The sequence below is a fragment of the Ornithorhynchus anatinus genome, chromosome X2 (genome assembly GCF_004115215.2).
Source record: "Ornithorhynchus anatinus isolate Pmale09 chromosome X2, mOrnAna1.pri.v4, whole genome shotgun sequence".
Classification (NCBI taxonomy): Eukaryota; Metazoa; Chordata; class Mammalia; order Monotremata; family Ornithorhynchidae; genus Ornithorhynchus; species Ornithorhynchus anatinus.
The window spans coordinates 6,336,950-6,480,254 of NC_041750.1; the positions used below are offsets into that span (position 1 = coordinate 6,336,950).

Sequence of the window (143,305 nt, forward strand, 5' to 3'; positions counted from 1 at the left end):
CTTAATCTCCATTTTACAGATGAGGTAACTGAGGCCCAGAGAAGTGACTTGCCCAAGGTCACACAGCAGACAAGCAGCAGAGCTGGGATTAGAACCCACATTCTCTGACTACCAAGCCCGTGCTCTTTTCACTAGGCCATGCTGCTTCTCAAACAGCCTTAGGCCAGGCAAGTGTTTCTCAAACAGGTGATCGAGAATGAGACAGGTCTAAGGGTATTGCAAAGACTCAGTGAGACAGAGCCTGAATTACTGTTTGGTGGAAAAGGGGGATGGAGGAAAAGAAATGGTGGGAGCGCATGGTCCATGAGAAAGATGAGGACCCAGAAGCACAGAGAGGGAAGTTGTCCTGCCTAAAGTCATTCAAAAGGTCAGTGGCAGACACCACCAATCCCTAGGCTTCCTCTTCTAGACTGTGAGGTTCCAACTCTCTAAGGTAGTTTATAAACCAGTAAGCCTCTACTTCCACTCCCAGCCCAACAGAATTTGCCAGGGAGGACAAAATGGCAGCCAGAGAAGGGATTATGCCAGCCCCTTCTAAAGCACTTTGTATCCTCTGCCGGGGGCTGGGTGTTTACTTGTGTTTTCCATTTCAGAACGTTTTTTCTTCTCTTTTTTGGAGCGAGATGACATACTGAACGCATTATAGTATGTGATTTATGGCTTGGACAAGAGAGTGACTCGCAACATATGCTATTTCTGGGCCGGTTTTATATTAGTTTTGGCTTTGGAGTAGTTGAGGATGACAAGGAAGGAAGCAAAGAAAATATGAATACAGTGACTGTCGCCAGAGTGGAGTTGATCGCATCCCGCTGCTCTCTGGAGGAGAGCGCAAGAGCAAGATCCCAGCAGACAGGACCAGAACCAAACAGCCGAAGCCAAGGCTGAGTAGCAGCCATGAAGAAGGTGATGGCTTCACACACACACGCACACCTACCTCAGCGGAACCCACTTGATGGCCAGCCCTCGAGCCACAACTTTTAAATGAGTCTGTGACTGGCAACAAATGGGCCTTTTTATGGATATCTTGGCTTCTCTAGATGCACTCAGGAGCTTGATAAACACAAACAGCCATTTGCTGATCGAAATGCTCTGTGGGGAAAGACAAAAAGAATATATTCCCCTTCTGTTTGGGGGTGGGCTTTTTTTTGTTTGTTTTTTGCTTTTTTTTTTTTTTTTGGCTTTCTTCTGGGCTTGTGTTGAGATCTAATCCAAATAGGCAGTTAGAGCCCTGGTGGAAGTCTGGGTGTTTAAATCCAACCTAATTCTCATCCCTGTCCACCTTCTTTCAAAAGAAACTTGGCAAATGCAAGACAAGCTGACTATCCCTGCCTTTTCAGGTTCAGTTCTGGCAGAGACAGGAAAGAATTTGACCAACTCTTTACTGCAGGGCCTAGTTAATCATTTCACTGCCATCGGTCTTCAGGAGGCAATTTGGGGTGCAGTTGGTGCATGTGTCTGCCCAGGACCAACCTGATGCCAGATTGAACAAAATTCACAGATTTTGACATTGGTTGTAATACCGCTGGTCTACCTTGTCTGTCAATTTACCACAGGAGCATTGGCTGCTATCCTAAAAAAACCTTCCCTTGACCCTACCGCACCCTCCAGCTATCGCCCCATCTTGCTTCTATCGTTCCTGTCCAAACTCCTCAGATGGATTGTTTACACCCACCGCCTCCACTTCCTCTCCTCCAACTCCCTCCTTGACCCTCTCTACAATCTGGTTTCCATCCCCTCCACTCCACTGAAACTGCTCCCTCCAGCGACCTCCTCCTTGCCAAATTTAATGGTTTTTACTCTGTCCTAATCCTCCTCACCCTCTCAGCAGCCTTTGACACTGTGGACCACCCCCTTCCTCTGGATACTTTGCTTCCTCTCCTGGTTCTCCTCCTGCCTCTCTAGCTGCTCTATCTCAGTCTCTTTTGCAGACTTCTCCTCAGCCCCCCACCCCCTACCTGTGGGGGCCCCTCAAGATTCGATTCTCGGTGCCCTTCTATTCCTCTACACTGTAAAATCGTTGTGGGCAGGGAATATGTATGTTCTGTTGTGTTGTACTCTCCCAAGTGTGTAGTACAGTGCCCTGCACACAGTAAGAGCTCTATAAATACGAGTGATTGATTCTTCTTCTACACCTACTCAGGGGGAGAGCTCATTCATTCTTCCAACTTCAACTACCATCTTTTTTTTTAATAGTACTTGTTAAGCACTTACTATGTTCCATGCACTGTAATAAGTGCTGGGGTAGAGACAAGACAACTGGATTGGACCCAATCCCAGTCCCACCTGAGGTTCACGCTGTAGCTCACTGATCCCATCCTCTCCACTCTGCATTCTCTCATCTCCTCCTGTCTTCAGGATATCTCTTCATATATGTCCTGTGGGCACCTCAAGCTCAACAAGCCCAAAACTAAACTCCTCATCTTTGCGCTTCCAAACCCTCTCCTCCCACCAACTCTCCCATCTATGTAGACAACACCATCATCTTTCCCATCTCACAAGTTCACAACTGTGGCATTATCCTCATCTCATCTCTCTCCACTCATATATTCAGTCCGTCACCAAATCCTGTCAGTTCTATCTTCCCAACATGCCTAGAATCCACTCCTTCCTCTCCATTCAAACTACTGCTGCTCTAGTCCAAGCAATTGTCATATTCCTATTCGACTACTGCATCCACCTCCTTGCAGACCTCCCTGCCTACAGGTTCTCCTCTCTCCAGTCCATACTTAACTCTGCTACCTAGACCATTTTTCTAAAACACTGTTTTGTGCATGTGTCCCCACTTCTCAAAATGCTCCAGTGATTGCCTTATCCTCTCCTCATCAAGCAGAAACTCCTGACCATTATCTTTCAGGTATGCAATCAATCTCTCCCTCACTTCCTTCATCATCACTCCTCTCCCAGTACATCCCAGCTTGAACACTGTGCTCCTTCCCAACCAACCTATTCACTGTTCCTCATTCTCATCTCTTTCCCCTCCACTCCAGGAGCCTAGATTAGTTAAACCATCTGCCCCAAGGGTGAAGTCCTGACAGTATAGGCTGATAGAGAAGCATCAATGACCTAGAGAATAGACTTGCAGGCCTGGGAGTCAGGAGACCTCGGTGGCTCCACCCTTTTCCTGCTGTGTGACCTTGGGCAGGGCATTTAATTTCTCTGTGCCTCAGTTTCCTCATCTGTTCTCACACACACACACACACGCACTTAGACTGTGAGTACCATGTGGGCCAGAAACTGGGTCTGATTGGTACTTTTTATGGTATTTGTTAATAGCATAACTGTCTGATTGGCATATACTGTTACTTCCCCAGCATTTAGTACAGTGCTTGGCACATAGTAAGTGCTTACCAAATACCACAAATATTATCATTATTTTTGCATGGAAATTGTGAGGAAGAGAACGAATAGATCCATGACAGTGGCCACCAAGGTCCCACCTTGTGACTGGTTCTGCTTATTCGTTAGCATGAGGTTTAACCCTTAAATGGTATGGGGCAAAGCTTTGCAGATTCAAAATAAAAATAGTCTTTTATTCTGAAAAATTAGCTTCAAAAAAACTCACGAGCCTCCAGCACACATGTCCAGTTAATGAGCAAATAATTACAGAATTCCTATGGAATCTGAAGCAATGGACTGGACCCTTGAAGGAGAAGCTAAAGAGGAGACTCAATCTCTACCTTCCAAAAGCTCAACATCAGCATCATCAGTGGCATTTACTGAGCATCTGCTGCGTGTAGCAGTAGCATGTAAAAGCAGCCTGGCTCAGGTGCTAGACCATGGGTCTGAAAATCAGAAGGACCTGGATTCAAATCCTGACTCCACCACTTGTCTGATGTGTGACCTTGGGCAAGTCACTTCACTTCTCTGTGCCCCCATTTACCTCATATGTGAAATGGGGATTAAGACTGTGAGCCCTATGTGGGACAGGGACTGTGTCCAACCTGATTAACTTATATCCACCCCAGCTCTTAGTACAGTGCCTGGCACATAGTAAGCGCTTAACAAATAGCATGAAAATAAAACAAACACTGTTCTAGGCACCTGGAGGACATAGTGAAAATCACAGTTCCTGCCCTTAAGGAACTGGAAATAGCATGGCCTAGTGGAAGCAACATGACCTAGTGGAAAGAGCATGAATCTGGAAGTCAGAAGGACCTGGGTTCTAGTGACCTGTCTGCTGTGTGACCTTGGGCACTTAACTTCTCTGTGCCTCTTTTCCTTCATCTGTAAAATGAGGATTAAGACCGTAAACGCCATGTGGGACATGGACTGTGTCCAACCTGATTAATTTATACCTAACCCAGTAATTAGTACAGTGCCTGGCATGTAGTAAGCTCTTAAATACCATAAGAAAAAAAACCTGACAATCTAATGGGGAAGATAAGCAGATTTAAGAGAACATGAGAACAGATACAATGATTAAATAAATCAATAATAAGGAGCACCAAGACTGGAGTGGCATCATCACCACGATCCAGGGGGTTGCCCTGTCTGATGAAAATCAATCGATCGTATTTATTGAGCATTTACTGTGTGCAGAGCACTGTACTAAGTACTTGGGAAAGTACAACATATCAGAATTGGTAGACACTTTTCTGGAAATCGGAGAAGTGACTGCATTGACCGACCTTGGCTCGTCACCAGCAGAGTGCCACTGCCGGCCAAAGCCCTGGAAGCCCTTGGAGCCTCCCCTTTCCCCACTGCTCCCCTGGGAAGCTTGTCCTGACCATGCAGGAACAAGGAGAAGCTGCTGCATCTCATTGGGAACAGTTGGAAGGCTGTGTCTGTTGTGACCGCTTGACTCTGGACTGGCCTGCCACAGGAATGAGAAGCCTGAAAAAAGCTCCCTTATCTGTAACTTACATCAGGTTTCATTATTGTTTTTTTAAATCGCTGTCCTTGTCTTCCTCTGTTATTTTGTTGTTTCAACCTTTCCTTGTGCATCCATTCCCTTCCCTGCTTCCCCCTATGAGTCTTAGATTGTGAGCCTCTGTGAGGGCCAGGGATTTAAAGCTATTATGTTAAGACAAACTTCCTCAGTACTCAGTGTTGACGTAACAGCCATATTTAAGTGCTTAGCTCCCATGCCTGGGCTCTTTCCCCTAGGCTAGGCTGCCTACCTGGGTAGGTTTACCCTTGTCCATAAGACACTCCAGCAGGGGTGCAGTGTCAAGAACAGGAAAATCCCAGCTCTGCTTGCAAGGCAGGGTCACTTCACTTATTCATTTGACTTCAACTCTCCTGAACACAATGTCCCTATTAGGACTCTGCAGAGGTCTTGGAACCCATGGGGAAGACCGACACAGAGTTGAACCTGGCTGGACTTGGGTGTCTTCCCCCCTCTTTGGAGTTTGGTGCCGAAGGAGTTGCATCGTAACAAGCTGGGACAGCAGAGACGATATCATGCCCAACCAATTTTTCACAGGCGCAATTGTTCCAGGTGTTCTCCGCACCCCGGAGACAGCCATACATGCAAAACCCCTCATGTGTATGTTGGCACCACCTGGAAGGGAGGGTCAGGGCTACTTCTGCTCTAAGTCACACCCTTTTCTGGATCAGCACAGGCAGGACCAGATGTCATCCTCCTGGTGCTCCGTTAAGGCAGGCCAGTTTGTGAGCAGGCTGCGCTCTGGATTTCCAACCCAAGCAGGATTCTACCTTCTGCAGAGAATCATTTTCTAGAAACTCTTGCCTTTCAGTGTGGAATCGGCACACTTAGAATTATCCTCGTTAGGTGAACAGAAGCATTGTTTCCTCCCCCTTCTTGTTGCTTTACACTGATCTAAGCATCATCTCTCTCTCCTTTTGTCGTCGTATGCTGTCGAGTCGTGTCCGACCCATAGCGACGCCATGGACACATCTCTCCCAGAATGCCCCACCTCCATCTGCAATCGTTCTGGTAGTGTATCCATAGAGTTTTCTTGATAAAAATACTGAAGTGGTTTACCACTGTCTTCTTCCGTACAGTAAACCCGAGTCTCCACCCTCGACTCTCTCCCATGCCGCTGCCACCCAGCAAAGGTGAGTTTTGACTTGTAGCAGATTGCCTTCCACTCACTGGCTACTGCCCAAGCTAGGAATGGAATGGTTATGCCTCTGCTTGACTCTGCCTCCCAGAGTCGAGACTGGTAGAGTACTGGAAACTCTCCAGTTGCGACCCTGAGCGGCGCTCTCTATCTCCTAGTGATACAAAATGAGAAGGACTGATTTTGTTCAAACATCCTATGGCCTTTATGTGGCCTAGTGAAAAGATCATGGTTCTGAGAGTCAGGAGATTTGGGTTCCAATCTCAGCTCTACCCTTTGCCTGCTGTGTGACCTTGGACAAGTCCCTTAACTGGTCTGTTCAACCGGTTAAAATAGGGATACAATATCTGTCCTACCTCCCTCGTAAGTACTGAGCCTCATATGAGACAAGGATTGTGTCTGATTTGATTATCTTGTATCTACCCCAGAGCTTGGCACGTAGAAAGCACTTAATAGCGTTATTATCTCAAATTTTCCAAACAACAGCTAGGTCATCTGCGGGAACGACCCAGACACCCACCACAGAGTGCAGCTCCAGACCAAGCTACCTCCTCCTTCCCATGATGTTTGTTGCCACCTGTGTACGTGGCAGTTGCACCCTCTGCTGTCAAGATCCTGCACGGCAGCACGCTAGGCTGATTATCAGTTCAGTAGTAATATTGGTATTTGTATTTGTTAAGCGCTTACTATGTGCAGAGCACTGTTCTAAGCGCTGGGGTAGATACAGGGTAATCAGGTTGTCCCACGTGAGGCTCACAGTTAATCCCCATTTTGCATATGAGGGAACTGAGGCATAGAGAAGTTACGTGTCTTGCTCACAGTCACACAGCTGACAAGTGGCAGAGCCGGGATTCGAACCCATGACCTCTGACTCCGAAGGCCGGGCTCTTTCCACTGAGCCATCCTTGATTTGCGAAGGAGGTTAACAACCCCCAACTCTCATACATCCTCCTCCCAAAACAGTTCATAAAGCAGAGGAAAGCAACACATAAATAAAATAAATGGTGGTATTTATTAAGCAACTCCTATGTGCAAAGCACCATTCTAAGCACTGGGGGGATACAAGGCAATCAGGTTGTCCCACTTGGGGCTCACAGTTTTTAATCCCTGTTTTACAGATGAGGTAACTGAGGCACAGAGAAGTTAAGTGACTTGCCCAAAGTCACACATCTGGCAAGCGGCAGAGCCGGGATTCAAACCCATGACCTCTGACTCCCAAGCCCGGGCTCTTTCCACTGAGCCACGCTGCTTCTCCCAGCTAAATAGAGAAGCAGCATGGCCTAGTGGAGAGAGTACAGAACTGGGGATCAGGAAGCCTACGTTTTAGTCGGGGCTCTGCTGTTTGATTGCTGTGTGACCTTAAGTAAGTCACTTCACTTCTCTGGGGCTCAGAGTGCACATCTTCAAAAATCGGGAGAAGATTCCTGTTCTTTCTCCCCTTTAGACTGTGATCTCCATATGGGGCAGGGTCTGTGTCCAATTTGATTAACCTGTATTCTCCCCAGTACTTGGTACATAGTAAGTGCTAAACAAATAGATTATTATTATTATTATTACCACCTTCAGCCATCCATGGATAGCACAATGGCTCATCTCCCAAAGATTTCAGGCTATTAGGTTAGGACAAATTTCCTCAGCACACAGTGTTGACTAATTCAGGGATCAAGTGAAAACAGCCACACTTAAGCACTCAATACATTGTTCTGTGCCCAGTAAGCACTCAGTAAATACCTGAATGATTCATTTAAGAACTTACCCAACATCAGAGGTGTATGGGCCTTGACATTTTTGCTATAGTACTGAAATATACTCTCTCCCCTCCTGACGTGAATTGCCCAAGTCCTCGAGTTATATCAGTTAGGGAAACAGGCTGCCCTGAAGCTCAAGAGCCTTTCTGAAGTCAACCAAGTCAAAAAAGCTTGGGAAAGAGACAAGGCTAAGAACAGAAATGTTTGTTCCTCACTCAGCCGTATCAAGCAAAGTCCTACGGAGCCAAACCACACTGGGCAAGCGCTCACAATAAAGCCTGGATCTCTCAATATTCTGCAAGGTAATTGCCTCTGAACCAGGGACTAATTATCTCGTTATTTCAGTTGTCCTCAGCAGTGCTTCCAGGAAGGGCAAGGTTGCACCAGACTAGTGCTGATTAAAATAAAATCCTCTGACAGCTCAGGGGGAGCAGAATTCTTAATTTCTGCCTACACACTGCCACTCCTGCAGTTCCCTTCTCCTCTTGAAAAACTCCATTTCCAAAATGCTGCAGTTTTGTCTGGGTTTCTTTTCCTTATGCCAGGCTGCAGAGGAGAGTGGGTTCTCAGGTGCCCAGATTCCCTATAAACTTCCACAAATGTATTCTGCCCAGGAGATCTAGAGAAGAGAGCTCACTGGGCCTCACACTCTGAGCCAGCTACCCCTGCATGGTGTAGCTGACATTTCTTCTCCTCCTTGGACACTAATTGCTCACTGTGGTCTATGCCCCAGCGGGAACCCAACTGGCAGGAACGAGAGAGGGCACGTAGTGCGGTGCCATCCACTAATACTAGAATTAATTCCTCTGTGTAGGACTTCATCTCCAATCATCTGTCCTGGAGCCTCCAAACCATCTTTCGCCAAGGTACATAGGACCTCTGGCCTGGGATTCAGTGACCTGCGAAATAGCTATAAAACTTTTCCTCCCAGGGAGAACTCTTCTTTTTCCAACTGCATGCTTCACTGCTCCAGGGATCTGGGTACCAACTGCATTTTTTGCATCTTTCCAGAGGAAGGGGGTGGGGGGAAGTAGCATCACCTCCAGTATACCCCAACCCACTCCAAAGTGATGACACAAATTACCAGAAACCTACCCCTAGAAGCTCAGTGACTTGGGGATGATAGCTGGAGGCCCCAACACCAGAAGGGTTTGGATGGGAAAATGAGGGGAAAGAGAGGACATTCACTGAGCAGCCGAACAGTTAGATAAAAGACAGTTCTGTACTTTTTTGTTGGAAGAGGGAATGGGACCCTGACACACCATTCTCTTCAGAAGTCACTCTACAGCCTCATAGGAAAGCAGGGCTGGAGCAGGCTTTATCTTGCCTCTTCAAAATATCTCTACCTTTGTGCACCTAATGAAGACACTGGAATTTAAGTAGTTCAGAGTTGGTTTATTCATGTGTTTATTTGCTTTCAACCTGCTTGGTGCCACACATCTGTGGCATCCTGGGCCTTTGCTTCTGAACCTGCCTCATAACTGTGAGTCTTATGTGGGACAGGGACTGTGTCCCACCTGATTCTCTTGTATCTACTCCATTGCTTAGTACAATGCCTGGCACAGAGTAAGTACCTAATACCATTAAATCAAAAAGTGGAGTGTTAAGAGGGAAAAAGGAATGTGTTTACCAACTCTGCTATAGTGTACTCTCACAAGTGCTTAGTGGAGTGCTCTGCAAACAGTAAGCACTCAATAAATATAATTGATTGATTGAAAGGGCTGTGAGCTTTGGCAGTGGCAGTCAGAATGGGGGAAAGGAGTGAAAGGGGTATGCTTGTGATGGTGAGAGTTGCTCCCATAGTCACCTGTGGCTTGCACCTCTCAAAACTCTGTGACAGGCAGTAAATATGGGAAACGTTCCAATTTCTTATCTTCCCTTGAGAGAGCCCAGGAAAAGCCTAAATTCATTATTATCTTCTCCTCATCTTGATTCAGTCATCTTGGGGCATCTAAAGCACCCCTCAGTTTTCTCTTCTGAAGCTCTGACTCTCTCTGGGATGATACATTGGTTAAACATGACTCGGAGCATCGGAAAGCAAAGAAAACAAATAACAGTGGAGATGCTGAAGCCACTGCTGCCAATCTGGATAATGAATCCCGGCTGCAGACTGCAAGGAGTGGATGGCGTGATGAAAGCCCCTAGGAGGCTGGGAATGGGTGAGAGAGACAGCCCATTGGGTCCCCAAGTTCTTTTCAGGCAATTAGGCACATTGGGTAATTTATAGCAGATTCATGGAAAGAGATTGGGGAAAACATATGGCAGTTCTGGGAAAACTCTGAAGAAAAGGGCGTGGAGGGCAAGGGGTCTGTACAGCCTCTGGAGCACTGCACAGCACTTTGCCAAGCACAATGGTCAGACAACTGACTTCTGCCTGAAGTCTAAGGGAAGAAAGCACATGTGAAAGGTATCAGATTTGAGAGTACATAGCCTGTGCCCTACTGAAAATCCAGCTTCAATGCACCGGGCACATTATAAGCCAGTTAAAACCTTAGGGACCCAACCCTAAAGCAAAATTCTTAATGGAAAAAACACAGGTCTGACAGTCAGAGGACCTGGGTTCTATCCCAGTTCTGCCTCTCCACCCTATTCTATCAGGTGATTGGAAGAACTCAAATGAAAATGAGCCACTCCCTTCCCTTTTGCAGAGGTTCTATGTCCATGTGACCAACAGAAGAGGAGATTTGTCAGTCCGGCTCCTTCAAACCACTCCCCCTCTCCCCATAGTCAAGCCCCTTTTCCCTTTTCAGAATTCTCGAAAGCTCTGGTAGTTTCTCCTAAGGCTAAGGCCCAGCCTCTGGCATTCAACTACAGTGGTTTACAGGGCTGCAGTACCTTAATAATGGTATTTGTTAAGCGCTTTCTATGTGCTAGGCAGTGTACGAAGTGCTGGACAACACAGTTCTCCAGGGTAGTACCTGGAGTCACACTAGGAAACTGCTGTCACCAATGCAGGGAGACAGCCTCAAGGGCTATCTCAGAGAAGGAGCATGGCCTAGTGAATAGAGCATGACCCTGGGAGTCAGAAGGACCTAGATCCTAATCCCAGCTCTGCCTCTTGTCTGCTGTGTGACCTTGGGTAAGTCACTTCACTGTGCCTCAGTTACCTCATCTGTAAAATAGGAATTAAAACTGTGAGCCCCATGTGGGACAGGGACTGTATCTGACCTGATTAGCTTGTATCTACCCCAATGCTTAGTACAGTGCCTGGTACATAATAGGTGCTTAACAAATACAAAAAAAAGTGCCATTTGAACCAGTCTGTAGTGAGCCAGTGACTGGCTTCTAGGCCCCTGAAATTACTCTTTAGGCATTGCTGTGAAGAGTCATTAGCACTCACGAGCTGTTCGTTCACATGCCTGAGGAATACACCGAAGGATACACCCATCTAGATTCATGGAGAGTGATGGAGGATAGAGGGAAGGGACTTAATTTTTCCCACAGAGTAACACCTGTATTCTTACCCTAGTTTTGACCCCAGTCCTTGTTAAAAGAGCTAAGAAAGACAAAAAGAGTTTTGGGGTTTTTTGCTCCTACAGAGTCATGTGCAGGTGGCAACAGGCTTTCAGAATATAACTGTAATAATAATAATAATGATGGTATTTGTTAAAGATTTGCTATGTACCAAGCACTGTTCGAAGCACTGGGATAGATACAAGGTTATCAGGTTGTCCCAAGTGGGGCTCACAGTCTTAAACCCCACTTTACAGATGAGGTAACTGAGGCCCAGAGAACTTTAGTAACTTGCCCAGAGACACACAGGTGACAAGTGGTAGAGTTGGGATTAGAAACCATGACCTCTGACTCCTAAGCCCGTGTTCTTTCCACTAAACCACACCGCTTCTCTAACCCTGAGTTCTGGCCACTCCCTAATATAGGCAACTCGGGGATATGTTTGCTGACTCACCCCAGCATAAGAAAGCCTCACAATGGACCAGGGCCATGTTAAATCCCTTGGTTGCCCAGGGCTAACGGATTTTCTGGGGACCCTATGTGATGTGTGGCATCATAATGTCATGCTATGTGCTATGGCATCAGAGCCGTCTTCCCAGATTAAATGATTAATGCTCAATGCCCCTCTCCCCCCACTCAGTCCTGAGCCCTGAGCCAACTCCCAGGTCAGTAGGACTAATTGGGCATATATTCATTCAGTAGTATTTATTGAGCACTTACTATGTGCAGAGCACGGTACTAAGTGCTTGGAATGTGCAATTCGGCAACAGATTGAGACAATCACTGCCCAGTGACAGACTTACAGTCTAATCGGGGGAGACAGATGGACAAAAACAAGTCAACATAATCACAATAGAATCAAGGGGATATATACCTCATTAACAAAATAAATAGGGTAATAAAAATATATACAAATGAGCACAGTGCTGAGGGGAAGGGAGAGGGGAAGGAGCAGAGGGAAAGGAGGCTTAGCTGAAGAGAGGTGAAGGGGGGAAGGGGGAGGGAGCAGAGGGCGGAGGGGGAGCAGAGAGGGAGCAGACGGAGCAGAGGGAAAAGGGAAGCTCAGTCTGGGAAGACCTCTTGGAGGAGGTGAGCGCTCAGTAGGGCATGCCCTAGGTGTCACTCCCATTAACAATCAGGCATCCTCCATCAATAAATGATGGGGCTATTGCTAATGGGGATATTAGCATTAGCCTTTTTGATCCCCAGGCAGATGCTTTCTAGGGTTGAGGGAGAGCCAACTTATGCAGTGCCACCTGGGTGGGCTCCCTCACAGGCAAGAGTTCTTAGGCCAGGGGAATGGGAAGAAAGGACAGGTGAGGGGGATATCCTCCGCCGCTGCTTCCCTCCCACAGGTCTGAGGTTCTCTCTCCTTCCGACTTACCGAAGCTGAGCTGGGGTCTTATGAGTCAGGTTGGCTGAGGGCTGTGATTTCCCCATGGCTACTGCACATTGTCCCCAGTGTCAACAGGCCAAAACTGCAGGGAGGGGAGGGGGTTAAGCACTTGGATTAACATGGTAGTAGTTTGGATGGAGAGGAAAGGGCAGATTTTATCAATGTTCTGAAGGTTGAACTGATAGGATCTGTAAAATGGGGGCTAATACTGTGAACTCCATGTGGGACATGGATTGTGTCCATCCTAATTGGTTTGTATCTACTCCAGCACTTAGTACAGTGACTGGCACAAAATAAGCACTTAACAAATACCATAAAAAAGAGTAGAACTAGACCTAGAGAAAAAGAGGACTCCTCTGGCCTAGTTTTCCTGGGAAAGAACAATTCCAAATGACATGAGTTTGAAAGCTCCCAGCTTTGCCTTACGATTCAAAATGTTTAAAAATAGCTGGATTTTAAGCAACCCAAACCTCACTTCACATCCATGAGTGCTGAGTGCTAACCGCTAACTGGTTCCCTCGGGATTCTGGTTTCACTTCTGCCTGGGGTGATAGAGAGATGGGTTCACAGGGCCTGCTATTTCCAGCATTGCAACAGCCTTGTATATCTAGTAGGTCCTAACACCACTCTGAGGACTCTTCTTCCACCGCAGGGCAAAGTCATCTCCTTGTTTTGATTTTGCAGGTAGAAAGAGTGAAACAGGGAAGAGTGTCTCAACTCTAAGGCCACTAAAGTAACCATGCAAATCAGCCTAGGCCCCCAGGTCCTGAGCCTGAAAGAAATGATGCTGAGCCTTCAAATTCATTCTCTGGTAAATCCTAGAAACCACACAAGAATTGTTTTCCAACTGGCAGAAGTCTCCTCTGGTGCACGCATTCACCTGGGTGGAAAAAGCTGGCTCTGACATGGCCATTTCCTCTGGAAAGCCCAGGTTTGAATTCAGGGGAAGTTGTTCAAAAAACTCCAAACTTAAAAGGACAAGGCTCACCGTTGTTCTGTGAGCTAACCGGCAAACTAATGAATCAGCGTCCTTTCCTAGGGATTTCCTGTTTCCTTTCTGGCCAAGATTCCCCGGAAAACTGTCTCCAGACTCTCCAGCTTGTCTTCTCTGAGCCGAGACTTTCCTGAACCTCTCCCCTCCCTGGCCCCAGGACTGCTTCTCAGAGCACAATTCCCACCCACCCAGTCAGCTATGAACTAAACTGTGTTCCAGTCAACCAATCAATCACTAGCATATCTTGAGCTCTTTCTGTGTGCAGAGCATTGTATTAAACATTTTGGAGAGTACAGTAAGAATTGTACATGATCCCTGCCCTCCAGGAGCTTGCATTTTAGCAAGAGAGAAAGGCATTTGAAATAAATATATACAGGAGGAAATATTAGAGACACAGATATAAGATTTTGGGTGTTGAAGATGGTTAGGTGATAGGGACGGGCTGAAGTGGCAGTTAGGTTATAGAAGCTGGGGAGATTAGCAAGATTTCAGAAGGGCTTTGGATGTGGGGAGAGTTGGGTGTGTCAGATACAAAGGAGGTAGGAGTTACAGTCAGAGGGATTGCGTGAGCAAGAGTTTAGAGATAGGAGGGACAAAAATCAGGTACAATGAGGAGGGAAGAACAAAGCGTGCAAGCTGGGGTGTAGTGGGAGAAGAGAGTAGATAGGTAGGAGAGAGAGAGTTAATCAAGTTCCTTGAAGCCATTGGTCAGGAGTTTCTGCCTGATGTAGAGAGGAATGGGCAAAGATTGGAGGTTTTTTGAGGGATGGGGGAGATGAGTGCAGAACAAGGTTTTAGAAAAATGAGCTGGGCATTGGAGAGTATGGACTGGAGAGGAGAGAAATTGGAGGCAGGGAGATGAAAGTGGGAGCAGATGTAGGACTCAAGCTAGGATATGAAAAGTGGCCGGCCCAACATGTTGCAGTTTGGATGGAGAAGGAACAGATTCTGAAAATGTTATGGAGGAAGAACCAAGAAGATTTGGTGACAGATCAAATATGGGTGTTGAAAGATATGAGTCAAGGATAATGTCAAGGTTATAGGCTTGAGAGATAGGGAGGATGGTGGTGCTTTCCCCTGGTCAAAGTGAGCTAACCCAACCCCTGCCGCCTCAGGGCTTAGGGTGAGGTTGAAGTGTTTCAAAAATCTCCAAGCCTACACACAAGGACTTCACCAGCCACAGGGTCCCAGACTGATTTATCTAAGACTGTTATCAATTGGGTGTTTTAAATTCTAATACTGGATTCCTTGGGACTCTCTTTTGGGCAGCCAGGTGGCAGGTTTTTGAGCATTTGTTAAGTGCTTACTATGTGCCAGGCACTATACCAAGCACTGGGGTAGATACAAGATAATCAGGTTGGACACAGTCCCTTCCCCACATGAGACTTCACAGTCTTAATTCCCATTTTACAGGTGATGTAACTGAGGACTAAAGAAGTGAAATGACATGCTCAGGGTCACATAGTAGACACGTGGCAGAGCCGGGATTAGAACCCAGGTTCTTCTGATTCCCAGGCCCGTGCTCTATCCACTAGGCCACGAGGATTTTTCTTGCTCTCTCTTTCTTGGAATGGTGTTTGACCATAAATCTAATTGTTTATCACTTGCTCTGGGAGACTTAGGATTTCTGAAATTTTTGCATTACAGTGCCTGGATCCTTTCACAATCATGTAAATGCTGCCAACTGCCCACTCTTGCCTGTGAGGAACCCAGGGGAAAGGTGGTAATCTTCATCAAGAAGTGTCCGAATGCTGTAGGAGTCAAGCTCTCATTTCAACCCAATGCATATTTTCCTTTTTCTGGAAAAAATCATCAAGACATTGCCAAAAATTATAATCATGGCATTTATTAAGCACTTACTATGTACTAAGCACTGGGCTAGACAGAAGGTTATGTGTTCAGGACAGTCCCTGTCCCACATGGGGCTCACAATCTATCTTATCCCCATTTTATAAATGAGGAAACCTAGGCCCAGAGAGATTAAGTGACACAGCGGGTCTGTGGCAAAGCTGGGACTCAAACTTAGGTCTCCTTACACCTAGGTCGCCTATGCTCTTTCCGTTAGGTGACTCTGCCTCCTCAGTCCCTTTGTCTGACACATGGAAAGGACTGTAGGAGGGAGTAGGGCAGAAGGGCCTATCCATGGTAGAAGTTTTAATGGACCTGTAAGCTTGTGGGCAGGGATTGTGTCTGTTTATTGTTGTTGTACTCTCCCCAGGGCTTAGTACAGTGCTCTGAACACTGACCTCCCAGGACCCTTCCCCCAAACAAGACAGCTTAGACTGTGAGCTCCATGTTGGGCAGGAATTTTGCCTGTTATCATTGTATTGTATCTTTCCCAGGCCTTCATTCAGTGGCCCACGGAAAACCCTTAAATATTACAATTACTGATATTTACTCCCCAGCAAAATTGTGGAAGATCCCTCCATCCAACCTTCTGTGAACCTGATTTTCAACTAGAGTGAAGGGCTGGGAGGTGAGGTAAGAGTGAGGGGACAGATCCAAGAGAAGGAAGAAAAAGGCATAGAAGAACGAAGGTGTCAAGGAGAAACGAGGGCCCACAAGCCACTCATTAACTGACCCTCAGATCTGCTGTTAATCCTGGTGGGGCCAGATTAACTTGAAGTGGAGGTGGTCATGAAGGCTATGCTGTTCCTGTGAACCTTGCAGGGCCAGATTAACCTGAAGTGGAGGTGGTCATGAAGGCTATGCTGTTCCTGTGAACCTTGCCCATTGGAGCTTTTTGATTCCCTTCTTTTGTTTTCGGAGGGATCGAGGAGATGAAAATACTTTGAGATCCTTAGGAGAAAGAAAACAAAAGAGAACAATGAAAGAAGTGTTGGGAAGACAGTGTTTGTGACCTCGCTTGAGGCTTTAGTTCCATTCTTACAATGCAGAATTGGCTCTGGCTCATTTTTCCACGATTCTCACTTGGTGTGGTTCTTGTTCTGGATCTTCATTCCCCTCCTTCTCTCTCATTCATTCAATAGTATTGAATCAATAGTATTGAATGAATGAGAGAGAAGGAGGGGAATGAAGATCCAGAACAGGAAATAATGTTCAGTTGCAATCAATCAGTGGTATTTCCTGAGTGCTTACTGAGTGCAAGAGCAGGTAGTAAATGCTTGAGAGAGTACTATATAACAGAGCTGGTAGACATGTTCTCTGCCCACAAGGGTCTTACAGTCTAATAATAATGATAATAATTATGGCATTTGTTAAATGCTATGTGCCAGGAACTGTACTAAGCGCTGGGGTGGATATAAGGAAATAGGGTTGGACAAAGTCCATGTCCCATGTGGGGCTCACAGTCTCAATCCCCATTTTACAGATGAGGGAACTGAGGCCTAGAGAAGTGAAGTGACTTGCCCAAGGTCACACAGCAGACAAGTGGTGAAGCCAGGATTAGAACTCATGATCTTCTGACTCCCAGTTCTGTGGCTCTCTCCACTACGCCATGCTGCTTCCCTGTCTAGAGGTTGTGATCCATCTACAGGAGGCTTGGAAGCTAGGGGCTGGACCATAACCACTCCAGTTGTAAATATTTTTATATTTGTCTCCCAATTTAGATTAAAGGTTTCTTTTCATTCATTCAATAGTATTTATTGAGCGCTTACTATGTGCAGAGCACTGTACTAAGCGCTTGGGATGAACAAGTCGGCAACAGATAGAGACAGTCCCTGCCGTTTGACGGGCTTACAGTCTAATCGGGGGAGACGGACAGAGAAGAACAATGGCAATAAATAGAGTCAAGGGGAAGAACATCTCGTAAAAACAATGGCAACTAAATAGAATCAAGGCGATGTACAATTCATTAACAAAATAAATAGGGTAACGAAAATATATACAGTTGAGCGGATGAGTACAGTGCTGTGGGGATGGGAAGGGAGAGGTGGAGGAGCAGAGGGAAAAGGGGATAAAGAGGGTTTAGCTGCGGAGAGGTAAGGGGGGGTGGGCAGAGGGAGTAGAGGGAGAAGAGGAGCTCAGTCTGGGAAGGCCTCTTGGAGGAGGTGAGTTTTAAGTAGGGTTTTGAAGAGGGGAAGAGAATCAGTTTGGCGGAGGTGAGGAGGGAGGGCGTTCCAGGACCGCGGGAGGACGTGGCCCAGGGGTCGACGGCGGGATAGGCGAGACCGAGGGACGGTGAGGAGGTGGGCGGCGGAGGAGCGGAGCGTGCGGGGTGGGCGGTAGAAAGAGAGAAGGGAGGAGAGGTAGGAAGGGGCAAGGTGATGGAGAGCCTCGAAGCCTAGAGTGAGGAGTTTTTGTTTGGAGCGGAGGTTGATAGGCAACCACTGGAGTTGTTTAAGAAGGGGAGTGACATGCCCAGATCGTTTCTGCAGGAAGATGAGCCGGGCAGCGGAGTGAAGAATAGACTGGAGCGGGGCGAGTTTCTTGAAGAGAGAGAACTTGTCACTTTGTTATTCTGGACTTCCCAAGTGCCTAGTAGAGTGTATCACACCATGTGGGTGCTCAGTAGAAGTAGCGTGGCTCAGTGGAAAGAGCCCAGGTTTGGAAGTCAGAGGTTGTGGGTTCTAATCCTGGCTCTGCCACTTATCAGCTGTGTGACTTTGGGCAAGTCACTTAACTTCTCTGTGCTTCAGTTACCTCATCTGGAAAATGGGGATTAAAACTGTGAGCCCCCTGTGGGACAACCTGATTACCTCGTACCTACTCAGCACTTAGAACAGAGCTTGGCACATAGTAAGCGCTTAGCAAATACCAAAATTATTATTATTATATGCTACTACCACTATTATCATCTCTGGGATATGGAACTACAGCTACATTTTCCTCCTCACTCTTGTTCCCTTTCAGCCAGAGAGCCTTCCTGCTGCCTAGAAGTAGCTGAACAGACAGGTGTACATTACTAGGGATTAGGAAGCAATTTAGCTCTGTTGTCAGATGTCAAGCAACAAGTCAAGAGTGGAGTTTGGATTTGTCTCCTTCTTCGCCTCTGTCCAGACTGACACTCAGCATGGAAACTCCAAAGAGCGTGACCTTTGGAAGTCTCCACAGAGAGACAGAAAAGGTTGACTGCCTCTCTAATCCGCACTATCTGGCTTCTTTGGACTTTTTGCAGGGACCCATCTTTTCATGGCATTTTTTCGCTTCCTGGTAGGCAGTTCTTTTTGGAAAGGCTACATTTGGAGGCAGGGATAGTGGAGAGGTTCCTAGCCGATCCAACCTTCAGCCCCAGACGAAGCTCTCCAATCAGTAGTCAGGTGGAAGAGCAAGTTTTAGGGAGATTGGGGCTCCTCTTTCACCTCCAGGAAGCCCTCCAACTGCAGAACTCAGTTTCATCTCCAGCCCATTTCTCAGGTTTCATCACCGCTGCCCCCCTTCTCCCACTCCCAATGCTTACTTTCTGCCCTCCCCAATTCCCCCAGCCTCTGACACTCCTCCTCCTCATCATTGATGGTATTTGAGTGTTTACTGTGTGGAGAGCACTGTACTAGGCACTTGGGAGAGTACAGTTCAACAGAGTTGGTAGACACATTCCTGCCCACAACGAGCTTACAGTCTAGAGAGAACTTACAGTCTAGACTGGCTGGATGCCTCCCGTACAAAGAACCTCCGTGTATGCTATAGATGGCTTCAAGCTTGCCTTTCCCTCCTCCTCCCAACAGCAAAAAGAGAGTTGTTGAGAAAAACACTTGAAGGGAGTGAATGGAGGGAGAAATGTTCCTGTTGCTAAAGATTTTCCATCAGAAAACTGAAAGACCATTGAACTGTTTCTCTGCAAGGGGGAAATAAATCACTTTCCCATTTCGCCTGTCTGCTTTGCTGATGTTCTGGTCCTAGGGAGGCTGGTACGTGGGATGTTGTTGGTGGAGTTTGACTCCTAACTTCCCACTAGCTTCTAATAGGATCCAGGATGATCCCTGAACCCTGGGCCACAGACATTACCTACTCTCATCCTCCCTTCCCTTCCTGTCACTTCCCATTTTAGGGATTAATAGGATTATTATTAGAGAAGTCACAAGTCTGAGAAAGGGAATTGTCTCTGAGGAGATTCTAGAATCTGCAATCTGTAGGTGTTCTGCTTTCTCCATCAGCACAACCCCTGCCCACCACTGCCATTAGGCTCCCTGGACCTGTGGTATACCAGCATTAAGTGTCAGACCATATTGTATATCAGAAATAGTAGAAATTGTATTTATCAAGTGCTTACTTTGTGCCGAGCACTGTACTAAAACGCTGGGAAAGAGTATACAAATGGGAACTAGACATGAACCCTGTCCCTCAAGAGACTCACAATCTGTTCCCAGGATGAACCCTGGATCCTGACTTTGGGGGTGCCTAAGGGCTGAGACATCCCACAGAGGATCCCTGCCATTCCCTTTGATTCCCAAACTCACTTAAATCCAAACTATGCCCTCCAGGCTCCTTGTAACCTGCATGGCCTTTCCTAGGAATCACCCTGGCAGCTCAGAAACCAAGGATGCTGAGGAAGATGAAAATGCTTGGAGATGTTGGGAGAAAGGTGCCATAGGTAGCTGAGGTTGCATTGTCTTATTTCCTCTCTGGATGATCAGGTTGTTTCAGGTCCAACCAGGAGAGAGGAGGGAGGAACCAGAAAGAGGAACAACCTCTCTCCAAGATCAACAAGATATTGGGTTACCTTATATGCATTCCCCAAAATAATAAAATTATGGCATTTATTATGTGTTTATTATGTGCTAAGCACTGGACTGGACTGGTAGCTCGTTGTGGGCAGGGATTATCACTGTTTATTGTTGTATTGTACTTTCCCAAGTGCTTAGTACAGTGCTCTGCACATAGTAAGTGCTTAATAAATACAACTGAATGAATGAATGAATGAATGAATGAATACTAAGTGCTGGGGTGGATACAAAATAATGAGGTCAGACACAGTTCCTGTCCCATACAGGACTCACAGTACTAGGAGGGGAGAAGAGAACAGACATTAAATACCCATTTTATAGATGAGGAAACTGAAGCCCAGAGAAGTAAAGTGTCTTGCCCAAAGTCACAGATCAGGCAAATGGCAGAGCCAGGATTAGAATCCAAGTTCTTTGATTTCCTGGCCTTTCCACTAGGCCACACTGCTTCCCCAGTTCTGAGAGATCTCCACAAAGTCCACCCAGGTGGTTATGCCAGCCAATCCTGCCTCCCCATTTAGAGGGCAAATTCTTTGACAGAAGAACTCATGTTTTCTCTCTGTAAGCCCAGAGCACCTAGAATGGAACTGGCACACAGCAGGGCAAATTGTTCTGGAGTAAGAGCAAGTAAGCTTGATTGTATGTCTACTACTCTATTATACTCACCCAAGTGCTTAATACAGTGCTCTGCAAACAGTAGACCATATGCTCCTTGAGGGCCATGATGTCTACTAACTCTATTGTACTCTTCCAAGCTCTTAGGAGAGTGCTCTGCACAGAGTAAGTGCTCAATAAATACTATTGATTGAAGATTTCAAAAAAAAAGCAGAGGCTTAGCTGGGTGGGGCCCAGACATCGCTTGCTGGGCAATGCAAATGCTGCAAGCGGACAACTGGTTACCTCCCTCAAACCATTTGGCCCCCTAGGATGGGTTGGAAACTCACTACCACTGAGGAAGAGGGAGCGATTCGCTGCATCTCATTGGGCTGCTCTAATTGACCTTTCCAATGAAATAATTAGAGTTGGATGGCATCTGCTCTTGCTAATTAGGTTCGTTAGCTGGGAGGTTCATTGCAGGGATATGCTGGCTGGCAGCATCAAGGCATCCTGCTTCTTTGGGAAGGCAGTGAAGCAGGACTCCTTCTCTCTCCACCCATCCCCTCAACCTGCCAGCCGGGAGACCGGTAACCCGGGGGGCTAACAAGTTAATTATCTGTAAAATAAAACAATTAGGCTGGTTTACTTTGTCATCCACTGGATTACTAATTACTAATGGAAAACCTGCCAATGCCAGGGGTCCAAACTGACCTTGAGTTTGACTGAGGAAGTGCTACTGACCCGTCATCTCCCTGGTTATTGCTGGATTAGCCAGAGGCAGTGTGTTGCCTCGATGGATCAAGATCGATGGATGGATTGAAGGAGTATTGTAATAGTACTCACTGGTAAGGGATGAGAGAGAGGGAGGAGGGAAAGAAGAAGTAATTGAGCTTGAAATTAGAAGGTAAGAAACCCGGCCATGTGCATAAAAAAAGAAAGGACAGAAGTAGTAACAGCAGTAATGGGATTTATTGAGCACCCCCTGAGTGTGATGAACTATAATGAAAATAATTGTGGTATTTGTTAAGCGTTTACTATGTGTCAAGCACTGTTCTAAGCACTGGGTCAGATACACAAAGCTCACAATCCAAGTAGGAAGGAGAACAGGTACTTAGTTTTACAGATAAGGGAACTGAAGCACAGAGAAGTTAAGTCATTGTCCCAAGGTGACACAGAAAGTGGTGGCAAAGTCAGGATTGGAACCCAGATTCTCTGACTTCCAGCCCCAAGCACCTTCCACTAGACCATGCTGCACCCCCTGTAAAAAGCATTTGCAGCCCTGCTGCTCATCAGGTAGGTAGATCACTGCTCTGAGAAGCAGAAAGCCTGGGTTCTAGGCCTGGTACTGCCTGAAGCTGGCTAACATGGGCAAAGACTGCAAATTCACTTTACAATGTGCTGAACCCTGTGTCCAAGTGAGAACAAGTCTAGCAGGGTTAAGAGAGTGAGAGTGGCGCTGCCCAAATCACTAGCACTAGAATCAGTTCCTCTGTTCAAGCTCTTGGTCCTGAGGTCTCCGGACTGAAAAATCATCCATTGTCCCTGATGGAAGACTCCATTGTCACTAAGCACATGGAAAAAGATAACAGAAGCTCAATACGTAACCACGTGGTGACGTCCTGGAGGCAAAAGGAGATGCCCCTCATAGTGCCGCACCTATCTCTCTCAACTTCTCATCTACACCTTGTGATCTTGTTGATTCTCCATTGCTTTGACATTCTGATGTCAATTGAATTTTCCCCCAATTTCTCTGTGTGTTGTCTCCCTGTCTTAGATTGAAGACTCCTTCGGCACAGTATCTCCGATTCATTGTAACTTACCCATCATCCAGATGGGGATTCTGCCCACTGCAGGTGCTTACTTAGTATTAGTGCTGCTGGTATGATATAGGGCTCCATGGCCTGGACAATAGAATACAGGGCTTCTGGAGGCTTGACACTGAGGCCTCTCCTGGTCTCAAATTAAACAACTCATCAGATGGGTTAAAAAAAATTCCTTGTGCCCTTAACCCCCAACCCAAGGCTGGAGGCAGAGAGAATGGTTTCTGGTATGTTGGGCTTTGCAGTCCTTGACTCCAGCTTGAACACATGGCACTGACAGGGGTCAAGTCTGAGGGCAGAGAAGTTAAACGTTGACCCTGCCACCCACTGGATTACTAATTACTAAGGGAGAGACTGCTGAGGCCAGGGATTCTGGCTAACCTTGAGTTGGACTGAGGAAGCACAACTTCATCACCCCAGCTCTGCCCTCCGTCCCCAGCTCTCGCTGGGCTTCACCTCAGCAGCCGGGCTTGACTGCAAACTGTTTGGGTTTCTGTCAGGCAGCCTAGTCTGGGAGGGCTGGAAAAGCCATTCTCCCTGGGCCAAGGAGATAGGCAGAAACTCCAGTCATTGGGAATCCTAGATTTGCCCATCCCTATTTATCCATGCATCTTACTTTCCCTCCCTCAGAAGGTACCTCAGAAAGTAAAGAGCAGATACAAAAGTGAGAGCTGGGAGAGGCCTCAACCTTGATGTCATCCCACAGCTCCAGATTGATGCTTGGGGTTCCAAAGTAGGACATAAAGCCTTCTCTCATAGCTTCTAAGACATTAGGTTTGGACCTCTATATGGAAGTTGATCACCTGGATCTACAGCTCACTGGCTCCAGTGGAATCTCCTGTCTTTAAAACACAGGGCTCCTCATTCTGCCCAGGGAACCAGCCAAGGGTTCAGGAAAAGAATGAGCTGGATAAAATGGAGATAGAAACCAAGGGAAGCCAAGAGGAAATGTTGCTTTCTTGCCCCTGTAAGCACTTAGTTTAGTGTTCTCCACTCAGTAAGTGCTCAATCAATACCATTGATAAGTATTTATTGAGCACCTGCTGTGGGTAAAGCACTGTACTAAAGGAGAGTACAATAGAATTAAAAATACATTCGATCCCTGCCCTGAAGGAATTTATAATCTAGTGAGGAAGGTTGCAATCTAGCACACTGTACTCTCCCAAGTGTTTAGTACAGTGCTCTGCATGCAGTAAGTGCTCAATAAATGATTGATTGATTGAGTTTACAAGCCACTTGGGAAACATGGAAATGTTCAGGCAGCATCAAGAGCTCTTGAAGCACTTTGCTATTGCTCAGTAAATGGAAAAATTACAGGGAATGGCTCCCCGAGGCTCCAAAAATGAGTGTGGCGATAAATGGAACAGAGGAGGAGTTTTAGGAGGGAAACATGGGCCATCCTGGGCTTGGAGCTCTGGGGAATGACCTCTCCCTGCAATTTCTGAGTTTTCTTCAGGGTTGAGAAAAGAGCCAGCTGCTTAGGTTTGGGCTGCCTTAACCCCCCTGCCATGAATGTCAGGGCCAGCTGGGAATCTCCTGCCTCAAGATTGACATGATGGTTATGGGATTTGTAAGCTCTTACTATGTGTCAAGCATTGCACTAAACTCTGGGGTTGATACAAGATAGTCGGGTCAGACACAGTCCCTGTCCCACATGGTGCTCAGAGTCTAAGTAGGAGGGAGAACAGGGATTGACTCCCCAATTTACAGATGAGGAAACTGTGGCCCAGAGAAGTTAAGTGACTTACCCAAGGTCACACAGCAGGCAAGTGGCAGAGCTGGATGAGAATCCAGATCCCCTGACTCCCAGGCCTGGGCTCTTTCCACTAGGCTCTGCAGCAGGGGAAGTCCTCTCTCCCAGGAACCCCTTTCCTCTAGGAGAGGAAGCCTTGCTAAGACACTCCGTGACCCTGTAAAAGCAAGGCATTGAGAGAGGAAAGAAGGGTTTGAAGGGTAGATCTGAAAGTTCCCTATCCCCTTTAGCTGTAAGTGAAAAAGCACCAGGCACCGGGGTCAAACAAAACTAAAAGTCTTTCCCTTCAGGCACTGTTTTGAGCAGGGAGGAAAGGGGGGAAGGATAAAAAAAACTTGGGTTCTGGATAAAAATGCTATTAGGACCCATCATTTGGCTATTGGGGAAGAAAGGGACAAAGCCAGCCCTTAACCCACAGAGATAAGTAAGCAGAGTTCAAGGAGAGGGGGTGAAACAGGCAACTGCATAAACAAACTAGCGGGGTGGGCAGGACATGTGGAACCTCAGAGTCCCTGGCCTTGTTTATATACTTCAGGAAATGAGCTTGCAAGCCCCTTCCGCCTCCAGGCACCATTACAAGAGTCCCCCTCCCCCCACCACCCCTTTCCTCTGAGACAATAAACAGTGGGGAGGGGAGAAAGCACCCTGGAGACTTGGGCTGCCTTCTCCACCCTGGAGAGCTGGCAATTGCCACGTTAAAGAGAAAACATCTAATGGGCCACTCTGACCCTTCACTGGACACACATGCTGTATCCTCCCAGAGCTAACAGACAGCAGGGTGAAAAAAATCTCCCAGAATCCTCCTGTTTCTCAATGGCTCCAAAAGCGCCCACTGATGATGGAAGATCTTGTACTTAATAGTTGCCATTAGTCCAATAATCAGATTGGGTCTGATCTGATTATGTTGTATCTATCCCACTGCTTAGCACAGTACTTGGCACATAGTAAGCATTTAATAACTGTCATGATGATGATGATGACTTCTGATCACTGAACCAATGAGTTTGCGGGAGCAAGAGGAAATAAAAAGTAATAACCCTTCTCCAAACTGGCATTTGTAGAACAAGTGATGACCCAAAATGGGAAAGATCTTAGAAGGTCTCAATTCTACAAATCTGGGTTGTAAATATTCAGAACGAGGACTTGTGAATCAAGTTGTGGGTTGGGATTAATTGTTCAAACATAATTATCAGATTGGTATAAAAAAGGAATTAGTTCCATTAAGTGAGCCATAGCAATTGGGAACTGATGATGGGTGTGGGTTACAAAGTCAGGGGCTCAGGGAGAGTGTTGGGGAGGGACTAAAATCAAAAGGGGGGGATTACAAAAAGTTTGGAAATGGTGGGGGAAAAGCAGGGGAAGAAGCTTTAGGAGGCTGATCCAGGCTTTAGAGGAGATAGGGGAATTAAGTATTAGACATCCAGAAGTGATTGGGAGGATTAGAATAATCGCAGTGCAAACTACAAAGGCCTTCTCTCTGTCAGAAGGAAAAGCTATAAATTGTGAGCAATTTTCCAAGAAGCTGAGGAGAATACAGAAGGAAATCACAGGGATGCAATAAGAACTGGAGACAATCAGGAAGGACCTAGGTCTTCAAGACCAACAAGAACAAAAGTGGAGTCAGTAGCCCTGGGTTCTGATCCCAGCTCCACCACTTGCCAACTGGATGACCTTGGTCGAGTCACTTAACTTCTCTGTGCCTCAGTTCTTTCATCTGCAAAAGGGGTATGAAATACCTGTTCTCCCTCTCCCATTTAGACCGTGAATCCCATGTGGGACAGGGACTGAATCCAATCTGATTGCATTGCATCTACCCTAGTGGATAGAGCACGGCCTGGAAGTCAGAAGAACCTGGGTTCTAATCCTGGCTCCACCGCTTGTCTGCTGTGTGACCTTGGGCAAATCATTTCACTTCTCTGTGCCTCAGTTACCTCATCTGTAAAATGGGGATTGAGACTGGGAGCCTCATGTGAGGCAGGGACTTGTGTCTATTCTGATTTGCTTGTATCCATCCCAGAACTTCAGTACAGTGGCTGGCACATAGTAAGTGCTTAACAAATATCACAATTATTATCATCATTATGAACACAGTGCTTGGCACATAGTAAAACATAAATGAATACCACAGTTATCATCATTACTAACTAATCCAGGACCCCAAAGGGAAATAGAGGCAGGATCATACAGAGGCATTGACAGGGCATCCCTAGGGAAAATCGTGTCAAAAGAAACCCTGGGTAAGTAGAACTTGGCATGACTACTGAAAAGAGGCAGCCTCATACAACTCAGAGCCTATCTCAGGCCTTGAGAGAACAGAAAGTGCTGGCTGCCTGTCACTAGGATGGGAGGGAGTCACTGAGGAAGAGGTTCTAATCAGAACAGTTAGGGAGAAGGAGACTCAGGGGGGTTTAGAAGATTAAACTAAAGAATTGGGAGAAGTTGCAACTCTAAGGAAAGCAGGGAAGGAATTCTTGGGGTGAATCACAGGGGCTTCCCAGAGAACTGAATTAAGCATCTTTTTGGGTGAAACAGATTCCCAGGCATCTTCAGGATGATGCAGGAGCAGCATGACCTAGTGGAAAGAGTATGGATCAGGGAATCAGAGGACCTGGGTTCTAATGCCGCTCTGCCATGTATCTGATGTGAGACCATGGGCAAGTCACTTAACTTCTCTGTGCCTCAGTTAATTCATCTGTAAAATGGGGATTAAATCCTACTCCTTCCTACTTAGACTGTGAGCCTCATCTGGGACAGAGGCTGTGTCCAACCTGATTAACTTGTATCTACCCCAGTGCTTAGAACATGCTTGGCACAGATTGCTTAATGTGTACCATAATTATTATTATTATGGGGCATGAACCATTACAGGAAAGAAAAGAGGCCAGGGGACACTGAGAAATTGAAAGAACTCCACCTCTGCATGTGGCTTTTCCTACCCCATAACACCCATTGGTAAAGCAGTTAAGATTGTATAGGCAATGTTCAGCCTTTAACTGGCCTTAGTTGGGGAATGCATAGGGTCAGGATTAGTGATCTGGGAACCCAGGTTCAAGAAGATCTGGAAGAAATTAATGATGGGCATCCCTGGTGGAGAGGTCAATGTCCTTGCCCTCCTAGAAGTATTTATAACCACCCTCTGGAGAGCCACCAAAGTGCTATAGATACTTTAATAAGCAGTCACCACATCCCTCTAGGCATGGGAAAATGACGGCTATAAGAATGACATTCCATACCACTACCTCTGGGAATTGGTAGACAGACATGTTCAAAAGGGTCTGCACCAAATATGAGTGGCAAGAATTAAGTTAAAAGCAGGTGGAATGATTCTATTTGCTTTTCTCTGGCAAGATGAGATCCAGAGCAACCCCACCAACAAACTGAAAGGCACAAATTAGAATGAAAAAAGTGGAAGAAAATTGGGGATTTTGTGACTCAGATCAGGAAGCTATGAGAGTTCACAGCTCAAATGGAAGAACAGGTGGCAGCTCAATCATGCAAAGAGGGAACAGGTCCTATAGTTGACACCCTTCTCCCACCACCCCCAAAATTATGAAAGATCTGTGATGATTACGAACATAAGAAATATCATTACTGGGTCAGCACCCCAGTTCACCCAGTCCACTGCTCTTTCTCTAACAGTGGCCACAGAATGCTTGAGGGAATCATTGATGGTTGCCCTCCTTTGATGATTGATTAACAGACTGGAGATGTGGGGGGGAGGGGTGGCTTGAGGCAGGGAGACCAGTGAGGAAGTTGCTAGGACCATACTTGAACCAGGGTAGAGGCTATTTGGATGGACGCTAGAACCAATCTCCTGTCTCCCAGTCCCATTCTCTTTCCGTTAGGTCACGCTGCCTCTTACCAAGTGAACAGCAATGCTTTCCCCACTTCACCTCTGCTACAACTGTGGGTCCTACCTAGCTTAAAAAGGCCCAACAGTGGTTTGGAGGCTAGGTCACCCAGGAAGCTAGAGGCCCACATGCACATTTTGGGGAATATAGGGAGAGATCCCAGGGAATAGACTTCACCCTGGGGAGTCAATCAATCATATTTATTGAGCGCTTTCTATGGGCAGAGCATTGTACTAAGTGCTTGGGAGAGAGACCACATTCAAATGCACATTTCAGAATGGGCCTTGAGCACAGGGCTAGGGGAGGTAGGGATGTGGGCTTGCAGGGGACATGTCCCCAGTAGCCCTGACAGAGGCCCATCAGCCTGGATCTTAATAAAGGGAAGCATAAAAAATCTAGATTTGGTGAATAAAGTCTGGGGATGTGCTGGCTGCTCGTCCTTTCCTGCTACTGCTTTGACTCTAAAAACCTAGATAGCTGCTGCTGTTGCTAAGAGTGGAGTAATAACAAGGGGATTACATCTAACCCCACCCTTGGGAACACAAGGCTCTCTCCATATGACTGATCCAATTCCGGCTTACTTCCTACTTATGTGGGCCTTTCAAGTTTGGCTATGGCTGTTACGTTTCTGTTTGTTTTTATAGGATTCAAAGGGCTTTGGAGCCTCAGGCATATCCCAGGGAAACGGCCCTTCCAGGAATCAAGCACAGAGAGAGGTCAAAAACAAGTGGATGAAAAATCCTCTAAGTCCAAACAAGATGGAAGGAAACCCACCAGAGGGTTATTTCATGGCCCAGTATTTTCCATAGTCATGGATACCTCTCCTCTGGCCAACCTTATGTTCTCATAGCTGACAACCCTGAGACCGCTTACTGGACCAAGGAACTAGCAAAGAGCTACAATGGGAGAGACAGGGCCAATGAGCTGTAACTCTCATTTCTCTGCCTCGGCACTTCTCTGGCTAGAAGGACCTCCAAAAGTCCCTCCCACATCTGAAACTCAAAACATTCCAGAAAGAAAAGTGTCTTCCCTTTCCTTTAAAAATAAAAAACTTCTAGAAAAGGAAACTCCAAAGTCTCCCTTGATTCTGCCTTCTCCATAATGTTTTGAGTAAAAAATTGCTCATCTCACCATCTACCCTAACTCCATCCTGCTGCAATATAATCTCCTTCCTTCTTGTCCTGGCCCCAGTATTCCTCACATAGTATTCTTGCTTACACTTGAAGATGGTAATCAGTCTATTAATCTAAAGAGGAAAACCTATCTCCTTATTGAGAAACCTGCCTGCTACCCAGCCAAATCCTCAACAAATACTATCAATTGATGGGTTCTAGCTTTCTCATTCCTTCTTTTCTCTCTCGTTCTGTCTCTCCTTCTCTCTCTCTCTCTCTCCCTCCTTCTCTGTCTCTCACTTTCTCTCATTTTCTCTCTCTCCCCCCCCTTCCCTGCCTTTATCTTTCTTTCTCTCCTTACCCCTCTTCTTCTTCTGTTTAAATCATATGATTGGCTCTTTGCACACCAACTGGACAGTGGTTTCATTCTGTTTGGCTCTTTTGCACAAAGAAGTTACTCTGGACTAGAGTAACACCAACCCAAAAGTTTTCAAAAATCATTCGGCAATAAATACTTCTATTTAACTGGGAAAATATGCCCGCACCCCTTTAGTAATGCACTACCCCTCAACTCCCCCAGCAGTATTTAAAGGAAAGATTTGCTTCATTGTGTTAGTCCTCTCTTCCCTCACTCACCTAAGAAAACATAACCACCTGCCTGCAGCAAATTCAGTGTTCCCTAGAAACAGAGCACACTGGAAAGAAGAGGCAGATTTCGTTTCCTATATTTTTGTCCTGCTGCCTCATCATCTGCATTAGGCGCTGGGCATGTGGGCCTGTGCTTGTTCTCAGGGCAACATTAAACCCACCTTTGTTTGCTGCTCCCTTTCTATGTAACCCAACTCTCCGAAGAACGGGCTCTCATGGGAGATCTGCCAGGTGAGATAGAAATGCTTTCAAAACTACATTCTCTAGGACGTTGTATTGCCACTGTTTTCCACACTCTTAAAAAATAGACAGTGATGAGTTTGGTGACAAGGGGACATAAGAAAGTGTGTTTCATATAAATCTATTTTGCAAATTCAGATTCATGCTGTCATAAAAAGGCCTTTATAAATCAATGATATTTATTAAATGTTCATAATGTGCAGAGCACTGTAATCAGCACTTGGGACAGTATAATAAAGTAAAATTGGTAGATACAATCCCTGTCCTCAAGGAACTTACAAGTACACACACAAATACATGCACACGTACACACCCACTCACACACACACGCCACTACCCCCCAGAAAAGAACATTTGTGTCTAGCCTGAGTAATCATCCATTTAATTTCCCATCATTGCAGATGATGATCTAAGCGATGTGTCTACTCCCCATGCTGATTAAACTCTTCAGTAAATATTCTTTCAGGGCTGCTTTGCAAATTACTTAATCAAATGTCAAGCATGACTTTATCAGCAAAGAGGTTCGTCTTTCAATTACATTTCCTACTTTTCTCTCTATAAAGCCAGCTGCAGGGATGGAGGAAGAATTTTCTTTTTCCCATTTAGATGATAGCAAGAATGTGTCCGAACTGCCCCAGAGGTGAGCCATGCTTCCTCCAGGAGGTCTTCCCAGACTGAGCCCCTCCTTCTTCCTCTGCTCCTCTTCCCCTCCCCATCGCCCCTACTCCCTCCCTCTGTTCTACTCCCTTCCCCTCCCCACAGCACTTGTGTATATTTGTACATATTTACTACTCTATCTTTTTAATGATGTGTATATATCTATAATTCTATTCATCTACTGTGATGGTATTGATGCCTGTCTACTTGTTTTGTTGTCTGTCTCCCCCTTCTAGACTGTGAGCCCACTGTTGGGTAGGTATTGTCACTATCTGCTGCCTAATTGTACTTTCCAAGTGTTTAGTACAGTGCTCTGCACACAGTAAGTGCTCAGTAAATACGATTGAATGAGTGAATGAATGACAGGCAAAATCCCAGAGCCTTATCAATCAATTATATTTAGTGAGCGCTTACTGTGTACAGAGCACTTTACTAAGTACTTGATAGAGCACAATATAACGGAGTTGGTAGACACATTCCCTGCCCTCAGCGAGCAGCCTTATCTTCCCATCTTTCTCACCCAAACCTGCCAACTCCCCTCATGCCTTCTTCCTCAAGTATATTCACTTCACCTCTCTCTGTCTCCTGCCTGTTCTCTCTGCCCCATCCTTTGGAAGCCCATCCCAACTCTCCCACCTAGTGACCAAAAATCTAAGAGGAAAAGCAAACTGAGATAAATTGCTGGAAAATAAGTTAAAAGAGGATGAGTGTAGATATAAAGAAGAAATACAAGTGGCTAAGAGGTTTGAGGATCTGTTGCACCTCCCACAGAAAGTCTTATGACCTGACCAATCTCCTTGCCTTTACTTCTTCAAGGAACATACATTTTCATCAGCATTATAGCAGCCCCCATGTCAAACCAAAACTTCCTGCATTCTCCTCCATTTTCTCTTCTGTCCTCCATGTACATCTTTCAATCTTCAATTTTGTTACCTGAGAGAAGAGATGAAGAACAAGCTGTGGTGAAAAAATATTGGGTTTATATTAGTTCATATGAGAAACAACGTGGCCTAGTGGAAAGAGCATGGGCCTGGGCGTCAGATGACCTGGGTTCTAATCCCAGGTCCCCCACTCACCTGCTGTGTGACTTTGGGCAAGTCACAACTTCTCTGTGCCTCACTTTCCTTATCTGTAAAATGGGAATTCAGTACCTGTTCTCCCCGCTACTTACACTGTGAGTCCCATATGGGACAGGCACTATGTCCAACCTGATTATCTAGTGCAGTGCTTGGCACATAGTAAATGCTTAATAAACACCACAGTTATTAAGCACTTAGTACAGTGCTACTCAATAAATACCAATGACTGATTGATTTTTTGGGTCATGAAGCTCAACTTTATCAAATTGCACTGACAGAATAATCAAAATGAAAACAGCAGGTTTGTTTCAGCTGTTTATGGTCCTTCAGAGGTACTTCATTCATTCATTCATTCGATCATATTTATTGAGCTCTTATTATGTGCAGGGCACTGGACTAAACGCTTGGGAGATTACAATACAACAATAAACAGACACATTCCCTGCCCACAGTGAGCTTACAGTCTGTGGAGGAGGTAATAATAATAATAGTATTTGTTCAGCACTTACTATATGCCAAGCATTGCACTAAGAACTGGGGTGGATACAAGTAAATTTGGTTGGACACAGTCCTTGTCCCATGTGGGGCTCACAGTTTCGATCCCCATTTTGCAGATGAGGTAACGGAGGCCCAGAGAAGTTAAGTGACTTGTCCAAGGTCACACAGCAGACAAATGGCAGAGCCGGCATGAGAACCCATGACCTTCTGACTCTCAGGCCCGTGCTCTATCCACTACACCATGCTGCTTCTCTATGTGCCTAGAGCAGTAAAGCACAGATGACATTAAGTCTTACAAATTCAAAAATCCAATCTCAAGTCTGGGAATCAATTACGTTTGGAATTACGAATGGAATACTGCTCTCAAAAAAGGAGTGATTTTTTTGAGTAAAAGCTTCATAAGGAACTAGAGGCAAAGAGGCGAAAAAGAAAACAGTGCCAGGCACTGAGAACATCAAATAATAATAATAAGATATTTGTTAAGCCCTGTAGTAAGAACTGGGTAGAGACAAGATAATCAGGTCAGACGAAAGCAGCATGGCTTAGTGGAAAGAGCATGGGCCTGGGAGTCAAAGGACTTCTAATTCCAGCTCTGTCATTTGCTTGCTTTATTATGTTGGGCAAATCATTTAACTTCTCTATCTCTCAGTTTCCGCATCTGTAAAATGGTCATTCAATACATTATTTCTTCTATCTAGACTGCGAGTTCCACGAGGGGCAGAGACTGTGTCTAATTTATTTATCTTGTTTCTAATACAGTATTCAGCAAATAGTAAGGGCTTAATGCAGACTATTAGTAGTAGTTGTAGTAGTAATAGAAGGAAGCAGCTTGACTTAGTGGCTTAGAATACAGGACTGGAAGTCAAAAGGACTTGGGTTCTTATCCCAGCTCTGCCACTTGTCTGCTGTGTGACCTTAGGCAAGTCACTCAACTTCTCTGTGCTTCAGTTACCTTATCTGTAAAATGGGGATTACAAGTATGGGTACCATGTGGAACAGGGACTGTGTCCAACCTGATTAACTTGCATTTACCCCAGCACTTAGAACAGTGCTTGGCACGTAGTAAGCACTTAACAACTACCCTGATTATTAATAGGAATAGTAGGCTCACAGTGTAAGTAGGGGGAAGAATGGGTACTGAATCCCCATTTTACAGACCGTGCTCTTTCTACTAGGCCATGCTACAAATGTAACACAACAGACAGCCTTTTTGTGTTTCCATTGCATCCAGGACTATGGGTCCCGAATAGGTCTTTTCAGCCACACACACCCTCATAGGTGAATTTCACCATCATTGGTGTCTTATTTGAGCAGGAAAGCCAACTATATATACTATTTTTACTTCTACTACTATTAAGATGAAGGTCACAAATGGGGGGAAAGGTGTGGGTGGGGATCAGCCAATTTTGAGCACCCCCACAACTTTTGCTTCACCCCATCTCCCCACCTCACCCCGGCCCTATTTCCTTTCCATAAAGTGGCCTGAGACATTGCTTCTTCAGGGTCTGGCAGAAAAGAGTACCTCCAGCACTTTTGAAAGGGTTTCCCATGCCTGATCTGTACCCTAGCTCCCAGTGACTCCGGTCTTTGTTTTTAGACTAAAGCTGGTTTTTAGGAGGTCTGGGTGATGTATTACTTAAAGAGGTAGATGGCTAGAGGAGAGCTTTTCTTGCAAGACCCACCTACTTCCTTCATAATAACATCCAGCTGGCCCCCAAACCAGGAAGAGTCAGTCTGCTGATCTGAAAGGCTAGGGGTTTGGGAGGTAAAAGTGAAGAGAAACAGGGCAGGCTATGCTCTATGGGAAGAAGGTCAGGAAATAAACTAATAGCCAGAAAAAATTAGGGAAAAAGGAGAACCTCCCAAACACTCTTTGCCTCCCCTACCTAGTAGCAAGACTGAGCTTGTTGGGTTCTGAACATTCCAAAGTGACCTCATTCCGGTCTCTGCCAATCAGTCTGGTTGCTTGGAGACTCAACTGCCCCAACGACTCTTTCCCAAGTTTGGGTGCCATTTGTCTTCTTTCTCGAATACAACGGTCGTCTTATATTCTGAAAGGAAAAATTTCACAAATCCACTGTTTCTGAAGGTCCACTTCAAAGAGAATGGATCCGCCTAACCCTGATCTGATGCCTAACACCGAGAATGGGGAGAATCTTCCAGGTGAGGGGCCAGGGCGCAGGCCCTCTGTGATACCAGAATGGGAAAGTCGATTCCGCAACCTCTTAATTTCCATCCAAGAGGACATCATCGCTCTGGAAAGCCTGCGGCTTAGTCAGCAGCAGCTGATAAGTTCCCTTGATGGGCCTCAGGAGCCAGGCAGGAATAATTCTGGGGAGTTGGAATGCAGTGAAGAGGTTGCAACCATTTTTCAGCACAATGTGGTATTACCATCCACCCCTCAAAGGCCTTCTTCCTCCTCTCTATCTCCCTCTTTCTCCACTTCCCCCACCTCCACCTTATATATGGCTTCCTCCTCCTCCACTTCTTCCTTCTCCTCTTTCACTCCTTATTCCTCTTCCTCCACTTTCTCCTTCCCCTACTCTTTGTTCTCCTCCTCCTCTTCTCGCTCCCCTTCCCATTCTCTCTCCCCTTCCCTTTTTCCATCCCTTTCCCCCTCTCCCTCCCCTTCTTCCTCTTCCTCCCCTTCTCCCTCCAATGCTGTCCAAGAGCAGAATGAGAGGAGCCCATCCTTGAACTCAGAGCAAGAGCAGCAAGAACTTGGCAGCACCCATCTAACAAGCTTCCTGCAAGCACAAGAACCAACCCCAGTGAGCAGCCATGAACAGGAAGCCTGTTCTCCTGAGATGAGCCCATCAGCAATCTCCTCCCAACAGGACCGAGGGAGCATTTTCGAGGAGTCATCCTTGATGCCGATCCAGCCCATTCGCATGTCTGGACAGAGTCACAAGGATGTTGAGGTCAGTTTGCTCAGTAAACTCAATCAAGAAGATAGAGTCTTCCAGGTGAATGTGACCACTCCCATCAAAATCCCAACCTTGCCTGCTGAAAACTCCTCCTTGGAACTAAAGGTCCAGATTCAAGTTGAGGTAGTCCAGTCAGACCAAGAGAACAATCTGCCTGGTGATTTCCCAGCCTGGGGGGAACCCCATGAGCAGAGTTCCTCCCTGCAGCACACCTTGATGCCTGAGAATGGTGCTCTAACTGCAACCCAGAACTCAGGAGCCCAGGCCAGAAATATGCCATTATCATCGGTCCAAAGGCCAGCTGAGGAACCCCAGCATCATGAGGATTGGGGGGCCCAGCCAGTCTTGCCGTTATCTGCACTTTCTGAGAGGAAACCAGTGGCCCTGGACAGCACTCTCCAAGAACTTCAGCCAGAGAAAAAGGTATTGCTTCCATTCACACTGCCTAAGACTCCTTCCTGCCTGGAGGACTCTTGCCCAGAAGACCAACAGAAAACCACCTCACTGGGACTGGTTCCTCTAGTCAGCAACTCCCAGGCCTCTCAATCCGCCTCTTCAACTACTCTGTGTCCCCATTGCCAAATATTACCTTCAAGCACTAAGGAGAACATGGAGAATAATCTCCAGGAGCCGACCAGTGGTTACCAGCTGGCCAGTGACCAACCGACCCCCAGAAAATATGTCCGATTTAGTATCCCAGAGACCACAATACACATCTCTGTGACCAGAGAAAATGAGAATCAACCTGTCCGTAAGGCAGGAGTGGAATTAGTGCCCTCTACCAAATGCAGCTTGGAGCCTCTGGCGAAGAATGATTCCCAGGTACCAAGTCTGAGAAATAACCCAGAAAAGATCCCAGTTCATGGAAAACAGCCAGTGGAGGGTGATGAGCAGCTAGACCCCAAGAGGAAACTCCTTTTGAGCATCCCAGAGACCAGAGGTCCTCCCTCCACAGCCAGCGAGGAGGAGGAGGAAACGCGACCTTTCTTTAAGGCAAGAAAGACACTAGTGCCCTCTGCCAAAGGCAGCATGGAGTCTCTGGTGAAGAATAATCCCCAATTGCCAACTCCAAGAAATAACCCAGAGAAGATGCCAGTTTATGGAAAACAGACAGTGGAGAGTGATGACCCAACCCCAAAGAAGAAGCTTCTTTTGAGTGTCCCAGAGACCAGAGATCACACCTCCACAGCCAGTGAGGAGGAGAAGGAAACACGACGTGTCTTTAAGGCAAAAAAGACACTAGTGCCCGCTGCCAAAGGCAGCATGGAGTCTCTGGCGAAGAATAATCCCCAATTGCCAACTCCAAGAAATAACCCAGAGAAGATCCCAGTTAATGGAAAACAGCCAGTGGAGGGTGATGGGCAGCTGGACCCCAAGAGGAAACTCCTTTTGAGCATCCCGGGGACCAGAGGTCCTCCCTCCACAGCCAGCAAGAAAGAGGAGGAAATGCAACCTGCCTTTAAGGCAAGAAAGACACTCATGCCCTCTGCCAAATGCAGCAAGGATTCGCTAGCGAAGAATAATCCCCAATTGCCAAATCCAAGAAATAACCCAGAGAAGATCCCAGTTCATGGAAAACAGTCAGTAGAGGGTGATGAGCAACTGGACCCCAAGAAGAAGCTTCTTTTGAGTGTCCTGGACACCAGAGATCCCACCTCCACAGCCAATGAGGAGGAAACTCGACCTATCTCTAAGACAAGGAAGACACTCCTACCCTCTGCCAAACGCAGCCCTGAGCCTCAGGTGAAGAACAGCTCCCGGATGCCTATTCCAAAAGATAAGCCAGAGAAGATCCCAGTTGACAGAAAACAACCAGTGAAGGATGAAGACCAGCTGAGCACTTGGAAGAAGTTCCTCTGGGGTGTCCCAGAAACCGGACGCCAGCCCTTCACAGCCAGCAAGAAGGACGATAAAACTCAACCTGTCTCTAAGGCAAGAAAATCACTTGTGCCCTCTGCCCAACGCAGCACTGAGCCTCAGGCGAAGAACAAGCCCCAGGTGTCTATTCCAAAAGATAAGCCGGAGAAGAACCCAGTTGACAGAAAACAGCCAGTGGAGGGTGAAGACCAGCTGAACACTTGGGAGAAGTTCCTTTGGGGTGTCCCAGAAACCGGACGCCACACCTCCACTCCCTGCAAGAAGAAGGATAAAACTCAACCTGTCTCTAAGGCAAGAAAGACACTTGTGCCCTCTGCCAAATGCAGCATTGAGCCTCAGGTGAAGAACAGCCCCCAGGTGTCTATTCCAAAAGATAAGCCGGAGAAGATCCCAGTTGACAGAAAACAGCCAGTGGAGGGTGAAGACCAGCTGAACACTTGGGAGAAGTTCCTTTGGGGTGTCCCAGAAACTGGACGTCACACCTCCACTCCCTGCAAGAAGAAGGATAAAACTCAACCTGTCTCTAAGGCAAGAAAGACACTCGTGCCCTCTGCCCAACGCAGCACTGAGCCTCAGGCGAAGAACAGCCCCCAGGTACCTATTCCAAAAGATAAGCAAGAGAAGATCCCAGTTGACAGAAAACAGCCAGTGAAGGATGAAGACCAGCTGAGCACTTGGAAGAAGTTCCTCTGGGGTGTCCCAGAAACTGGACACCAACCCTCCACAGCCAGCAAGAAGGATGATAAAACTCAACCTGTCTCTAAGGCAAGAAAGACACTCGTGCCCTCTGCCCAACGCAGCACTGAGCCTCGGGCGAAGAACAAGCCCCAGGTGTCTATTCCAAAAGATAAGCCGGAGAAGAACCCAGTTGACAGAAAACAGCCAGTGGAGGGTGAAGACCAGCTGAACACTTGGGAGAAGTTCCTTTGGGGTGTCCCAGAAACCGGACGCCACACCTCCACTCCCTGCAAGAAGAAGGATAAAACTCAACCTGTCTCTAAGGCAAGAAAGACACTTGTGCCCTCTGCCAAACGCAGCATTGAGCCTCAGGTGAAGAACAGCCCCCAGGTGTCTATTCCAAAAGATAAGCCGGAGAAGATCCCAGTTGACAGAAAACAGCCAGTGGAGGGTGAAGACCAGCTGAACACTTGGGAGAAGTTCCTTTGGGGTGTCCCAGAAACTGGACGTCACACCTCCACTCCCTGCAAGAAGAAGGATAAAACTCAACCTGTCTCTAAGGCAAGAAAGACACTCGTGCCCTCTGCCCAACGCAGCACTGAGCCTCAGGCGAAGAACAGCCCCCAGGTACCTATTCCAAAAGATAAGCAAGAGAAGATCCCAGTTGACAGAAAACAGCCAGTGAAGGATGAAGACCAGCTGAGCACTTGGAAGAAGTTCCTCTGGGGTGTCCCAGAAACCGAACGCCAACCCTCCACAGCCAGCAAGGACGATAAAACTCAACCTGTCTCTAAGGCAAGAAAGACACTCGTGCCCTCTGCCCAATGCAGCACTGAGCCTCAGGCGAAGAACAAGCCCCAGGTGTCTATTCCAAAAGATAAGCTGGAGAAAAGGCCAATCTACAGAAAACAGCCCGTGGAGAGGTTTGACCAGCCTCCCCCCAAGAAGAAACGCCTGTTGAGTGTCCCAGAAACCAAAAGTAGCTCCCCCACAGCCAGCAAGAAAAAAGGGGAGACTCGACCTGTCCCTAATGGGAGAGAGTTGCTGGTTCCCTCTGCCAAGTGCAGCACTGAGCCTCAGGCAAAGAATGATTCCCCAGTGTCCATTTGGAAATTTAACCCAGAGATGATGCCAGTCTATAAAACACAGCCCTTGGTGTATAGTGACCGCCCGCACTCCTGGAAGAAGCTCCTACTGATTATCCCAGAGACCACCGGCAACACCCCCACAGCCAGCGAAAAGGAGGAGGAGACTCAACCTGCCTCTAAGGTAAGAATTCATTCATTTATTCAATCATATTTACTAAGTGCTTACTGGGTGCCAAGCGCTGAACTAAGCATTTGGGAGAGTATAATACAACAATAAACAGGTATATTCTGTCTGGTGCCCTCTGCCACACATGGCATTGAGCCTTCAGGAGAGGAGTGGTGAAAGGCACTTAGTTCAGGGCTTAGCACACAGTAAGTGCTGAACAACAAAATACAATCATTATTTTTATTATTTTATATTGTTTTGTGGTACTGCTGGGGTGTTTAGCCAGGAAACTGAGCCCTTGGCTGGCACCTTCAAGTGTCTTAAATTGCCTTATTGGGGATGATCCAATTGACATTCCTAGAGCTACCTGACTTTTCCCCTCTTTGTTGTTTTGTGCCTCCCTGTTCCAGGATGACAGTGCCCAGCCAGCAACCACCCATCACAGCCACCACCACACAGAGCTGGATGCCGATGCCACTCCGGACCTGAACGGACACCGGAAGGCGAATATGTGAACGGGCCAGGAGCAAATGTCAGTCGGCTGAACCTCCAGAGATCTCACTGGTTGAAGGACCAGTCACCTCCAGTCTAATTTCTGGAGGTGAGGAGAAGGGTACTGCCTTCCCCTGGCCCTGCTGAGGAGGAGGAGGAGCATGTATCGTCCCGGAGTTTAGAGGCAGTAAGGCCATATAGCTGGTAGCTCTGTTTAATTTATTCTTTTTCAATTTAATTTTGTTTCCCGGTTAATTATTAAAAATTGTTCCACCAAAAGCCTTATTGTTTCCTTGCACTCACTAACAGCTAGTTGTGGGTGGGGAATGTGTCCAGCATTATACTGTCCTCCCCAAGCACTAAGTACAGAGCTCTGCCCTCAGTAAGCGCTCAATAAATTTGACCTACTGACTGATCGTGAAAGGCAGTCATCAGAACCGGGGGAATCTCATACACCAGAAATGGGGTACAAGGAAGGAACGAGCCGAGGGAGAAAAGTGGGAAAGACAGATTGGAACAGTGAGAGGTTCAGGTGAGATGATTAGCCATGGTCCAGCCCTGACTGTGGATAGACCTGATTGCTTAGTCTGAGGACTAAGCCCGTCCCTTTATTTCCTCTCTAGGCATCCATTTAAGAGTGAAACTTCTGGCCTACTTGTGGAGCTCCTTCTGAGCTCCCACTTCCCACCCACTGCTTTCCTTTGACGGTCACCCTTAGAGGTAGTCAAGGGCTAACCCAGCATACCTCTTTCTGCAGCTTTGGTGCCTGCTCTTGGGGGTCTGTAGGTGGTCTAGATCTGGTCTCCATCAATTCCTCTATTGTATCTTATCAGGCCCAAAGCAGCTATGTCCATGATGGAAGCAGGGAATCGGCCTCTTCCGAGCTCACTGGTCGATCCCTATTTCCCCAAGTCACTGTCTCAGCAAAGGAACCAGTTTTAGCAAAGGAACCAGTTTTAGCAACAGGCCAAGCTGGATGTTTCTCTGACAACTGCCCATGGGTTTCCATTTTCCCTCAAATATCAGGGACTAAAAGCCCTTGGATGGTGCGTGAACAGGTTTCAAGGACCAGGACATGAAGAACCTGCCAGCGATCAATTTTCCATGACTTCTTAAGCTTCTTAAACTGACCAAATCAGAACCCTCTTAACCACACAAATGACCCAAAACCCTCACTCTGTCCATAAGTTTCAGATTCTTTCTTTCTCCATTCTACTCCTTCCCCAACCCCAACCCCCTTACTCTTACCAGGACAGCTGAAAAGCAGCAACATGGGCTGGTTTAAATTTCACTTCATCTTCCTGCCTCTGCCCCACATCTGATGGAGATGCTAACAAGAAGTGAATGGATGAAAGGCAGTAGCAGGAGGAAGAAAGAAAAGAAGCTAAGGGCCCGAAGAAACCACAGATAGTTGTATTTATTAGGCACTTAACTGGGGCTATGCACAGGGGTAGATACAAGGAAATCAGATCAGACACAATCCCTGACACCCACATGGCACTCACATTCTAAAAAGGAGGGAGAACAGGTATATTATCCCCATTTTCCGATGAAGAAATCAATCAAGCAGTGTATTTACTAAGCACTTACTGTGGACCAGGCACTGTACTAAGCACTTGGGTGAATATAATACAGTAGAATTGGTAGATACAATCCCTGCCCTCAAGGAGTTTACAGTCTAGTGAAAATGAAGTACAGAGAAATTAAAGTGACTTGTCCAGGGCCACACAATAGATCAGTGGCAGATCTGGGATTAGAATCCAGGTCTTCTGACTTCCAGTCCTTTACTCTTTCCATTAGTCCACACTGCCTCCCATGCTTACAAAATGAATAATCAGCCACCAAATAATTGAAAAATGACTGAGCATTCACATTTGGAGGCAATTTAATTGAAAATCATTGTATCCTATTTCACTACTATCCCATGAAACTAGTCATGACTGTTGCCAGGGCCAAACAATCAATCGCTCAATTGTTTATATTGAGCACTTACCATGTGCAGAGTGCTGTACAAAGTGCTTGGGAGAGTACAATAAAATAGAGTTGGTAGACATGATCCCTGTGTTCAAGGACCTTCAGTCTAGCTGGGGAGGCAAACATGAAAATAAATTACAGATAGGGGGAGCAACAGGGTAGAGTAGAGATGCCTTACACACATGGATTCCTGGTCATGTGGCTCTCTAGTGAACACAATTAGATGCTACTGCTCTTTCTGATCATTTTTAGAATTCTAGCCACTCCTGTATCATCAATCAATGCTATTTATTGAGCACTTTCTGTACGGAGAGCACTGTACTAAGCATTTGGGAGACTACGACATCAGTAGTAGACACGTTCCCCGCCCACAAGGAGCTCACAGTCTAGAAGGGGAAAGCGTGGGTCACCTGCCGCAGGCCTTGGTTACCTCTTTCTAGAGTGCTTTGTTGATTTCCCTTCAGAGATGCTTCTGGGACACCCTTTGACTCCTTTGCCCTGGTCACCACCAAAACATGAGTCAGTTACAAGACCTCCACTTAGAATTATATGAAGCCATCTGGTGACAGATAGACCCTTACAGACATACTCTGCCCAGTGTTGATGAATCCTGGCAAGCATTGTCTCAATGCTGATAGAGCCAGCTCTCTCATGGATTTCATTCATCCATTAGCGTTTTCTGAGCATCTGCTGTGTACAAGCACTATACTAGGTGGTTGGGAGAGTACAATGAAAGGAGGTTCCTGCCCTCCTGGAGTTTATGGTCTCAATGTTGGGAACCTTCTCTTGCCAGCATATATGGGCTTTCTCCTATTCCTCATGTGAAAAAAGTCCAGTATTTGCATGTACTGGCAGCATGGGGTCCAGCTCTCTATTCCATAGAGAAGAACCGAAATGGCAGCAGAATAAAAAACCTTTTACTTTGGATCATTTTTAAAATCCAAGTGGATTCCACCTTTGGCCAGGCCAGTCTCTGAAAGAGCAGCAGCGTGGCCTAATGGATAGAGCACAGGTTTCTAATCCCAGCTCCTCCATTTATGGGCTGTGTGACCTTCACTGTCACTTCACTTCTCTGTGCCTCAGTTACCTCATCTGTAAAATGGGGATTAAGACCATGAGCCCCAAGTAGGACATGGACTGTGTGTAGTCAGGATCCTAGCAGTTATCTTGTCATCACAGAGTGCGCTGCCAAGATAGGGGACCTTCCTCATTTTGTTTCACTTTTGCTCCATCTAAGGCAATGCCGACATCTTCCGTGATGGGACATGGTGCAGGTTGAGAGAGGACTTCTGTCTCATTCACCCCGATAAATCTACAAATCCCCTTCACAAGAGGCAAAGAAGGCACAGTCATTGTCATTAAAGCTAATGAAGAAGTTACACAGACATTTATGTTTTTGCCTGTAGCCAACCCGAGTTAAACAGTTTTCTATATGAGCAAAAACCTGCATATATCCCCTCTGGTGGTATTAGCTACTGCCTCTGATAACTAGGGCACAGAATAGGATAAATCATATTGATGGCAATACAAAGCCTTGCCTCACTCCAGTTGTTGTGGCAAAGATTCTACACCACCAGAAATACAGCCCATAATGCTGCCATCGTGGACAGCCAAAAAAATTGCCTGGAGCCCAGTATTGTGTTCCCAACATTTCTTCTCCAGCTGTCTGGTACACACATCAGGTTGCCTCTAGCTCTATTTGCTTGAAAAGGAGCTTGAGATCCTGGGAGTTGTTTGACAGCAGTATGATAGCGAGGAGGTGTTAGTCTCTTTCCCTACATGGCCAACAACAATATCCGATGTTAATTATCACACATTGGTGTGACCCGCCCTTAGTTTTAAAACTTGGGATTATCTGTCCGGCTTTCCTATCTTATGGTATGACTGCAGCAAACAGTGAATACGGATCATGTGACAAAGTTAAGCTTGCAATTTGTGGCTCTCCATTTGGTAAACCACCTTGTTCTGGGGTCTTCCCACAGGATAAGGCCCCAGAAGTGGCTTGGCCCAGTTGAAACAGTATGGGCCTGTGAGTCAGGAAGCCTGAGTTCTAATTCCAGCTCCACCATTTAATACATTTAATAATTATGGTAATTGTTGAGCGCTTACTATGTGCCTTGCACTGTATTAAGTGCTGGGGTAGATACAAGTTAATCAGGTTGGACACAGACCCTGCTTCATGAGACTCACAGTCTCAAATCCTCATTTTACAGATGAGGTAACTGAGCCCCCCGAGAAGGGAAGTGACTTGCCCAAGGTCACACAGCAGACAAGTAGTAGAGCCAGGATTAGAACCCATGACCTTCTGACTCCCGAGCCCATGCTCTATCTGCTATGCCATACTGCTTCTTCTTGCTATGTGACCTTGGGTGAGTCCCTTAGCTTCTCTGTACCTCAGTTTCCTCATCTGTAAAATGGGAATTCAAAAACTGTTCACCTTCCTCCTTAGATTATGAATGTCATATGGTGTCTGATCTGATTGTATTGTACCTACTCCAGAACTTGGCACATAGTAAAGACTTAACAAATACTATTATTTAGCTGGCAAATCGCACAACTGTTGATGGCCTATTGCGGATATCAGAGAAGTGCTCACACCCCTTTCAAAATTGTCCTTAAATCTTTCAGGTGGGTTTTATCCTCAAACAACTCTTGTGGGGCTGCTGCTGCTATGCTGGGACCGTATGCCTGGTTTCCTACTTTGACTGCTTTCCTACTACAACCCAGCCCGCACACTCACTTCAGTAATACTAACCAACTTGCTGGACCTCAAGCTCATCTATCTCGCCACCGACCTCTTGCACACATTCTGCTTCTGGCCTGGAATGCCCTCCCTCTTTATATCTGACTACCACTCTCCCCACCTTCAAAATCTTATTGAAGGCACATCTCCTCATCTCTCACTCCCTTCTGTGACACCCCTGCACTTGGATTTGGCACTCTTTATTTAATGTCTGTCTCCCCTTCACTGTGGACAGTAATGTGTCTACCAACTCTGTTATATTGTACTCTCCCAAGCGTTTAGTACAGTGCTCTGCACACAGGAAGGGCTCAATAAATATAATTGATTGATCAACTGGTTGGGTGGTGTGTAGGGGAGCCAATCAATGTGGCTGCCACTGAGGGTTTATTTATTTTAATGTCTGTCGCCCCTTGCAGACGGTAAGCTCCTTGTGAGCAGGGATCGTGTCTACCAACTCTGTTGTAGCATACTTTCCCAAGCACTTAGTACAGTACTCTGCACACAGTAAGTGCTCAATAAATACCACTGACTGAGGGACATTTTGTTGGGCTCTTGGCAGAGGCAAGAACTTCAGGAAGTCCAGCCCAAAAAATCAAAGCAGGTACAATGAGAAACTGCTCTGCTGTTCCAGGCTTCCCAGAGTGCCAGGAAAGCCCAAGAGATACCTATGCATCCCCAGAAATACCTAGGCATGAACTTCTTGGGGGAGCAGCTGGAGTGGTTTCCCTTTGTCTGTCCATCTCCCCAATTAGACTGTAAGCCCGTCAAACGGCAGGGACTGTCTCTATCTGTTGCCGACTTGTTCATCCCAAGCACTGAGTACAGTGCTCTGCACATAGTAAGCGCTCAATAAATACTATTGAATGAATGAATGAATGAATGAATTCTCACCTGCTCTTGCAACTGCAGCTCTGCTCTTTCAATGATATGTGTGTGTTAGGGCTGAAAGGAGGAAAGTTAGATGTGGAGGTGGGATGGAGATGGATATGAGATGCTTTGAGTGAACCCTTGAAATGTAGGAGTATCCATTTCTAGAAAATGTTGTACACCTCTGCACTAGGGGATGGTGCAGCAGAGAGCACAGGGCATGAGTCATAGGCCCAGTCCAATCCCATCCCTGGCCTCCCCTCCCCTTTGCTGCTGTATGATGAATAACTAAATACTTCCTTCCTTTTTTGCCCTGATGCCTCCTTTGTTTCACTTTCCTGATAAAGTGCATTAGTTCCTCTATTCAAATAGATTAATTTGGAAGATAATCAAAGTCATCTGCCCCACTGGCTTCAGGATTCAAAGTTTCATTGTTACCACTCTGACTTTGAAATAATGAAGCACAATAGATTACTATTTTTATTAAAACAATACTTAGCCAGTGATTAGATAATTATCCTGCACCCCAGTTAACCCCAATTTCCATTATAATGATTGGTAGGCTCATTTAGACTGAAGCTACAGCTTTAGTATACTATGTAAATTGCCATTTCTATAACTCATCCTATTTACAATGTGCTTTATGATCATTTTTATGCATTGTTTACTATTGTTCATCATAACCTCATGAGCTGAAGCCACATTTTCCTCCCCACTTTTCAGAAGAGATACTCCTAGCCTGAGGACTGGGAAGGTGAAAGTGGGGCAAAAGAATGAGGGAGCAGGAAACTGGGAGAATAGAACTGGGAAGTCAGAGGGGCTGAACTGGAGAGTGGCAGAACAGAAAGAAGCATGGGGGTCAGAGAATGGTGAGAGCAGAGACAGAGAGTGGAAGGAAAAGTGGGAGAACAGACAGAGGCTCGAGCGGACAGGAGAGAGAGGGGAGTGGAAAGAGGAGGGAAAGGAAGGGCGGAGGAGTGGGGGACCCAGAGTGAGATCACAGGGCGATAGGTGTGCAGGTTATCGTGAGCCTTCAAAGGGTTACTTTCAGGCCTACTCAGAGAAGCAGCATGGCCTAGTGGAAAGAGCATGGACCTGGGAGTCAGAGGACCTGGGTTCTAATCCCAGATCTGCCATTTGCCTGATGGGTGACCTTGGGCAAGTTACTTCACTTCTCTGTGCCTCAGTTACCTCATCTGTAAAATGAGGATTAAGACTGTGAGCCCCATGTGGGACATGCACTGTGTTCAATCAGTTTGTCTTGTATCTACCCCAGTGCTTAGTACAGTGCCTGGCACACAGTAAGTGTTTAAGAAATACCATTTTTTAAAAAAAGAGAATGAGGTAAGGGAAGCTGAGAATAAAACGTCTCTCCTCTCCATTCTCAGTTGTTTTACCACTCTGCCTGAACTCCATTCCAATCCAATCTCACGGTCCCAAAAAGGGGTGTGGCTAGGGTCAGGGCAGGGGCACCATCACTACCCTAGGACAGCATCTGTTTGCTGTCCATTACACCTTGGCTGAACCACTTGTAAATACCAGAAAGACACAGAGAAAATATGACCAAAGGGAAGAAAGTGGGAGAATACAGATGGTAGGGAGTTTTCTCCCCTCTGAGCCCATGAGAGTATACTGCAAGCACCTTCCCAGGCACAAAGAGGAGACTTGAGAGAGGAGTGAAATATGAGTACCCTGGGCATCTATCTGCAAGTATATAAACACTATTCGGTGCTTTCATTTTTTAATGTCCAGCACAGCAACTACCACACCTACTGCCATACTGTATGTGTATGTACAGTCAAACACTCACTCTATGACACCCCTGAAATGAACAACGAAGGCTGTTGGGGGCAAGAGAGAGGAGAGAGGTTTCAGTGATGCAGTTTTAGAGAAGAGAAAGTTAGTCAGTAGAGCTGGATCCACAGGAATGGGTTTTCCAAAGTGTCTGCTTTTGATAAACTCAAGATGGGCCTGACTTCCTTTGTGACTCCCTTCCCCGCCCCCCGCCCAAACTCCTTTTGGCTGACATATCCCAGTCACCCTTTGCTTCCCTCCTCTCCCTTTCTTGACATCCCCTGATGTCCTCTCTCTCCCCTTAGTGACTTCTGCACCGTTTCTCCCTCCAGTAAATGTTTTTAAAAATGAAATGCCTAATGAGTCTATTCGCCTGCAGCTGTGTCATGTATCTGGGCTTCAGGACTCCCTGGACTAAAGAACTGAGTGGCCCAGGGTACCAAGTTCCAATCCTAACTCCGCTATGGCCTCTCACTAATAGGAGAGGTCGCCTTTGTGGGATTGCATTGAGGAATGATAAAATGATGGGTACTCCCTGTACAAATGGGAAAGGTTAAATTTCAGAGACCAAATGAGGGGTTGTACTACAGTGCTCTGCACACAGGAGGTACCGGATAAATAGTATTGATGGATTTTTTGATTAAGGGCAGAGAATGCTGTGGGGAACTGAAGGGAAAAAGGAAAACTTTAAGCAAGCAGGAAAAAGGAAAAATGAAAACTGAAGGGATGAGAAGCAGAGAACTACAACAGAGAGAAAGAAGGCAACATCGAAACTAGATTAGAGTAGATTGACTAGCAGACAAAGAGTACAAGGTTAGTTTCCACTCAGTAATTTCAGCTGAATAGCATGTTCCTTCCTGTGGGAGTTTATTAGAGAGATTCGCATTTTCTCAACCTAGTGAGAAGAGGCTGGCTTGAAAGGTCCAGATGTCGCTGAGCAAAACAACCCACCAACGTTGACCTATATCTGAACCCCCTCTAATTTACTACTGGTGGCTATAGGGTGAGTACCCTGGGTCTTTGAAAGTGCAGCTGTGCCCTGTGCAGCCCACAATTTAATGGCCTCTTCAAGCCTATCTCCCAGAGTCTGATGTGGTTGTGCTTTGAAAGCCTCCCCTTGAAAGTCTCGAAGCTCTCCCCTCACGCAGTGGGCTCCCATCAATCCCACTGCCATGCTCAAAGAATCAGTCCCAAAATTCCCACTTAAACTTCCACCAAAGTTTCCCCTGCTCCCCTCTGACTCTCATCCAAGAGCTACTGTGCTGGTTCTGGAGAGACCCGCAAGAAAAATCTAGGAACTGCTGCCCAGTGTCTGAGTCTTTCAGAAACTCTCTTTTCAGTCAATCCCAAAGCAATCAAGGAATCAATGGTATTTATTGGGTGGTCATTGTGTGCGGAGCACTGTACTAGGATCTTGGAAGAGTACAGTTGAGTAAGTAGTCACCTCCTGGCTTCGCCTTACTCTTTAACATCCACTTTAACCTCCAGCAACATACTTTCTCTATCTTGTCTATCCCACCATCAACCCCTTGCCCACATCATCCTTTGGGGTTGGAACTCCCTCCACCTTCATCTCTGACAGTCCACCACCCCTCTTTCAAAGGCCTGACTAAAATGCCCAAGAGGCCTCCCCTGACTAAGCCCCCATTTCCAGCCCCACAACACTTATGTACATATTCTTATACTGTTTTCCCTACTGATAAATATATTTCAGTATCTATCTCTCAGCTAGACTGTAAGCTCCTTGTGGGCAGGGATCACTTCTACCTACTCTTTTGTATTGTACTTCCCTAAATACTTAGTACAGTGTTCTGCACATAGTAAGCACTCAATCATTACCATTGGTTGATTACCGAGGCACCTATCTGCCGGTCATGGCACTTCAGCACAGCATGAGCACTCTGCTGCAGTCATTTCAGTCCATAAGTAGGTCCTGCACATTAAAAAAAGAAAAAAGAAAAAAACCTCTTGGATGTACTTTACACTGTGCCGCATCCTTGCAAACAACTCAATCACTGCACTCTGCCCCATGAGACTATGACTGGCAGGGACAAGAGAGTGTGCGAAGCATTCTACAAACCTTAGCCCTTGAATCAATTCCCCTGCCCAGGTTATCATTCCTGAAGTCTCAGGAAGGAGGCTCATCTGTCATTCCTGATGGGAGACTTCATCATCCTAACTCAACTGCAAAAGAGAGGGCGAGAGAGATGGAGAGAGAGAGAGAGAGAGAGAGAGAGAGAGAAGTGTGGGTGGGCATGTGTGTATGTGTGAGTTTGTGAGAGAGAGAGAATAGGAGTATGAGAGAGGAGAATGGCCTCCATCTTCTGTGATGTGAGACCCTACTGGGGGCCCAGAAATCTTGTAACCCTGTCAGATTTTGCCGGTTTATTTCATCTTCAACTGCACTTGAAAACCCTGATTAGAATTTTTTTTTCCTTTAAGCGATTTCCCTAACCTCCACCCAGACAGCCAGTACCAGATCCCTTGCCCCCTGTTATCTTGAGACAAGTTGCCAACTAGACATTTGGAGGGCTGAAGTAAGTGACGGTCTTTCAGAATCAGGTCTTCAGTTCTTTAACAGGCAGGAACTTAAGATTTCACTTTGTTTTTTTCAACCCAACCTCCTCTCTCTCCCTGTTTAATTTTCCCCTCTCACAATATCATTTTAAAGATGGGGGATGGCCCCACCTTTCTGGTCATACCCTGCCATTAGTCACCTTGGCACACGTGTACAGCTGTTTTGTATTTGCTATCTATTGATTTAAATGTCTATTTGTTGGAGAAGCAGCATGGTGTAGTTGACCGAGCATGGGTCCGGGAGTCAGAAGGTCATGGGTTCTAATCCCAGCTTTGCCACTTGTCTGCTGTGTGACCTTGGGCAAGTCACTTTACTTCTCTGGACCTTAGTTACCTCATCTGTAAAATGGGGATTGAGACTGTGAGCCCCAAGCGGGACAGGGACAAATACCATAATTATTTTTTTTAATCATTTCTTTCTCTGATCTCATTCTTGTTCCTACTGAACGTTTGCAAGTTGAGTCTGCTTGGCTCTCTCATTAGATTGTAAGCACTGCAAGGGAGCCTGACTTCTACCTCTACCTGAGTTTTGGGTTCAGTCACGCAATCAATGAAAGATATTTATTGAGCAATTACTGTGTGCAGAGCACTGTACTTTTGCAGTTGAGAGGACAATACAGCAGAGTTGGTAGACATTATCCCTCCCCACCAGGAGCTTACAGTCTTCAGGGCTCAGGTTCCCAAGAGTCTATTACAATGCTCTGCACACAGTAGGACTCAAGTTATTAAGAAGAAGAATTGTGGTATTTGTTAAGTGCTTACTACCTACCAGACACTGTACTAAGCATAGGGGTGTATTCAAGCAAATCAGTTTGGGTACAGTCCCTGTCCCATGTGGGGCTCACAGTCTCAACCCCCATTTTACAGATGAGGTAACAAACACAGAGAAGTAAAGTGACTTGCCCAAGGTCACACAGCAGACACGTGGCAGAGTTGGAATTAGATACCATGACCTTCTGACTCCCAGGTCTGTGCTCTATCCACTACGCCATTCTGCTTCTGTGATGATAATGATGATGATGATGGGGAGCAGAGGAAAGAGAAACTGAAGCTTAAATAAAGAATGGAACTTAATCACGGAAGGGAATCCAAAAAGAATTTAGGAGCCTGCCTCCCAGAATAGTAATTAGATGGCCCAAGCAGCATTATGATGTGACTGCTATACGCCATCTGGAATCGAAATCCTGAACTTTTATAGAGTCCAGGGAAACCCACAGTTGAAGCAGCAAACTTCAAATCAGATGGTTTGTCAGATGGGGTTCTTAGACATTATCTGAGGCTCCTCCTCCTAATTTCTTATGGAAAAGTAATTCCAAAATCACTTTGAATGGGTATGCGTGTATGTGTAAATCACTTCTTTCCTTGCTTCCTAACACCTGTGATGTCATAAATAGCTGGCAACTGTGCAGGATAAACTTGCTGCTTTCTAGACATCTGTATCCAATGTGGGCAATATCTGGGCAGCTGCTAGTTCCCTTCCCTGGATGTAATCCATGGGCGACCTGGCTTCATTAGTTGTGGGGTGTTGACTTCACAGAACTATTTGTCCCAGAGGAAAAAAGCCTGGAGGAGAAGAGAGTGAGTTTATTGCTCCTATAAATAGCCCTCCTGCGTTTTCCACACTCGGTTCTCAGATACCTCCAGGTTGTAGACTTCTAATAAAAACGTCTGTTACTCATGTCGCTGGGGTTTGGCTTTGGAAAGTGGGGACCTAGCCAGCTAAAGGGGCTGAGTAACAAACCCTGGAAAAGAGCTGTTTAGAAATCCACTCTGAACAATTTTAAACCTTTCTCTTAGTCTCTTAGCATTGGGCTAGGACTTTGAAAGTGTTCTGCTTTTATCTCTAGCCCTCAGAGAGATGAGCTTGAGAAGCAGCATGGTCTAATGGATAGAGCACGGGCTGGGAGGCAGAAGGACCTGGGTTCTAATCCTGGCTCTGCCACTTGTGTGGCCTTGGGCAAATCACTTAACTTCTCGTGGCCTCAGTTACCTCAACCTTAAAATGGAAATTAAGACCACGAGCTCCATGTGGGACAGGGACTGTTCCCAACCCAATTAGCTTGTACCTATTCCAGCGCTTAGTAAAGCTCCTGGCACATAGCAAGCTCTTAACAAATACCATAAAAAAAAGTTTCAGTTGTATTAGTAGTTGCCTTTCAGTTTGAAGACGGTGATGCTGTGGGTGAGATTGTGTCCATGTGTGTTGGTGTCACGCAGAGAATCTAGATACTGACCGGGGAAGCCAGTCACAGAAAGCCTGCCATTTCACAGAAATCTTCTCTCCCCTAGATCTTTAAGAAGCAGGGAGCTCCTCTCATCAGCTGGTTCTGCCTGGAAGCAGGGGGTCATTCAGTTCTAATCTCTCTTTCAGAGCCGAGAAGGCACTCCCACAACTCTCTCATCACACCCCCTACCCCATATTAAGCCTGGTAGAGGGGAAAGGTACCCTGCAATCCCACCAGCCTATATGCTCTCAGTCCATCTTTCCAAGATCTGTTTAGAATGGCCAACGCCACTTTCCTGCAGGCAAGCAACTAGAGCAGAAAAACATCACTGCCATCGATGGCGACAACTCTTCCCCAGTGTGCTCTTGGCCACACCTTGGGCCACAACCATGTACACAGGGTGTCACTGCACCGCCAGAGTGGAAGTGTGTTTGTGCTTGGGAGGAATGAGTAGAAACCTCCCCCACAGCCCCTCTCACATAAAGACACATAAGCACACAATGGGTGTCCCTGCACACACTTAGGGCCGCCACTCCCATTGCAGGTGGGGTCGCTTTGGATTGCATGGGACTGTGATTTCATGCACACAATGTGCACAAATGCCTAAGATGGAATCAATGTCTTCTCTAGCCTTGAAGACGCCTCTGATTCTACATCTGGAAGCTTGAGGCAGAGCACAATTGTCTCAGGCTGCACGTCTTGGTCCCTCTTCCCTGACTACCTTGACCCAGGCCCAGGAGAGGAACCAACTCCCACTGGCATCTCAGATCCCACCGCCGGGGTGAGCGGGCGAGGGCCCATTGTGGCTGAGCTCAGGCAGAGATCCCCCAGTCCCTCTCTGTGGTTCGTGGTGATGAGAACAAGGTGCAAGAGACAATAAAAAAAAAAAAGCAAGGAAGAAAAAAAAAAAGCAGGGGGCCAAGCCCCAACTTTTATGAGCTCATTTCCTTGTCTTTATGTGGCTGACTGGAGACAGGCCAACCCCAGCAAACTAGCTTTGTTCACCACTGCTTTTAATTAACCAGAGAGGGCCCCGCACAGTTTTCCCAATAAATTAACAACAAATAAAATATCGGTATTAGCCCTTGGCAGCCTCCTCCTCAGCCGCTGTCACAGAGCCCCCAGAGCGGCCTCTTGATCTTGGCTTCCAGGAAATCTTGACACAATTCAGACCAGATTCTCAAGTAAGCGAGAACCAAATGTTGCAGTGCTCCATGTCAGGGCGGTAGGATTGTCAGAGAGGCTGGGGCCAATGAGATCTCTTGCCACACAACCACTGATCTATGGGGCTTCTGACTGCAGCCAATGCAAACCTTCCTAAAGCAGCTTGGCCCTTATCTTTCAGCCAGACTCCTTTCTTCATGCTTAGATAGCAAAGCCTTCCAATTCCCTGCTGGACTATTTGCCGCATTCCTAAAACAAGTCTCTTGCTCTGAGGCAGTTCGGTGGCTAAGAAGAGCACAGGTGAGTATTGGAGGTTTGGAGCCAGATGGCATTGGATTGGAAAACCTCCTTGACTACTTCACTGAGTACTCCACTTGACTATTCCACTGAGTATGGTGTGAGCCTGTCTGACCGTCAAGACTTCCCTTCTTTCCTCTCCTTGTTGAGTCACTCTATTGGGCGGATCCTTGAGATGGGATCTGGGATGTCAGGTACTGAAGCTGTTGCTCTCTGCCCAGGGTGAAGGTCTCTGATCAAGAAATGGGTCCAACCTTTTGGATCTTCCCTTGAGATGGGCCTGAAATAAGTCTACTACAGAGGGGCAGGGTTAGGGGCAAAGGCCTGGCCATCTAGGAGAAGAGGAAGGGGTTACCGGCACGTTCCTGGGATTCAGGGGAGTGGAAAACTGGAGGACATGATAAGGGGGAAGGAACTCTGCTTCCAAGTCAGGGAGATCAAGGACTTCCCAAAGACCAGAGGCCTGGTGCCAAAGGGCTGGGGCCTGGCCTGAGCCAGGAGATCTGCCCTGTGGGGACTAACACCTGCCAACCAAGGGGATGTAATCCCAGGAAGCATATGCCATCGGGAGAAGAAGCCCGGATTATCTGTCTCCCTTCAGGTCCTTGTCCTATGCTGTATGACAATTACAAAGTGTAATTACACAGTGCTCTGCAGGAGACCATAATTGCTGTGCTTGCAGGGCATTTACCAGCAAACACTATTAATTTACCATGCAATTAGAGGGTAGTTATGTGAGATTGGAGCGGCTGCCTAGAATGCATTACCCTCATTTCCTGCATGTTTGGCCTCATGGGGACTGTCCCGTTTCTAGGCTTGTCTGCTTCCTTAGGCTAGGGAATGGGTGGGTTTTTTTTCCCTTTTAGCAGGAAAACATTGGGGCTTTGGTTCCAACTATTCCCCCAAATCCAGCCAGGCAAGTGGCCTACCCTTACCTTTTTTCTCCCTTTTCCACTTGAGTTCTTGCCCTTGCTCTCCCCATGCCTGAAATAGCTCCCTTCCTTCTGTCATCCAAACTCCAACCTTTCCAGGGTTTAAAACCCTACTTAAAGCTCACTTTTCCTAAAAAGCCTTTCCTTATGAGCAAAGCTTGACCCTGGGGCACCATTAATCCCCTACAAAGCTTTTTCTCCACAAATTATCATGGGGGTTTATTCGATTTGGGGGGTGGGGGGGACAGTACTAGAGGTGCATGGGCTCCTTTGTATATATTTATATTCTCATCCTCTATGCACCTTGGAGAATGACTTGGAATACAATCCAGCCCCAAGGCAGGAAGTTGGGCCAGGTGATTTTTCACTGTTTTTCCTACCCTAGGTTTCTAGATTTACAGACTCTATATTCATTTTTTGGCTTGTTTTATCTGTCCATTCCTTCAGATTGGAAACCCTTTGGTGGGTGGCGGGGGGAAGTGACTGTCACCACCGTAGCTCTGAGAACCAGAGAGGTTCAGTAAAAGTTGGTAAATGAAGATATTGGTCAATTCATTGGAAAAATTTAAAAAAACAAAGAATTTAGGGTGCAGATGGTGGTAACTTCTAGGGAGGGGATGAGAGGACGAAAGAAAGTGGCCACTTCTGGAATGTGAGCCAGACTCCCCCTCTTCACCTTTCTTCATGCACCTTCTACCACTTGGTCAAAGAGCTGCTGGAAATTTCTTGAAGCAAAGAGTCCTTAGGAAAAGTTAAGGCAGCTGAATTCTGCTGAGGAACAGAGGAGACTGGAGAATGGAGGAAGGCAACTCCTTCCCAGCAGTCCCAGGAAATCTCGCAGAACCTGGATAGGTCCCCGGGAGACTAGCTCCTTGGACCCATCCTGCACTCACTAGACTGAGACTTCACCCCGATGCACTGACCTTGATGTCCCAATGAGGCAAATCCGTTGGCATGGTCGATCCACCATGCAATCTCCAGACTACCAGAGACCTATTAGACTGTAAGCTCATTGTGAGCAGGGAATGAGTCTATTATGTTGTACTCTCCCAAGCACTTACTACAGTGCTCTGCCCATAGTAAATGCTCAATAAATATGATTGACTATTAGAGTCCAGGTTGCCCTCCCACTTGGCTTGCTACAGTTCAGTGTCCTGGGAATTTCACAGCAATTAACACCAGATGTGGGCCCAAAGGAAACCAGGAGTCATTGCTTTAGCTGCTAGACTCTAAGAATGGTAGGCAAAGGGAAGCAAATCATCTTAATCTTGGGTTCCCCATCACTTTCCTCACTGGGATCAGAATCAAAAAAGAGAAATGTGACCTGGACTTCCTAGGCTTCCCAGGTCTGGAATGGATTGTTTAGAGTTTATCTAATCCAACCCCCTGATTTTAGGTAGGACCCATCTCCACCATCCCACATTGGTGAGACTCTTTCTCATTTCTCTCAAGCTAAACTATACATTTCTCAAGCCAGTCTACTCACTGTACCTAGTTCTCAGCTCTCCCCCATCTGACCTCTTGCTCACATCCTTCCTCCTGCCTGGATTTCCTCCCCCTTCAAATCTGCCTGACCACAGCTATCCCAGTATTTAAAGCTCTTCTGAAATTACATCTCCCCCAAGAGGGCTTTGCTGATTAATTTTTCTTCTCCCCAGATCATATCCTCCAATTACCACCTCAGCACTCACATCCCCAAGAAGCAGTGTGGCTCAGTGGAAAGAGCCCAGGCTTGGGAGTCAGAGGTCAAGGGTTCGAATCCCAACTCTGCCTCTTATCAGCTGTGTGGCTGTGGGCAAGTCACAACTTCTCTGTGCCTCAGTTACCTCATCTGTAAAATGGGGATTAACTGTGAGCCTCACGTGGGACAACCTGATTACCCTGTATCTACCCCAGTGCTTAGAACAGTGCACTGCACATAATAAGCACTTAAATACCAACATTATTATTATTATCCCCCCGTAGCATTTCTGTATACAACAAGCACTTATTCATCTGGATAACCATTCTTCCTTTCTCTTCTTTACCTGTAAACTATTTCGTGCCTGTCACTCCTCCTAGACTGTAAGCTCCTTGAGGGCAGGGATTGTGCCTACTTTCTCTGTTGTACTCTCCCAAGAGCTCAGTACAGTGTTCTGCATACAGTAAGCACTCAATAAATACCACTGATTGATTGGGTAAGGATTTTGTCTTCTAATTCTCCCAAGCACTTAGTACCTTGCTCTGGACACATAAATCCTCAATAAATAATATTGAATGATTAATTGATTTAAAAAAGCTCGCAGGGAAGACAATTCTTCCACCTCCCTCAAAAATCCATTTCAATGTTTAGCAATCCTGTCTGTCCAGTTCTATTTTCTAAGACAGCCACGTGACTCCTCCAGGTTTCTGCCACCTCCCATTGCAGCTCCCAGGACCTTCGGCATCCCCCTCTACCAGACAGCTACACTGCCTCCTCAGGATCCCATACAGACTCTTCTCCACATCACCAAGGAACCTCCCTCCCAACCCACTTTCCACCACCCCAGCAAGGCAGAGGAAAGAAGTTGCAGCCTGGCATGCCTCCTCCTCTAGACTGTAAGTTCGCTGTGGGCAGGGAATATGTCTGTTATTGTTATATTATACTCTCCCAAGCGCTTAGTTCAGTGCTCTGCACATAGTAAATGCTCAATAAATATGACAGTGACAATGACAATGAGAAGACCATGGTGGCAACAGTTGTAGCAGTCACTTTGGCAGCAAGGTACTCTGAATCACAAATCCAAAATTCTGCTCCTCTAGCCACCATACCCTACTTACTGATCTTTGATTTTGACTTTATGTTATCTTAGTGTTTTGTTTCATCTCTCCTTATGTATTTGTCACCAATTTTCTCTCTCTCTCTCTCATTCTCACTCTCCCTATTTTTAGACTGTGAGCCCCCCAACGGATAAGAATCGTATCTAATTCCCACCTATGTATTCTTTCCTAGAGCTTAGTATGGTGCTCTTGAGAAGCAGCGTGGCTCAGTGGAAAGAGCACGGGCTTTGGAGTCAGGGCTCATGAGTTCGAATCCCAGCTCTGCCACTTGTCGGCTGTGTGACTGTGGGCAAGTCACTTAACTTCTCGGTGCCTCAGTTCCCTCATCTGTAAAATGGGGATTAAGACTGTGAGCCCCACGTGGGACAACCTGATTCCCCTATGTCTACCCCAGCGCTTAGAACAGTGCTCGGCACATAGTAAGCGCTTAACAAATACCAACATTATTATTATTATTATTGCTCTGCACATAGAAAGTGCTCAAAATATATTATTCCTACTATTAATAATTAGTAGTACTGTAGACCTACATCCCTCATACTGCAGCTAAAGCCAATGGGTCCTACCCAAAGAGGAGAATATCTTTCTCACTGTGCTTGGCCCTTCCCATGGTTTGGGCAGTGAAAAACCGTAGGGAAAAGAGAGTGACATAAAAGCACTTTGTTCTGGAGGGAGAGTGGCTTGGTTGGAAAAAGTACAGGACCAGAAATCTGGAGACCAGAGTCTTCTTCCAGCTCTGCCACTGGCCTGCCAAGTGACCTTGGACAAGTCACTAGCATCTCTGGGCCTCGGTTTCCTCATCTGTAAAATGGGGATGAGAAAAGTTGTGAACACCTCTCTCCCACTGTGGGACAAGCACTTTATCTGATCAGATAACCTTGTATTTACCCCAGCGCTTAGCTCATAGAGAGCACTTAATAATCATTATTTTTCTGCCATAACACATCAGTCAATCAACATATTTTCAATTCATGGTTTGGGTAGAGTCCTGTTGAGGCATTAGGGAGCATTTGTCCCACAACACACATCTGTCTGAATAGAACACCATGTGGTTTAAGAAGAGAATATTTGACATATGCACATGCAGTTCAAGGCACCCAAACTGTAACTTTAATTTTCTCTAAGAAATTTTCTCTAATTTTCTTCAGGAGCACAACCCTTGTGTTATAGAACTGACTGGATTCTGAGACTGATTATCCAAATTACACATTTTACGACTCAAAGGGGTTCCATTTTAACTTTACAGCCTAAATCCAGGTCAGTTCCGGCTTTCGCCCAACCCAGTTTCCTCCATTCTGGTTATTCTGGGGAAGGAGAGGCAGCCAGCAAGGGAAGATAATATTTTGTGAGCCAGGATAAAGTCTGACATTAACTATCTCCTGTCCTCTGCTGCTTTCCACTGAGGGGAGGTAGGAAGAGGGGAAAGGGAGAGGTAGTAGGGAGATTTGGTGCAGAGATGAATGACACATATTTCATGCTCCTTTTCTCCTTCGGAGCACCTGAAGCAGAAAAAACAGTTGTGCCTTCTGGAGGTTAATGTTATGTCAGGGCAAAACACCCAGACATCCCATTGTGATTATCAACAGGCAAAAGACGACATCTTCCTCTCTGCTGTAGCCTTCATTCAGGCTTGGTTCAATAGCAGCAGCAGCCTAAATGAAAACCACAATAATTTGGTTCTGCATTAGCACGGACTTGCCCCAGACCGGGAAGTGGGTCACCTGACACTTAGTGGTTGTGAATCTCTGCTTAAGGGAGGCAGTCACCTAGGCAAAAAAGGGTGGGTTCAAACAGTGGCAGAAGGCAAGACTTCATCAACACCTGGATCAAACACACCTTCAAATAATCCCCCTGAGGTGATTATCTCCAAGATGGATGGATCGGTTGGGCAATTGGGATTCAGCAATCAATGTGAATGGCCCGCAGGCTGCTTTTTTCTTTTCCCCTTCAACTTGGCAGAACTCCAATCAATCAATCGATCCAACCATCAGTTGTATTTATTGAGTGCTTTCTGTGTGCAGAGTAACACACAGCAGAGTTGGTTGACACATTCCCTGCTCACATTGAGTTTAGAGCCCCAATTTTATCTGTAAATCATTTATATTAACGCCTGCCTCTCCCTCTAAACCATAAGCTCTTTATGGGCAGGGAACTTGTCTACCACCTCTGTTGATTTGTACTCTCCCAAGCACTTAATTTAGTGCTCTGCACAAAGTAAGCGCTCAATAAAAATGCAACTGATTGATTGGTTGATGAACGAGGGACTGGCTAGATTCTTGTCTGGTTAAAGAGGCGATGCCCGAAGTGGGTGAGTAACGTCCCATTCTCATGCTTTTCAACCCTCAAAGATTCCACCAGGAGAGGGAGAATTCCAGACCAGTAAGAATCAAGGACAGTGTCCTCTTGTTGGTTGGGCACACAGTCTCCTTTAATCTTCTGTTTGGACAAGGTTCTGACTGGCTAGCACTTAGAGGGTTCTGTTTGGTTATAATTCCTGTTTGTATTCAGAGGCAGTGTAATAGGGCACTTTGCTGTTTGAATTATGATTACTGCAAAACTTTACAGCTTTCCTCATTCAAAAAGAGCACTGACCATTAAACCGCACATAAATATCCTTTTTTATCCCACTGAGGGGCCATTTCCAGGATGAAGCGGCTGTTGTCCTCTTAGGAAACCTTTCAAAAGCTAGCCAGTCGCCTCCAGGGTTGATCCCTAAGAAACCCGAGGCAGGACTGAATGTTCACTGTTCTTCTTGGAATTCTGCTTTCCCAACTCCCCAACCCCCCCTCCCCAAACACACACCCTGGTTGCTTTCACAGCAGCTTCTGGCATGGTGTTATCTTGTTGGCTTGCTAGGTTTTCTATATCCGCATGACACAACCGGAGGAAGTCACTGAGGAGAAGGAAGGTCAGACACACGAGAATAAAAGGCCTGGTTGGTTTGGTTCTCTGAAAATTTTTGAAAACAAAACAAAAGGTACAGTTTTGACACCATATAAAACCATAGGATGGCTATGCCTGATATACTGCATTCAGTTCTGGTGGTCACACCTTAAAGAAGAACATGAAAAAGGTGGGGAAGGTTCAGAGAAAAGCAGTCAAGTTTAGAACACTCCAGGCTTGAAAAGTCACAGGGTGAGAGGGGCTGGGATTGAAATCTACCAAATCATGAAGGAAGTGGAAAGGGCAAACACAGAATGGTAGTTCACCAAATCTCACGACACCAGGATGTGGGGGATGGGGAGTGGGGGCACTCTCGTTGAAGGTGGACAGTTCAGAACAAACCTAAGGAAACAGATCTTCACACAGCAGGTGGTAAGTAAATGGAAATTGCTACTACAGGAAGATGAAAATATCAGCAGGCTTCGGGTGAATCCTTCATGGATTACGAGGGGAAACGTTAGAAAATTTAGATGGGAAAAGTAGCTAGAAGTACTAGTTAATAGAATATGAAACATTGGATTGGCCCCGTTTTGTAAATAGAGAAACCGAGGCCCAGGGAGGTAGTCTTACTTTGGCGCTAGAGCATACATGATTCTTGTCTTTCTGGAAAGGTCTGGCATCAATTGAAATCATCCTATTGCCCTTACCTAGGAGCGTTTCAGCAGCTACTTACATTTCAAATGAAATGACTCCATATGTAAATCAGTCTCTCTCACAAGTAGCTGGAAGCAAAGTCAGCTCTGCTGAAATGGACGGAGACACCAAAACACCATCCCATTAAATCCTTCTCTGGCCTCAAGTCAGCTCCCCAGGCCCATATTCTTAGCCATCCCCTTATCCTAAAATGGCCCTTTCCACCAGAGCCCTTTCTAACCTCTGGGTCGCTGGCCCAGAATCTCCAGCGGCGTGCCTTCAAGACCTATGAGCTACTCGACAGACAGTACCTTCTCATCTCCTCCCAAAGAGCTCCAAGAGGGAGAGGGAGGGAGCTCCCAGCCCCCGCAGATCAGCGTTCAACTGGGAGAGCTGTCCTCAGCTGACATTTGCTTTTCATTGAAGGTTTCGATTCTGCCCAATTTTCCAGCTGGGTTGACTGAGGCACAAGGAATGTGAATGTTCTGCCAGAGATGACAGCAGTCCAGACCGGCTTACTCCTTTATTAACTCACACTCCTGCTGCAGGCATCTCTCCTCCAAACGTCCAGACTGTCTTCCATTCTCTGAGCCTCCTGGCCTGCTCAGCAGAGGAAAAAAGCATCATCACTACAAAAGTGTGTCAGGAGCAAAAGTGGTTAATGGGCATATTCTAGTAAACTGCTTCTACCTGGATCCCTCTGGATCAAGTCATCTTGGAGAGGAACTCACCCTAGCCTGGATGGACTGAATGAGAGACAAGAAAGGAGGGGCCCCAGGACCTCCAACCATTGCCGGACAGGTGGAGGAGGTGCAATTAGCCAAATTCATTAATTCAATATTCATTCAATAGTATTTACTGAGTGCTTACTATGTGCAGAGCACTGTACTAAGCGCTTGGAATGTACAATTCAGGACAAATCCAGATAAGGCACTATCTTGGCAGAGTAACCTGGAGATCCCGTTGTTGGGCAGGGATTGCCTCTCTGTTGCCAAATTGTACATTCCAAGCGCTTAGTACAGTGCTCTGTACACAGTAAGCACTCAATAAATATGATGGAATGAATGAATGAATGGAGAGATGGGATGGGATGGCTGTAAGGCCAGGCTGTGGCCCGGGGCAGGCAGTTTCCCACTCTACTCCCCATTTATTAATAAAGTTCTGCTTGCTTGAACCATGGTTTCCTCTTTCTGTTGTGGGGGAGGGTCTGCCAGGGATTTGGGCTAACAGTGTGCAGCCCTCTCTGAGGGACAGTCCAGTGGGCAAGTGGAACGAGACTCAGCATCCCCAAGCACCTGCCAGTGAAAGGGGTTGGGAAAGACCAACCAGCACATTCTGAGGAGGGCAAGACTGTAGCAAGCCCACAACTTCCCCCAAATCAATCAATCAGTAGTATTTAGGGAGCACTTCCAAGGCCCAGTGGAAAGACCCCAGACCAGGGAGTCAGAGGACCTGGGCTCTGAACCTGGCTCTTCCACTTACCTGCTGTGTGACCTTGGGCAAATCATTTAACTTCTCTGGGCCTCTGTTTCCTCATCTGTAAAATGACATTTTAAATCCCTCTTCTCCCTCCTCAGACTGTGAATCTCACATAGGACAGGGACTATGACCAACATGAATATCTTATGCCAGTGCTTGATACACAGGAAGGCCTTAAGAAATACCATAATTATTACTATTATTATTACTCTGAGCAGAGCACTGAATTGAACACTTAGGAGAGTGCAAAAGAGTAGCCAGGATTCTGCCATCAAGTATCTTATAATCTAGTGGGGAAGATAAACACTATAAATTTCAGGTAGGGGGAAGTAACAGAGTTTAAAGACATGTACATAAGTGCTACAGGGAGGGGGTGAGAACCTAAGTGCTTAGGTGATGTGGAAGTCCTAGAGGGACAGCAGTTGGAGGCATGGTTTCCTCATGGGAAGTGAGAGATTAACCAGGGAAGGCCTCCTGGAGGAAGGAAGGTCCCAGGCCTGACTGCTCCTTCTGATCCACTATGAGACTCCCTGAAAGGGGGCAAGGAGCTCACAGAGCATCCCAGAGCCCACAAACCACTGCTGCTCTCTCATTCAACCCATTAGTTTTACCTTCACAACATCACTAGAATCCTCTCCTCTCCATCCAAACTGTTACCACACTGGTCCAGGCACTTGTCCTATCTCACCTCCTCGCCAACCTCTCTGCCTCCTGTCTCTCCCCCTCCAGTCCATACCTCTCTCTGCTGCCCTGATCTTTTTTCTAAAAGATTATTCCGTGTACATCTCCCCACTTCTCCAAAACCTCAAGTGGTTGCCCAACCATCTCTGAATCAAACAGAAACTCCTTACAATCAACTTTAAGGCACTCAAATCAGCTCTCCCCCTCCTACCTAACCACATTCCTCTCCCACTACAATCCACCCCGCCTACTTTGCTCCTCTAACACCAACCTACCTATTGTGTCTTGATTTCATCTCTCTCACTTTCAACCCGTTGCTTACGTCCTCCCTCTTGACCCGAGCTTCCTCCCCTTTTGCATGACAAACCACCACTCTCCTCATCTTCAAAGCCCTATTAAAATCAAATCTCCTCCAAGAAACCTTCCTTGACTAACCTCATTTCCCCACCCTCTTCACCCTTCCTTCCACGTCACCTATGCACTTGGATCCGTTCCCCTTAAGAACTTTAATTCCCCACCCAACCCCACAGAACTTTATGTACATATTCTTATACTCTGCCACTTCCCTGGCTTTAATTACTTTAATGTCTGTCTCCCCCACTAGATTGTAAACTCCTTTTGGATAGAGATTGGGTCTATCAACTCCATTGTTTCTCCCAAGCTCAGTATGGTGCTCTGCACACAGTAAGGGCTCAAAAAATAGCACTGACTGCTACTTTTCAAGGGGAGAGGATGAGCCAAACTTCTTTCAGTGCTCCCTCAAAGAGTCACCCCTACTTCTTCCCTTCCAGCACTCTTCTAAGGGCTTAAACTCTAGCTCTGGGTAGTCAAATCACAAAGCCCCAAACTGCTCTATCTGGAAAAACTGAACTACTCATTGCCCCAACTAACCAGAAGGAATCAACAATCAGACATCCCTCACTCAACTTTTTGAACACCTACTAAATCCTGGATACCTTCATGCTAAATCTCCCTAGCTAATCCCTGTGAGAGACAGAAACTTTTTTTTTCCCCAGGACTGGTCCATCTATAAAACTCAGCACTTTTCCCTTGGCCCCATTGCTTAATTGGCTAATTAGGTCAGGAATTAAAAGGGCATAGATGTCAGGAATGGCCCCGTTGCTAATAGCTTATTGAGTCTTCTCCCCGCTTGACAGGTTCTGGAGGAAACACTAGCAGTGGAGGGAGAGAGCAATTCCAGTTGAAAGGCCTGTGACGGGATACCGACTGGAGTCGGTAGCTGTGTAAGAGCTGTTCTTTTTCTTCCCTGGTTTACCACTGCCTTACCCATTTTACCAGGGGGTGGAAATGGGAGCTGGGAGGTTTGCAGGGTGCCAGCTACCAAAAACATTTACATGGAGCAAAACTTAAGAAGGAAATGGAAAATTATAGTTCAAAAAAGGAGGTCTGAAAATTCAATGTACTGTAGGGGAAAATGTCATAAGCAAAAACGCCTTAGGAGAGTCGGGCTGTGACTTATTTGAGAATAGTAATTTTCACTTAGCAGCTCTCAAGGGCAGAGCATAGCGGGCAGGGACCTGTCCAGCTAACTGGGCATCCCAAGGAGGTGGTTCTGCTCTGTGTGCTCCCAGCTTCGCTCCACTCACAGCATCCTTCACTGTCTGCGAAATGGAGAAGTGTACTGAATAAGCTATCATCTCGGTTAGTGATAATGAGAAAATTGGAACAAGCTGTTCCCTTGCTGTGATCATTATCCAGTAAATTAAATGAGATTTTCAAAATGCCCTGGCCAGCTATGGTCAAGGAACCACGCTGGGGTTGGGTTTTTATTTTTAACCACGGGGTCACTTCCCAGTGGGAAACTCGGGCTGCAATCCAAACCTAAACCCTCCACCACCTGCTCACCCTCACCACTCACTGGATGGGCTCTTACCCCATCTTGCAAACTCAAAGAACCCACTTTTCCGATCTGAGCCTCAGAACTGGCCAGGCTGATAAGCCTCACCTCATCTTCCAGGCTGAAAAACTGGGCTTTGTCTTCAATAGGAGGAGTTAGATATAACAGAAGAAATGCAGAGGTTGGAAGGCTCCATAATGAAACTTAATGCAGTCCCAGGCATTGAGTAATCAATCATTTGTGTTCACTGAGTGCTTACTGAGTGCAGAACACTGTACTAGGCACTTGGGAGTGTACCGGATAACAGACATATTCTCTTCTCACAGTGAGCTTACATTTTAGAGGAGTAAGTTCGAGTAAGTGCTCAATCAATCAATGGTAATTATTGAGCACTCACTGTATGCACAGCACTAATACTATAGATTGATTGGCTTGCCTCTGTTGGCCTTAAGTATATCGAGAGATGGGGAAGGCAGAGGAGGGAAGGTCTGTAAGCAGGTGTATGTCTCTGTCCCTCCTTCAGAGGCTGCTCATTTTGATGGACCCATAAGGGATGGGGAAACTCAGGAAGAACTCAATTTAAAAAGGTCTTCTGCAGTTTTCTTCCCTAAACTGGGAATTTTCCTTCCCAGGCAGAGGTTCCACAGAGGAAAAAAAGCCTAAGAAGGAGCTTTTAATTTAGAAAAACATTGGAAGGGCTGCAGTCACTGTCCCACCTATCCCAATTCCCTACCTGCCGGAACAACAATTTGGTGGGGGAAAAATGCACTGGATGAACATGCAATTCCCAAACTCAAAAGGCCCCAGTCCCAAAGTCTCAAGACCTTGGTTCTTATGTTAATGGTTGCACATTGCCACTCCCACTCTCTCTTTCCTGCCAATCATGTTCCCACTAGGGCAGTGGATTGCAATGAACGAGTAGGCAGGCAGGGGTGCAGCACAATTGTGAAGTGCACACAAAACTTCTTTTACATGTAGCAGCCATTTGCAGCCCAAAGGATTGCAACAAAATGCTCTGTCTTAGAACCATTACCTGGCAGGCAGTAGCTGCCCGTGGTAACCAACTATTTTTTAGGATTCCTGCTCATCCCTCCTACCTTAGGGAACACACTGGGTGGTTCTTCGGTCAGAAAACTTGACCATCAATGCATAGCCCAAGCAGGCAGACAGGGACTAGAACCTACATTTCCTGATGCCCAGAGCCAAGCTCTTTCCACCAGACCAAGAGCAGAGCTAGTCAAAATAGGGAGGCAGAAGAGAGACCCCCCCCAACTCAGCTGCTCTGTTTTATAGATGCTCCCAGTTCAGAAGCCAATTCTGAGCCTCTCCAGGTGAGGAGGTAAATCAGGCTGTGCTTTCCCTCGTTTTGTGATTTTTGCTGAGAAAAAGGGATCTGATGCTCTGCAAGGGCCACAATGCTTTTTCCATCATTCTAGCCCAAACGAGCAAGCCCAGAGGTGGATGGGAACAAGCTTTATTTTGAAAGTGTAGCAGAAATAACCTCATTTGGCACTCAGCCCAAAATTTGCCCACCTGCAGTGGCTTTTTCATTCTCACCAGGGCCCTCCAAAAAAGGGAAAGAGAAGAGGAGAAGCAGTGTTCCCTAATGGATAAAACACAGGCCTGAGAATGAGAAGGAGCTTGGTTCTAATCCCATCTCCACCACTTGTCTGCTGTGTGACCTCAGACAATTCACTTAACATCTCTGTGCCTCAATTACCTTATCTGCAAAAAGGAGATTGACTGTGAGCACCATGTGGGACATGGACTGTGTCCAACTAGATTAGCTTTATCTGCCCCAGTGCTTAGTACAGTGTCTGGCACATAGTAAGCACTTAAATACAATAAAAAGAAGAAAATGGAAAATAAGAGGAATATTTCCATAAAATAGACAGAGTGAACATTTTGAAACAATATTAAGGTGGACTTCTACCCATCAAGTTCGGCTGGGCCAAAAGCGGAGATTTTATGCCCAGCTAGGGCTCCATTAGAATAGGAGAAGCAGTGAGGCTCAGAGATAGGGTGGCCTACTGTCAGCCCTCCTGACTACCAGACAGGGAGAGGCGAGTGATGTCACACACATTACGATGGACACACAACATATAATGATGCAATAACCGCCATTTTGCAGAACCTCGGTAATTTGGGGCAACCCTAGATCCCTGAACACCCCCCACCCACTGCTCCAAAAATCTTTGCATTCCCCTCCCAGGTGAAACCTGTCCCAGTGTCTGAGCCACAAAATGAAGAGGAGGAAGGCTGGGAGTCAAAAATTAAAAACCGGACATAAAAGCCTCCAATACCATATCAAAAATGGACAGGGGACAGGCAAGCTGAAAACTGGACTGTGATATAAAACCTGGATTGAATTGGCCAACTATTCCAGGCTATGGATCCACTTTCAAGACCACTAATGTAAGAATGTTGAGAACTGTAACCAGATCAATCCTTCCAAAAAAGTATCCTGATCATTGAATAATCTTAATAGTTTACTGAAAATCCTACCGATGTTGGAATGTTGGTTTTATTTTGTGGTAGGGGGGGAAAGGGGGGCCTTGAAATTTTTTCATTTAAATGCTGTCTATCTAGCCAACTCTCAATTATTCGTGGTCACAAGGGACTTGGGTGGCCTGGATAAAGAAAATCCACACATTATCCCAAAACCTCATTTTAGTCTTAATTCTCTACAGCAAACTTTTTAGCAGAGCTGTTCAAAGCAGTAAAGAAACGAGTTTGAGTTTTCCTTCCTCTCCCTTCTCCTGCCCGCCCCCTGGTGGAGATCCTAATGAGTAGTGAAATGATGAAAGAAACTGGGCAATCACGTAGAAGCGACAAAACAAGGAACCTGTAATAATCTGCAAATGGAATGATCAGTTCTGGGACTGACTGTGATCTTTGACTTTTTCAGAATGTGAGGCTTTTCTTGGCATTTGACACCACTGGCCACTTCAACCACTGGGCAAAAAGTAGGCCCACAACTGTCAGATGGTGACCATTTTAAGGTGAGCAGAATTCTAGTTACCTTAGACATGAAGGGAGGGGGCTTTTAGGGAGTGGACTCTAAAGGAAATGGAACCAGAGGAGGAAGGAGAGTTCCCATGAGAAGCAGCATGACATAGTGGAAAGAGCATGGGCTTGGGAGTCAGAGGACCTGCCACTAATCTGCTGCGTGACCTTGGGCATATCACTTAACTTCTCTTTGACTCAGTTACCTCATCTGTAAAATGGGGACTAAATCTGTAAGCCCTATATGGGACAGGGACTGTGTCGAACCCAATCATCTTGTATCCATCCCAGCACTTAGTACAATGCCTGGCACATAGTAAGCGCTTAACAAATACCATTTTAAAAAAGACAACTACTCCATTAATCTTTATTTTGGTATTTTTATTAGTATTTATCTATTTAAATTAGACTATGCGGGGGGGAGGCCGCAAGGGAGTATCCCAAATTCCTGAGTGCCATCAGTGGCCACTCTCCTGGTGCTGGTGCTGCCACTCACCACCGCTGCCATTCAGAAAGGAGCGTGTCTGCTTTGTGACTGACGGACCTGAAGGCCTCTGCCTTAGGAGACCCATTGAGGGAATTCATTCATTCGTATTTATTGAGCGTTTTACTGTGTGCAGAACATCGTTCTAAGCGCTTGGGAGAGTACAACAAATACCAACATTATTACAGTAGAACAATAAACAGACACATTCCCTGCCTGCAATGGAAATTCACCTAGGTATAACGTGGATTGCATTAGGGTTATCGGTGGTTATCCAGCAATGACTTGAGGTACAAGGGTGATCACGAGTCAGACCAAATCTGTACCCTCAGAGCCCAGGCCAAGGCCACTGCTTGTTTCAGATCATTTGGAAGGAAACACCAAAAGACTGAAGGATTGGACTTTGCAGTACACTTAGTTCTTCCATAATGGGGGGCTTTCAGTAGACCTTTTGGATAGAATGCTGTTGGGGAATTAGGGAATATTTCCAACAACATGCATCTCTCAATCAATTGTATTTACTGAATGCTTACTGGGTGCAGAACACTGTACTAAGTGCTTGGGAGAGTACAATATAACAGAGTTGGTAGACATGTTCCCTGCCCACGATAAGCTTACAGTCGCCAGGGAACATCTATCTGGACAGAACGCAATGCAATGTCAGAAGAACTTGACAAAGCACGCTTGTTATAATCCAAGTTGTCCTTAACCCCTTTATTATAGGAGAACTGAGTGTCCTTTGAATCTGGTCTAAATCAGTGATATTCATTAAAAATAATAATTATGGTATTTGATAAGCACTATGTGCCAAGCATTGTTCTAATCACTGTGGTGATACAGGGTAATCAGGTTGTCCCACATGGGGCTCACACTTTTAATCCCCATTTTACCAATGAGGTAACTGAGGCACAGAGAGGTTAAGTGACTTGCCCAAGGTTACACAGCAAACAAGTGGGGGAGGCGGGATTAAAACCCACGTCCTCTGACTCCCAAGTCCTTGATCTTTCCACTAAGTCATTGAAGGCTTACTGTGTGCAGATCATTGTACTAAGCACTTGGGAGAGAATAATACATCAGAGTGGGTAGACGTATTCCCTGCCCAAAGGAGCTTACAGTCTCAGATTCAACGGACTTGTCCAAACTTATCTTAGAGGTCCTTGGAAGTGCACTTTTGTGACCAAACAGTCCCTGTAGCATCTCATTACCCTTCAATTTTGTATCTGTTAATTTCTTCTCCCTTGGAGATTAGCACCTTGCATGAGAGAGAATTGGCCCACAGATCCAATGGCCCTGTGGGACCCAGTGTTTCAATTGATTCAGGCAGAACCCCACCTCACTACCTTGACTAATTGGCAAGTTACAAGGGAAGAGAGAGAAGAGGATTCAATTCATATATACATTTAATTTTGGCTTTGGCTTCATCTTCCATCCAGAACAAAGAATAAATTTAAATGGCTTACCTTCTCATTGTTGCTGCTGGCACCGCTCACAAAGCCAGAGCCCTGGAGCTATATTTAAAGGGGTGAGGCTCCTTTAGAAACAATTCTTACACAAGCAAATAATTTATGGGTTGGGGCAAACTGAAATTTGATTCCTATCAGGCTGTGGCCTGGCTTGCGCTAGACTGGGGGGGCTTAGTTGACCAGATTTCCTGGGGTTCAAAGGGAAAGAGGGGTGGGATCAGGAAGTAGGGAGTGAGAAAGAAGAAAAAGAGAAAATGGGAAAGGGAGAGAGGTGGTGGACAGAGCAGAGGCCTGGGAGTCAGGAGACCTGGGTTCCCATCTCCCAATTCCATCATTTGCCTGCTGTGAGAGCTTGAGCAAGGCACGTAACTTCTTTTTGTCTCAGTTTCCCCATCTGTTATAATTGGGGCTCTCCTTCCCCCTTAGACTGTCAGCTCCATGTGGGACAGAGACTGTGGCTGATTTGCCTGTGTCTGATTGACCCAGGTCTTAGTACAGTGTTTGGCATATAGTAAGTGTTTAAACATCACAGTTATCATCTTGATAGTTATTATTTTTAGTAAGATGGGGGAGAGGAGAAAGAAGCCAAAAGGGAAGGTTTAGGGGTAAATTCACCATTACCATCCTCTCTTGCTGCCTCAGGGGTGGAAGCAGAAGTGATGCCAACCCAACATACGGTACGTCAGTTCAGTCAGGGGTGCCAGTAGGATCACAGCTACCACCACCCAGGAGGAAGCAGCATAGCATAGTGGATAGACCACTGGCCTGGGAGTCAGAAGGTCATGGGTTCTAATCCCAACTCTGCCACTTGTCTGCTGTGTGACCTTAGACAAGTCACTTCACTTCTCCGGGCCTCAGTTACATCATCTGTAAAATGGGGATTGAGTCTGTGAGCCCCACGTGGGACAGGGACTTTGTCCAACCCCATCTGCTTGTATCCACCCCAGTGCTTTGAACAGTGCTTGGCACATAGCAAGTGTTTAACAAATACCACAATTATTACTATTGTAGCAACTCCAGTGACCACCATGCCTGAACTGGCCCACACTAGGCTTGCGTAAATGAAATTCTGGAAGCATGGCTGAAAAAAACATGGCCTAGTGGAAAGTGGAGATTCGCTAGCTGTTCCCCTTCCTACTTGGACCGTGAGCCCCACGTGAACCAGGGACTGTGTCTGATCTGATGATTTTGTATCTACCCTTTCACTTAGTTCAGTGCTTAGCACATAGTAAGTGCCTAACAGATACTACCATTATTGTTATGGCTGGAAACACATAGTTCTAATGGTGCCAAAGACTCTCCACCACCTGGCCCCAATCTCGTCATCTGTGATTCCCCAACTCACTGTCTTCAATCTTCCCAAGCCAACCTTCTAGCTGCACCTCACTCTCGATTCCGCTGCCATATTCCCCTCACTCATGCTATTTCCCCAGCTTGGAACTCCCTCCCCACATCAGACCGGCTACAGAAAAGCAGCATGGTATAGTGTATAGACCATGGGCCTGGGAGTCAGAAGGTCATGGGTTCTAATCCTGACTCTGCCACTTGTCTGCTGTGTGACTTGGGCAAGTCACTTTACTTCTCTGTGCCTCAGTTACCTCATCTGTAAAATGGGGATGGACACTGCGAGCCCCACATGGGACAGGGACTGTGTCCAACCCGATTTGCCTGTATCCACCCCAGCGCTTAGTACAGTGCCTGGCACATAGTAAGAGCTGAATACCACAATTGTTATTATTATTATTGCTCTCCCCCACATTCAAAGCCTTCCTAAAATCCCACCTCCTCCAACCAGCCTTCCCTAATTAATTTCCCATTATCCTTCAGCTATATCATCCCTTCAGCCAACTTTAGCTTTTATGAACTTATTTGTCCCCCTCCTTTGCAACTCATGTTTATATGTGTACTTGATTCTCTATTTTGACCACTCTAGTTGTAAATATTTTTATGTCTGTCTCCATTAGAGTGCAAGCTCCTTGTAGACAGGGATCACGTCTCTTCTTTATTGCATGCTTTCCAAGCGTTTAGTACAGTGCTCTGCACACAGTAAGCACTCAATAAATACGACTGAATGAAGGCCGCTGCTGCTTCTACTACTAAAAACATCAGAATACAGTATGACGCTTCTCCCGAATTTCATGAACACTGTTAGAGACGCCTTCTCTAGTGTAGAGGTCCAGTGTGGGCTCCAAAAGGCATTTTATTCTGCAAGGCCCTGTAGACAGCCTCAGCTTTTCCACACTCCCCTCAAAACCACTAAGTGTTTGTTCAAGGGACTGGTGTTTACTTAAAATCCCAATGTGACTCACGTTGGGCCTCCACCTCTCCTCCTCACTTTGATACCTGATCTTCCCCTTGGACCTTCCAGCCCCAGAAATTTGCTCCTGACCACAAATGGGATTTCCACTGTCAAAACATTGAGTGGGGGAGAGGCTAGGGAAAGAGCCCAGTGGGTTGTCAGTGCTCCACTCTGAACTAACATACCCTCTTATTATGTTTAACTGGAAACCTCCCATCTCCTTTCACTGTGCATGTTTCCTGGCAGCTGAATGCCCATACATAACAGGCACTGACTGTGGCTCTTCCTGCCAAAAGTCAGCTCTTCGACTCAGAGAAGAAGAAGGGAATGTCTCCCCAAGGCAAGCACTTAACATCTTTCCCTCAACTCATGAAATAATGTTTTCTCTTTTCAGCAGGCAACTCTACCTCCCAGGGATGTTTTAAGGACATGACCTCATGGATATGAAAGCTCTTTAAAAACAAAGTGCTAAATAAATACACAGGAATATTGATTATCTGACCATTGGTTGTCAACCAGTAATATGAATCAAACAAAGCAGCTCAGGCCCTCTTGGTAAACAATCATTATTGATGTTCTAATAGGCCTGGGCTGGCATTGGTGGAGAACCCAAAGCAGAGGCTGCCAATCAGATTTGGGGCTGGACCTGCCTTTCAAGGGGTGGCAAGAACTGGAGTGGGGCATGATGGGAAGTTGGTGATGGACAAGTAAATATTTTTCTTTCAATCTATGCTATTGGGAAAATATTTTCTCTAAATCTGGGCTCTAAATAAATGGCTTCCTAAAAGAATTGTAAAGTTTGGATTTTACATTAAAGTCACCAAGATGGCAAACTGTCACAAAATTGGGGACTACAGACCCCATTATCTGCCTTAGGTTTGCCAGAATTCACAGGCACCACCACCATCATCCTGGTATGTGTGTGCGTGGGTGGGGGGGTCCTGTCACTCTTGCCCTGTCTTCCATAGTTCAATCAATCATATTTATTGAGCACTTATTGTGTACAGAGCACTGTATGAAGCATTTGAGAGAGTACAGCATAACAGAGTTGGTAGACACGGTCCCTGTCCACAACAAGCCTACAGTCTAGGGGAGATACAGGTATTAACATATATATATAAATTACAGATATGAACCTAAGTGCTGTGGGACTGAGGGAGGGGTGACTAAGAGTGCAAATCCAAGTGCAAGGGTGACACAAAAGGGAGTGGAAGAAAAGGAAATAAAGGTTTAGTCAGGGAAGGCCTCTTGGAGGAGGTGTGCTTTTAATAAAGCATTGAAGGTGGGGTGAGTGATCATCTGTCAGATATGAACCGGGAGGGCATTCCAGATCTGAGACAGGATGTGGGAGAGAGACAAGATTGAGGTGCAGTGAGTAGGTTGGCATTAGAGGAGTGAAGTGTGCAGGCTGGGTTGTAGTAAGAAATCAGGGAGGTAAGGTAGGAGGGGGCAAGGTGAATGAGTGCTTTAAAGCCGATGGTAAGGAATTCCTGTTTGATTTGGAGGTAGATGGGCAACCACTACAGGTTCTTGAGTGGGGAAACAGACTGAACAGTTTTGTAGAAAAATGATATGGGCAGCAGAGTGAAATATGGACTGGACTGGACTGGACTGGGGAGAGACAGGAGGCAGGGAAGTCAACAAGGAGGTCTCTCTCTTTTTCTCTCTACTCTGGCCTTAGTGCTTTCCTTTTGCTCTCCCTCCAGCCCTCTACATCTCTGTGCCTCCATCTCCTGTCCTCCGTTCTCTTGATCATTCCTCCTTTCAATCCTTTTGACCCTGTTCTCCCACTCTCCCTAGAGACCATGGTCCCTTACCCACAGCTGCTTTCAAACATTTGGCCTTCCCAAGGCAAGAAAAAATTGCCACCCCCTCTCATTTCATATGACATGATTACTCTGCTATATGGTGACACCAGGCATCAAGATGCCTGTCTACTTGTTTTGTTTTGTTGTCTGTCTCTGCCCTTCTAGACTGTGAGCCTGTTGTTGGGAAGAGATTGTCTTTGTTGCCAAATTGTACTTTCCAAGCACAGTGCTCTGCACACAGTAAGCGCTCAATGAATATGATTGATTGAAGTAATAATGGCATATGGAAGTTCACCCAAACTCCCGATCTTAGAGTGTTTCTCCAGGAGAAACCCCAACCCATCCACTGTTCCAGAGCTGTGGCATTTCCCACCCAAGCGCCCCTTCCAACTCAGGTGAAGGGAAGCTGGGTATTTTCACACTTTCAACCACAACCAACCCCTCTGACAGTGCACCCTGAAGCAGCTGTCTTCCTTGTTCATTGTCTGTAGCCAGCCCTGCCCTTTCGTTCATTCGATTCATTCATTCATTCAATCATGTTTATTGTGTGTTTACGGTGTGCAGAGCACTGTACTAAGTGCTTGGGAGAGTACACTATAACAATAAACAGACACATTCCCTGCCCACAACAAGCTTACAGCCTAGAAGGGGAGAAAGACATTAATATTAATAAATAAATTACAGGTATGTACATAAGTGCTGTGGGGCTTGGGGTCAAGGGGTGAACGAAGGGGGCAAGTCAGGGCAATGCGGAAGGGAGTGGAAGAAGAGGAAAGGGAGGCTTAGTCAAGAATGGCCTCTTGGAGGAGATGTGCTTTCAATAAGGCTTTGAAGGAGGGAGGGTAACTGTCCACAGGATATGAGGAGGGAGGGCGTTCCAAGCCAGAGGGAAGACATGGGCGAGGAATCGGCAGCGAGATAGATGAGATCGAGGAACAGTGAGAAGGTCAGCATTAGAGGAGCGAAGTGTGTGGGCTGGGTTGTAATAGCAGAGTAGCGAGGTGCGGTAGGAGGGGGCAAGGTGATTGAGTGCTTTAAAATCCATGGTAAGGAGTTTCTGTTTGATGCAGAGGTGGATGGGCAACCACTGGGAGGTTCTTGAGGAATGGGGAAACATGGCCTGAACGTTTTTGTAGAAAAATGATCCGGGCAGCAGAGTGAAGTATGGACTGGAGTGGGGAGAGACACTTGTCTTTGTCCTAATTTGCACTCTGAAAAATATGGTCACATTATCTCAAATGTTCTGAGAACAAGCATTCCCTTAAACTGAGACAAGACATTGTTAGCCATCTAAAAAGATGCTAATGATGAGCCCTACTGGGAGTGTAACTCACATGTTCATAGGTAGCCAGAGGTAATGCCTGTATCTAGGAGCAAACCAATCAGCAAGTAGGAGCAAGGGGATCAAATCGCCTCTCCTCTTACCTGGACAAATTCAGCCTAATGGGGAGTGCTATAGTCTCACTCTCTAATAGGTGCTATACCTATTTTAGAGCCTTGCATTTTATCGGGATTTCTTTTATACTCTTTGCTTTATATCAGTGATTTCTATAAATGATAGAATCTGCGATTGTTAAAAGCTGAATGCTGATTGTTCTCCTTCCCTAATTCCCTTCTTTCTTTATTACAGCTTTCTGTGCTTTTTTTCATTAACTAAAACTAGGTTACTAACTTTTATTAACTAAAAACAGATCACTCAGGGGCAGGGACCGTTTCTTCTATTTGCATGCTTCGAAGTGCCCAGTACAAGGCTCGGCACACAGGACAAAGCCTCACTAAGCACTGTACTAAACACTTGGGAGAATACAACAGAATTAGCAGACTCATTCCCCAGCTTGCAGTCTAGAGTGAGAATATAAATAAACTATTTGTTCCTGAGCTACTGAAAATTAGGAGCAGCCATTTGTGAGCTAAAATATTATTATGGTATTTGTTAAGCACTTACTATGTGCCAAGCACTGTTCTAAGCACCGGTGTAGATACCCCATTTACGGATCTGAACTGGTCCCTCATGGTTAAGGCCCTGTCTTCTACTTTTATTGTTTGCTCCCAAGTGCCTAATATAATTCTCAGCACACAGCAAGCACTTAATAAATATCAACGGGGATGATTGGATGGTAGCAGCTATAAAGGTGTTTCCTTGCCTTAGAACTCAAAGAGGTTTAAAAAAAGTTAGGAGGTCCGCTATACTGCACTCAGACTTAGCCATATCTGGGATAATTTGTGAGTGCAGACCAAAGAGTAGTCTTGGCCCATCACAAGAGCACCTGAGACTACTCAGCAGTAGCAGCAGCAAGATCATCAATAGTATTTACTGAGCTTCTACTATGTGCAGTGCTCTGTACTAAGTACTTGGGAGGGTACAACAAAGGAAGAAGATATTGTCCCTACCCTCAAGGAGGTTACAATCAAATAGGGGAAGCAGACAGATACTCTGCATTTATAAATAGTGGTAGAAGGGCGAGGGAGAATGGTTATGACTCTATCCGCCTCCTCACTGGCCTCCCTGACTCCAGCCTCGCTGCCCCCACCACATTTCGGCCCATCCTCCATTCGCTGCACAGATCACCTTGAAATGTTACTCAGCATACATTTCTCCACTCCTCAAAAACCTCCAATGGTTACCCATCTCTCTGCACATCAAACAAAGACTTCTCACCAATGACTTAAAAGCTCCGTAGCTGCTTTCTCCATATTTAATAAAGTCTTTCTTCTTCCACTACTCTCCAGCTTGCACTCACTTTTTTTTTTTTTTACTGTATCTCACTTTTGACTCTCCCTTCTCCAATTCTTTGCTTATTCTGTTCCCCCAGCCTGGAATTCATATGCACACACACAGAAACACATACACCCCACCCCCTCCCCCACTCCCCAAGGTCACCAGACCACAGCTTTCTACTTCCTTAAAACACTTCTAAAACTCCACCTCCTTCAGGGAAGACTTCACAACACCTCAGTCACATCAACCCAATACCCCAAATTAGCACTTGCATATTTAATTTTCCTCCTCAGCACTCATGTACATATTATATTTATGCATCTATACATGTATTTGCACATTCAATTATTGATTCATTTGTTTCATCCTGATATATTTGTCCTATTTCCTGCCACATCCTGGTTCTTCCTCCTGCTTTCACTATTTTCAAATGATTTGTCTCTCTCCCATTAAATTGTAAGCTCCCTTGAGGGCAGGAAATGTGTATTTTACTACTTTTGTACTCTCCCAAGAACTTAATATGGTATTTAGCCCTCAGGAGGTACTCAATAAATATCACTGATTAACTGATGACCAACTGATACAGTTAGTAGTCACCAGAATATGGAAATGTTGAATCAGTGAATAAGTGAACAAAAAGAAGAGTAGATGGATGCCTCCTCCTGTGCTCATTTCACCGGGTATTTGCTACTCATCTTCTCACAACCACTCTCTCTCCCTCCCTGCAAGTGAAATATTCCTTCTGAGCCCTTTCCTCTCTTGAACTTCTGCATCTGCCTCAGTGGAAGAGTCCACACTGGTGGTCAGAATTGCCACTCAGGACTAATTTACTGTCAAAGCAGTGAGTTCCAGTGTGTTCACACAGTCCAGTCTTCACAGTGAACACAGCCAGATCATCATTCCAACCATAAATTACCATCTGGGCCCTGGCCATGTCTTTCTCTCATGCAGAGATGTGCTGTATGTCCTCTTTTGTCTGCTCCTGTGTTATTTCCTTCTGGAGAGAGGGAGGGAAGGGGTCACTTAACGGTAGGTAGAAATCCATTTTAATTTGGGAGAAAGGAAGATATTCAATGGAGAGGGGAGCAGATGAACAAAGAGACCAGGGATTTGGGGGAAGGGCTCAAAGCTATTTGGCCCTAGTGAGGTGTTCTGGCCATCTGGAGAGGGTGATGTGGTTAGGGCAGGAGAGAAATGGGAGGCAGGACCTTGCCTAAGAGGGTAGTATTCATTGCTTTGGAGAATATGGAACAAAGCCATTCTGAGTCTCAGTGAAAGTTCCCTGAAGCAGTGCTTGGCCCGTGCACATACCCCAAGATGTCAAGCAGCCAACTGTATCCATCTATCTATACACACACACACACACACACACACACACACATACACACGCACACATGTGGAACATTCATGGTATTTTTGTGTTTCTCATCTCTCCCTAATTTGTTCTCCTTTCCCCTACCCTCATCTCCTCCTCCTCCTCTCTCTAGCAACTTCCCAGCCTTCCATTCCCTTTCCCCTTTGGGTTCCTCCCCTTCCTCAAGATCTCTCTCTCCCTGCACCACCACCCCCATCACCTCCCACTAATTTTCCCATTTCTCAACTGCGTGGTTCCTCAAATTTTTCCTTTTACGCTCCTCTGCCTCTCCTCCCACTACGTTTCTTTCCATTTTCCCCCACTGTCTCCTCCTTTCTCTGTTTCCCACTCCCTTTCATTAATCCACTTCTCCTCCTCTCTCCTTTTCTCTTCTTCAAAATCCCCCTTTCTTGTTCCACCTATTCCCCTCCCATTCTGGGTTTCGTCTTCTCCTCTGTCCCTCTCCCTTTCCTTGTCCTCACCCATTCAAGACCCTTTTCTCCCTACCCCTTGGCTCCCCTTCCCCTTGTTTGCCTCACCATGCTCGGTCACCTTTGCGTCTGGGGGAGCCCACTAATTGTCACCAGCCAAGTGTCTGCAGCTTCAGCTGGACCCCTCTGCCTCCTGGTCAGCTTCTCTGAAGCCTAGAAACTTGATGTTGTTCCATAGCACAGAACTTCCAGGTGGACCAAAGCCAGAGGTGAAAGTAAACTGGTGCAGATAGGAACTCGGACCTGGTAAAACCACAACTGCAGGTACCGTGATCAAGTCTGAATCATTTGGCAGTGCTGAGACCTCCCTCCACTCTAAATCCTGCCTCACTGTTCTGCAGCTGTGCCAGACTTGGCTCTGATTTAGGATGGGAGCACGGAGTCTGTGGAGCAAGTGGGATCTCAGACGCAGGCGCAGGCCCAGAAATCCCCACTGTGCCAGTACATTTCCCTGCTGTCCAGGGCAGGGTGGTGGCCGCAGGGCTGGGCATGGGCGTAGGGGTGGCCCTGAGCCCAGGCTGCAGAACTCCATCTGCTCCCACAGCGTTTCTGGCATGGCTCCAGGCAGGGGCTGCTGAGGCTGCTCTGAGGCAGAGAGGGGGGTGTGATGGCCTGGAGGTCACCCAAACAACCCCTCACTAAGAGGAAGGAGGGAGGAGAAACTCTAGGAGCTTTTAGAGGAGGAGGAAACACTCCTGAGGAAAGACTAATTGAATTAAGTAACAGGGACTTTTAAGGTGTCTTTATCTGGAGCACAGCCAATCCCAGGGAAGAATAGGGAAAGCAGGAGGGGAGCAACTGGTTAGTTGGGGAGGAAGCCCCTTGGCCATTTTGGGTCAGAAGGCTTTGGGATATAACCCTGAAGGGACACAGCAGAAGGCCTTGAAATGTGATCCTGGAAGGTCAGGACACTGAGGTTTGGAGGAAGAGATCTTGGAGGGAGAGGATGCAGGAAAATACTTCTTCATGTTGATTACTTATCTCTCTTCTCCCTTTACACCTCAGCTCACACTCTGCATTCTTCCCAAGCAAACCTACTCATTGTGCCTTGTTCTCTTCTCTCCCATCTTCAATTTTTTATTCATTTTCTTCCTTCTGCCTAGAACTCCCTTCCCCTTTGAATCAGTCTATGGCTTTCCCTATCATTAAAACGCTCCCCAAAACCCACCTCCCCCGGGAGGCTTTCCCTGATTAACTCCACCTTCCCAGATTGTGTCTATCCAACAGCCACCCTTAGCACTTACATTTATTCTTCTCCTCTTTGCACATATTTATTCCACAATTTATCCTTCCATACTTTAGCTCTTCTAAACTGTAGCATCACTTCTTTCTCCTCCAACTATTTGTGAATGGCTTGGTCTGTCAGTCTTTCTGTAGACAGTAATATCCTTGAGGGCAGGGACCTCTTACACAAGTGTACTCTCCCAAGCACTTAATACAGTGTTCTCCACAAAGTCACACTCAGTACTGTTGCTTAATTGAATACCTTTGGAGAGAAATTCCAAATTTAGGCAAGAATATGAAAATGGGAGTGTTTAATAGGAGTGTTCAATGGTCCACCTGATGAGGGAGAGGAATATGAGCAGGAAATGTTAGCTCAGACTGGAGAAGGGGTAAAGCCAGGGCAAGAATAATAGTGGAAGACTTCAGTGATTGCTACATAGATTGGCTGAATAACTCTGAGAGAAGAGAAATGGAGGAAAGGTTTTGGAAAATTGACTTTTCTGGAATACCTATTAACTGAGCCAACAAATAAAGCTAATGTCCTATATTTAATGTTGAGCAATGAACAGGGTCCAAAGCCATTGAAATGTAAGGGCTTTAGGTACTTGGGCTAAGGGACATGGGGGAGCCTCAAAAATAAATCCAGAATTATATGCATGAATTTAAACACAATATGTGACCTATTGTTGGCATAGAACAAATCTATTTTAACAGCATATGTAATTAAAACAGCTTCATGATCATAACTATCAGATGATAAAATCCAATTATGTGCCATTTATCACTTCTGTGCACCTTTTTAAGGTAAGTAGGCTATTTTGAAGTAAAACTGTATTCTACAGTTTTTCAGGCCAAACTTTAACCTCAGAATAGCTTTACGTTAATTAAAAGTCAATTTTAGGATAGAATCAATAACTGCAATGCCAGAATTAGGATTCTTTTCATTTTAAATTAGGAAAAAAAGACTCATACCCTGGGGTCCTACTAAACCTAATAGCCCCAGACCCACAAGAGAGTTAATCTGGACTCGGGAAGGACCAGGTGCAGAAGAGAGCCTTCTCTTGTAATTAGGACCCCAACTTGATGAGGTTTAAATTCTTCCTGAGTGGAAAAGGCCCCAAAACACCAACCAAGGATATTTAATATAGGCCCGCATCTTACACTTCCTCTTCACCAATGCTTTTTGACCCACTGCTGTCAGGTTTTTACACTCTTCACACCACTGAGACCTCACTCTCCCAGGTCTTCAGTGACATCTTTAGAGTCAACACGGAACCCACCAGGAGCTCCTTCTACCTGACTTCTCAGTCTCAGTCACTTCTTCCACTTTTCAGCCCCTAACTGTGGGGGCACCACATGATTATGATGTGCATGTTCTGCTCTTTTCTCTCTATGCTCATTCACTAGGGAGCTCAACCACACACATGGCTTCAGCTACCACCTCTTTGTGGATGACTCCCAAATCACCCTCACCACCTCTGAACTCCCACTGGCCTTAGAGTCTCACATTTCCTCCTGCCTCCAAAAAATCTCCACATGGGTGACCATCAGCACCTTAAACTCAAAATGGCAAAAACTGAACTTATTTTTTCCTCCTAAACCTATTCCTCATCCTAACTTTACTAACATGGTCAATAGCACCATCATCCTCTCTGTTCTAGGAGCCTCCAATTTTAGGATCATTTTTTTTACTCCTCCCTTTCACCTCCCACATTCAAACCTGTCTCTCAATACTACTGGACTACTTCCAAAATATTTGCTTAGGCCTACTCCTCTTTCACCCATTCGGCTACCACCTTTGTCTAATTTCTTATCGTTTCTAGGCTGGATTACAACAGCCTCCTTACTGCTCTCCCTGCCTCCAGTTTCTCCCCTCTTAAGGGTATCCTAACACTCTGCTTCTCAGATGATCGTCCTAAAATGTTGTTCAGAATGGGTTATTCCAATCCTCAGTATCCTCCAACGAGTCCATTTCTCTCTGCATTAAATAGAAACAAACTCCTGACAACTGACTTCAAGACTCTCTCCCAGCTGTCTCCTTCTGATCTTTCTGCATTCCTCTCCCATTATACAGCAGTTCAACACTATTTGATCCTCCCAAACTCACCTCCTAACTGTGCCTTGCTCTACTGTCTCCAACCCACTGTGCACACCCTTACTCCTACGTGGAAATACCTCCCTTCTCTAATCCAAACCACACTCCTCCCCACTTTAAAAAGCCCTTGAGAAGGCATTCCCCAACTAATTCCCTTCTTTCTGATAAAGTCATCTCATCAGCCACCTTTAGCCCTCGTGTGTATCTTGGTTTATTCAATTTATATATTGACTCATATTTTGCTTACCTTTGTTGTTACATATATCTATCTTTTTCCTCTTAACCCCATTCTATATGTATGTCTCCCTGTCACCCCCATTCAATTATAAGCTCCTTAAGAATGGACTCCATGCCTCCTACCTTTAGTGCATGCTCCTACTACAGTGCTCTACATAGAGTTAGGCACTCAATAAATGATGATCACTGTAACTAAGGTGACTCAATGTCCCAAATTCAGCAGGACAGCACTGAAATTTAAGGGTCCAGCCAGCCACCACTTTAGATTTTTCAGAAAACGTTTATATTACAAATTATCAAAGCTTACAAGGAATGACACTGTCCAGTTTTAAAAAAAATGGCCAAAAAGATGCATGTGCTTTGGAAGCAGCATGGCCTAGTGGAAAGAGCCCAGGCCTGGGAGTCAGAGGACCTGAGTTTTAATCCCAACTCTGCCACTTGCCTGCTGTGTAACCTTGGGCAAGTCACTTAACTTCTCTGGGCCTCAGTTTCCTCATCTGTAAAATGGGGATTAAAACTGTGAGCCCCATGTCAGACAGGGACTGTGTCCAACCTGATTAACTTGTATCTACCCCAGTGCCTTTCACTGTGGTTTTAGATCACAACTGAAGCAAATTTGGGCCCCAAGGAAATCTGCTGGGATGTACAAAGTAAGGTGTGTTGAGGTGTGTTGGAGAAGGAGAGCCATAAATTGTGAAAATGTATTGATAAAAATGATTATTCCCATCAGTTTGGCAGTTTTCCTTATAAAAGTTCAGTATTTACTCACATAAGAGAAAAAGGTCAGGTTATGTTTCTTTTGTGTGTTTTTCTACTTCAGAAACAAAATGGGTGAGGGCAGCCCCACCCTGTCAGGATAAAGAAAAGGGGAAATGTCCCCACCCCAGCTATCCTCCTGTTACCTCAGATCGGGTTCCTGAGACAATTCAATGGGGAGGGTGGAAACCGAAGGAGGAGTCCAGAAAGAAGAATTAGAATTGGCCTTGATCAAACAAGACCTTCTGACTTAAGGTGGGGCGGGGGGGGGGGGGGGGGGGAGGGGGGGGGCGCGGGGGGCGGTGGAGGCCAGGAGGCAGGTAGCAGGAGGCCGGGAGGATGATGAGATGTGGCAGGGCTTGAGGGGCTGAAACCCCTACCAGGAAAAATAAATCTTCCTGATGTGGAGGGGAAATTGATCATACTGTTCTAATGAAGTCTTCTCATAAGATGCTTGTTTTAAGGAAATGTGACAGTCTCTTGAAAAATAATGCTACAAAAGATATTCTCTCTTCAAACAAAGAAGGAGTGGATAATTACATTCTAATATCTCCTCACAAAATATATACTCAGAAGCTTTGTGTTTTAAAATGACAGTTCATTGTCAAAGGTGGTACTAAGATGAAAACCAACTTCTGAACCATGTTTTTCCCAGTAAAATGATAGATGATAAAAGGGAATAAAAATGTAAATATCCTTAAGATGTGTGTTACACTAAAATATCCTGTCCGAGTTTACTAGGGATTCTACACTAAATAGCTCCTCGTATCTCTAACAGGAATATTCGGCATGTGATCTCAAAAAAAGACATTGGAATTACAGCAGTTTAAGCACTATTTTTAATAGAGATGATAAATCTCTCCCTATCCTTTCATTTCACATAAATATAACAATTCATTGAATATTGAATCTGGAAATACTGGAAGTCTTTCTAGTTTTTCTCCAAAAAGTCTGACCCAAAAAAAGTAAAGAAAAACAACTTTTTTTTATGTTGCAACTCTGCCCTCTCCACCAATCTCAACTCTTCTGCCCTCAGTGTCCTTTGTCACTCACATTACAAATCCCCAGCCCTGAGTGACCCCAACATTTCACCTCTTCCACTCCTGCATCCATGTGCCTGAATGCGGCTAGTCGCTGGGTCTTCCTCTCCAATCTTCCTCTCCTCCATGGTCGAAATCAGAGTGGGCTCCCCTGTCCCAACCAGCACATGTGAGCTCAAGAGTGGGATTCACAGACAACTCATGGCAATTCCCACAGGGAAAAGTCCAGTTTGCTGGGGACTGCAGGGGCCAAAACCTTCCCCCTTTCCTCCTCAGCATGATTCCTGCTCCCATCGTGGACCACCAACCATGGCAGCAGTGACCAAGACTCTCCTCTCCGCTTAGGGGAAGGGAATAGTCTCACCGGTGAGCAGGGAGAACCAAGGAGAAATATATTAGACCTCAAGACTGCAGGTTCCTTGTGGCCAGGTATTTTGTCTGACTTTATTGTACTGTACTCTCCCAAGTGCTTATCACAACACTGTGCAAGCACTCAATAAATACAACTGGTTGGGTAGGGAACAGGTCTACCAAGTCTGTTGTCTTGTACTCTCCCAAATGCTTAGTACAGCGTTCTGCACATATAAATGCTTTATAAATACCTCTGATTGATTGATTAGAATTGACTGCCAGGTGGAAAGTACCCCTCTCGTTTCTGGGCAGAGAAGGAAGTCCAGAAGAACCAAAGGGAGTTGGGGGGGGGAGGGGAACGCACAAAACAGATTACCCCCAGATTTGTCCACAGGGACTATTAATCCAGGCCTCTCAAGTGCTTAGTCCAGTGTTCTGCGCACAGTAAGCGCTCCATAAATACAATTGAATGACTGAACGAAATATGGTTTTAAACAGTGTGTTAAAGAATTGGACTTTTGAGAGACAGACTAGGCCCAACGAAGCATTCAGGGGAAGAGTTGCAGAAGCTTTGGAAAGTTCATGCTACCAAGAGGCAGAGTGAAAACAAGAAGGGCAGCAAATAGAAAATGCATTAGCACAGCAAGGACAATTTTTACATGCACATGTTGAATATGAAGGATAATTATAGAAATATATGTACCCAAGCAACTGAGAATTACTGGAACTGAGCCATACTAATTCACTCTAAATTTTCACTCTCTTACTAAAACTGCACTCTAACCACTGCTAGGCAACCTTATTACTTCTCCCTTATTGACTACCTTGTCCATTATCCATGCAGCCTATTTCAAACCCTCTTCAAACCCCTGTAACCTTCGTCACAAATGAGATCAAGATCATCAAGCACAAACAGCAGCGTGGCTCAGTGGAAAGAGCACGGGCTTGGGAATCAGAGGTCATGGGTTCAAATCCAGGCTCAGCCGCTTGTCAGCTGTGTGACTTTGGGCAAGTCACTTAACATCTCTGTGCCTCAGTTACCTCATCTGAAAAATGGGGATTAAGACTTTGAGCCCCAAGTGGGAAAACCTGATTATCTTGTATCCTCCCCAGTGCTTAGAACAGTGCTTTGCACATAGTAAGTGCTTAACAAATGCCATCATTATTACAAACACCCCTCTTCTACAAGCCTTTCCCGATTCATCCATCTTCTTTCTTCTCAGCTGTACCTTAGTAGACAATCCAGAAGCAGCGTGGCTCAGTGGAAAGAGCACGGGCTTTGGAGTCAGGGATCATGAGTTCGAATCCCAGCTCTGCCACTTGTTGGCTGTGTGACTGTGGGCAAGTCACTTAACTTCTCTGTGCCTCAGTTCCCTCATCTGTAAAATGGGGATTAAGACTGTGAGCCCCACGTGGGACAACCTGATTCCCCTGTGTCTACCCCAGCTAAGCGCTTAACAAATACCAACATTACATTACATTATCTCCTCCTGCTGCACATGACTTAAACTCTCTCTGTCCCTTCCACCTCTCCCCATTGCAGGGTTATGGGAGATCTTGCCCCTGCCCTAATATCTTCTCTGGATGCTTCTCCCTCTCTTCTGTGTACTTAAACTTTCTGCCTCAAAATATTCCCAGGGCCCTTCTTCTGACAAAATCATCACTCCACCACCCCACTGCTCCACCTTATGTCTCTTCTCCCATTTGTGATTAATCTCCTCAAATAAGCTCTCTACACCTCACTAATGACCCCTTCCTCAACTCCCTGGACTCTGCTCCTTCTCTCCACTCCACTGAAACTGCTCTCCATAGGGTCTCTAATGATGACCTCCTGGCCAAACTCAATGGTCTTTTTTTCTTTTTCATCTTTCTGGACCTCTCTTCTGACTCACACTGTTGACCACCTGTTCCTTGAAAGTCTTTCTTGGCTTCAGGGACAGCCTACACCAATCAAGCAATCAATCAATGGTATATAGAAGCATGATTCCCCTGTATGTTTCTATCCTCTCCTTTCTGGTCTTTTACTGCCTCTTCCTCACCTTGCACATTAAATCAGACTATCGCCCAAGTTTTAGTATTGTTTACTAAGTTTCTCCCTCTACACTAGCACCTTATGGAGCTCATCCATCAGTCAATCGTATTTATTGAGCACTTATTGTGTGCAGAGCACAGTACTAAGCACTTGGGAGAGTACAAAATAACAATTTAATAGACACGTTCCCTGCCCACAATGAGTTTATAGTCTAGAGGGGGAGGCAGACATTAAATATAAACACTTACACTGTTTCAGTTACTTCCTATATATAGATGACTCCCAAATCAATACTTATAGCAGACTCCTTACACTCATTAGAGATCTGATTTTCTTCCTATTTCCCCTTGGCTGTCCCGCTGCCAATTAAAATTTAACATATCCAAAACTGAACTCATTATCTTCCCCCGCAAAATTAGCATCTTCCTCCTTCAACTGTCACTTCTTCCCATTTCCACCTCCTTGTCAGTGGCCTTATATCCTCCTTGTCCCCCATTCTTTGATCCTTCTAGTCATCTTTGGAGTCGTCTCTCACATTCATTCCCCATCGCTCAGATTTGCCCCTTCCTCTTGACAGAGCAACAGCTCTGGCACACTCACTCACCCTACACTGGGATTATTGCAATTGTATCCTTGCTGGTTCTCCTGCCTCCAGTCTCTCCCCACTTCAGTCTCCCTACACAAAGGCTGGAGGAAGGGGGGTATAGGCCAGTGGAGCCCCTAGAGATGTATGGCTACTGACACCACAGATAACTCCAGCCCCCACAGATCACATTAGCTCAGATCCGGGGTTCACTCTGGTAGGCGACAATTCCCTAAGGCAGGCTGGTGACAGTGGTGGATCTTTCAACCCTGACCATAATTTCAAAGGTGATAGTGGCATGTGCTATGTGACTTCCTCCTTCAGCACCAGAGCACTTTGCCCTGTTGGGCCTGTAACTCTGTCACCTCCACACAGCCTGGGTTTCCAGTTAAAGTTACCCACTTTCTCCGGTTCCAGAACAGCACTCAGATGCTGACTGAAGCAGAATCTGGAGATGGTATAGCTAGAGAGAAAGAGAGGAAGTATCAATGTGGTGGGGGAAGGATGTTGATGAAAGCCTTCTTCCTCCTTACCCTAGGCATTTAGATGGGGAAGCTTTTGCACTTCAAACCCAAAATGTCTAAAACCAATCTCCTCATCTTCCTCCCAAATCCTCCCCTCCACCAAATTTTTCCATCACAATTGACAACACCACAACCTTTACATTATCCTCGACTCCTTTTCTTTCAACTCTCACACACAGTCTCTAAATTTGGTTCATTTTTCCTCCATAATATCTGCTGGATCTGCCCTTTCCTCTCCATCTAGTCAGTCATCACCCTGGTCCAGAATCTTGTCATATCCCGGGTTGACTATGCATCAGCCTCCTTGCTGACATCCCTGCTTTTAGTCTCTCCTCTCTCCAAGTCATTCTTCACTTTGCTGCCCAGATCATTTTTCTAAAGCATCATTCTGCACACATTTTCCTGCTTCTCATAAATTCCAATGGCTGCCATTCCTCTCTGCATCAAGCAGAAACTCCTGACTACTAGTTTTAAAGCTCTCCTTAAAGCTCTCCCTCTCTCTCTTATCACCTCTCCCCAACTAACACTCTCACTATGCTTCATCCTCAACTCTCCCATCTCAGACCCCTTGCTCACACCCTTCCTCCTGTCTGGAACTCCCTCCCTATTCATATTAGCCAAACCACAGCTTTCCCCATCTTCAAAGCCATCCTGAAATCCCAGCTCCTCCTAGAGGCATTCCTCAGTTAATTTTCTTCTCCCTATCCTATGCTCCTCCTATCCTCCCAACTACCCCTTCAGTATTTATGTACGGCCACCCATAGAACTTTTGTACTTATCAATTTACATACTCTATTATTTACACACAAAGTTGTTCTCTTATCCACCTATTCATTCTCTTTTTCCTCCTAATTTATTTTAGTGTCTGTCTCCCCATTAGAGTGTAAGCTCGAGGGTAGGAATTGCATCCTTTACCTCTACTTTACTTTTCCGCGTGCTTAGTTACATTGCATAGTGTAGATGATCAGTAAATACTATTCATCAATCAAGTGTATTTACTGAGTGCTTACTGTGTACAGAGCACTGTACTATGCACTTGGAAGAGTATGGTACAGCAGAGTTGGTAGACAAGTTCCCTGCCCACAATGAGCTTCAATTAATTTATCTTGCAATCCTTTTCACTGAACTGCAAAAGCTCTCATTCTAACATTCCTAGATAACTGTCTTTCAAAAGTGTTACACTGATTTCACTAAATTCAGATTTCTTTTTAAAAAAGGTAAGCTGTGGAAAAATAACTAACAGATTGCTTTTTCTCCTCAACATTATGTTTCAATTAAATCAGATTCATTTAGTAAATTATTATACTCATAATCAATTCTCAGTGTAATGTGTGCCATAATTAATGCTTACTGAATATTAGAATGCATAATAGCAGATCCAATTAAAGTCAAATGAAACACTAAAGACCTGCCAAAAAACAGAGTAAAAAGCATTTAGAATCCATTTTTCATTTAAAATCTAATGCTTTGTAATTCCATGTGAATTTTCATGTAGTGGTCCAAGTTTTCGAATAGATGTTTTAATAGATGTCATTTTAAAAGGTTGAAATTAAGAATTAACTGTTGAATTACCATTTTAAAATGTATTTTCATTAGACACATAATTGTGGGATATTTTTAAAGTCAATAACTGGGTAGATTTACCATTTCTTTCCATTTTCAAGAGAGTAAATAGACTCATTGAAATTCTTTCATTTGTTCTTCAGAGTTCCCATAATGACTTTAAGTAAACTGAATATGATGTATTTCTAACTAGTTACCTAGGAGAAGAATCCTACTTCAACTTTAATAACTAAGGCTCATAATTGGATATACACTGCAGAGACATTCCATTTAGCTGAGAGAAAATTATTCTACTTAGACACAGGTTGGTATACTTTCCTTTAGCCCCTCAAAGTCTGGATGGCTTTGAATATGAGTGAACTTTTTAAAATTGAGAAAGGTCAGAGGTGGGTTCTGGTATTCTTCTCTCAACCAACACAGCAAGAGAAAAAGGTTAGAGAGGGAAAAGCCAGGATTAGCAGGCACTGGGGAGTCCTGGAGGGAGACTGGCATGGGAAGGGATAAAGTGTCCAGTGTGGTTAGTGGTGAATTGGGTGTTGGGGCGATGGAGCTTATCATCTGTTCATATTTTGCACTGCTGAATTCTTCCCCATTCAACCACCTCACAGACACTGACTGTGGGGTTCATTCCCTTGCAGATAAATGATGATAATAATAATAAGAAGAAGAAGAATATAGCATTTGTTCAGCACGTACTATGGGTAAAGCACTGTTCTAAGCACTGTGGTAGATACAAGTTCATCGTGTTGGATACAGTCCCTGTCCCACATGGGATTCACAGTCTAAGTAGGAGGGAGAACAGGCATTGAAGCCCCATTTTGCAGTTGAGAAAACTGAGGTACATAGAAGTTAGGTGACTTGCCCAAGGTCACACAAAAGGCGAGTGGCGAAACCAGGATTAAAACCCAGGTCCTCTGCCTCCCAGACCCGGGGTTTTTCCACCAGCCCATGCTGCTTCCCAGCTGAGTGACCTCTCTTCCCTCCACCCCTGAAGCGGCCCAATTGTCTATCTCATTTCTTCCATGTGCTCTTCTCCCTCTACATTCCCTCTCTAGGGGAACTCATCTGCTCACAGGGCTTCAACTACCACCTCTCCACAGATGCCTCCCAAATCTATTGTCTCCAGTCTCCTATTTTCTCCTGTCTCTGGGATGTCTCATGTCCAACCAGGGCCAAATTGGCATAGAACTCTGCACCACGAAATCCCATCCTGAGCTTTCGAGAGCAGGGGGAGAGTTTGTAGAGTATAAGCTTCCTCTAATTCTGTCTCCCGCTCTCAACTGGTTCCAAGAGGCTCTGAACACTGAACAAGGAAGGAGGCACTCAAAGGCAGACAGAGCCCAGAGCAACAGGCACCAACACACTGGAATTTTTCCCACTGCCCAGACACCAGTCTGGTGCTGCCACCACCTTGTTTGTTATCCATCTCCTCATGCTTCCCCCTAAACCCTCATCTCATCCTAACTTTCCCACCACTGTTGACAACATCATCCTCTTCCCCGTACAGTGGCATTGATGACCCTCCCGAATACCAAAGAGATTCATGTGACATCGCATGTGTTACGTCAGGCATGGAGTGTAACATGATGACATCCTGGGCATTATTTTCCAGAAGTATGTGGATTTCCCAGGCTTCTTTGGGTAAACCCTTGAACCCCCAACTTGCTCTAGGGCTTTTGTATTAACCCTCCCAGATCAGTGTGAATTCTGGTACAGCACTGAGGTATTGGACTGGAACCCCATGTGGGGCAAGATTTGTTTTCAATCTGATTATTTTATATCTACCCTAGTGCTCAACAGAGTGTTTGGCACATAATAAGCACTGAACCCATAACATCATTCTTATGATTATTATTAGAACCTGGTGCCAAGAGCCACAGTAGAAGGAAGCTCAGCAACGAAAGCAAAAACGTAGACATAAGTGTCTGGTTTCATAGTGGAAACAGACAGGAGACAGTCCAGCTAAAATTTGGACTGTCTGGTATAAAATAGGATGACTGGCCACCTTACTTCCTTATCACACAGCATCTTGGGCTCCTCTTTCTCACTGACTTATCACATACCGTCTGTCATCAAGTCCTGCTATTTCCTCTGTAATATTTCACAAATCCATCTAGCTTCCTGTAAGCCCCAATCACCTCACATCATGGGTATGGCTACATGCTGTAATCCCCACCCCTTATCTCTCTCCCAAAGTAGATACTAAATGAATTCTGCTTTCTAACTTATACTCCTACTCCTGCTTCTTGTCCTCTTATTCCTCCTCCTCCTCATCCCCTTATTCCTCCTTCTCCCCTTATTCTTCCTCCTCTCCTTTTTGCTCCTCCTCTTCGTCCTCTTATTCCTCCTCCTCTTCCTTGTCCTCTTAAAGCAACGTGGCTCAGGGCAAGAGCACAGGCTTGGGAGTCAGCGGTCATGGGTTCGAATTCCAGATCTGCCACTTGTCAGCTGTATGACTGTGGGCAGGTCACTTAACTTCTCTGTGCCTCAGTGACTTCATCCTAAGATGGGGATTAAGACTGTGAGCCTCATGAGGGGCAACCTGATTACCCTGTATCTACCCCAGCGCTTAGAACAGTGCTCTGCACATAGTAAGTGCTTAACAAATACCAACATTATTATAATTCCTTCTCCTTTTCCTCATATTCTTCCTTCTCTTCCTCCTCCTCTCCTGTCTTCTTTCTCAATGCTAGCCACTTGAGCACTGTAGCTCACCCTGAAGTGCATGCCACCCTGAGTGTCTTATGTGGTGGGGTGAGGTGTGATAACATGAATAATGGTGGTATTTGTCAAGTGCTTCCTCTGGGCCAAGCACTGTGGTAGCATTGGGGTAGATATGAGATCACCAGGTCATTGTCTCTGTCCCACATGAGGTTGTCTTGTGTCCCTCCCCTCGTACACAGACCCTTTCAAGATTCAATACTCCCTCCTAGTGCTGCTCTGTAGCACGCTGCTGCCCACCTAGCTGAGCAGTGGCATTCTTGGACCAGAGAAGGGGGGAGGGTGGGTGACCAAGGCTTGTGCCCATAATGTCCCAGTCTCACCCCTCCAATACCCCCCACCCCCACCACCAACAGGGGAGGAGGTGCATTCACCACACTTACCATACCACCTGCCTGCATTGATCCCTTCCTCTCTTTTCTTTATCTCAACTCCCCTCTTTTCTCTTCCTCCCATTAGGGTGGCAATGTAGCAGGGCAGATGAGTTTAAAAAAAAATAAAAAAGAAAGAAAAGCAAGGCAGGCCATGCCAATCCAGCAACCTTTGTTTTTCATATTCTGCCCGAGACCAGGTTGCTTCTAAGTGTTTGTCCTTTGGTTTCCCCCGCCCATCAGCACTCCCAGAGCTGGAACAGGAACGGGAACCTCTCTGGCATTTAAAAGAATTGATAAAATGGGTCTGTCCTTTGCACTAACAATCACCTTCCTGATGTTCCTGGAACTGTTCTCGCCATTTACAGGAACCGCGAGTGCAGAGCTGCCTGCGTACATTACAACATTAGTTATGTGCTGAGTGTTCTCCCTCCCCTGGCCTCTCCAGGAGGTCAACAGTGTTGCTATGGAAGATTGCAAATGTGGGGAGGGTCCAGGAGGGCTCCCCGGGTCCCCAAGCAGGGCTCCTAAGACCTACAGAAAGCTGCTCAGCCGTTTCAACAGAGGCAGGGGACGAAGTGGGTGAAGGGGGGAAATAGGTTGGAACACATACACATCCTTTTCTCAAGAAGACCCCATTTCTGGACTTGCACCAAACCAGCCTCAGTTTCCATCTACGTAAGGAAAAGGAGCCGAACCTTCTACAATCTCGGAGAAAAACCAGAGCCAAATTCTCATCTGATTCTTTGCCAAAACATGGCAGATAAAAGATTTCCAGCCTTTTTGCCCTCATGCACCCATCTTATTTTTACATTTGGAGTCAGGGCTGTGCCCAGGGTCCACACGAGTGGTGGGTTTGAAGGAGAGAGATGAGTCAAGGATAATGCCAAAGTTACAGACTCGTTTGACAGGGAGGATGGTGGAATTAGAGCCAGGTAGGAACTAGGGTGGCCACTGAGGGCACTAAAGAATTCCAGATATCCTCTTGTCAATCCCCATCCCCACCCCACGTTTTTACTGAATTAAATAAAAAATGACTTTTTTAATCTTGGAAACAAAAGCTGATCCTTTTCAGGCACATACCACATAGAGTGTAAGTAGAGCAAATCCCCCGAGGGATGGGAGAGTTTGACTGCTCTTGGCTTATTCCTTGTTCCTGCACCATCTCCAGAGGCAACTATTCTGCCAATCTTGTTGCTTGGGGCCCCAATGACTATCACCTCCATGGGCAAGGAAAAAAGGAAAGACAAGTCAAACTAGTGTGCCTATTTTGACTCAGTGCCCTCTACCCTTTCCAAGCACCACACCACAGGGGTCATAATAGTGCATTCAGTGCTGCCCTCACTCCCTGCACAAGGTAAGCTCATGACTTGATGAGGTGAGCAAACTCTAAACACAGATCCCCTTTCAAATCAATCAGTGGTATTTATTGAGTGCAGAACACTGTACTAAGCATTTAGGAAAGTACAAAAAGCACTCGATCACCTTGCCCCCTTGACTACAACAGAGTCAGTAAAAACAATCCCTTGCCCACAAGGAGCTTACAGTCTAGAGCGGGAGACGGACATTAAATAAATTATGGATATGTAAGTAAGTACTGTGGGACAAATATCAAGTGTTTAAAGGGTACAGATCCAACTGTATAGGTGACACAGAAGAGAGGGGGAATTGGAGAAAAGAGGGCTCTTTCAGGGAAGGCATCTAAAGGGAAAAAAAAAACCCAACCTATGGATATTGCAAGGAATTGCCTGGAGTTCAAGCACTAGCCATTCCCAACAAAGTAAATACACAGTTTTTATGTTTTTACATGCTTACTAACAGTTATCATTGTGTATTTATTTAAATAAAAATATGGACGGTGGGCAGCGTGGCTGCAGCCAGTGGTTACCCTAAAGAGATTGCCTAAGGAAAATGATACACATCTAAGAGATGGGGCCAGATTGTGACCCAAACTGTGGAGAGCCTTTAGAAAGCCCCAAAGAGAAAGAGCAGGCTGGTCTCCCCACTGCAGACCAAGTGAGGCCAATGCAACATCAGTGCAATGGCAGACTCACTTTTGAAGTGGGCAATGAGGCTGTGGCTCTCTGGGCTGCTTAGCTGTGCAGGCTTTTTCTCCACTGATGACTTCCAGAAACCCTCTCCCTAAGGAATTTGTGCACAATGTAAGAACTGGAGCTAAGCAATATATTCACAGTGGGTTTTCAAACTTGTATATCCTAAGCCCCTGAAATATCCTGACCCAGCCAAGAGTCAAGTCTCTGAAATCCCAGACTTCAGTGGGAACTGACATTGAGGCTGAGTGAACCTCTGAAGATTTAAGGGTTAAGTTTGGGTTGATGCAGCCTTCCCAGCATCTGGGCTCAGATCTTAGCCATGATGCCCAGAGTCTCTGAATCTATGAGACTTGCAGATAAGCTCCACTCCCAAATGGAAAAATTGGTTTCAGGCTTCTGAGAGGTAAAGTGACATCTGAGCTATTCCCTCTCCACTAAGGATAGAATGACAGGGAATAGGTTTGAGATATAGAGTGGAGGGTTTAAATTAGAATTAAGGAAAAAATTCCTGACAGGATGGGAATGGATTATCATTATTAACACCACTTGTGGAGCTCCCACTATGTGAAGAGAACTGTATTTAACACTTTGGAAATACACACAGAGCTGTTAACATCCAAAAATGACCCTTCTGACAGCAAGGTCCTATCCAAATCTATGAATGTGGCTGAAAAGATCATTGTGAGATCGACCCACCCTCCTACATTGTCCACAGGTATGGCAAAATCCTTGTTGTCCCACAGCAGGTCTATCTCTGCTTTCAACTCTGCCTCCTAAAGTTCCAATTTTCACTAAGCTTTTCCTCTAGGCAAGCAACGAGCAACTCCTCTCCCAGTTTCTGTCCACTTCTCAGTCACATTGTTTGAGACTGTGCTTCACCAAGTCTTTAAAATGTTTTTTCTGCCCTCCTGGATTGTGTGTTTCCTATTCCCTTCAACTCCAGCCCACACCCAGCAGCTGTCTGGGTATCCTGCTGTCATCCATTCTCCTCCCTCCCATGTCCCACCCAGCAGAGGTGTGTTGCTGTGATTGTGGCTTTTGAGTTTTCTTGCCCTTGTTCAATTTAAAGCTGTCAGGTTTATGAAAATAATATAATAATTATGGTACATTTTTAAGTGCTTACTATGTGCCAGGTACTATACTAAGCACTGAGGTGGATACAGGCAAATCGGTTTGGACACTGTTGCTGTCCTACATGGGGCTCACAGTCTCAATCCTCATTTCACAGATGAGGTAACTGAGGCCCTGAGAAGTGAAGTGACTTACCCAAGTTCACATAGACAAGTGGCAGAGCCAGGATTAGAACCCATGACCTTCTGACTCCCAGGCCCAAGCTCTATCTATTATGCCACAGGGCAGAACCAGGGTGAGAGAACCAGCTGCTCAATGTAACAACATTGAGCATCCTAAAAAAACCCGCTCTTGACCCCACTTCCCCCTCCAGTTATCGCCCTATCTCCCTACTACCCTTCCTTTCCAAAATCCTAGAACGAGTCGTCTACAATCGATGCTTAGAATTCCTTAACTCCCATTCTCTCCTAGACCCCCTCCAATCTGGCTTCCGTCCCCTCCACTCTACCGAGACTGCTCTCTCTAAGGTCACCCATGACCTCCTTCTTGCCAAATCCAATGGCTCCTACTCCATTCTGATCCTCCTTGACCTCTCTGCTGCCTTTGACACTGTCGATCATCCCCTTCTCCTCCATACCTTATCTCACCTTGGCTTCACGGACTCTGTCCTCTCCTGGTTCTCCTCTTACCTCTCTGGCCGGTCATTCTCGGTCTCCTTCGTTGGAGCCTCCTCCCCCTCCCATCCTTTAACTGTTGGAGTTCCTCAAGGGTCAGTTCTTGGCCCTCTTCTGTTCTCCATTTACACTCACTCCCTCGGTGAACTCATTCGCTCTCACGGCTTTGACTACCATCTCTACGCAGATGACACGCAGATCTACAGCTCCGCCCCTGTCCTCTCCCCCTCCCTTCAGGCTCGCATCTCCTCCTGCCTCCAGGACGTCTCCACCTGGATGTCGGCCCGCCACCTAAAACTCAACATGAGCAAGACTGAGCTCCTCATCTTCCCTCCCAAACCCGGTCCGCTCCCAGACTTCTCTATCACCGTGGATGGCACGACCATCCTTCCCATCTCTCGGGCCCGCAATCTCGGTGTCATCCTTGACTCATCTCTCTCGTTCACCCCACACATCCTATCCGTTACCAAGACCTGTCGGTTTCACCTCTACAATATCGCCAAGATCCGCCCTTTCCTCTCCACCCAAACGGCTACCTTACTGTTACGGGCTCTCGTTATATCCCGGCTAGACTACTGTGTCAGCCTTCTCTCTGACCTCCCTTCCTCCTCTCTCGCCCCGCTCCGGTCTATTCTTCACTCTGCTGCCCGGCTCATCTTCCTGCAGAAACGATCTGGGCATGTCACTCCCCTTCTTAAACAACTCCAGTGGTTGCCTATCAACCTCCGCTCCAAACAAAAACTCCTCACTCTAGGCTTTGAGGGTCTCCATCACCTTGCCCCTTCCTACCTCTCCTCCCTTCTCTCTTTCTACCGCCCACCCCGCACGCTCCGCTCCTCTGCCGCCCACCTCCTCACCGTCCCTCGGTCTCGCCTATCCCGCCGTCGACCCCCGGGTCACGTCCCCTCACGGTCCTGGAACGCCCTCCCTCCTCACCTCCGCCAAACTGATTCTCTTTCCCTCTTCAAAACCCTACTTAAAACTCACCTCCTCCAAGAGGCGTTCCCAGACTGAGCTCCTCTTCTCCCTCTACTCCCTCTGCCATCCCCCCTTTACCTCTCCGCAGCTAAACCCTCATTTTCCCCTTTCCCCTCTGCTCCTCCACCTCTCCCTTCCCATCCCCACAGCACTGTACTCATCCACTCGACTGTATATCTTTAAGACCCTATTTATTTTGTTTAATGAGATGTACATCACCCTGATTCTATTTAGTTGCCATTGTTTTTATGAGATGTTCTTCCCCCTTGACTCTATTTATTGCCATTGTTCTTGTCTGTCCGTCTCCCCCGATTAGACTGTAAGCCCGTCAAACGGCAGGGACTGTCTCTATCTGTTGCCGACTTGTTCATCCCAAGCGCTTAGTACACTGCTCTGCACATAGTAAGCACTCAATAAATACTATTGAATGAATGAACAACATCTGAAAGATGTGGGTAGCAGAGGGAGAACCAAATCAGAGATCAAGGAGCAAAGGGTAGGTTCACAGTTCCCAAAATGACCCCCAAGCAGTCAGAGCAGCTGCTTAAAACAAAATACAAAAAAGTTCAGCCTTGCAACCAAGAAGAAAATGCTCAAGTTGACTTGGTAACAAATCTCTGCCACTTGCCTGCTGTGTGACCTTGGGCAAATCACTTCACCTCTCTGTGCCTAGGTTACCTCATCTGTAAAATGTGGAGTAAAACTGTGAGCCCCATGTGGGACAGGGATTGTGTCCAATCTGATTAGCTTGTATCTATCCCACCGCTTTGTACAGTGTCTGGCATATAGTAAGTACTTAAATATCATTTTTTTAAAAAAGCAGCAGCACCCAGGTGGATGGATTCAACCTCTGGGAATCCTGAGCTGGAGGACATTTGTCTGGCAGGTGAGATGGGTGATGACAGGGAGGTGGCAGGGGGTTGAGAAGATGGCAGGAGGTTGTCAAAGGTGGTCAAAACAACTCGCCCAAAGACACCAGCAGTGTTCTGGGTGTGAATCAGGTTCTGGGAAATAGGCGTGAGCATTCTGACAGCCTTCTTTGATACATTAATCATCTCATTTCACTGAAATGGATATCTGTAAAAACAAGCCAAAAAAAGGATGGAACGATAGCAAATGACTAAGCTCTGTTCGTGGCCGGGTCCTTTTTTTTACGACTATTCATATCCCCTTTGTCACAGCTTCCTGTGTTTCACCTGCTGACAGTTCACAACTAAACATGTAATTTTGAGTGAAATACATTTCCTTAGTAACAAACCTTAGGCACTGTGTCTTCTGGCAGTAGGAAAGAGAAAAGGGCACCATTCCAGAAACCAAGGGGCAGGCAGCACAGCAGATCCTCAGTGACAATACAGCTTAGTAGTTTGATGATTTAAAAAAAAAAACCTCACCCCTCAGACTCCACTGTCTCCAGTGCCCAAGTTCCCCAGAAGCCAGTTTGGCCTAAAGAAATCAACAGGAAATCTAGGTGGTCCACCATGACTAACACACAAATAGGTCACCTAGTGACGTGAAAGGCTGTCAGTGAAAAACTAAAACCTGTAACTCCACCAGATAAGCAACAAGTTCATCCTGTCAACTTAAGGCAACAACCACCCTCTCCCCCAGCTTAGACAATGGGGAGGCAGAGAGACAGAGGGACCTCTAAAAAAAGCCACTATATAGGTGTCCTTTGTTTTCAAAGCATCCTGTACACTGAATGTTCTGCTCACAGTGGATGCCCAATAAACACTGAAGATGGAGACAATGAAGTGGATGGTGTGATCCTAGGGGTAGGTGGGTGTGTGGGTGTATGTGTGTGAGAGAGAGACAGAGACAAAGAGAGAATATGAGATGGATCCTCCCTTCTGTAATATATGCATGTAAAGATTGTTCCTTGCTACACTGATGCATTTGCCCCACACCAGTCTGCCTCTAGTTTTGAGCCTGCCTCTTCATATGTCCTAATCTTCAAGAGACTTCAACTCAAGAAGAGCTATCCCTCTCCTGATTGCTACCCCTCCAGACTTGTCTATCTGCTGCTTGATGGTCTCCTTAAAACAGACTATTGTTTGACTACTTCACTGAGTCTTTAAATTGTTTATTCCACACTCCTGGCTTGCATATACTCCTTTCACTTGACCATAGTGGTGCCCTATTGTCAACACCCTCTTAGTTTTCCAAAAGCTGTTCTGGCCTTTCGATTCTGTTTTCAGGCCTTTTGTTTATCCATGCACTATTGTATGTTACACTGCCTGAGTAGCAGAATTCAGTGACTGCTTTGAATTCTGTGTTGCTGAGGGTTGTATGTAGAATTTCCCAGATGTAGAATACATTATTTTGATTTTCCTCTGACACTGTCAGACCACGGAGTTGTGCTGCATCTTCAAAGTGATTCAGCAGTTAGTGAACCACAGACTCCAGGTGTTTTAACGATGCTTGTAGCCTGTTGAGTTGGAGGATTTTCAGAGTGGATTGGAAGCATATTCTGATGCCAGCTTCCAGATCCCTCACTGGATGTTCCAACACGGAGGCATAAAATAGGCTGAACAGTATGCCCTAGTAGGACGTGAGACTGGGAGTCAGCAGACCTGGGTTCTAGTTGCAGCTCTGCCACTAGTCAGGTGTGTGACCTTGAACAACCCTTCTGGTTCTCTTCTCTCCATCTGTAAATGGGGATAATAATACCTGACTCTTCCTACCACACAGGGATGGATGTCGCGAGGATAAAATAGGACAACTGATATGAAAGCACTTTGAAAAACTTAAAGCTCCATACAAACTCACGGTATTATTGAACAGGACTGAACCAACTACACCTTCCTACATTGTGCCAAGGTTGATGGGGAAAGCTTTGGACAGGGCATCCTCATCTCTAACCCTGCCAAGTTGATGGGGAAAGCTTTGGACAGGGCATCCTCATCTCTAACCCTGCCAACCATACCATCATGGACTAGCCTACAGACCTTGGTGAATTTCTCCGGGCAATTGAGTGAGGTTGATTATTGCCAGAGCCCTGATTTGAGGTCTTCTTGTTGCCCCCAGCACTCTTCCTGCATCTGCAAAGATTATTCTCGCTGGGCTTTGGTCGGAAGCCATACTACGATTCAAGAGGTGACTATATTGAGAAGCAGCGTGGCTCAGTGGAAAGAGCCCGGGCTTGGGAGTCAGAGTTCATGGGTTCGAATCCCGGATCTGCCACTTGGCAGCTGTGTGACTGTGGGCAAGTCACTTAACTTTTCTGTGCCTCAGTTCCCTCATCTGTAAAATGGGGATTAACTGTGAGCTTCACGTGGGACAACCTGCTGACCCTGTATCTACCCCAGTGCTTAGAACAGTGCTCTGCACATAGTAAGCGCTTAACAAATACCAACATTATTATTATTATATTCTTCAGCAGCCTATGCACCTTGCACACTGTGGAAAGCAGTGAGATTCCCTAGTAGCTTTCAGTTAGCTTTCTCCCCTTCCTTATTAAAGGTGGTGATGTCTTGAAGTCTGGGGGCATTTCTTCTACACACTCGTTTCTGCTACAGCACAGTGATTCCTGACGAACCCTCTAAAGAAAATAAATGGCAGTTATGGAATGCTTACTGTGTGCAGAACACTGTACTAAGTACTTGGGAGAGTACAACATAACAGAGTTGGTAGATAGGTTCCCTGCCCACAAGGAGCTTACAGTCTTGAGAAAACTCACACAAACACCACAGTTTCTTCATGCTCTATCCAAACAGGCTCTTGGCAATCAATTGGTGATGTTTATTGAGTGCTTACTCTGTACAGAGCACCATACTAACTCCTTAAGGGCAGGGATCGTGTTTACCAAGTCTTGTACTCTCCCAAGCCCTTTTTACTGTGCTCTGCACGGTAAGCTCTCAATAAATACCACTGATGGATTGAGAGTACAATAGAGTTAGTAGATATAAGATCTCTGCCCTCAAGGAGTTGACAATCTAGCAGGACTAGATGGCCACTTCCAATCTAGTGACATTCCCTAATCCTCAACAGCATTCTATCCACAACACATTGTGAAAAACAGGAGTGATGGAAAACCTAGGGGCACTCCATAGATCGAGGGCAAGCTTGTGCAGATGTTTGAGGCTTAAGTCCCTTCTGTGCTTGTAACATTTCTGCAGGAATGCCATCAGATTCACATGACTCTGAACAAATCAACAATCAAGCAACTAATGGTCAAATGGAACAACCTTTAGGAGCCCGGGCCTGGGGCTCTGCCACTTGTCTGTTGTGTGACCTTGGGCAAGTCACTTCACTTCTCTGTGCCTCAGTTACCTCATCTGTAAAATGGGGATTAAGACTGAGCCCCACGGGGAACAGGGACTGTATTCAACCTGATTATCTTGCATCTACCCCAGCATTTAGAACAGTGCTAGATACATAGTAAGCATTTAACAAATACCATCATTAGCATCATCATTGTCAGTTTAAGCAAATCTTAAAAAAGAAAAAAATAATAATAGTGGTATTAGGGCTTACTATGTCAAGCACTGGGATGGACACAAAATAATCAGATTGGACCCAGTCCCTGTTCCATGGTCTAAGGTGGGTGGGGGTGAGAACAGGTATTTAATCCCCATATTACAGATGAGAAATGTGAGGCACAGAGAAGTTCAGTGACTTGCCCAAGGTCACACAGCACACAAGTGGGGGAGCTGGGATCTCCCTACACCCAGGACCGTGTTCTTTCCACTAGCCCACTCTGCTTCTCACACCAGTCAGGAAGAAGTGGCACCATTAGTCTAGCGTCTCCCTCCCTTGAAGGTGGAAGCAGTAGAGAAGCCCAGTTGTGCCTTTATTCGCTTAAAGCCAGCTTCTGATTGAAAAGAATCAATCTCTTTGTGACAGAAGGCAATCGCCAATCAAACCAAGTTGATTCCCCATCCAATCAGAAATAATCCTCCCTCCCAAGGCTGGCTGCAAGAAGTTCAGAGAGGTCTTTTCTCCCTCCCTCTCAGCTTCCAGGCAAAGGTTCCCTCCAGCAACCAGGAGCCAGCCACGTCCTCCTATCCAACCCAGACATAGAAAATAAAAGCTAATTGATTTTCAGTAGAAAACCAGATTTCGTCTAAATGGATCTAATTAGGTAACAAAGATTTTCAAAGTCTGGTCCAAACCACCTATTTCTTAACTGACACTTCTTCCGTCAAGGGTTAACTTTCCCTTTCCCCAGGAAGTCTTCTAATCCCTTCCCCCCCTGTTATCCTCAGCCTCTCTTGGGAAATCCCAGGTTCCAAATTCATCCCCCTTACCCCCAACCCCCCAAAAAAATTCTTCTCTGAGGATTTCTGGAAAACAGGATGAAACTGCTGCCGCTTCCCCTCATTCATTTTTTGCCACTCGCTCGATCAGCCACTGGTATTACTATGTGCAGAGCACTGAACTGAGAGTACCACAGAATTGGCAAGCATGGTCCCTTCCCATAATGAGCTCACAGTCTAGAGGGGGGAGCCAGACGTTAATATGAATAATTTATAATATATAAAGATACATGATTTCACTCCCTGAAATCTTAGCCTCTGGACCCTTACCCACACAACTCTTCTCCAGCATCCAATCCCAAGGATGGCTCAATCCCAACTAACTTCAGATGGCCAGAGGGCTTTTCCCCCTCAGCTACCTCACCCCCTCTTCTTTCCCCATTCCTCTTTTTTTTTAGGGTATTTGTTAAATGCTTACTGTGTGCCAGGTGCTGCACTAAGCACTAGGGTAGATACAAGCTAATCAGCTTGGACACAGTCTATGTCCCACATGGGGCTCACAGTCTTAATCCCCATTTTACAGATGAGGAAGCAGAGGCCCAGAGAAGTGAAGTGACTTGCTCGAGATCACTCAGCAGACATGTGGCTGAGCCAGGATTAGAACCCAGGTCTTTGACTCCCAGGCCCATGTTCTATCCACCAGGCCAAGCTGCTTCTCATTTAGTCAGCGTTCATTCAATCAATCATATCTATTGAGCACTTACCATGTGCAGAGCACTGTACTAAGCAGTTGGAAAGTACAATTTGGCAACAGAGACAATCCCTACCCAACAACGGGCTTAGCCACACTACCTGTATCACTCCTCTCCTGTGATTAGCTGGGTTCCAGGTGGAGCCACGAGCCAAGTACCTGGTATTTATGCAGATTAGATTGCCTAATGGGATGGGGGCCCAGAAATTAGTTTTTATATGCTCTACCAACTTTTGAGGTTCACTCCCTTGATCTCTATGTACAGAGCTAGCTTGAGTGACTGTCACAACCTGGCTGAGAACTTGTCCATTTGGAGAGAGGGAAGGGAGGGAGGGAAGGCTGTTCTGAACAATCAGATCCAGCCTGCTCTGGTGATTTGTCTACAAGTGAGTTTGGTAATGAGCAAATTTAGATTTTTGACCTTGTCGATGGTTTGTACTCCTCTATCCACAAGCAGTCAGGTGTAACCAAAGGAAAGAAGAGACAACTGACCAAAGGAGTGATCTGATAGTAGTAGCATTAACAGTATTTAAGTGCTTGTGTGCAAAGCACTGTACTAAATGCTGGGGAAAAAAAGAACACAGATGAGATATAGACCCTCTCCCCTTCCCCCCAGTGGTGGGGGCCCTCACAATCCAAAAATAACAGACAGGGGGAGTTCGGGGTTGGTGGCAAACAAATAAGCCTGGAATGGCAAAATGCACCTGCTCCAAGCCCAAAGAATTACATTTGATGTTCTTAATGGAAGATTGTCAGGGTTATGTTTATGCATGTATAGATTTAATTTTTAATTATATAACAGTGTGCATTTATCATGTTTATTAGTCACACACAATGCTAAATAGCCTCTAAATAGCTCATTTACAAATGTAAATGAAAAAAAAAAACCAGTCCCTGCCACTATGGGTTACAGGGTAACTGACAACATGAAACAGATCCACTCTCTCGATATTTTCCTTTTCTACCTTCATTTACACATTTCTGTCTCTTTTTGTGATTTAGGAGTTTCTCTTTTCTCCCTACTGCTCAATGCACAAGAAGAGAGAAAATTTCCAAACTCCATAAATCCCAGCTTGTTGGCTACTATCGCTGGTCTTCATATGAATCCAGGTGGAGTCTGCGGCCCGTCCCTTTGGACTCCTCTGTATGGTGACAAGAAACACATGAGGCCTGGAGGAGAAACTATTCTGCTTTGCAGAAGGCAGTGGAGTGGGGAGGGCTAAGGATGGGGGTGAGATAAGAATTCACCTTTCCCTCAAAACTCCATTTAGCAGCTACCCCATTCCCCGAGATCCTCTTTAAAAGAAACTGAGAATGACAGAAATCAAAAGTCCAACCAACTAAAGTCTAATCCCAAAGAATGATCTGACTCCTGTTGAGGCAATATTTGTATGTTGACATATGTGATGCATGTGTCATGTCACCATAGATGATTGGAGCAGGGATCCTGACCCAATTAATCAATCATATTTATTGAGCACTTGCTTTGGGGGGAGCACAGAAAGATCCAGGTAGATTCTGTAAACATCTGAGCCAGCGTGCACACTCTATGAAATACAATGAACAGTAACAAGGCGGGTAAACAGTAAGGGCTGAGCACTGATGAGGAAAATCTCTGAGAACAACTCAGCTTTGCTGCCTGGCTGTCATATTACCACATTCAGCCATCTGAGAGCCTCCTGTGTGTTCTCCCTGAGCAGTTTCATACCAAGCATCTGATTTAAAGGCCCCTCAGGATGTGTCCACCGCTCAATGGGTTCTACACGGCCGCTCAAGATTTCCAAGTCTAGGAACAGAACTCTGGATGGAATCATAAAAATGATTATTGACAATGGTGTCATTGATAACCATCATGACCTGATCAAGCATTCAATAATCAGAGAAGGCATTCAATCAACTCTTCCCACCCTTCTACTTATCCTCACTCCTCTCCCAGTACAACCCAGCTCACATGCTTTTCTTCCTCTCAAGCCAACCTACCCACTGTGCCTTGATCTCATCTCTCTCACCTCTGACCTCTCACTCGCACCCTCCCTTCTTCCTCCAAATCCCTTCCCCTTCACATCTGGCAGTCCACTGCTCTCCCCATATTCAAGGCCTTTTTGAAATTCCATCTCCGCCCGGAGGCCTTCCCTGATTAATCTCTCACCTACCCACCCCCATTTTCTTCCCTACTGCCACTTAAGTACTTCCAATTCACCTAAGAATTAAGGTACTCACCCCATCCCCATTGCACTTATTCATTCAATAGTATTTGAGCACTTACTATGTGCAGAGCACTGTACTAAGCACTTGGAATGTACAAATCGGTAACAGAGAGAGACAGTCCCTGCCCTTTGACGGGCTTACAGTCTAATCAGGGGAGATGGACAGACAAGAACAATAGCAATAAAGAGAATCAAGGGGATGGCAATAAATAGAATCAACTTATGTACATAGACTTACACTCTATTGCTTCCCCTTACCTGTAATTCATTTTAGCATCCGCCTCCTCCCGAAGGTCCATGAGAGAAGGGGCAATGTCCACTAATTCTATCAAACTCTCCAACGCATTCAGTCCAGTGCCCTGCACAGAGAAAACCCTCGGAAAATACTATTGATTGACAGTGAGGATGGGCACCTTGTTTGTCTCACTCCTTTGTGAGAAAGAGAAAAGCATAACTCAAAGAACAAAAAATCAAACCCAAGAAGAGCTTCACACTCTACTTCCTGTTAGCCAGAAAGTAAAAGGCAGAAGAAGCTCGTTTCCCCCACATTTCATCACACCCCTTTCCTGTGCTAAGGCAGTGGAGGGGGTGGAGTTCAAAAGCAAAAAAACCCGCAAGGCATGGACCAGCAAGCGGCAACTGAAAGCAATTACAAAGGAATGACCAGCAGGTGTTGCTGAGAACCCATACCTGTTGCAATCACAAAGGGCTGGTCGAGAGTTGTAGTTGCCAGCAGAGGTCTGCTCTGACTGCATTTACAAATGCTGACCAGCTAGTGGTACCAGAAAAGCAGGATGGCCTTGTGGATAGAGCGCGGGGCTGGGAGTCAGAAGGACCTGGGTTTTAATCCCCCTCTGCCACTTGGCTCCTGTGTGACCATGGGCAAACCACTTCATTTCTCTGTGCCTCAGTTCTCTCATCTGTAAAATGGGGATTAAGGCTATGGTACAGGGCCTGTATCCACCCCAACACTTAGTAGTGTCTGGAACATAGTAAGCGCTTAACAAATACCATTTATTATTATTATTATTATTATTATCCCACTCAGGCGGCAATTACAACTTGTGACCAGCAGGTGACACCTAAGAACCTGCTCTGGCTGCAATTACAACGGATTTTCCAGCAGGTGGAGCCGAAGAGCCCGGCCACACTGCAATTAATAATAACAATGTTGGTATTTGTTAAGCGCTTACTATGTGCAGAGCACTGTTCTAAGCGCTGGGGTAGATACAGGGTCATCAGGTTGTCCCACGTTGGGCTCACAGTCTTAATTCCCATTTTACAGATGAGGGAACTGAGGCACAGAGAAGTGAATATCCCGGCTAGACTACTGTGTCAGCCTTCTCTCTGATCTCCCTTCCTCCTCTCTCGCCCCGCTCCAGTCTATTCTTCACTCCGCTGCCCGGCTCATCTTCCTGCAGAAACGATCTGGGCATGTCACTCCCCTTCTTAAACACCTCCGGTGGTTGCCTATCAACCTCCGCTCCAAACAAAAACTCCTCAATCTAGGCTTCAAGGTTCTCCGTCACCTTGCCCCTTCCTACCTCTCCTCCCTTCTCTCTTTCTACCACCCACCCCGCACGCTCCCCTCCTCTGCCGCCCACCTCCTCACCGTCCTTCGGTCTCGCCTATCCCGCCGTCGACCCCTGGGCCGCGTCCTCCCGCGGTCCTGGAATGCCCTCCCTCCTCACCTCCGACAATCTAATTCTCTTCCCCTCTTCAAATCCCTACTTAAAGCTCACCTCCTCCAAGACGCCTTCCCAGACTGAGCTCCCCCTATTTTCCCTCTGCTCCCTCTACCCCCCCCTTCACCTCTCCGCAGCTAAACCCTCTTCTCCCCCCTTTCCCTCTCCTCCTCCACCTCTCCCGTCCCACCCCCTCGGCACTGTACTCGTCCGCTCAACTGTATATATCTTCATCACCCTATTTATTTTGTTAAATGAGATGTACATCACCCTGATTCTATTTAGTTGCCACTGTTTTTACGAGATGTTCTTCCCCTTGACTCTATTTATTGCCATTGTTCTTGTCTGCCCGTCTCCCCCGATTAGATTGTAAGCCCGTCAAAGGGCAGGGACTGTATCTGTTGCCGATTTGTACATTCCAAGCGCTTAGTACAGTGCTCTGCACATAGTAAGCGCTCAATAAATACTATTGAATGAATGAGTGAAGTGACTTGCCCACAATCACACAGCTGGCAAGCAGCAGAGTGGGAATTCGAACCCATGACCTCTGACTCCCAAGCCCGGGCTCTTTCCACTGAGCCACACTGCTTCTCTTGAGCCATGCTGCTACTCGTGCTGACAATAATAATAATAATAATAATAATAATAATAACAATATTTAAGCACTTACTATAGGGCAGGCACTATACTAAGCACTTTAATGGATACAAGCAAATGGAGTTGGACACAGTCCCAACCCCCATTTTACAGATGAGGTCACTGAGGCACAGTGAAGTGACTTGCCCAAGGTCACAGCAGGCAAGTGGGGGTTAGACCCCATGACCTTCTGACTCCCCGGCCCGTGCTCTATCCACGCTGCCTCCGTAATAATTACGGTATTTGTTAAGCACTTACTTTGTGCTTGGCACTCTTCTAAGCCCAGGGGTGGAGACAAGTGACTCGGGTTGCACACAGTCCCTGTCCCATACGGGGCTCACAGTCTCCATCCCCATTTTATAGATGAGGTCACTGAAGCCCAGAGAAGTGGAGTGACATGTCCACAGTCGCATGGCAGATGAGTGGCAAAGTCAGGATTCGAACCCATGACCTTGGGACTCCCATGCCTTAGCCGCTACTCCATGCCACTTCTCTAGCAAGGGGCACACGGAGCCCATTCAGGCTGCAGTTACGAGAGACTGAGCAGCAGGTGGCACAGAGGAAAGCACTTTGGCTGTAATTAAAAGGGACTGAGGAGCAGGTGGCCCCCTGGACCCTGCTCGGACAGAGGGAGAACAGGCAGCTGCCCTATTTGTCCTGCTCTTGTCCTCTCGTGGCAGAGTGGTGCAACCTGAGCCCTTATCCAGATTGTCCAGTCTGATCAACAACATAACCTGAGCCCTCATCCAGATTGTCCGGTCTGATCAACAACATAACCTGAGCCCTCGTCCAGATTGTCCAATCCGATCAACAACATGACTGTTGGTACCAGGTGAGGGGAAAATGCAGGGCAGAAATTCACATCTCAACTCCACACTCCAGTCTTTCCCCCACAGATAGCTCCTGTGGAGCCCAGCTAGGGAGTAGGTGCTTGGGCTGGACTCTCCCCTTGGAAGAGACTTATCCCAGCCCCCTGACTCTGCCCTTTTCCACAGAAGTTTCAAGACTCTGCCCCCCATTCTAATTGCAAATAGAACAGGGACATGGCCGGCTCCTCTTCTGTAATAACAGTGATGATGATCATGAGGGAGACTCCTGTTGTAAACAGTGGATGAGCCTCAGTTCAGTCACTAAGAACTGAGAGCCTGGACAAAAGAAAATGATTCTAGAGCTGCTAGTCATATACTCTAGGTCCCCCAAGGGCATAGACCAACAGGGGTGCCTCATCCCAAAATGTATGCAGTGGTTTTATAAACAAAACCCATGAACTGCCAAAGTGACCACCTGCTCCTCATCGCTGTGTCTCAGTCCCTTCATCTGTAAAATGGGGATTAAAACTGAGTCCCGGGTGGGGCATGGACTGCGTCCAAGTTGATTAGCTTGTATCTACCTCAGTGCTTAGAACAGTGTCTGGCACATACTAAGTACTAAAATGCCATAAAAAAGGGCCTACAGACCATCCAGCATAGTAGAGGACTTTATGCACAGCACTGTATTAAGTGTATGTGGGTTGATAGACAAGATCCCTGCTCTCAGAGGGTTTTCAATCTAGCCGGGAAAATGGACACTAAAACAAATTTACAGGTAGGAGGAAGCAACCAAATTTTAAAATATGTATGTAATAATAATAATAATGTAGTATTTGTTAAGCACTTACTTTGTACCAACCACTGTTGTAAGCACTGGGATAGATACAAGGTAATTAGGTTGGACATGGCCCTTATCATGCTTGGGGCTCACAGTCTTGATCCCCATTTTACAGATGAGGTAACTGAGGCCCAGAGAAGTTAAATGACTTGCCCAAGGTCACACAGCAGACACATTGGCAGAGCCAGGATTGGAACCTACATCCTCTGACTCCCAGGCCCATCCTCTTTCCACTAGGCCCTGCTGCTTCTTATGTACATAAATACTGTGAGGGGAAAGGAGGAAGCCAATATCTAAGGGTTGAGGGGGTGAGGACTCAAGTGCATAGATGATATGGAAGAGTTTAAGTGGCAGTTGGGGGCAGAAACAGGCTAGGGAGATTAGACAGGAAAGGCCTCAGAGATGTGACTCTAGAAGGGTTTGAAGCTGGGGAGAGGTGTGGCCCACCAGATTTGGAAGGGGAAGGAGTTCCAGGCAGGAGGAAGGGCATGAGGAATGGTCAATGGCAAGAGAGGTGAGGGCGAGGCATGCTAACTGGGTTGGTGTTAAAGGAGCAAAGAGTGTGGGCTGGGTTGCTGTGGGAGAAGAGCAAAGTTAGGTAAGAGGGGAGAGAGCAGTTTTGGTGCCTTAAAGCCACTGGTGAAGAGTTTCTGTTTGATGCAGAGAGGGATGGGCAACCACTGGAGGCTTCTGAGGAGTGGGGAGATGTGTACAAAATAATGTTTTCAGGATTCCCGATGAGCCTGGCCACCCTATGAAATGCCCTGAGTGACTCTTTGGTCAGAAAACTCAGAAACCTGATGGCATAGCTCTCACAAGCACTCCCCTACTTCTGACTGTTTAATCTCTTCACTACCAACAGTGTGAGGTGCAGGTGGTTTGAAAAAGTCTCAGCAGGTTTGCCAGCAGGGCCAGGAACTTTGCCAATCTTCGTGGTTCAGACTGCTTCCATGACTTCTCCAGGTGTTAGTCCAAGTGCCATGTCTATGCTCCAATGAGATCACCACATCATAGATGTCATATTCGCTCGGTGGTGGGTCTATCTACTCCTGCTCCAAATAACACATTGTTTCCTCCCTTGCTGGTGTTGCTTTCCTAATAAACTGGTCTCCATTCTGAACACACTGTGCTCCCCCGAAAGAAAGGAAATCTCAAAAGGCAGGAAGAGGCCAGAGGGAGAAAGGAGAGAAAAATTTGAGAATTAAAGCTTGGGTTTGGGCAGCGATGCGGCCGATCCAGAGCGGCCCATCCCTGCTCCATATTCACAATGGCCATGCAGCACATCGATGATTAAATCAGCAGCCAAGCCAACCATCAATGACAATGGTATTTGTCAGGCACCGTACTAAGTGTCAGGGTAAAGTAAATCAGGTCGGACACAGTCCCTATCCTTCTTGGGGCTCGCTGTCTAAGAAGGAGGAAGAACAGGTATTGAATCCCCATTTTACAGTTGAGGAAACTGAGGCCAAGAGACATGTAGTGACTTGCCCAAGGCCACTAGGCTGGGATTAGAACAAAGGTCCCCTGACTCCCAGAGCCGGGTTCTTTCCACTAGACCACATTGCTTCAACCCCTCTTATTGCCTCCCTCTCCTCTCTCCTCCCAAGGATAATGGCCCTTGGAATTCTGTGAAAGAGCTGCCCTGCCTGCTTCCTCATGATGAGCCCAGCAAGATGAAGCTAGACAAATGGGAGTTTGGGGGGCAGCGGCTTCCTTGTTCTGCCCCAGATGCCTTCCGAGCAGGCCCTGGTTTCCCAGGGAGATCAAGGTGGATTACAGAATTCATCTCTGCTTGTCCAAGGGTGGAGGGCACAGGAAGTAAGCATTTAAGCCTCAGCCCCTATTAGAGGCTGACCTCCATGCTGGATGGTCAATAGGCCCTTTTTTATGGCATTTTAGCGCTTATTAGGTGCCAGGCACTATTCTAAACGCTGGAGTAGATACAAGCTAATCAACTTGGACACAGTCCATGTCCCATATGGGACTCAGTCTTAATCCCCATTTTACAGATGAAGGGACTGATTCCCAGAGAAGTAAAGTGACTCAGCCAAGGTTACACAGCAGTCAAGTGGCAGAGATGGGGTTAGAACCCAGGTCCTTCTAAATCCCAGGCCGTGTTGGCCTCCAGGGCTAGATATCTTCAGTAACACCAATTGAGAAAGGAGCAGAACCATGAGTAGACACCCTTGGAGCAGATTCAGAGACAGACATTAAAACAGAAACAGGTGGAATGCTGGAGAGAAATAAAGGCAGAGATGGAGAGCCAGAGAGGGAGACAAAAGAACAGAGCATTTCAGCTAGTTTAAAAAAAAAATTCCTTTCTTACACCCCTGAGTGTGTGCCCTAATGCTAATCTACCCCAAATGAATCATCCTAGTTCAAGCCATCATATCTTCAGATGCAGATCGTGGACCATTCGAAGCTGGCTCTCACTCGTCCTGTTAATAGAGTTTTAAAAGTCCAACACTGCCACTTGCAGTTGGAAGGATGGAAGAAGCTGAGCTTCTGGAACCTGAAAAGAGTTTGAGCAATCCTGAGCATTTTTACTGAGGGGCAGGTAGAGACCCAGTGCAAAGAGGCCTGGGTTTTGGAAATAGAAATAGCCCTTAACTGGGGGAGATTAGCCTGTTTGTGTGGCTCACAGACCAGTCACAGGACCAGGGAGGAAATGAGAGGAGCCCAAGGGTAAGATCCCCAGAGTGCATTTCTGCCCCACACCAGAGAAGCAGCGTGACCCGGTGGAAAGAGCCAGAGACTGGGAGTCAAAAGAACTGGGTTCTAATCCTCATTCTGCCACTTGCCTGCTGTGTGACCTTGTTGCAAGTCATTTGACACCTCTGTGCCTAAACTTCATCTGTAAAATGGAACTCAAATACCTGTCCTCCCCTTTAGACTGTGAGCCCCGTGTGGGGCGGGGACTACGTCGTATCTGATTATCTTGTATCTACCCTAGCGCAGTGCCTGGCACATAGCAAGCCCTTAACATATACCACCGTTATCACCTTAGACATTATTGCATGAAAGTAGAAGCTTCCTAGCTGGTGAGTCAAGTTCACCCCCCTCTCCTGGAAAGTCTCCCCTTTTTCTGGTTCCCAGTTCCCCCGCCCCGGCCCGACTTCCTCCTGCTCGGGGCCCTTCCCCACCTTCCCCAGGAGAAGGAGGCAACCAAGCTGCAGTGCTTCATGTTGATGGGAGGAGGTGTCCAACCTCACCTCTGGAATTTTCCCAGGGCTTTCAACTCCTCCCCGAGGCTGCAAAAGGGCCTCAGCATGTAGTGCCGACATGTAATCCCAAGGCCTCAGTAGACTGGGCTGCACTATCTGCCCGGGCTAACTAGGGTTTTCCACCGATCTGGGCTAGGTTTGGGGAGCAAGATCTGCCCTGCCTGAACCAGGCAGCTCCTGAAAAAGCCATCCAGAGCCTGATCCCTTGGCAGGAGTCATCTTTTCTACTTTTGTGTCTCCAAAACTGCCACGGATCTCACAATTCTCCAAACCAGGCTACCTTTAGCTTTACGGTCAGGAGAGGGACTGGAGACCTACCTGGAAGTATGGAAGGGGGGCGAGAAGGGGTCGGAAAAGGTGCACTGCTGAATTTCCATTCATTCATTCATTCATTCATTCTTTCAATCGTATTTTTTGAGTGCTTACTGGGTGCAGAGCCCTGTACTAAGCACTTGGGAGAGTACACAATAACAATAAACCGACACATTCCCTTCCATGAACAAAGCCTACCAGTGTGCCATAGATTCTCTCCCAAAGACTCTCACACTCATGGATGCTGTCTCACTGATGCCAATAGCATCTATGGACTGAAGCACAACTCTACTCCTAGGTGAGCCAGCAGCTCTCAATCTCCCCAGAGACACACCAGGAAAAAATGAGCTTAAATTGTAGCAGGTTCTTCATTTCCTAGTATTCTCCCCAGCCCCAAGTGCAGGCTCCAGGGTGAGCAGCCCCCAAGCCTCTAGAGGAAACACTAGAGCCAGACCAGAAGAGAAGCAGTGTGTCCAAACAGGTAGTGCACAGGTCTGGAAGGCAGACGGTCATAGGTTCTATTCCCAGCTCCACCACTTTTCTGCTGTGTGAACTTGGGCGAGTCGCTTTGCTTCTCTGTGCCTCAGTTACCTCATCTGTAAAATGGGGATTGAGATCGAGAGACCCTCGTGGGACAGGGACTGTCCAACCCAGTTTGCTTGTATCCACTCCAGTGCTTAGTACAGTGCTTGGCGCATGGTAAGCGCTTTAAAAATAGCATAATTATTTATTTTTTATTATTATTATTCTAATCCCAGCTCTGCCCCTTGTCTGCTGTGTGATTTTGGACATGTCACTTCACTTTTCTGGGCCTGTGAGCCCCATGTGGGACATGGACTGTGTCGAACCTGATTATTAATAATAATAATACTTGTTAAGCACTTACTATGTGCCAAGCACTGTCCTAAGCGCTGAGGTAGATACAAATTAATCAGGTTGGACTCAGTCCCTGCCCCTATCTTCCCCAGCACTTAGGACAGTGCCTGGCACCCAATAAGCACATAAACACCATTAACAACAACAGTCAGCCAGAGAAGGATGGCCTCCTACACCTTAGCAACTCAGTCCTCACCAAGCCCTTTGGGGGAGATGCTTCCTGCACCCCAGTTCTCCTGGAACTCCAGCTCTGGGAATGCCCCCTTCCCTGGGCCTCTCCCACCTGACCACATAGGCAACTCATTACAGCTCTCTCCGGTTTGCTCTGATCTTGCCTCTTGCTTTGCCAGAGCCCTTTTGTCCCCAGAATACCTAAGTGGGGGAGAAGTGCAGCTTCCAGCAAAGCCAGACCTGGTTTGTTCTGTCAGAAAAGAGAGGGTTTAATAGAGAAGTTGATGGGGAGGGTGGGGAGAAAGATGTTGTTACCATGGAAACCACTTTCAGATGTTAGTCTGGTGGAGATTAAGTTTGACGGAAATAGACCGATCGGTGTGTGTGTGTGTAGGGGAGGAGGAAGGGGGGGTCTGTCCCAGCATTTTTATTCCTCCTTTTGGTTTCTCCTTGTAAATGATTCAGTAGCTTCTTTGATCTTATTTTAATTGTAAAAATCATGTGCTTTTCTGAACATCTAGCAAAGTGGGGGACAGAAAATGTTTCCAGCTTCCTAGTGCCCTCAGTCACTTCTTTCCCAGGCCAACCCAATCTATACTCCTGCTCAAATGGACAGCTAATAATAATAATAATAATAATGTTCGTAATTGTTAAGCGCTTACTATGTGCCAAGCACTGTTCTAAGCTCTGGGGTAGATACAAGGGAATCAGGTTGTCCCCCGTGGGGCTCAAAGTCTTAATCCCCATTTTACAAATGAGGTAACTGAGGCACCGAGTAGTGAAGTCACTTGCCCAAAATCACACAGCTAACAAGTGGCAGAGCCAGGATTTGAACCCATGACTTCTGACTCCCAAGCCCGTGCTCTTTCCACTGAGCCATGCTGCTTCCCTAGCACCCCCACTCTGCCAGAGACTTCCTTAGCCCCCCCTACCCCATACTTCCACTTCCCATTCAGCTCAGCATTTCATTCACTCATCCCCTAGCCTCCATTCATTCCCTGACTCCCCTTTCCTTCCCTCCCCAGATTCAGCAACTTCCACTCATCTGCTCCACCATTCGTTCATTCATCTCTCCGCTTCACTCACACAACGAGGCTGCAGGCTGCGAGAGGCCTGGATCAGGCCCGCCCGGCTCTGCCTCAGAAGCAGCAACTGAGAATTGAGTGACTCTCCAAAGCCTAAACCACGGATGGGGTGGGGGACGGGAGGGATTCGAAGGGCCTATTTCATTCATTCATTCATTCATTCAATAGTATTTATTGAGCGCTTACTATGTGCAGAGCACTGTACTAAGCGCTTGGAATGTACAAGTCGGCAACAGATAGAGACAGTCCCTGCCGTTTGACGGGCTTACAGTCTAATCGGGGGAGACAGGCAGACAAGAACAATGGCAATAAATAGAGTCAAGGGTAAGAACATCTCATAAAAACAATTTCCTGATAAGGAAAGGGGTAAGACACTGGAACAGGCAACTAAGGGGAAGCTGTGGGATCTCCTATTCTCGAGAAAAATTCTCATCAGTCTGGACCCTGGGGGTGGGGGGCAGGGGCAGAGAGCCTGGAGAGAGGGAAATCAAGTCTTTCAGGTCCAAATAACAATAGTGACAATAATAATAATATTCGTTAAGATTTTACTGTGTGCCAAGCACTGTGTGAAGTGCTGAGGTAGATACAAGATAACCAGGCCAGACACAGAGGAGGGAGAACAGGTACTGAATCCCCATTTTACAGATGAGGAAACTGAGGTATGCCAAAGTTAAATGACTAACCCAAGGTCACTCAGTAGGCCTGTGGCAGAGCCAGAATTAGAACCCAAATTCCCTGAGTCCCAGACCCATGCTCTTTCCACTAGGCAAAGTTGCTTCCCAGATGGGACAGATCCACCACAGCCTCTTTCGATGATCAATTTCTAACACCGAGTACCCACAATGCACATAGTATTGTAGTGAGCATTTAGGACTGTAAAAAGAACTAATAGATTGAAACTCATCGCCACTGAAACCCAACCCAGGGGTCCCCTTCCTCCACCAGGAGCCTTACAATTCAACTTAGAAAGTTGGCTAGATGCGGCCACTCTGGACCAAGACCTGAAAGCCACCACCTCTGAGCTTTCAGGACATCTCCATGTCCTTGACCATCCTTTGCTCACCACATCCCCAAAAAGTCTCTCCCATTTCCACTCCACACTTCACTCTACTGTCTGAGAATCATCTTATTAAAACATTATTCTGCACACCTCTCTCCCCTCCGACAAAACCCATAATGGTTAGCCATTCCCCTCTGAATTAAGCAGAAACTTCTGACCATGGACTTTCGAGCACTCCATCAGCTGTCTTCCTTCCCCTGGGTAAGCACAGGGGACCCATCAGCACAAGAGACATCTGACTGGATTATAGACATGCCTGCTTGCCCCTTTCTTTGTCAGCTGTGTGACTTTGGGCAAGTCACTTCACCTCTCTGTGCCTCAGTTACCTCATGTGTACAATTGGGATTAAGTTTGTGAGCCCCACTTGGGACAACCTGATTACCTTGTATCTCCCCCAGGGCTTAGAACAGTGCTTGGCACAAAGTAAGCACTTAACAAATACCATCATTATTATTATTATTATTATCTGATGTACCTCCATGGAGTCGAATGCGTTGACCCGCTAAAGAGCGAGTCTTCTGCCTGGGGAGGGAGCGGGGAGTACTTGCCGGCTCTAGTTCATCAGATAGGCTGGGAGGACCACAACCCATTGTCTTTGAAACTCTCCCTTCCATTTCTACAGCGCTTCCAGCTGCATCTTTCAAGACTAGAGAATGTTCCTTGAAGTGATGTTAACACTGATCGACTCCAACTCTAAGCAAGCCTTAAAAATAGTAAGTAAATATCAACTGTGGGTGATGGTGAATGAGCCACAAGAAAAAGTCCTCTGTTGGGGAGGGGACTTGAAACTGACATCACAACACCTGGAATGAATGTGGGATGGGTGGAGAGAGGGCAGGGAAGAGTGTTTAAGAATACTTCAATCAATCAATTGATTGTATTTATGTTCTTCACCAATTTTCCCAAATGGCCATGGGAGGATTCTGCCTCTGCCAGTAAATTAAATTACTTCCTAGGGGTTGGAAAGTTGGACGGGTGCAGAAAAATTTTGATTCCAAATGAGGGGGCCGTCTGCCACTTCCCCCCCACACTCCCCTCTCCTCATCAAGTGAAGTGTCTGAATCTCAATCACTCACCTGTGATTGCTTAGAAAATACTCTATTCCTAGTTTCCATGATTTGTGTTCAATCATTTTCTTCTTGTTTAATTCTAGTGGATTTATATTTGTAGTCTGCCTTAATTATATAGGAAGCCGCCCTCCTTTTGATTATGACTTTCATATTTCTCGGAAGCAAGAGTCAGTCAATCTTCAGTTTTTGGGGTTTTTTTTATAATGTTCCCACTATATGGTTATTACTATCCTGGGCACTTACGATCCTGGGCACTGGAAAGGTTGGCTGCAAAGTGTATCATCCCACTTAATCGGTATGAATTAAAGTAGCCCCTTTTTTTCCAGATCTTTTTGTTATTTTGACCACCCATTCTTATGCCTGAACTTGATTTCTATTTTAAGCCAACTTTGGCTTGTACAAATAGAGTGGTTCCTTCATTGTGATAAAAAAACCCACTGGAAAAAAACCCATTAGAAATGTTTTCATTTTAACAGAAAAAGCTGTCTTTAGTAAACCTTACTTTAATCTACAGTTTAGCTGTAGTTTAACACTTTTTAAGGATTCAAAATGGTTCTGTGTAAATTGTCTGTCTTTTTAGTTAATTTTTTAACAGGCGTGATATAACTACTACATTCAGAATATAAAACATTCTCAAAACCCTATTTATAGAGATAACACTGAAACTTAACCTATATATTGAATTTATTCATATGACTTTTAAAAGAACTAAATAGACATCTAATTCTCGGAAATCAAACAAAACAGACTCAAAGGCAGATGTCGTTCTCCTCATTTCACAAACAAAACAGGGGTGACTTACGGTCACACAGCGGCTCCCTGTGTAAGAGCTAGAATTTTTTTTTTCTTTTCAGAGCCACAGAGCAGCGTGGCCAAGTGGAAAATAGTACAGCCCTGAGAGTCAGAGTCCCTGGGTTCTAATCCCAGCTCCACCACTTACCTTCTGTGTGACCTTGGGCAAAATCACTTTGCTTCTCTGTTCCCTCATCTGCAAAATGGGGACTCGTTACCTGTTATTCCTCCTACTTGGACTGTGAGCCTCATGTGGGACCTGGTTATCTTGAATCTACCCCAGCGCCTAGTACACTGCTTGGCACATATTAAATGCTTGACAAATACCACATTTATTATTAAAATTGTCTCAGAGTACTAGAATTACACTGCGTGCCCTTCAAATGCCCCTTGGAAAATGTCCAGATGTCAGGGTTTCGTCCCTTCTGAACCAGCCAATTGGCAGGATGGCACGGAGGAGGCCTCAGTACCCCATTACCTCCTGAAATGCCCTGGGGCCTCCTTCTCTGTCACCCAGGGCCAACCTGACAGCCACCCAGCCCCAGCATCCCAGCTTCTGTTTGAAATTTCAGTGCCTACTGCATCCTTGAATCAGACAGACAGAAAGTAGGGGCAGGAGGAAAAACTGAAGTGTGCGTGAGCTGGTTTGTCTGTGCCTTGAAAAGAACCTAGATGTCTTGTCCAGAGTGAGAGGGACAGAGCACACCGAATCCACAAGTGAATCTCCAAGCACCCACAAAGCATCCATAAGGTGGTAAGTTACAGAAATTATAGAAAACAAACAAAAATGTCCTTGGATTTCAGAAGGCTCCACCATTATCCAGACGACGCTGATGTCCTTTCTCTCTAGACCAGATGGTCCACCAGTGCCGTGTCATAGCTCAGGCTGAAGGCAGAAGGCAGCTGAGCAATGATCACTTTGCTGGACCTGTCTGGAAGCCGGAGCTTCTCATTGCCATGCTTGACCCTGGAAAAAACCTAGGAAGATAGTCTCTTAACCATACGGTAGTTAGGCAGCTAAGTACCCAGGAACAATTGAAATCAAATCTGAAATAACGGCTCTTTCCCAATATTCAGTAATATTCCAAAACCATTAATATTCAACACTGTACCTCGATCTCATCTATCTCGCCGCTGACCTCTCACCCACATCCCGCTTCTGGCCTGGAAAGCCCTCCCTCCTCATATCTGACGTACAATTCCTGTCCCTTCCTTCAAAGCCTTCCCTGACTAAGCCCTCCTTTCCACTTATCCTACCCCCTTTTGCGTCACCCTGGCTTGCTCCCTTTAGTCACCCCACACCCTCCACAGCCCCACAGTAATAATATTTGATAAGCGCTTACTATGTGCCAGGCACTGTATTACGTGCTGGGGTGGATACAGGCAAATCGAGCTGGACACAGTCCTTGTCCCACATGGGGCTCACAGTCTTAATCCCCATTTTACAGATGAGGTAAGTGAGGCACAGGTAAGTTAAGTGACTTGCCCAAGGTCACAAAGCAGACAAGTGGCGGAGCTGGGATTCAAACCCAGGTCCTTCTGACTCCTAGGCCCATGCTCTATCTAGTAGGCAACATTGCTTCTCTGCTGTACTAAGGGGAGTACAACAGTACAATACCATAATTATTATCATTACTTAACTTCTCTGTGCCTCAGTTACCTCATCTGTAAAATGGGGATTAAGATTGAGCCCCATGTGGGACAGGGACTGTGTCCAACCTGATTAGCTTGTATCTACCCCAGCTTAGAACAGTGCTTGACACACAGTAAGCATTTAACAAATACCATTATTATTATTATTATTATATTACTCTGCACATAGTAAGCATTCAGTAAATACTACTGAGAGAAAGAACGTGGCCTATTGGATAGAACATGGGCCTGGGAGTCAAAAGGATCTGGGTTCTAATTCTGACTCTGCAATGGTCTGCCATGTGACCTTTAGGCTGGGAATGTATCTGTTTATTGTTATAGTGTACTCTCCCAAGCACTTAGCACAGTGCTCTGCACGTAATGAGCGCTCAATAAATACGATGGAATGAATGAATGAATGAATGAACTTAACTTCTCCATGCCTCAGTCACCTCATCTGTAAAATGGGAATTGAGATTGTGAGCCCCATGTGGGACAGGAACCATGTCCAACACGATTTGCTTCTATCCACCTCAGCACTCAGAATAATGCCTGGCACACAGTAAGTGCTTAACAAATACCACATTTACCACTGATTGATTGACTGATCGATATTCAAAGAAATTTAGTTGCTGGGTAAGTCTCCCGGGGTCTAACACAAGTTCATTCATTCAATCGCATTGATTGAGCGCTTACTGTGTGCAAAGCACGGTACTAAGCCCTTGAACCAAGTTCCTTGGTTCTCTTTTAGTTCCCCAACTAGCCATCGCCCCAGGGCATCCCCCAGAAAGAAGCATCAATAGTTTAAAATCCAGATTCAATTAGAGATACAAATTCCCCCCTTTCGACTTTCAATAAAGTAAATACATCAGGGGGGATCTGACCTTTTTGGAGCCATCACATTTATGCCAAACCTGCTTCTAGACCTCCTTTACCAATTTAGCAAATCTACAGATAGTACAGTACAATTCCTGATAGAGCAATTCGGTTAGATTAGATCCCTGACCCCACAGGCATTTCTGACCTGTAAGAGCAATTGCGAAATTCTCCTTTCCCAATTAACCCTTTGGCATTCTCACACTTAACCAGTTGAGCGGTCCATACAGTTAAACATCGGTTCTAATTCTGGGTCCACCACTTATCTGATGGGTGACCTTGGACCAGTCACTTCACTTCTCTGCATCTCTGTTACCTCAACTGTAAAAATGGGGATTAAGACTGTGAACCCCATGTGGAACAGGGACTGTGTCTAACCTCACTAACTTGTATCTTCCCCAGCGCTTAGAACAGTGTTTGGCACATAGTGAGCACTTAACAACTACCATAATTATTATTATTATTGTCATTTCCTCACAGTACCCAGATAGGGGGATGTTTGCTTACATTCCTCTGGGTTTTTGATGTGTTTCTTGGCCAGGAGAGATCCCAAGACCCCTGGCCCTACATAGGTGCCACGATTCAGGACAAACCGGGCCACTAATAATAATAATAACGATGGTATTTGTTAAGTGCTTACTATGTGCCAAGCACTGTTTTAAGCCCCGGGGTAGATATAAGGTAATCAGGTTGTCCCACGTGGCTCACAATCTTAATCCCCATTTTACAGATGAGGTAAGTGAGGCATAGAGAAATTAAATGACTAGCCCAAGGTCACACAATAGACAAGTGGCAAAGCTGGGATTAGAACCCACATCCTCTGAATCCCAAACCCATGTTGTTTCCACTCAGCCATGCTGCTTCCCTGCCACCTCCTCTGATACAGTGGCCTTCCCGGATGGATCCTCTTCAAGATAGCAGCAGCCAGTGGCTCCAAACTCAGAAGTGACACAGCATCTGTGTAAGCCAACCATTTCCCGGTTGTACAACTACTGCAACAACTCCAGAGTCCTGCCTTCCACCTCTACCCTGGAGGATTCTGCCAACAGCCTAGTTGCGTGGTGGAAAGGGCAGGTGGACGGCTCATCCTCCCATGGCGCCAGGCCTCGGGGGACGGGGAGAAGCCTCTGGCAAAGCCTCAGAGCCCAGGGCCAGGTCTAGGGGCTGCATCCAGCTGGCAGGAGGCAAAAAGCCATTTCCGGCTCTTTCCCCACCTCCAAGGGGTGAGGTGGAAACCTGCCTACCCACGCTTGACGTGAACCGCCCTGTGGGTTCCCACAATGGAGGAGTGGCACCTTGGGGGGCTGATAAGATCACACAAGCCATGGATTTGGGATGTGGCCAGAGCCCCGCTGCATCCCCCAAAGCAGGTCTCTTTCTGATGAAGGTCTGGGGTTCTGTGGGACTAAGGTCTAAGTAGAGGGCTCGCTTCAGGGCCGTCTCAGGCAGCAGGATGGCAGGAAGGAAGGACCAGGCTGAATTTTTTAGGTGTCCACAGAGCTGCTCTAAAGTCCCCCGTGGAACAGCTCCATCCTTCTTGGTACAGACTTGGCAACCCCAGCTCAGGCAGCCATCAATTCCTCGGCTAACTCTCCTTCCTTGACGGTCCCGTCCTCTCTAGGTTGGGTGAAACATGAGCCGACACTGCCCCCAAGTGTGAAAATCGTTACCAAATCAAGCAGTAAGTATGGTGCATTGTACTCAGGGGGGAGCTCAAAAACTACCTTTATTATTATTATTATTATTGCATCCACTCCGGTGTTTAGTACAGTGCCTGGCACATAGTAAGCGCTTAACAAATATCACAATTATTACTATTATTATAGTCCCTTTAGGTTGAAATCCTGGGGCCAAGAGATGCCGCGAGGGAGAGGCGGAAGCTGATGGGAGAATGGTAGGGGGTTACGGGATCTGAGGTAAGGAAATCTGGATTGGGAGGCCTAAAGGATGGGGAACATGAGGGGAGTGAGTTTGAAAGGGAGTTTATTGAAATGGAGCTTAATGCCATCTTAAACCAACATCCTTTCAGTGCAGGTGCCTGTTGCTTCTCTAAGTGGGTTCTCATGCAGTGTGTTATGAGACTGATGAAGACCTGGGCCCTGCCTCTTTTTGCCCTTCCTCTTTCTTATAAGTACACAGTCAATGCCATTACTGGGTCAGCCCGATGGTCCAACCAGCCCAGTACTCTGCCTCCAACAGTGGTACCGGGATGGTTGGAGCAACCAAGTCATGTTGTTGATTTATTGGAAGAGGTTGGGTCAGGGAAGAATATGAATAATAATAATGGTATTTGTTAAGTGCTTAGTATGTGTCAAGCACTGTTCTAAGCATTGGGGTAAGATACAAGGTAATCAGGTTGTCCCACTTGGGGCTCAGAGTATTAATCCCCACTTTACAGATGAAGTAACTGAGGCACAGAGAATTTAAGTGGCTTGCCCAAGGTCACACAGAAGACGAGGCGGAGCCGGAATTAGAACCCATGTCCTCTGACTCACAAGCCTGTGCTCTTTCCACTAAGCTATTCCGCTTCTCTAATAAAACCCAGATATCCCCAACCACATTGGCCTGTCCTTTCATGAACCACAATACCTAGTGGGAAAAGCATGGGCTTGGAAGTGAGGAGACCTGAGTTACCATCCCAACTCCACCACTTGTCTGCTGTGTGACCATGGACAAGTCACCTAACTTTTCTATTAGTTTTCTATAGAAAACTCACTTTCCTCCTCTGTAAAATGAAAAAAAAAATACATGTTTTCCCACCCTCTTAGACTGTGAGCCCTCTGTGGGAAAGTGACTGCATCCAGTTCAATTATTTATTGCAGGGATTAGCACATAGTAAGCACTTAGTAAATATTAGTAGTAGTATTCAGAAGAGAGTTAAAGGCCTGGAACAATTATGAGGTGACTGCAGTAATGTTGCTGAGCAGAAGAGAGGACAGTGTACTTTGCTGTGTGACTTTGAGCAAGTAACTTAACTTCTCTGGGCCTCAGTCACCTCATCTGTAAAATGGGGATTAAGACTGCGAGCTCCATGTGGGACACGGACTGTGTCCAAACCTGATCAGCTTGTGTCCACCCCAGCATTTAGTAGAATACCTGGCATATGGTAAGCGCATAACAATGACCATTAAAAAAAAAAAGGATGAGGGGAATTTGAAATTGGCTTCATGGCTGGATTTTTGCCAACAGCACTAGCATGAGAGTGGAGGAAGAGTACAGTGGAGGTGATCCTGAGCTGGGAGTTGGTATTGCACCGCCAAATCATACTTATTATTTTCGAGCTAGCAGCTCGGACACATTTTTGTAATAATGTAATAATTTGTAATACAATAATAATATTATTACAATAATAATTTGTAATAATAAACACAAATAATGGTGTTTGTTAAGGGCTTACTCTGTACCAAGCACTGTTCTAAGTGCTGGGGTACTTAGATACAAGGTAATGAAGTTGTCCCAGGTGGGGCTCACAGTTCTAATCCCCATTTTCCAGATGAGGTGACTAAGGCCCAGAGAAGTTAAGTGGCGTGCCAAAAGTCACACAGCAGAGGCAGAATTAGAACCCACGTCCTCTGCCTCCCCAGCCCGCGCTCTTTCCCTTAAGCCGCGCTGCTTCTCTAGGAATAGGGCTGAAGCATTGGATCCCTATCCTCCCTGGTGAGAGGCAGTGACAGGGGCTATGGGGCTCAAATACAATTTAAAGAAACACTGGTGGCCCTGTTGGGGCCTTTCCATCTCGCCCCGAGCATCTCGGAACCTTTCTTCTCAGCGAGGGGGAGGAGGGGGAAGCTTCCTCCAGACGGACCTTCCGCCTTCGGCAGCCTATTTCCCAACGCACATCGCGGTCCTTCCCCCTCTTCCGGTTTCTGCGGCCCTAGGTGTAGACGGTGGTGAGTCGGGGGTTCGGGATTATCGGTGTCCATCCTCTGGACGGGGGCTCAGGATTAACCCCCCGTGGCAAGGCGCGGGGGAATAGGGGTGCCGCCCAGCTCCAGAACCTGGGGATGGAGGAATAACATCAGGAAAAAAGGTTAAATCGGAGAACTAGCGGGAGGGGGGCAAACGAGGTTTGGAAGATAGGGATGGGCACTGGGGGCCCTGGCTTCTATTCTAGAGAAGCAGCGTGGCTCAGTGGAAAGAGCCCGGGCTTGGGAGCCAGAGGTCATGGGTTCGAACCCCGGCTCTGCCACTAGTCAGCTGTGTGACTGGGCAAGTCACTTCTCTGTGCCTCAGTTACCTCATTTGTAAAATGGGGATTAAGCCTGTGAGCCTCATGTGGGACAACCTAATTACCTTGTCTACCCCAGCGCTTGGAACAGTGCTCTGCACATAGTAAGCGCTTAATAAATACCAACATTATTACTATTATTATTTAGACAGTAGATATTTAGAGAGTAGAGCTGCTCTAGTCCCCCGTCCCCCCCCCGCCGCCGGCTCTGAGATTCGGGAAGCCAGGCTTCTTTTGACTCGAACTGAAAGATCCTCTCCTCTTCTTATCCACAGATCTCAACATGGCCAAGTCCAAGAACCACACCACTCACAATCAGTGTAAGTTCCAATTGCAAATAAATTTCCCTCTCCCCGGCTTGGAGGCGGCCAGCTTTTAACTTTGTGTTTTCCCACAGCACGCAAGTGGCACCGAAACGGCATCAAGAAGCCCAGGTCGCAGAGATACGAGTCTCTCAAAGGGGTGAGTGGACTCCGTTCTTTCCCGCACCTCACACGTACACCTTAGTTTGTATCTTGTCAGTCACTTAGAGGTGGTTGTCAGATACACAATAAATGCGAGACTTTATTGTGTAACTCTATTGGGAAGTGCTTAGTGTGTGCCAGGCACTGTTCTAAACGTGGGGGTAGATATAAGATAACCAGGTTGGACACAGTCCCTGTCCCACATGGGTTCACAATCTTAAGCCCCATTTTTACTATCAGCAATAAACCTTATCTTGGGCTGCCAAGTAGGTGGTCATTACTAGGACCTGTGGTTTTTGTTTTGTGCTTTGACCCTGATGGGGAAAGAGTTTTCCCCCATTTTCCTAAAGCAATCAGGATTTTGTGCACAGTAATGGGTGAGGGCACAGTGGTGTTCACTGTCAATAATAATAATAATGTTGGTATTTGTTAAGCGCTTACTATGCCGAGCACTGTTCTAAGCGCTGGGGTAGACATAGGGGAATCAGGTTGTCCCACGTCGGGCTCACAGTCTTAATCCCCATTTTACAGATGAGGGAACTGAGGCACAGAGAAGTTAAGTGACTTGCCCACAGTCACACAGCCGACAAGTGGCAGAGCTGGGATTCGAACTCATGAGCCCTGACTCCAAAGCCCACGCTCTTTCCACTGAGCCACGCTGCTTCTCTATTCTGTCATTGAAGTCTGACCTACTTGGTGAAAGGGTGCAAGAGAGTCTCAGAGCAAAAACGCTACTCTTTTGGTGATAATTTGGATGCCTGTGAAACAATGACTTTTTTAAGGTGTATAGCTGAAACTTTTGTTTTGATTCTAGGTTGATCCCAAATTCCTGAGGAACATGCGTTTTGCTAAGAAGCACAATAAGAAGGGGCTGAAGAAGATGCAGGCCAACAATGCCAAGGCTAAATAGATGCCAGTTCTAAAAAGGACTAGCTTGGCTTAACCTATGCTGTTTTGTATAAATAAAATTAAATTGTAAAGTGCCCAGCGTCATCTCTTTAAGCCTGTGAAGAATGTATACTCGCATGGTTGGGCATTTCGGAGCCAGGATTTATGGAGTAACCAGGGCTATGATTGAATAAAGTTCTTGGGTTACTTAGGAGTTAATCACTGGAAAGCCATTTTTCTATCACAAACCAGCCTCTGCTCCCTTCCAATGGCCACCATGCTGGCCAGGCATTTGTAATATGCCAGTTTGATTGTTGTCAGCCTCCTTGCTGACCTCCCACCCCTTCCCTCCAGTCCATACTACATCTTCAAAACCTGTCTGAAAGTATGCCTCATCCAGGAGGCTTTCTCCAGTTAATAACAATAATGTTGGTATTTGTTAAGCGCTTACTATGTGCAGAGCACTGTTCTAAATGCTGGGGTAGATACTGTTATCCCCCATATCAGGCATTTTCACATCACTTAAGCAGATAGCTTCCTTGTAGTGCTTTTCTACATCTTTGGGAGTCAGAGGTAATGGGTTCTAATCCTACCTCTGTCACTTGTCAGCTCTGTGTCTTTGGGCAAGTCACTTCACTTCTGTGCCCCAGTTACCTCATCATGGGGATTAAGACTGAGCCCCATGAGGGACAACCTGATTACCTTGGATCCCCCCAACGCTAAGAACAGTGCTTGACAAATACCATTACTATTATATGTAATTTAGTGTCTGTCTCTTCCAGCAGATTCTAAGCACCTAGTCCAGCGCTCTGGGCAGGGATAACTGTTCCTCCCAGAAAGACACTGGCCAGATGAAGCACTTGTTTTTGAGTTTGTACCCATTCACCTCTGGATAAATGGCCGCCTCTGGACTGGCTCTGAGGTAGCCACATATAGGTGATAGCTCCTACTTTACTCTGTTGCAATCGAGGCCATAGGTAACCTCCAAGAAGGCCTCAGGACTGGCAGCATGTGGCAATTGCTAAACAAGACATGAGTTAGAGGAGTCTGGACCGTCACAAGCCTACTGCCCCACTGCCCCTGCTCCCTCCAGCTATCAGTCCATCTCCTTCCTGTCCTCTACCTCTCTACCAACTCTTCTTGACCCACTACAATTGCCCACTGTACTTATTGCCTTATGACCTGATTGGCAAGTCTAAAGCACTTGATATTTACCCCAGCCCCATGGGATCTATGTATCTATTTTCCTTAATGCCTGTTCCCCCTCTCTAGACTGTAAGCTTGTAGGTGAGGATTGTGTCCCAACTTTTGCATTCTCCCATGTGCTCAGTACAGTGCTGTGCACAGAGTAAAAGTGCTTAATAAATACCACAGATTGATAAAAAGGTTCTACCCTGTTTTAATCCTCCCTGATGTCTTGGCTGCCTTACAGACATCCACTCCCTTTTTAGGAGGCCATCTAATTTTGGTTTTACAGACTCAGTACTCTTCCTGCTTCTCTGGTGCTCCTTGTATCCCTTTGTTGTGACCTATTTCACCTCCCATCTCCTGATCAAGGCTCTGTATTGGATCCCCTGCTCTTCTCATGCTATACACACTCGTGGGGAACTCATCCACTCCCATCATTCAATTACCACCTCTATGTGGATAAATTTACCTCTAGCCCAGACCTGCCTCTCTCTGACCATTCCATCTTTTCTTGCCTACAGGACATCTCACTATGAATGACCCACCTGTACTTTGAACTCAGCATGTCCAAAACTGAGCTTCTCCATCTTCTCTCCCAACTCTCAACTTTTTCATCTCCATTGACAACCCTCCCTGCATCCCCATGACTGAAGCCTGTAGCCTTTTGGAAAAATCATGGATCTGGGAGAAAGAAAATCTGGGTTCTACCTGTTCTGCCACTGGCCTTCTGTATGCCCTTAGCTAAGTCTCTCTAAGATTCCATTCTCTCATCTGTAATATGGTAATAAGATCCCTTCCCTTCCTCTTAGACTGTGAGCCCTGTGTTCAGCAGGAAGACTTTAAGCTCTTTGAGATTGTGTCTGCTTTGATTACTCTCAGCACGGGTCTCTGTACAGCCTAAGCACTTAATAAATACCATTGATTGATTGATAAACTGCATCTGATCTGATTATCTGTCCCAGTGATTGGCACCTAATAAGCACTTAATAAATATTAAAATTAGCCCTCAACTCACTTTCATTTGGCATTCACACTTCAAAACTACTCCTAAGACTTGCCAATTTTTCTTGACCAACTTTTCATGGATCCACCCTTCCTCTCAATCTGTACACTCATTACCTTGGTTCAAGCACTCACCACATCACCACGATTGCACTGGACTCTTCCCCGCTCTCTTTGCTTCCAGTCTCTGTCCCCTATAATCTCCCCTCTTCCCATTAGGAAGCAGTGTGGCCTAGTGGACAGGGCTTGGACCTGGGAGTCGGAGGATCTGCCACTTGCGTGTTGTGTGAACTCGGGCGTCACTTAACTTCTCTGTGCCTCAGTTTCCTCCACTGTAAAATGGGGATTCAATACCTGTTCTCCCTCTTACTTAGACTGTGAGTCCCATGGGGGACAAGGACCGTGGCCAACCTCATTACCACCCCAACACTTAGAACAGTGCTTGACACAGTAAGTACTGAATAAATGCCATTTAAAAAAAACCCATTCTGAGCCAATCTGAGTATCATATGCAAGGATGGCTTACCACCTGGGTGAGAAGGGAGGGCACAGTGATGTTTGCTGCTGTTGAGATCTTAGAGATCATCTCTTCTGGGACCAAGTGAGGGTCTGTAGGTGGCTGGGTGCAAATCATCGTTACCTCAGCCACACCAACTCAAGCTCGTGTCCAGCCGGCAGCGGTCGGCCATACCTTCCCCCTCTTAACCAATGGGGTCTGAGCAATGCTGTCACCTGAATGGCAAGGGACAAGGAAAGATCCACTACTGCATTTTAATGAACACAACATGCCAGTGCAGGAGAGATTCTCTCAAAGACACTCACACTCACCAGCAGCACCGCTGTCATCAAGCCAAAAGAAAACTCAACTGCAGGCTGCCCCTCCCTGGGCTGTTGGGAAATTTTAGCCCATTTGACTCCTTGGTCAAGAGGCTGAGAAAGGCTTCCCCCTGCCCCCATCCTTTTTATTTTTTAATGGTATTGGTTAACCTGTGCCAGGTTCTCTACTAAGCGCTAGGGAAGGTACAAGGTAATTGGGTTGGACACGGTCGCCGTCCTACATGGAGCACACAGTCTTAATCCCCATTTTACAGATGAGGTAACTGAGGTCCAGAGAAGTGAAGTGACTTGCCCAAGTTCATATAGCAGACAAGTGGCAGAGCTGGGATTAGAACTCAGGTCCTTCTGACTCCCAGGCTCGCTGGGAGTCACGCTGCTTTTTCTTTAAAGGTTGCCAAGCAGCCAGAGGAGGAGGCAATTATTCTAATCCTTGGGCCGCTTACCGACTTTTGTAATAGGAGTAGCAATCCGAGTAATAATGGAACTGTATTTACTACGTTCGCTGCACTGTACAGAGAAGCAGCGTGGCTCAGTGGAAAGAGCCCGGGTTTGGGAGTCAGAGGTTATGGGTTCTAATCCCAGCTCCGCCACTTGTCAGCTGTGTGACTTGGAGCAAGTCACTTAACTTCCCTGTGCCTCAGTTACCTCATCTATCAAATGGGGATTAAGACTGTGAGCCCCACGTGGGACAACTTGATCACCTTGTATCCCCTCCCCAGCGCTTAGACTAGTGCTTTGCACACAATAAGCATTTAACAAATGCCATCATTATTATTATTATTACTAAGCACTCCTTCCCCAGAAGCAACCCTTGCCCTTTTCCTGGCCTAGGCAAGAGACGGGACCTGGGAGGTCATAAGAAAAGGAAGAAACATAAATAGATAGGAGGCTTACCCTGCTTGCTGCCCTTACTTCTGCTGCCTCATCCTGGCTCTGGAGGTTAGGTAATGGGGTATGTTTGACTCTTCTACAGGAAGGACAATTCTACCTACCAACGGAGGTTCGTTAATATCCGCAGAATGGCTGGTTTTAACTTCCCTTCCACCAGGTGGCTCACGGGGACTGTTAAATCTTGTGTCCCTGGCTAACCTCATCAATGAAACGAGGCAACTGCATAAATCTATATGATTTTTGAGCAATGGATATTTGCATCTTTCAACTAAAAGCCCAAGTCAAGAATATAAAATAAGTTGGTGAAGCAGCCAATGTGTTGAGGCATTGCAAGACACAAGGTAAGGCCTTATTGCCTGAGAGAGGTGGTGGTTTCTTGGGTTGTTCCTCAACAGGGAACAATTTTAGATTCCTAGGGGGCGGTGGGGATGGAAGGATCCCAGTAAGGACAGCCCCCAGCAATGGGTTCCTGGAGTAGGAATTCCCGGGAACCATTCCTCCCACTCCAACCTGAGACCGTATGGAAGACAGCCAAGAAGCTGACAACTGGGACTTGCCAGTTCTCCCCATGATTTAGAAGCTGATAAGTTGCTGTCTAATCCCTTTGGGTTCAGGATGGAATCCAAACGCCTGCCCTGGAGGTGCAAGGGGTGGGTGTTCCTACCTATGAGCAGTTAACTCAGACCAACCCTGAGAAGCCTCTGCGTCCAAGGACCCCAGCGGGTGCCATTTTAATTCTCTATTCCTTGAGTTAATCATTCAATTAGACTTTGAGCCCAACACTGGGCAGGGATTGTCTCTGTTGCCGAATTGTATATTCCAAGCGCTTAATACAGTGCTCTGCACATAGTAAGTGCTCAATAAATACTATTGAATGAATGAATGAATTTATGGAGCCGAGCACTGTACTAAGCACTTGATGGAGCACAATAGAAGTGGTAGACCTGATCTCTGCCTTCGAGGATCTTACAATCTAGTGAGGGAAACAGACAGTAATTTACAAGTAGGAAGAAGTCACGGAGTTTAAAGATACATATATAATACTACGGGACAGTCAGGGAAGTGAATACCCAAATGCTTGCGTGAGGCATAAGTACCAAAGAGGCAATAGGGGGGAATACAGGGTGGGGAGATGAAAGATTAATCAGGGAAGGCCTCCTGGAGGGAATGTGATTTCAGAAGGGCTTTGGAGATGCAGTGACCTCGGGTGCCACCAAGTTGGCACCTGTGCCCACAACTCTACTAAGAGACTGCCTCAGGAAAGTGAAGAGGTGCCAAGGAGGAACAAGAGCAAGTGGGTCGGTAGCAAGATGGAGGGTGAAGTGGATAGGCAGCACAACTCATCCCCCAACTCCAAGTAAAATGGCTTTATTGTGTGTTAGGAAGGGAATCTTTGGCATTGGTAAAGATGGAAGCCGCCCCTGAGTACACAGAATTAACAGTGAAGTCAGAAAGGGCCTCACAGGCCTGAGGAACAGATGGGGCTGGAAAAAGGACATAGGCCGATGGGACATGGGGGAGTTCTTGGAGCACCAGACCGTCGACCTGCGAGGCTAGCCTGGTCCACGCAATCCCCATCCCACCCCCACCTTTGTATGACCTGATCAGAGGAGCTCTAGGGTCCAGCTCATCCCAACCCTCTCCAGCATGGGTGGCAGCTGGGTTGGGTCAAGTGGACTGCAAGAGCATGAGTCTGGGGGAAGAGGAGAAGGGAGAGGCCGAGTAGAATGGATCATAGTTCCATTGTTCTCAGAGCTCTCTGTGAGCAGGCGGGCAGCCAGGCCTCAGGAATCGGCAGACAAGGCAGGAACGCTGGCAAGGGCAGGCAGCAAGCGGGTGTAGATGTCGATGCCACGTAGAAAGACCGCCTCATTCAGGAATTCATTGTGATCATGCAGCAAGATTGGAGTCTGGTTCATGGGAGAAAATCCCAGGGCCGGGACCCCTTTCTGGAAAAGGCAGGGAGGGCATCGGGTGGGGGGAAGGGTCAACGGCACCCGGGAGGGGGGGATGTGAGGGGGGAGAGGAGCCTGGGTGTGGGGGCATAACCTGGGGGAGGAAGACATGGGGAGAGACAGGGTCTGCATCTGGGAAGTAGGGTCTGCCGGTTTCACCTCTACAATATCGCCAAGATCCGCCCTTTCCTCTCCACCCAAACGGCTACCTTACTATTACGGGCTCTCGTTATATCCCGGCTAGACTACTGTGTCAGCCTTCTCTCTGACCTCCCTTCCTCCTCTCTCGCCCCGCTCCGGTCTATTCTTCACTCCGTTGCCCGGCTCATCTTCCTGCAGAAACGATCTGGGCATGTCACTCCCCTTCTTAAACAACTCCAGTGGTTGCCTATCGACCTCCGCTCCAAACAAAAACTCCTCACTCTAGGCTTCAAGGCTCTCCATCACCTTGCCCCTTCCTACCTCTCCTCCCTTCTCTCTTTCTACCGCCCACCCCGCACGCTCCGCTCCTCTGCCGCCCACCTCCTCACCGTCCCTCGGTCTCGCCTATCCCGCCGTCGACCCCTGGGTCACGTCCTCCCACGGTCCCGGAACGCCCTCCCTCCTCACCTCCGCCAAACTGATTCTCTTTCCCTCTTCAAAACCTTACTTAAAAATCACCTCCTCCAAGAGGCGTTCCCAGACTGAGCTCCTCTTCCCCCTCTACTCCCTCTGCCATCCCCCCTTTACCTCTCCGCAGCTAAAGCCTCATTTTCCCCTTTTCCCTCTGCTCCTCCACCTCTCCCTTCCCATCCCCACAGCACTGTACTCGTCCGCTCAACTGCATATATTTTCGTTACCCTATTTATTTTGTTAATGAATTGTACATCGCCTTGATTCTATTTAGTTGCCATTGTTTTTACGAGATGTTCTTCCTCTTGACGCTGTTTAGTGCCATTGTTCTCGTCTGTCCGTCTCCCCCGATTAGACTGTAAGCCCGTCAAACGGCAGGGACTGTCTCTATCTGTTGCCGACTTGTTCATCCCAAGCGCTTAGTACAGTGCTCTGCACATAGTAAGCGCTCAATAAATACTATTGAATGAATGAATGAATGAATGGATAAAAAGGGAAGGGCAATTAAGAGCACCATCTTCCTCTCCCAACCTTCTCCCCCACCCTAAATATGGCAGGGAACAGGGAGGAGGGGGAAAGGAAAGGAAATGAGAAGGAAGGGAAAAAGACAAAGGAGACAGAGGGCCTTCTCCGGAGAGGGGAACGGGAAGCTGGGACTCACAGCGCGAAGGTAGCGACTATCCGTGGCAGCTGGGAAGATCTCGGGCTTCAGCGTCATATTCCTGCCCCAGGGAAGGGAGACTGTGAGTCTGGGTGCAGGGTAAAGGTTGGAAGGGAAGTCTTTCCCTTGTTCTCCTCGGTCTGGAGCCAGGAGCCATTACTCACATGTCACTGCAGGCTCCACTGAAAGCTGCCCACCAGGGGTCCGAGGTGTCTGTGGCAGTCATCCGTGGCTCCGTCCACTTCTATCAGAAAGAAGAAGCAGAGGAGAGGGGAAGGAGCTGGAGTCCAAGTCCATCCCAGAAAGCCCTCTGCCACTGCCCTGGAGGACCATGAGAGTTGAGGGGGCACCCAAGTTGGGCAGCTCCTGAATCGTTACCACCTCCTCCTCTTCTTCCTCACAGCCGACTCAGAGTTCCAGGACCCATGATTATCCCAACCCCTTCTCTCCACCCAACATCAACAGTTAGAGACCCATCCCTATTGATTTCCAAACCTTCCTCCTCCCCCACCAATCGCCAGTCTAAGCTTGGAGACAGGCCCCACCCTTTTTGGGGCTCAGAAGAGGGAAACTTACCTGATGGAACTCATAGGTAACACCGTCCCCGGCTGCCTGACACCAACCCCGTAGCTGCTCCTCAAAGGCCTGGGGAAATCAGGAGGGGGGTGGGAGTCAAGATACCAGCCAGCACTCCCTTCCTAACTCCACCCTGGGAATGGGAGGCCAGAGTGCAGAGGCAGCTGGGAAGGAAATGGGTATAATCCTATTTATTTACATTGATGCCTGTTTACTTGTTTTGATGTCCGTCTCCCCTCCTCAGACTGTAAGCCCGTTGTGGGCAGTGACTATCTCTATTATTGTACTGTACTTTCCAAGCACTTAGTACAGTGCTCTGCACACAGTGAGCACTCAATAAATACGATTGAATGAATGAATGAATGGAAAGAGATGAAAGGGAGAAGTGAGAGGGAGAAGAAGAGAAAATGGTGGGAGAGAGGAGACGTGGTGGGGAGGCAGAGGGGGGCAAAGTGGAAGAGCTGAAGAGAAGGACCCAGGGAAATCTTTTCTGGGTGGCTCTGGGGAGGTGAAGAGAACACAAGTGGGGTCCAGTACAGCACCTCCAGGTTGACATCAGGAGCGATACGGAAGTCGAAGGAGGCATCCATGTCAGCAGGGACCACATTGAAGGCTACGCCGCCCTGGAGCATGGTCAGATTCACCGAGGTCACTGCACCCAGTGTCAGCTGGGGGTCCAGCTTCAGCCTGGGTAGGAAGAAGGAAGGGGACCAGAGAGTCAGCTAGGGTTCATTACCATCATCACCAACAGCTTCCAGTGAGTGCCTACTGGAGGCAGAGCACTGGACTAGGTGCTTGGGGAACATGCAGAAGTCTCTTTGTTTCAATCTCTTTGTTTTGTACTTCCCAAGTGCTTAGTAGAGTGTAACGCACCCTGTGGGAGCTCAGTAAATACTACTACTAGTATTGAGGTGGCTCACCTTCCCACCCCCTAATCCAGCCATACTGTGAGCAAACACTGCACTTCACACTCTGGGAAAGACTGGGCATTGTGGCGACACTCACCTCTGCTTCTCTTTCTCTCGAAACTCCAAGATGGAGGTGATTACCTTGTTCTGGGGGGTAGAGGAAGGGGTTTGAAGTCAGAGAGGAATCAGAAGGGTGGATCCCCTTGCAGATCACCTCCCCCCACCACACACACACACACACTCACCAGCTTCTCACCAGCTGTGTCCTCGATGAAGCGGGAACCGTGACCAGGCTTCCCAGAACTCTTGACCCGGATCCCTGTCGGAGCCAATGGCAAGGGAAGAGGTAGGGGTGCAGTGAGTCAAGAGGGAAAGGGGAGGACAGGTGGGACTTAGGAAGAGGATGTGAGGGTAGAAAAGGGACATAGGGGTGCCGAGTTGGGGGTGGGAAAGAGGATATCGTACTCACACCAGGGACTCCGCTCACTGTAGAAGACTGTGAAAGTGTCTGTAGGGTTGGCCAGGCCTGAGGAGGGAGGGGATGTCAGAGAGATTCCCATAAATCCTCCCTAAAATCAATGATTCCTTAGCATCTCCCCCTGCCACCCCAGCCTCCTGGCTTCCCCCACCACACTCTCACCCTCATCCAGCGCAAAGCCAGGTCTGAGAGCCCGGAACTCCGGCCGCTGCACAAACAGTTCCATGCCACGATGACCTCCAACCTCCTCATCTGGGGAGGGATCAGGAACAGGGGAGAATTAAGGGGCCAAAGACCCTGGAGACTTCTCCTTCATTTAAGCACAGCTGTGCTGATAACGAGGCACCTATTTACCCATTTCCTCTGGGGCAAAAACTGCCACCCGGCCCCCAGTGGTCTAGCTGCCCCCACAAAGCCCCAGCTAAACCGTACCAGGGACAAAGGTCATGTGGATGGTCCTGGGGAAGCGACGCCCCTCAGCCTTCAACTTCCGGATGGCCTCAATGTACCTGAGGACATGGGAATGGGGGACATGGAGACGGGAGGGAAGAGGGGGAGAAAACATGGGGAACAAGGGACCACACCACAAGAGGCAGAGAAACTCCAGAGAGGAAGCAGAGAGTTGGGAGTAAGGATTAACAAGTCCCTAAATCCTCAGTCTTTGACTTGGAGGATCTCCAAGGAATGAAAAGGTACATTTGATGGAGCAGAGGACCCTGCTCACACCCCCGACAAAACAGGGGCTCAGAAGGGCAGGGAGGGGGTGCAGGTGGGTGAGTCTCAGAAGCAGCTCGGCAAGCCTTTGAGTCCCCGGTGGAAGGAGGAGGGTACTCACTGAATGCTGACACATTTCATGTCCTGGGTTCCACGGGCATAGATGTTGCCCCGAGCATCCTTGAATGCCTCAAATGGGTTGTGGCTCCAGTGCTCCTGGGGAAAGTGGATCAGAGAGATGAGATGGGAGCCTTCCAAGGACCAGCAACCCCAATCCCCCATGCCCTGAGACCTTCTCACCTCGAAAACGGGCACCACATCAGTGTGGGAGTTGAGCACAATGGAGCGGAGCTTGGGGTCGGTGCCTGGCCAGGTAAGGATGGTCACCACACGGCCGGGAGCCACCTGCAGGGAGACAGGAAGGGCCAATGAGGTCAGGGCAAGGAGAAAAGCGGGGAGGGTGGGTCCTCTGTGCTTCCCTTTGTTGTACAGTTGTCTTTCGGTTCGAAGAGGATGATGCCGACAGGGAGGCTGCATCCCCAAGCGGGAGTGTTGCAGAAAAAGAATCTCTTGCATACACTTAGTTCACCTTTGCTGGCCCTGGCCAACTGGGGTGAGCCTTACTCAGGCACCAACAAGTTGAGAGAAGCAACGTGACCTAGTGGATACAGCCAGGACCTGGGAGTCAGAAAACCTGGGTTCTAATCCCGGCTCTGCCACGTGTCTGCTGTGTGACCTTGGACAAGTCACTTAACTTCTCTGTGCCTCAGTTACCTCATCTGTAAAATGGGAATTAAATCACCTTCTCTCCAATTTAGGTTGTAAGCCCCATGTGGGACAAGGACTGTGCCCAACCTGACGATCTTGTATCTAACCCAGCACTTAGAACAGTGCATGACACCTAGAAAGCGCTTTACCAATACCATTTAAGAAGTAGAAGGAAAAAAAAAGAGGCTATTCTACCACCACCAGCGGGGGATCTGCTTGAGCTGTTTTTGCCAAGGTGGTGATGGTTTTTCTGAGCCACTCTCCCTCTTTCACCTGGTCCCTCTCTGCCCAGCAGCCCACAATGCAAGTTGGCAGGCAGGGAGAACGGGTCCATTCTTTAGTCGCCTTCCAGTACATGCCGATATTTATGGGGTACATACAAGATAACCAGATCGGATGCAGTCCCTGTCCCACTGGGAGTTCGGGTATTTGATCCTTATTTTAGAGATGAGGAAACTGAGGCACTGAGGGGTTAGGTGACTGGCCCCCAAAATCACTCAAGCAAGCAGAGGAGCTGGGACGAGAACCCAGCTCTCCTGCCGCCCGGTCCCATGCTGTTTCCACTACACCAGGCTGCCTCCTGGTCAACGGACAGAATACGTTCTGAGATATCAACAGCAGCAGGCCCTGCTGTGACTTCATCCACTTGGTAAGCCATCGTAAGTACGATGATCAGAATGGCTTAGTTAAGGGTCTGGGCAGGACCCCAAGCAGGAGAGGAGAGGATCGACTTAGGTTGGTGAGGAGCCAGTAAATCCGACGGGATTGTAGGGAAGGGGAAGGAATGTGAGAGTCAGGAAGGGGCCTGCACAGTGTAAGTTGGCCCCGCTGCGGGGCCAGGTTCAGGAATGGCCTCGGATTCTGTGTCCCCGACACCAGCCAGGTACTTGACCCCCTTCTTACCTCCACCTTCTGACACTGCAGCTCCAACTCGCCTGCCATCTTCTCCAGGAACTGTATAGCTGCATCTAGGGGGAGAAATTCCTGGGGGTCGGGGGGGGGTGGTAGCTCCCATCCCCTGCTCTTCATGCCCCAGAGACAGAACAGGTTTTGGCTCCTGATGGGATGAGAACCCCATCCACCCTTCACAAATCAAAGCCATCCCTGGTCCCACAGTGCCCTCTTCACCCTGACACTCAGGGCAGACAACAGGGCCCAATGATAAAACAGGAGCCCCAGCCTCCTCCTCTCTGTCTCCCCATCGTCTACTGTTTTTCAAAGTTACCAAAATGAAAACAAATCCGATAAAATCCCAAGGGAAGAGGTCGGGCTTATAAGGGAGAGATTTCATTTAGCCATTAGGGCTGCAAGACAGGATGTCTGGCTCCCAGCTCTGCCTCAGGCCGCTGGGGATTCTGGGCCAACTACTTTCTCTTGTGAGATGCTTCAGTCTCCCTACCTGAAACTCCCCGTAGGGAAAGGTGGGTGCTGAGAAGTGGGGAGAAAGTTTTGAGTCCCCAGTGCTGGGCTTCAGGCACTTGCCTGGGGCATCTCTAAATTATTCCCAGCCCAACAGAGGAGAGACAAAACAGAGCCACTGCTGGAGGCCAGAGGAGTGTCTGACGTTAGGGATTGAGGCCCCACTCAGTTGCTCCAGCTCACCATGGGGGAAGAAAGGGGGTAAACGGTAGTGCCCGTTCCTCTCTGCCCCCAACCCGACTCCTCCAGCCTGCATGTGAGTCAATCTGTGGCTCTTGATCTCAAGCCCTGAGCTTTAACACATCACCATTTAACCAGACCTCCTCGACTATGGAATGATGACTTTATCCCCATGGGGACAAGTCTGGGAAACGTCACGGTCAGGAGGGAAAGGCAGACCCAAGTCACTCTGCTTAATATTTCCCTGCCAACCATACTCCTGGTGGGCTTAAAAGCCAAAAGGGACCCCCAACCTTCTTGATGAGTGGTAGGGTCACTCGGTGCAATAATAATTGGAACCCAAGACCCCACAGACTGGGGAACAACTGGATAATAATTGTAGTATTTGTTAAGCACACACTATGTGCCAAATGCTGTGCTAATCCCCATGGCAGATGTAAGGCCATCAGATGAGACACAGTCTCTGTCCCTTCTGGGACTCTTAGTCCAAGAGAGAACAGGAAACTTATCCCCATTTTACAGCTGAGGAAACTGTGCCACAGAGGAGTTAAGTGACTTGCCCAGGGTCTCACAGCAGGTAAATGGCAGGGCAGGAATTCAACCTTGGGACCTCCTAATTCCCAGGCATGTGCTCTTTCCATTAGGCCAAGTTGTTTCTCAAAAGATGAAGCTACTGCACAGGTAATTCCGTTCTTTAAACCTCTCCCCCAATCCCAGACTGATGGTTGGCACTGGGTGATTTGTCACAAGTCTCCCGACCTCCCTCCCCGAAAAGATGGCTCCGCACTGTACCCCGGGAGAGCAAGCAGCGTGGCTCAGTGGAAAGAGCACGGGCTTTGGAGTCAGGGCTCATGAGTTCGAATCCCAGCTCTGCCACTTGTCGGCTGTGTGACTGTGGGCAAGTCACTTAACTTCTCTGTGCCTCAGTTCCCTCATCTGTAAAATGGGGATTAAGACTGTGAGCCCCACGTGGGACAACCTGATTCCCCTATGTCTACCCCAGCGCTTAGAACAGTGCTCGGCACATAGTAAGCGCTTAACAAATACCAACATTATTAAGGAGCTGGACCCCATATGAGTGGGAGTGGACAGGGTGGGCAGCCACTCTCAGGAGGGCGATCCCAGAGGTGGGGGTGAGCCCAGGTCTCAGAGGGGAGACAAAGATTCCTCACCATAGTCAGGGTCAGGCTGGACGGTCCGGATCCGCAGGTACTGCCGGAACAGAGTGACTGACGGGTGCTCTTGCCCCAAGGAGAGGTGGGAGGTGTTGGTTTTCTTGGCCATGGTGGCTCAGAGCTGCTGGGTTCCTAGGCCGGACAAGAGAGTCCTCAGAGAGCCATCAGCTGGGAGTGAGCATTCGTACCCTTTGGCACCTATTGGCATCTTACCCGCTTGGCTGCACCTCTTCCGACCCACCCAGTCCCCTGACGCCTCCTCGATGTGGGGAGGCCAGGGAAAGAGTGGGCTTCCCAACTAATCTCTCCCCAGGATGGTCCAGGAGCCAGGAAACGGCTATGCCCCTGTCCTCGATCAATCGATGGTATTTATTGAATGCTTTCTGTGTGCAGAGAGAGTAAAACAGAGTTGGTAGACACATTCCCCGCCCATGAGAAGATATGAAGGAGAGAGTTCCAGGCCAGAGGGAAGTGAGCGGGGGGGGGATGGGGGGAAGAGTAAGGGTGAGGATCGTACAGTGCTTTGCACACAGTAAGCGCTCAATAAAGACGAACGACTGCATGAATAAATGGATAAGGATATCCGCCGTGCCCAGAGCCTTAGGTGCCAAGTTTTCACTTTGATAGCGGGGGGGGGGGGGGGCGGACTGGGAGGGGTCAGGCTTTTCTTCAGCCTTGACCGGGAACTTGTGTGTTAGCTCCGTGGACTTGCTACTTCGGCCCTGAGCCTACCACTGGGGATCCTTCCTCTTCCCACTGCCCAGTGGAGGGGCAGGAACGTTCTCAGACTTCCATCTCTTCCGTGCTGGAAAAGGAACAGGCTGTGCTCGGCGCCTTAAAGTGCTCTCTCTCGGCCCAACACCGCGCGGGAGTAGGAAGGCCGGGGGTGGGGACGAACGACAGTCGCCCCTCCCCACCTCTATTTCAAATAATATAGTCCGATCCACGGAACCGCCCTCGTCTCCGGCCTCTCCCCCACCTCTGGGGGAAGATCAGGGCGCCAACCCCACCCTCTAGGCCGGGAAATCCGGGGCGAAAACCGGGCTCACCTCTGGCCGGCCTTGGGCAGAAGTCTGCGCCTGCAAAGTTGGACCCTGCCTAGCCCGCCCCCAACCTGTGACCAATCTGCTCCTGGCTCCGGCAGCCCTTGTCGGGCCGAGCCCGCCCCCGGACCCGCCCCTGCTCCCCCCGTCCCCGCCCCACCTCCGGCATTCTGCGAGCCGACCGAATAATAAATGTCCCTGCGCGCAGCCGCGCCGGGATCTGTAACCCTGTGTATTCAGCACTGCTGCCTGGGTATCGCATGTCAGATTCTCGGCCCCAGACTATGCGCGACGGGTGTGAAACGGATTGCCTCCCGTACATTGTTTCTATGCCACTGCGAGTATCCAGCCTGGCGGCGGTTCCCTGCCAGCCCCCTGCCCCGATCTGCTCCACCCTAGAAACCGGACAAGGAGGTGTGAAGAAATAAAGCCACCAAGCCAGCTCGGCAAAGTCTGAACCCACAGATTGATTGGCAGTCGATTTAAGGGGGGAGGTTGAGCCGAGCAGGAAGCAGGGGAAAATGCCAGGAAGGAAGGGTCCTCACTATCTTAGTCTCAGCGGATCCCAGGAGTGGGGGAGAGGCGTGATGAGGTGAGGTGAGGTTGAGCCTGCTCTCCCTCGGAGGATCTGGGGGCTTGGAGGTGGTAGGCTCTAGAAGAAGTAGGGGACTCAGTCTAGCAGTGCCCTGCTTCTGAGGAGGAGGAAAAAACCCGAGAAGGCAGATCCAGGCTGGAGTCTTCGCTGACGCTCCACCTCCACGCACGTAGCCCGGTCTGATACTCTTCGCAGCCCCAGGAGGCAGGTCCTCTGAACTCAAGAGTCTAATGGTCCCTCTATCTTTCTGAAATGGGCAGCCGGCTTCTGCATCCTCCCATGTTCTCCAGCGGGTGGAGAAGCAGAGGAAGGAACTGAGCGTGGGAAATGGGATCCATGATGACCGGGATGAAGGTGCAGGGTGAGGAACTGGGAACTCGGCTTGACAGCCTCTTGGGCCAGTTGTCCCCGACAACCCCCTCACCCCCGAGAGAAAAAACCCATTTTACCTGATGAGCAGATCCTCAGGGTATGGCTGTGATTCTGACTCCTGCCTATGGTGACAGCCAGACTTTGCTCTCGGAGCTCCACTTCTTCCGGCCCTCTAATCGACTTGCTGAGTCAGCACGCAGAGAACCATATAGGTGTATGTGGGGGAGGGGGCTGAGGAAAGTTGTTTTTTTTCTTAGGGGAGGAGGAACAAAGATAAAGTTACAAAGACAAGCGACAGGCTCCTCTCCTAGGCGATCCAACTCTGAATTGTAGGGAGTAGGCACAGTTGAGGAGGCAGTGGGGGAAGAGAAATCCTGTGAACTGGAATAAATCACCCTCATCTACCTGGGCATGTCAAACATGAGTCTGGTGCTTCTAAAAAGTCAGCAGCAGTTTCCCCTTCTCCATCTCCTTCAACCCCTTCACATCACAACCTTCAGAGTTGAATTAGGGTCAGACTCCCCCAACTCCCCGCTGTTCCTGCTTTCGTTCCCTGCCCCACTCCCCAAGAGAAGAGCTCCAGACTTGGACTCTACACTACAAAACAATCTCTTAACCTCAGCCACCTCCTCCTTACTCACATAGCCCAGACCCCTCCACTACCCTTTGCTGAGAAGTCCATCAGTCACCAACACAGATTGGGTCCAATCCACATGTCCTGTCTCTCAAACCTTTGCGTAATCTCCACCGCCAGCCTCTCACCAATCGGCTTCCTACCTACCAGCTCCCCAGGGCTGGCTCTCTACAACCCCCACCCACTCATCACCAACCAAAGCCCAAGCCTAGGAGCAGCCAAAGTGTTCAGGAAGCCAGGACTGTCCATAGTCTTGTCTGTGTGTTCCCTGGAGCAGGACAGGTGCCCCTATGCTCCTAACCCATCCTTTGGCTCCAAGCCAGGTACATCCAGGAGAGACTGACAGTTATAGGTGTAGGTAGGGGGAGGGGGAAGGAGCTGAAGAGCAGTGTAAATCCCTTTGATTGGGGAGGAGGGGGAAGGAGGAGGAGATGCCTCATTTCCTCTCCTCTCCTGCCCCAGATACTCCTCTTCCCAGCCATGACCCAAACATGAAACACACAACTTGGGCTGTACTAAAAATGTATTGAATGCAGGTGGCACCAGTTTCCTCTCTCTCTCTCCAGTCCCGCCTCTGATGACCACATATTGCACATAAAATATGGGGCACGGGAGTTGCTTCTTGGCTTCAGAAACTGGGTTTACTGCAAATAGGATCCCTCTATGCCTCAGTCAGAGCCTCTGCGATCTCCCAGTTCTCCCAGATGCAAGTAACCAGTTCTTGGCAGCCAAAAGAACAGGGCCTCATCACAAAGCTGGGAGCCCCAGGCCCTCGGACCCCATGTCCTAGAATTTCAGTACCTGAGGTGGTCCCTTGGCATCCTTCTCTCTACAGGGCTGTTTGGACAAGGAGATTTACGGGGAGGGGCTCTCAGTTTCAGTGGTTTGGGGTGGTTGAAGGCAAGGGCAGGCCTTGCTCCTATAGTGGCAAGAGGAACTGGTCCCCATGGAGCTCAGGAGCTGGGATCAACAGGTTCATGGAAGTTCACTGAGGAAATCCAGCAAGACAGTATGAAAGGCATGTGGCTTGTTGAGGTAGCAGGCGTGACCAGCACCGTTGAGTTTCACCACTGAGTGGTTGGGGATGTACCGAAGAGAATTCAGGGATTTCATGCCCAGAAGTCGGTCCAGCTCCCCATACAGGATGAGAGTTGGTGTCTATAGGGAAGGGGGAAGAACATTAATACCCCTACAAGATATTCCACAGGGGCAGGACTATTGCAGAGGGGAGGACCCAAGTGTCAGCAGGGGCATCAATACCAAAACAGAACCTTTTGGGGCGGAGGGGGCTGAGAGGTTGGCTAGTAGGTATATTTATCAAGCACTTACTATGTGCTAAACACTGGGTTGTCAGATCAGACACAGTCAACCAGCAAGCGGTTTCTCCCTGGTCTAAGACAGCTGATGACCTTTCCCCGGGAATAACGCAGTCTTACACACACACACACACACACCTCCCCCATCCATTTCCCCTCCCCCCAACACCAGCATACCTTGACTCCCAGGTATTGTTCAGAAGAATACTTGTTGGTGGCGACAGGTGCGATGGGCACGAAACCCCGGAGCTGCCCACCCCCCTGCAGCAGGAGGGGGAGGGAATAACGACCACTCATAGAGGGACTGACAAGCACTGGGTTCTCAAGGCCCAGGCCCCGCAGCGTCCTTGTCAGGAGTCTCAGCCGTCCGGCCTCAGTGGCAGCCTCTGGGGAAGCAGCTGAGTTCCCATATCCTGGCAGGGAATGAGGGGGGAGAAAGAGAGAGAGAGGGCATGAGGGATTGACCTCAGATTGGGAGGTTTTCCCACTGCACTCCCCCAATTTCCCTACTGCCCCTCACTTCCCCTCCCTACCCTTCTGCTCCCAGTCCGCCCCCGCAACCACCACCACCCTTCTACCCCCTCTCTTCTGGACTCC

The 143,305-nt window shown here is 47.0% G+C and overlaps 3 protein-coding genes, 1 long non-coding RNA gene and 1 other non-coding gene across 12 annotated transcripts in view; 1 reads left to right on the plus strand and 4 right to left on the minus strand.

Annotated features, from left to right (window-relative positions):
• Positions 1 to 6,031: 6,031 nt before the first annotated feature.
• LOC114807533 lies at positions 6,032 to 6,169 on the minus strand. Its single transcript, XR_003755593.1, has one exon. It is a non-coding gene; the product is annotated as a small nucleolar RNA SNORA7 (small nucleolar RNA).
• A 25,200-nt stretch (positions 6,170 to 31,369) lies between these two features.
• On the minus strand, positions 31,370 to 105,322 carry LOC114807307. 2 transcript variants are annotated; one of them, XR_005659588.1, is made up of 7 exons: positions 104,997 to 105,322; positions 60,981 to 61,269; positions 60,710 to 60,776; positions 59,896 to 59,986; positions 48,939 to 49,032; positions 34,379 to 34,543; positions 31,370 to 31,848 (listed from the first exon to the last, which is right to left on the minus strand). It is a non-coding gene; the product is annotated as an uncharacterized LOC114807307 (long non-coding RNA). The 2 variants fall into 2 exon arrangements; XR_003755351.2 differs by having other exon boundaries at positions 60,710 to 61,269.
• Positions 35,082 to 39,990, plus strand: LOC114807306 (titin-like). Its single transcript, XM_029052389.1, has 2 exons — positions 35,082 to 39,244; positions 39,640 to 39,990. Exons 1-2 carry the CDS (start codon positions 35,300 to 35,302, stop codon positions 39,742 to 39,744), a joined length of 4,050 nt encoding a protein of 1,349 aa, XP_028908222.1. The 5' UTR covers positions 35,082 to 35,299; the 3' UTR covers positions 39,745 to 39,990.
• A 25,332-nt stretch (positions 105,323 to 130,654) lies between the features above and the next one.
• Positions 130,655 to 142,956, minus strand: LOC100075293 (aminoacylase-1A). 6 transcript variants are annotated; one of them, XM_029053053.1, is made up of 17 exons: positions 142,886 to 142,956; positions 140,836 to 141,010; positions 138,962 to 139,131; positions 138,746 to 138,880; positions 136,878 to 136,942; positions 135,507 to 135,611; positions 135,328 to 135,422; positions 134,925 to 135,001; positions 134,655 to 134,744; positions 134,484 to 134,540; positions 134,260 to 134,333; positions 134,112 to 134,161; positions 133,649 to 133,793; positions 133,107 to 133,175; positions 132,695 to 132,774; positions 132,531 to 132,591; positions 130,655 to 131,251 (listed from the first exon to the last, which is right to left on the minus strand). In XM_029053053.1, exons 4-17 carry the CDS (start codon positions 138,855 to 138,857, stop codon positions 131,087 to 131,089), a joined length of 1,245 nt encoding a protein of 414 aa, XP_028908886.1. In that variant the 5' UTR covers positions 138,858 to 138,880; positions 138,962 to 139,131; positions 140,836 to 141,010; positions 142,886 to 142,956; the 3' UTR covers positions 130,655 to 131,086. The 6 variants fall into 6 exon arrangements, with proteins under 6 accessions (XP_028908886.1, XP_007670495.1, XP_007670499.1 ...); XM_007672305.3 differs by lacking the exons at positions 140,836 to 141,010; positions 142,886 to 142,956 and adding exons at positions 139,481 to 139,553; positions 139,798 to 139,858; XM_007672309.3 differs by lacking the exon at positions 138,962 to 139,131.
• Positions 142,015 to 143,305, minus strand: part of ABHD14A (abhydrolase domain containing 14A) — a 3,008-nt gene continuing 1,717 nt past the window's right edge. For both annotated transcript variants that reach the window (XM_007672304.3, XM_003431325.5), the window contains exons 4-5: positions 142,886 to 143,121; positions 142,015 to 142,550 (exon numbers count right to left, since the gene is read on the minus strand). In XM_007672304.3, coding sequence (XP_007670494.1) covers positions 142,368 to 142,550; positions 142,886 to 143,121 — 419 coding nt within the window. In that variant the 3' untranslated portion in view covers positions 142,015 to 142,367. The remainder of the gene's footprint in view (positions 142,551 to 142,885; positions 143,122 to 143,305) is intronic.

Bases quoted from the DNA above. Each gene is read 5' to 3' on its own strand.
- LOC100075293 (XM_007672309.3), bottom strand. From the start codon at position 138,857: ATGGCCAAGAAAACCAACACCTCCCACCTCTCCTTGGGGCAAGAGCAC. The intron at 135,002-135,327 runs GTGAGTACCCTC...CCATGTCCTCAG, and splicing joins ATGAAATGTGTCAGCATTCA to GTACATTGAGGCCATCCGGA. The intron at 134,745-134,924 runs GTACGGTTTAGC...ATCCCTCCCCAG, and splicing joins CCACATGACCTTTGTCCCTG to ATGAGGAGGTTGGAGGTCAT.
- LOC114807306 (XM_029052389.1), top strand. From the start codon at position 35,300: ATGAGCCCATCAGCAATCTCCTCCCAACAGGACCGAGGGAGCATTTTC. The intron at 39,245-39,639 runs GTAAGAATTCAT...TCCCTGTTCCAG, and splicing joins AGACTCAACCTGCCTCTAAG to GATGACAGTGCCCAGCCAGC.